Raw genomic sequence first — 143,691 nt, forward strand, 5'->3', positions numbered from 1 at the left:
TCTGGGATACAGCATCATTCACTCTGCAGGAAAGATGACTCCCCCTTACCTCTCATGACTCCTTCCCACATTCCAATTACACTAATAAAAGTCCCTTGAAACTGTCTGGGGGGGGCGGTGCCTGTGGCTCAAGGAGTAGAGAACTAGCCCCATATACCAGAGGTGGTGGGTTCAAACCTGGCCCTGGCCAAAAACTGCAAATAAGTAAATAAATAAATAAAATTGGAAAAAAGTATATTTAAAAAAAAAGAAAGAAACTGTCTGAGAGGGGCCGGTCACCTCAAAGCACTCAAGCTAGACCTCCCATTTGATCCTGCAATCCCATTACTGGGCATCTACCCAGAAGGAAAAAAATCCTTTATCATAAGGACACTTGTACTAGACTGTTTATTGCAGCTCAATTTACAATCACCAAAATGTGGAGACAGCCTAAATGCCCACCAACCCAGGAATGGATTAACAAGCTGTGGTATATGTATACCATGCAATACTATTCAGCTATTAAAAAAAATGGAGACGGGCGGCACCTGTGGCTCAGTCGGTAGGGCGCCGGCCCCATATGCCGAGGGTGGCGGGTTCAAACCCGGCCCTGGCCAAACTGCAACCAAAAGATAGCTGGGCGTTGTGGCTGGCGCCTGTAGTCCCAGCTACTCGGGAGGCTAAGGCAAGAGAATCACTTAAAGCCCAGGAGTTGGAGGTTGCTGCAAGCTGTGTGAGGCCACGGCACTCTACAGAGGGCCATAAAGTGAGACTCTGTCTCTACAAAAAAAAAAAAAAAAAAAATGGAGAGTTTACATCCTTCGTATTAACCTGGATGGAAGTGGAAGACATTATTCTTAGTAAAGCATCACAAGAATGGAGAAGCATGAATCCTATGTACTCAATTTTGATATGAGGACAATTAATGACAATTAAGGTTATGGGGGGGGAGGAAAAGCAGAAAGAGGGACGGAGGGAGGGAGGTGGGGCCTTGCTGTGTGTCACACTTTATGGGGGCAAGACATGATTGCAAGAGGGACTTTACCTAACAATTACAATCAGTGTAACCTGGCTTATTGTACCCTCAATGAATCCCCAACAATAAAAAAAAATAAAATAAAGCCTATCCTTGGCTGGGCACCTAAAGATCAAGTGGCTAAGGCGCCAGCCACATACACCAGAGCTGGCAGGCTCGAATCCAGCCCGGGCCTGCCAAACAACAATGACAACTACAACCAAAAAATAGCCAGGTGTTGTGGCGGGCACCTATGGTTCCAGCTACTTAGGAGGCTGAGGCAAGAGAATCACTTAAGCCCAGGAGTCGGAGGTTGCTGTGAGCTGTGATGCCACAGCACTCTACCAAGGGCAAAAGCTTGAGGCTGTCTCTAAAATAAAATAAAATAAGATAAAGACTATCCTTAATCCCTGGACTGGCCTCCTCTCTTTCTTTTGGACCCTGGCTGGACTCTATCCCTAAACCTCTCAGTTTGTAGCTTGAGAATGATTCAATACAAAGGAGGGATTGAAAATGCTTCGGAGAGAAAATCAAAGAGACAGGAGGTAATGAAATTAAAGGTAGACTGAGGGTAAAATGAGGGGATTAGGGTTAAGGAAGATGAATACTTATTTTTTTTAAATTGGGCAACTCAGGAAAGTAAAAAGTAGGGTTTCTGGAGTCCAGATGCTGCTGATGTGCTCCCCTAAAGAGGGAGTAAACCAAGAGACAGGACATGAGCAGCGCGTGGTGGCAGGTGCCTGTCGTCCCAACTACTGGGGAGGCGGAGGCAGGAGGATTGCCTGAGCCCAAGTTTGAGGTTGCAGTGAGCGGTGATGGTGCCTCTGCACTCCACCTTACAAGACAGAGACAGAGCAAGATCCTGTCTCTTAATTTTTTTTTTTTTTAATTAAACAAAAAAAGAGTACATGGCCGGGCATAGTGGCTCACGCCTGTAATCCTACCACTCTGGGAGGCTGAGGAAGGTGGATTGCTTGAGCTCACAGGTTCGAGATCAGCCTGAGCAAGAGCGAGACCCCATCTCACTAAAAATAGAAAATCTGGGCGGCGCCTGTGGCTCAGTGAGCAGGGCGCCGGCCCCATATGCCGAGGGTGGCGGGTTCAAACCCAGCCCCGGCCAAACTGCAACAAAAAAATAGCCGGGCGTTTGTGGCGGGCGCCCGTAGTCCCAGCTACTCGGGAGGCTGAGGCAGGAGAATCGCCTAAGCCCAGGGTTGGAGGTTGCTGTGAACTGTGTGACGCCACGGCACTCTACCAAGGGCAATAAAGTGAGACTCTGTCTCTACAAAAAAAAAAAAAAAAAAAGGAGAATCAAGGGTAGGTACATAAAAAAAAAACAACAAGCAAGAAACGTGTAAACAAGTACTTAATGCATGCTAGGTGCTGTTAAGTGCTTTAATCTGTATAAATCTATTAATCATTTTATACAGGAGGAAGCTGAGGTGCAGAGAAAATTAAGTCACTGTCTCAAAATCACAGACCTAAGTGAGAGTTTAAGAACCAAAAATGAGGGCGGTGCCTGTGGCTCAAGGAGTAGGGCGCCGGTCCCATATGCCGGAGGTGGCGGGTTCAAACCCAGCCCCGGCCAAAAGAAAAAAAAAAAAAAAAAGAACCAAAAATGAGAAATTATTCTGAGACATGAATGAAAGGAATAGGAGTCCAGGTTATTAGTGGGCAACCTGGTCAACCCGGCCTTCATTCCACTAGGGTGCCAGTGAGCGGAGTTTGAGAAAGGAGTCAGCAAGTGGGTTAAGGTGGATGGGAATATATAAGTTCTGAGGGGTAGGGATTGATGCATTCATTTCTTCCTGGGTGAGACGTCCTTACACTCATTTCTTCCCGGACGGGACGTTCTATTTGGGTGGGTCCCTACATTTGTCTCTATCACTAAGTGTTGTGTGACCGGAGAGGCAAGAGAACAGCAGCTTTGCCGCGGGTGCAAGCTTGCTCCTGCAATTATTATGGGTAAACAAGAAACAGACTACACTACATGGGATGGCGTGTAGCAAAGGATCTTTATTCTTGACCACCTTATATACACTGGTGGTCACGTACACACTTATCTATGATCTCTTAACTCTTTCTATCTAAGATTAATTTGTGGGGAGCCACCAAGTCTACAAATCAGCACAATCTTTTCTGCGTTTTCATTCTTAGACAGGCGTTAACTCTTGAGCAAGGTATCCAAATAAAAATCACAAAGAACTCCTGGGGAAGAAGGGGAAATAAAATCCCTCAAGCACACACTTAGTTTGACTCATAATGGAGTAATGATTTTGTTCTTCCACAAGGCAGAGACCTTTAGGCTCCAAAGACAAAGTGTTTTTAACACCTGTCAACCTCTGGCCCCTATCACCTGTAGAGAGATTGTTAGTCTCTGACCACCTGGGCTTAACGGGAGCATAACATCAGAGAAACTGTTCCGGATTTTTACTTCCGAACAAACTGGCTCTGAGTATGCCTCAGGGGGAGTCCAGTTCTCCTTTTGCCTTTGTGTTAGCAAAAGCCATTTTTAACCCATTACAGACTTGCCTTGTGCGGCTTATGTGGGACAGTTTAACCCACACTAAGTAAGTGGCAAAGCAAAAATCTGATCCCAGGATCTGACTTCAGGGTTTGTAACCCTAACCACTAGAATATTCTGTGCGATGGGATTGGAAAAGAAAGTTGACAGGAAAGAAATGTTATCACTATACATCATGTGGCTATCTAGTGAATATTTTTTAATAGGCATCACATAGATGTTGGCTGTTAAATTTCATAAAAACTGTGATAAAATTAGATCGGGAAGATGGCAGGTAGAGGTGCTCTGGGTTGAGAGTTCAGCCCATATGAAACGCAACAGACACTACGCAATAAATACAGCCCACAGATCAGGAAATAACAGCAGGAGAATATTATTTGGAGGTGAGAAAATATGGAGGTTAGTGGAGGGGACTGAAAGATAGGGGCTATTTTTCACTTTTTTTTTTGTAATATTAATGACATTAAGGCTGGGTGCATTGGCTCAAGTCTGTAATCCCAGCATTCTGGGAGGCTCTGCACGTGGATTTCCTGAGTTCAGGAGTTTGAGACCAACCTGAGCAAGAGGAAGACCCCATATCTAAAAATAGTCAGGAGTTGTGGCAAGTGCCTGTAGTCCCAGCTACTCTACCCAGGGCGACCGGGGGGATCACTTGAGTGTCCCAAGAGTTTGAACCCAAGAATTTGAGGTTGCTGTGATGCCATGGGGTACTCTACCCAGGGTGACAGAGCGAAACTCTGTCTCAAAAAAAAAGTGATATTACTGACATTTAAAAAATGTGCATACATTGGGCGGCGCCTGTGGCTCAGTGAGTAGGGCGCCAGCCCCATATGCTGAGGGTGGCGGGTTCAAACCCCGCCCGGGCCAAACTGCAACGAAAAAATAGCCGGGCGTTGTGGCGGGCGCCTGTAGTCCCAGCTGCTCGGGAGGCTGAGGCAAGAGAATCGCATAAGCCCAAGAGTTAAGAGGTTGCTGTGAGCCGTGTGACGCCACGGCACTCTACCCAAGGGCGGTACAGTGAGACTCTGTCTCTACAAAAAAAAAAAAAAAAAAAAAGTGCATACATTAATTAATTAGAAATACAGCTGTGCTTGGAACATGTATTAATTTGATAGAAATATTATGATGACAGTGCATTTACCAGAGGAATGGGATGGGGCAATATAGGGCTCTGATTATTTTTTATCTGGAACCCCCAAATTTATAGGTATTCGTTTCCAGATGAATACTTTGTTACTTACTTTTTTTTTTTTTTTGAGACAGAATCTTACTACGTGGCCCCGGGTAGAGTGCGATGGCGTCACAGCTCACAGCAACCTCCAACTCTTGGGCTTAATTGATTCTCTTGCCTCAGCCTCCCTCAGGCAGGTGCCTGCCACAACGCCCAGCTATTTTTTGGTTACAGTTGTCATTGTTTGGCAGGCCCGGGCTGGATTTGAACCCACCAGCTCCAGTGTATATGGCTGGTGCCCTAGCTGCTGAGCTATAGGTGCCGAGCCACTTTTTTTTTTTTTTTTTTTTTCTGAGGCAGAGTCTCACTCTGTCACCCAGGCTGGGGTACACTGGCTCAATTATAGCTCATTTTTTTTTTTTTTTTTGTAGAGACAGAGTCTTACTTTATGGCCCTCGGTAGAGTGCCATGGCCTCACACAGCTCACAGCAACCTCCAACTCCTGGGCTTAAGCGATTTTCTTGCCTCAGCCTCCCAAGTAGCTGGGACTACAGGCGCCCGCCACAATGCCCGGCTATTTTTTGGTTGCAGTTTGGCCGGGGCGGGGTTTGAACCCACCACCCTCGGTATATGGGGCCGGCACCTTACCGACTGAGCCACAGGCGCTGCCCAATTATAGCTCATTATAACCTCAAACCCCTAAAATTAAGGGATTCTTCTACCTTAGTCTTTCTAGTAGTTAGGACTACAGGGAAACACCACTATGCTCAGCTAATTTTTTTTTTTTTTTCTTTGAGACAGAGTCTCACTATGTCACCCTAGGTAGAGTGCTATTGCATCACAGCTCACAGCAACCTCCAACTCTTGGGCTTAAGCAAATGCCTCAGAAGCTGCAACTATACTACATTTATTTGTTTTCCTGTCATTCTTGAACTGGAAATTAAATTTGTAATGAAGTTTTTTTTTTTTTTTTTTTTTTTGTAGAGACAGAGTCTCATTGTACCGCCCTCGGGTAGAGTGCCGTGGCATCACACAGCTCACAGCCACCTCTAACTCTTGGGCTTAAGTGATTCTCTTGCCTCAGCCTCCCAAGCAGCTGGGACTATAGGCACCAGTCACAATACCCGGCTATTTTTTTTTGTTGTTGTTGTTGTTTCAGTTTGGCCGGGGCTGGGTTTGAACCCACCACCCTTGGCATATGGGGCCGGCACCCTACTCACTGAGCCACAGGCGCCGCCCTGTAATGAAGTTTTATTAAGGGTGGAAAAAAGTGGATGCCTATTATTATGCCTTTTTTCTTTCTTTCTTTCTTTTTTTTTTTTTTTTGAGGCAGAGTCTCGAGCTGTTGCCCTGGGTAGAGCATCACAGCTCACAGCAACCTCCAACTCCTGGGTTCAAGCGATTCTCCTGCCTCAGCCTCCCGAGTTGCTGAGACTAGAGGTGCCTGCCACAACACCGGCTATTTTTTGGTTGCAGCCATCATTGTTGTTTGGGGGGCCTGGGCTGGATTCAAACCCGCCAGCTTAGATGTATGTGGGTGGTGCCTTAGCTGCTTGAGCCTATGCCTTTTTTCTTTCTTCTTTTTTTTTTTGGCAGAGTCTCACTATGTTGCCCTTGGTAGAGTGCCATCACGTCACAGCTCACAGAAACCTCAAACTCCCGGGCTTAAGGGATTCTCTTGCCTCAGCCTTCCGAGTAGCTGGGACTATAGGCGCTCACCACAATGCCCAGCTATTTTTTTTTTTTTTTTTTTTTTTTGGCCGGGGCTGGGTTTGAACCCGCCACCTCCGGCATATGGGACCGGCGCCCTACCCGCTGAGCCACAGGAGCCGCCCGCCCAGCTATTTTTTTTGTTGTTGTTGTTGTTGTAGTCATTGTTGTTTAGCTGGCCCAGGCTGGGTTTGAACCCACTGGCCTTGGTGTATGTGGCCAGCCCTGTAACCACTGTACTATGGGCACCGAGCCCCTTTTTCTTAATAATGTATGTATACCACTGATTTCAGTTCAGTGTGTAGTGTTTTTAAAACTCAACATTGAGCCTCGGTGACTGTTGCTTAGCGGTTAGGGCTCAGGCACATGCACTGGGGCTGGGGGGTTCGAACCTGCCGGGCCTGCTAAACAACAATGACAACTACAACAACAACACCAAAAAAATAGGTGGGTGTTGTGGCGGGAGCCTGTAGTTCCAGCTACTTGGGAGGCTGAGGCAAGAGAATCGCTTAAGCCTAAGAGTTTGAGGTTGCTGTGAGCTGTGACGCCGTGGCACTCTACCGAGGGTGACATAATGAGACTCTGTCTCAAAAAAAAAAAAAACCCTCAACATTGACCTCTGCCAAAAAAATCTACAAATTCAGGAGGAAAAAAATAAATTGTAAGCTAGTTATTTATAATATGCTGTATATACATATATAAATATATTGCATAAAAGGAGCTAATTCAGTTAATTTAAGAAAATTTTTAGGAGGGAAATATTTCACATGGTTTGCCAAGAGCTGCAATCTTATTAAAATAGGTCTGTTACTGCTTGTTACTGAAAATCCACATCAAGAGTTTGTAAAATTACCTACATATTATGAACACCAAGTCTTCCTTGAAAAAGTCTTCAGAGTACTTAAAATAAAAACTAAGGTGCCCTTGTTTCAGTTTATTTCTGCTAACATTACCTCTACTCTTTTCGACCAAGTGCAGATGCAAGAGGAGGCTACTAACCAGATCTTAAAATAGGAGTTGTAAAGTCCTCAGAGCCAGGAAGGCAGGTAACTCTCCAGACCTGGCCACATTCCTTTGAGGAATGAATCTGCATAAATTACGTTTCTTTTTTTGGACTGACAGACTCTGCCTTGGTCTGTTTGTACAAATAGCAAAGGAGGATACCAGCTCCATGCAGACGGCAGCTCAGGACTCAGGCAAGCTGTTCTGTCCTCACTTTGGTAGTCAGAAGCTTCTATTCAGGAGCTGTGAGGGTGCCTGGGCACCTTTGGGAGTTTGAGCTGGAGCCCAAGCCGGAGCTGGAGCTAGAGCCGGAGCTGGAGCCCAAGCTGGAGCCGGAGCTGGAGCCCCAGCGGCAGCCTGGGCCTGGGCCTTGGCCCTGGCCTTGGCCTTTGGTCAGCAAAGCCAGCCTTGATCAGGTAGGTATGAACATGCTTCCTGAGCTTGGGATGAATGATGTGGGTGTTTTTTTTGTTGTTGCAATTTTGGCCTCGGCATATGGGGCCAGCGTCCTATTGTCCTACTCCTTTGTGCCACAGGCTCCGCCCGGGTATGAGTGATGTGGCCAAGTTGGTTAAGCTTTCAGCTGAGACCTTTTGGGATTTTGCGCTTGACCATGCATGGGCAAAGGGAAAATTTCCCCTTCACTCTCTAAAAGTTTGCTGAAAATTAACCGATGAGAGGCAGATTATTAGGAGAAAAGGCATACAAATTTATTTCATCCTACTTTTATCTGACATGGGAGCCTTCAGAATGAAGACTCAAGACACAGGGGAAATTGTCCATTTTTTTTTTTTTTTTTTTTTTTGAGACAGAGTCTCACTTTTTTGCCCTGGGTAGAGTCCCGTAGCATCATAACTCATAACCTCAAACACCTGGGCTAAAGCAATTCTCCTGCCTCAGCCTCCCGAGTAGCTGGGACTATAGGTGCCTGCAACACACCCTAATGTTTTTAGAGACTGGGTCTCGTTCTTGCTCAGGCTGATCTTGAACTCCTGAACTCAAATGGTCCACTTGCCTTGGCCTCCCAGAGTGCTAGGATTATAGACTTGAGTCACTGTGCCTGGCCTGAAATTGTCCATTTTTATGTTTAGGTTTAGCACAGTATGGACAGCCTTGTAGAAATATAATCGCACAAATAGGGTATGATCTAATGCTAATAGACTTGTAGCCAACGTGAGTGGAATTATAGAGAAAACACCCACACACTGAGTTAGAATTAGGTATGGGGTCCTTTATTGGCCCGGCCGACCAAGATAGGCTCACGTGTGAAAAATCTGGGCAAAGCATTTACAGAGGTAGAGGGTTTTTTATACCCTTCTTTCAGTTGGGGAGGAGGTTGGAATTCTTAATGCAAAGCAGTTTACAGAAGCAAAAGGCAAGGTTAGATCTATAGGGCAGGGGGTTGGGATCAAAGAGAACCGAATGGTGTTTTACAAGGACCTGCATTCCGGGCTAATCTGCCCTATCTTCACAGGATATATTTATTTAACACTTCCAATTTCTGCAAGGCCTACATGCTCAGGGACAGGTCTTGAGAAAGTGGGAGTTGGGTGATGAAAGAGTGCAAGATGGGGTCAATCTGGCCTTCTCAGACAGAGTGGGGAAACCCACCAAGGCCTATCTGTCTAGACTTTTCTTGGCCCTTCTGTTCAGTATTCCTTCTGGGTATGGGGGAGGACCCTCCTTGGAATGGGGGTCTTTTAAAAAAGGTAAGTCAAATAATTTTCTGTATGGCAAGTTTTTACAAAGAAAGGCAAGAGGAAGTTAGAGTAATACTTTTTAGGTTTTAAGCTGGTCGCGACCACATAAATGATCACACAAGACGAGACATGGCTTGACAGTATAAGCTGCAAGAGGTGAGGCTAACCATAGGTGTAGGATAGCCCCGAGCACTTCTCACAGAGTTCTTTTATTGAGAAGATACATAATGGGCCAAAAAATTACTAAGCAAAGACTGGCAGGGGCTGCGTGTTCAGGGGCCATATGCTTTAGGGGCTACTTGCTCAAGAAAATTATCTCATATGGGTCAAAAAAAGGTGGTAAAATGTTATGTACTCAAGGAAATGATTTCCAAAAAGACTACATGCAATTTTCTCTCATTAATCCTTCAAGGAACTGCCATAAAATACTTGATGTTTAACTTCAGCCTTACTATACTGCAGGACTCATCTTTGCTCCTCCGGGATTACTGAGTTACTTGGCAGCTTGCCTCCAAGTGATAAGAGATTTCTAGGCTTGCCAGGAGAATATCTTATTCTCAGCAATTCCTCAGATGAGTTTTGAGATTGTTACTGTTATAGTAAGTATGATGTTCATTCCTTTACATGTTACTGTAAATATGATGCTCAATCCTCTACAAAGCTGGCTTTGGGGGGAAAGTGTTCTCTTTTCTTCACCTTAGGGAAGAGGAATTCTAGTTTTTTTTTTGCAGTTTTTTGCCAGGGCTGGGTTTGAACCCGCCACTTCTGGCATATGGGGCTGGCGCCCTACTCCTTTGAGCCACAGGTACCACCCAAGAAATTCTAGTTTTTATGCCTAGTCTCTGGGGAGAATGAAGGACCAGAGACAGGCGGACAAGAGGGCAGGAGGGCAGAGAGAAGCCTTTGCTTCTAAGATCTTCATTTTGGGGTATAATTTTCTGAGCCCCAACAAACTCCTTCAACTTTATGAGGGCCTGGATGGCCAGGGCAAGCACATAGAAAGCTTAGGCATTGTTGGCCTGCTTCTCCCTAAGGCTCTTTGTATTTCTTGGCAAAGCATATTTTCCTTAGGAACTTGGGATCTACCCCCCTTCAGAGATTCATATCTTCGTAATCAGGTTTTCTTTTCTTTTCTTTTTTGAGATAGTTGCACTATGTTGCCCTAGGTGTGGCGTCACAGCTCACAGCAACCTCAAACTCTTGGGCTTAAGTGATTCTCTTGTCTCAGCCTCCCTCGTAGCTGGGACTATAGGTGCCCCACCACAACACCCAGCTATTTTTGTTGTTGTTTTGCAGGCCAGGGCTGGGTTTGACCCTGCCAGCCCAGGGTTTGAACCTGATAGCCCCAGTGTATGTGGCCAGTGCCCTAGCTGCTGAGCTACAGGCACTGAGCCTGTAATCAGGTTTTCTTGATGCCATTTCTGGGCCAGCCATTTTCTGGACTGGTTGGTTGTGGTGTGGTTATCAGACTTGGCCAAGTCTGCACTTGTGAGCCTGGAGCTCCCAAAGCACCTGGAACTAGAAAAGGAAAGTCAGAGATTATTATTTTTTTTTTTTTTGTAGAGACAGAGTCTCACTTTATGGCCCTCGGTAGAGTGCCGTGGCCTCACACAGCTCACAGCAACCTCCAACTCCTGGGCTTAAGCCATTCTCTTGCCTCAGCCTCCCGAGTAGCCGGGACTACAGACGCCCGCCACAACGCCTGGCTATTTTTTGGTTGCAGTTTGGCTGGGGCTGGGTTTGAACCCACCACCCTCGGTATATGGGGCCGGCGCCCTACCAACTGAGCCACAGGCGCCGCCCAGTCAGAGATTATTTTTGAAAATCATTTTAACAGATTTATTAATATCTGTCAGGACTATCAGTTAGTGCCTTAGAAGGAGACCAGGTTCTGACTGCATGGTCTGTAGGGGTGATTTATTTTTTTTAGTTTTTGGCTGGGGCTGGGTTTGAACCTACCACCTCTGGTATATGGGGCCACGTCCTTCTCCTTTGAGCCACAAGTGCTGCCCAGGGGTGATTTTTTTCTAATCCTTAGAAAATGTACTGTTAGGGTGGCGCCTGTGGCTCAGTTGGTAAGGTGCCGGCCCCATATACCGAGGGTGGCGGGTTCAAACCTGGCCCCGGCTGAACTGCAACCAAAAAATAGCCGGGTGTTGTGGCGGGCGCCTGTAGTTCCAGCTACTCGGGAGGCTGAGGCAAGAGAATCGCTTCAGCCCAGGAGTTGGAGGTTGCTGTGAGCTGTGTGATGCCATGGCACTCTACCGAGGGCGATAAAGTGAGACTCTGTCTCTACAAAAAAAAAAAAAAAAAAAAAAAGAAAATGTACTGTTAGTTTGGGTTTGCAGAGGAGAAAACAAAGGCTTCCATGTCACCCAGCCAATTCTTTCTTTCTTTTTTTTTTTTTGCAGTTTTTGGCCAGGGCTGGGTTTGAACTGTAAAAAAAAATACTACTCCTTTGAGCCACAGGCGCCGCCCAGCTAGCCAATTCTTGGTAGAGTTAGCATTTGCAACTTTCTGGCTATGGAAGCTTGGGCTTTCATTATTCTTTTCTGGTACCTTGAGATACAAGTCCCCAGATTATTAAGACTGTGTCTCTCCTGGGGGTTGACATCCACATACAGATTCCTCCCACACTGGCATAGAATTGGCTATGTAGGGGAGGGAAAAATGGCTTCCCTCTACCCTTTGGGGTTCTTTGGCTGGGCTACAAATTAAATTGACATAGGACAGATTAACAAGAGGAAAATCACTTTCACTATATGCATATGCAAAGGAGCCCCACAAAACAGGAGACCTGAAGAAGGCCTAGATTATTGAAATTTACATAACTTCCTGAGCTAAGGAAAGAAAGAGAAGCTCAGAGCTTAGGGAGAGGGGCTCAATACAGTTATGGGAGGGTCAGGGGAGGAAATATAAGGTGAGTAAATGTCTTGTTATGCAGATAAAGTTTCCGAACAAAAGAGTTGTCTCTGGGCAGCCCTCTTCTCAAAACGGATTACTTTTACCAAGTAGACTTCCTTTATATATGTAAATTTCTTTTTACAAAAAAGATAGCTTTTCAGAGCTACTCCTGTGTCTGCATTTTCTCAGAATAATCAGCTTGAAATATGCCCAAGAAGTATATTTTGGGGCAGCATATTTTTTTTTGCAGTTTTTGGCCAGGGCTGGGTTTGAACTGGCCACCTCTAGCGTATGGGACTCAGCGCCCTACCCCTTTGAGCCACAGGCAGCATATTTTGGTCTCCTATAGTCATATTTTGTGGGTACCCTGAGCTTTGACATCAAAAGAAAGCAGAGGATTCAGGGTTAGGAGGCCTGGATCTTAGTATCAGTTCTGCTCTAACCCAGTGGCCTCCAGTGAGGGTCCCCTGCCTTCCCGGAATCCAGTTTTCCTAAAAGGTGAGGAGGCCTTGGGTGGCGCCTATGGTTCAGTGGGTAGGGCGCCGGCCCCATATACCGAGGGTGGAGGGTTCTAACCTGGCTCCGGCCAAACTGCAACAAAAAAATAGCTGGGCGTTGTGCCGGATGCCTGTAGTCCCAACTACTTGGGAGGCTGAGGCAAGAGAATCGCCTAAGCGCAGGAGTTGGCGGTTGTTTTGAGCTGTGACGCCTCTGGCACTCTACCGAGGGCGACAAAGTGAGACTGTCTCTGAAAAAAAAAAAAAAAGGTGAGGCCTCAGACTTCAGCCGGTTTATGCATTCCTAGATTTCCGTACCTTCTCTTTCTGCCTCTCCCCCATCCCCCACCCCAAGCTGCTAGGATCTTCCCAGAGGCTCAGAAACGCTCTAGGGGGCCAATCGGTTTTTCCAGACCAAGTTCAGGGCTTAAGAGAAGTTGTCTTTGCAGCAAACGGGGAAGCTCACTAGAAAGTCCGGTGAGATCCTCAGCTTCGGATGGGTCACAGAGCAGGTTGCTGTGGTTGCCTGATGGGGTTTATGTCATTTTTGTTTTGAGTTAGGGCCTACTCTTATTACTTTCTGTGGTTCTGAGTGGGGCCTGCTCCATTATTTCTCCTCTCTAAATGCTGGATCCAGGATGCTGGAAGATACTGCCTAGCTTACGACCCGAGAAGTAGTTTCCACGCAACTTTCCTCTTAGTTTCCAATTCTTAAACTGCACCCCACGTCACTGTGTTGCCAAAGTCTGTCTGAAAATGAGTCTGACTCAAGCCTGGCGTCATGCGCCAGGGGATCAGACAAGTGGATCTCAGCCCCAATTTTGTTTCTTCAACTTGCTGGGAGGCTTTGAGCATTATTTAACAGGCCTGGACTTCCGCTGCCACATTTCTTTCTTTCTTTCTTTTTTTTTGCATCTTTTGGCCAGGGCTGGGTTTGAACACACCACCTCTGGCATATGGGGCCGGCACCCTACTCCTTTGAGCCACAGGAGCCGCCCATCCGCTGCCACATTTTTAAAACCGGTATGGTAATGTTTATTTGAAAGCATCAGGGGCCTGACGGCTTCCTTGTTCCTGAAGAGGTGGCTGTGAGAGATCTGGGTGGGAGAAAACCTAGGGGGGCACCCTCCTGTCTTCTGTATGAAACAAGCAGTTATTGAGCACCCTCATTTTAGTGAGGTCCGGTGAGGCCGGGACGGAAAATGAGTACCTGGGCTAGAAGCGCTCTCAGGCCGGCGGGGACAGCATGGAAAATCTATCCGTGATCAGGGAGCACGTAAACAGCTCTCCACGGATCCCCGAAAGTGGCAACCTCAAAGCAGGGATTCGAGGAAGCTTGGGCAGAGCGAAAAGTGCAAAAGTTGAAAGTTTTCTTGGCAGATAAAGGAATTTCAGGAACTGGTATCTCCCGGACTGGATGTCCCAGGTGGCGCGAGGCAGAGCGCAGCCCAGCATTCGGTAGCGCCCCCTGCGCCGAATCAGTGCGAGCCGCTCGGGAACCGCTCAGCAAAGGCTCGAGTTTAAGCTTTACTGGAGTCAGCAAACAGCCTTTTCTCAGGACTCAAAGGCGGAAGGGTGCTGCGCCCTTCTTGGGGGAGGGACCGGCCCAGAAGAGTCGGGCCGGAGAGCCCGCAGGCTGACTTCGGAGCCCGACGCCCCATCGGGAAGTGACCGCGGCTGCCCAGCTGCCTGACGCCAGCGGAAGTGCGAGCCCCGGGCGAGCCTGCTTCGCCGCCGGGTTCTCGGGAAGGGGCGTGCCCAAGGCGGGGCTGGGGGCAGGCGGGGCGGGGCTTGGCGCTTGTTTTCCCCAGGCCGCGGTGCCTAGGCACTCGGCCGGGGCTGCTCCGTGTGGGGGCGTGAGCCGCGGCGCAGAGGGGGGCTCCGGGCGCTCGCGAGCCTACAGTCCGCAGCGGCACCGGCGGGCGCTCCCGTAGGCGTCGGCCGCCGCGATGTCTGCTCGGTGCTGTGCTGGTCAGGTGAGCCAGGCCGGACGCCGTGCGGGGCTAGTCAGTTCCGAGGACCGGGCCAGGACTCCCGGCGCCGCGGATTTGCCTGGGTGCGCTTCTAGTTCCGTGGCCGAAACAGGGCTTCGGGGTGTGTCGGCCAGGCTGACCCAGCGCCGCTTGGGAGAGCGCCTCGGACCTGGAAATCCCGTGCCGCTGGCGGGCGGGAAGCGTTGGGGGAAGCCGGCGAGGCCATCCCGGGGTCTTCCATTCCGGCCTCTGGGATTCCGCGTGGGGCGGGGCGTGCAGGGCACCGGCGGAGGATCCCGGCCGCGCCAGGAGCGTGTCGCCTCCCGCCCGGGGCACAGCTGAGCACCTCTCCCGGCTCTGCCTGTCCGTGAACCCGGGAAAAATCGTGTGTTTGGGCAACGTCTTCTTTCCCATACCCAGAACAACACGCGGGTCAGACGGACCAGGCAGGTTGTGCTGGACGTCTTGAAGTCTCGAGCGTGGGCGTCACACCTTTGAGAATGTCTCGAAGTCTGATTTCCAAACTACCGGGCGCGGGTCTGGACGAAGGGAAAACTCATTCCTGCTTCCAGAGTTTCTCAACCCAACACTGGCTTGGTATAAGCGCGAGTGCCTGGGTAGGGCGTGAGGCTTCCTGTCTCTCTGTGCAACTGAACTTGCTCGGACCTGTTTTGTAACTATCTCATGTAAAACCCATGATATCTTAAAACATTTGTATGTCCACTTGGAATAGGCATCTCCTACTGCTTAGTGCATCAATATAGAAGAGTTAGGATTTAGTTTTTTAATGCTGCTTTCACTCCTTCCTGTAGAATTAGAAAAAAAGTAGGTAAAGTCTTCTGGATGTCAAGCTCCCTTCTCGTACAAATTGATTATTAGTATTTCACAAATTAATCTTGACTCTGGGGAGCATTCAGGTTCAGGGTGGTGTTCCTTTCCTTCTGCCTAAGGACAGTGGCAGAAACTGGGTTTCTGTAACCTGCGATTATGCTGGCAGATAATATGTCCTCTTTGGAATGGCCACGTGGAATTATCTTGATTTTTGAGGTCTGATGCTGTGCTTGGCATGCATTCAAGTTGGCCTTTTTGGAGATGAGAAAATTGAGGCTGAAATGATTTTTTCCCTTGAGTCAGGTAGAGAGAGAATATGGTCATCTTACCAGTAATCTGAGATCAAGATGGACCTGTTTTTTTTTTTTTTTTTGGAGACAGAGTCTCTCTTGGTTATCCTGGGTAGAGTGCAGTGGCATCTTAAGCAACCTCAAACTCTTGGGTTCAATCGATCTTCTTGTCTCAGCCTCCCAATAATTGGGACTACAAGCACCTGTCCCAATGTTCGGCTATTTTTTTTTTTAGAAACGGTGTCTCCCTCTGACTCAGGCAATCCACCCGCCTAGGCCTCCCAAGTGTTGGGTTTACGGGCGTTAGCCACTGTGCCCAGTCTGGACCTGTTTTTTGAAAGTTCTGTAAGTCTTTTATACTGGTTGTTTTGGGAATATTGTTCTTCAATATACTGCAACACTTTTTATTATGTAATTACATGACAGATACTTAGGGGCTTTTGTCCTTCTGGTCCCTTGAAAGCTCCTTCACGCTCTTTCTGTGGCTCCAGTGTCTTAATTTGGGGTTTTGTAAATTGTTAGCAGTATACAAATGGGTTTTGTAAGATAATTATTTTCATATAGATATTTTGACAGGATTTAATGACTTGCTTCTACACTCTCCCCTCTCATGACTTTGGAAAGAACCCAATCCTGGCTATTCATCACAGAAAAATTGACTTCTGCTTTCTCAGGACTGCCTGAGACTAGGGGGACTCAAGCAGTGGTGATGCTGATCCCACTATAATTTCACATGCATGGAGCTGTTAGGAAGTTTAAAAAAAACACAGCACCATCAGAAGCTATGTCTACTTGTTTGAACACCTGTCATGTTGCAGGAGCTGGCTATATATGGTCTTAAGCTAGATTAACATCTCTGCTCTCTGTGGTCTGTCTTGGGAGGAGCGTGATCATTCTAAGCATGTAAACAATGAAACAATAAATACTGGTACTGTTACTGTAATGAGACTGTGTGGTAAGCAGCCTTGGGTAGGGTTGCTGGGGGAGTTTCTGAGAAGATGCCTCTGAAATTCAGACTGATCAGTGAAGAGAGTCACCCATGCCTTCATCAGGATATAGAAGGGAGTCTAGCCTGTCTTGGAGCAGGCAGATGAAGTTAGAGAGGTGGCCAGGCCCAGATCTGGCAGGAGCCCGTAAGCTGCTGTTAGCATTTGTGGGTTTTATTCTGGTTGGTGTGAGAGGCTATGATTGTGAGCAGGGTGAGCTGTGCTTTAAATGGGTTTAGAAGATCACTTGGAGTGCGGTGCCTGTGGTTCAGTGAGTAGGGCGCCGGCCCCATATGCCGTGAGTGGCGGGTTCAAAACCAGCCCCGGCCAAACTGCAACAAAAAAAATAGCTGGGCGTTGTGGTGGGCGCCTGTAGTCCCAGCTGCTCGGGAGGCTGAGGCAAGAGAATCGCGTAAGCCCAAGAGTTAGAGGTTGCTGTGAGCCGTGTGACGCCACGGCACTCTACCCGAGGGCGGTACAGTGACACTGTGTCTCTACAAAAAAAAAAAAAGATCACTTGGAGGTGCTGGACTGTATCAGGGGCTAGAGTGGAGGGGGACAGCAGGCTGAGCTGGTCATTCAGTGAATATTTTTGAACTGCCTCTTTTGTGCGGGGCAGTGTTTGAGGCTGTGGGAATGAACAAATACTCCTTTCTGATGGAGCATAAATCTTTGCAGTCTGCTATTGCTATAGTTCAAGGAGGAAAGGGCATGGTACCTTAATTTAGGCTATGGCTGTAGGAATAGGTACAGCTGGACATCATTGGCTTCTGGATATATTTCAGAGGTAGAACTGGATTTGAGTGTGGATTGATTAGAAGTGATGTGAGAATGAGAGAGAGATTTGCTTTTTTGGCTTGAGCCCTTGTAAAATGATAATCCCATGTACTGAGTAGAAGTAGGATACTGATAGGAAGAGGACATTTGGTGAGGAAAACTCATAGTTTTCTTTTGTCTTTTTGCATTATTATACCTGTTATAAACTAAATCAAGTTGAGAAGGCATCAGTTGGATATACAAGTCAAGGGAGAAGTTTGAGGTTGGAGACAGAAGTTTGGTGTACATTCTTTAGCTGAGGACCATGAGGAAAAGAGCCTCTGCTTTGGACTCAGTTCCCAATTTGATTTGAGAAATCTGGACAGCAGGGGTATGACTGGTATGACTGAACAAGATACTTACCCTTCATTGCCTCAGTTTTCCTCAGCTGTAGAATGGGTACAATATTACTTCCTAGGGTTATTATGAACATTACATTGTGATAACAGACATAAAGTCTTTAGTACCGGTTTTGGCATATGTAGAGTGAGGGCCATTACCTACAGGCAGCAGGATATTCTCCAGGTCATCTTATTTTGTTATCTACTCTCCTACTCATTTAGATTTTGCTTGGTGTTAAGTGTAGTGTAGCGTTAGACGTTTATAGATGCCTTTTGGAAGGGAGCGGGGAGAATGTGGTAAGCATAGGTGTAGCAGGTGGTTGCTAGGGGGGGATGTGTAGATGGAGGGAAATAGATTGACTTGTAGATTAACCTGAGAGACAAGGTATTGTGTTTTAAATGGTTTGGGGCCAGGTCTGCCAGCATTCGTAAAAGGAAGTTGGCAGCCCTTTTGATCCCTGATCGAGTTAGTGGGGTTTTATGTAGATAGAGGAAAGGCCTCTTCCAGTGCTTCCTGATCATGAATGTCCTTTAATTAAAAATATTCTTTATACCAAGGAGTCCTATTTTGGCCTAACATTTCCTTAGCTCCTTCATTAAGAAAGGAGATTACAGGGAACTGGTCACTCAACATCTGAGAAGTGGGGGAAGCTACAGAAAATGACAGGGCACACCGTCAGAGGTGAAGTGAGATGTGTACTTGAAAAATACAGCCTTTGTAATCTAAGGCAACTGAGAGTAAGGCTTGGGGGGTTTACTGAGGGCAGGTTAGGAGTATCAGCATTAATAACAATAGCTGGTTTATTTTAGCACACAACATACTGTCTGTTTTCATATGCATCATATCATTCATTCCTCACAAAACCCTGTGAGGTGGGTAGCGTTCTCCTTGGCCTCCTTTTACAGGTGAGTCATCTGATGTACAGAGAAATATATTAAATGACTAACGTTACATGATGGTGGAGCCAGGCCCTGAGTACTGGTCTCCTTGACTCCAGTTAGATGACCTTTGTCCCAGACTGCTATTCCTTTTTTTTTTTTTTGAGACACAGTCTCACTATGTCCCTCTCGGTAGAGTGTTGTGGCGTCACAGCTCACAGGAACCTCCAACTCTTGGGCTTAAGCGATTCTCTTGCCTCAGCCTCCCAAGTAGCTAGTACTACAGGTGCCCACCCACAATGCCCAGCTATTTTTTGGTTGGAGTTGTCATTGTTGTTCAGCAGGCCTGGGCTGGGCTCGAACCCACCAGCTTTGGTGTATGTGGCTGGCGCCCTACTCGCTGAGCCACGGATGCCGAGCCCAGACTGCTAGCAGTTTTTGAACACACAGCCATTGGGCTATTTTGGTAGACTCTGTGGGCTGCCAGTACTTGTGTATCAGTAAGATTGAACTTCTTCCTCAGACCTAGTTCAGGTTATAAGGACTGAAGTCTCAGACACAGACATTTATTGGCAGGCATGTATGGAAAAGTCATGCAGCGTTTTCTGAGACTTGTGAATTCTAGCTCTTTACCCTTCTTGGTGCTCTGATGTGCTCTGACATGCTTTTTGCCTGAAAAGTTTGCGTGAGGCAAATGGGACAGGACAGCATTATGGTAGGCAAGATATACCTAGCTGTTTGTTGGTTGGCAACCAAGATTGCTGCACCAGCGTCAGACCGCTTGGGTGATCAAGCCCGTGGTTGCCGTTCTTGGAGTGTATGTAGACTCACCCTATCCTACAGCCAGTTCATATTTCTTTTTTTTTCTTTTTTTGTAGAGACAGAGTCTCACTTTCTGGCCCTCGGTAGAGTGCCGTGGCATCACACAGCTCACAGCAACCTCCAACTCCTGGGCTTAAGCTATTCTCTTGCCTCAGCCTCCCAAGTAGCTGGGACTACAGGTGCCCGCCACAACGCCCAGCTATTTTTTTTGGTTGCAGTTCAGCCGGGGCGGGTTTGAACCCGCCACCCTTGGTATATGGGGCCGGTGCTTTACCGACTGAGCCACAGGAGCCGCCCCTTTTTTTTTTTTTTTTTTTTGGAGAGACAGAGTTTCACTTTATGGCCTTCCATAGAGTGCCATGGCATCACACAGCTCACAGCAACCTCCAACTCCTGGGCTTAAGCGATTCTCTTGCCTCAGCCTCCCGAGTAGCTGGGACTACAGGCGCCCACCACAACGCCCGGCTACAGTTCATATTTCTTGATCATGGAGATTTTCCCTTATGAAAACCCATTTCTAATACTTGTTATTTTAATAACAAAGCCTTGAATGCTACCAGGGACTATCCATTATCAAAGATCAACAAAGTTGGACATTAGTTAAAGCAGTAAAAACAGAGTTGATTCTCTCACTTGACTGTAGGGGAAAGAGCCACTGTAGGGCAAAGAGTGGAGTGCCAGTCCGTTGTTTTATGTGTAGAGGTGACTGGGCCTTTTAAAGGGAGAAAAAAATGGGGTGGGGTAGGGCTCAAGCAGAGTCCGGAAAGTGAAAAGTTACAAAGGGTTGTTCAGTGTAAAGAGAGTTAGGCCAGCTGCATCTGCAGGCTGGCTCTGATCAGAGCTAAGATTCTGTTCTCCCACTGAGACTTGGGAGACTGGCTCTTTCTTTCCTGATGGTTACATTTTCTTATTTATTTATTTACTTTTGAGACAGAGTCTCACTATGTCATCCTTGGTAGCGTACTGTGGCATCACAGCTCATAGCAACCTCAAAGTCTTGGGCTTAAGGGATTCTCTTGCTTCAGCCTCCGAGTAGCTGGGACTATAGGTGCCCCCTGAACACCTGGCTATTTTCTTTTTGTTGTTGCAGTTTGGCCAGGGCCGGGTTTGAACCCGCCACCCTCGGTATATGGGGCCAGTGCCCTACTCACTGAGCCACAAGTGCTGACCTGGGTTAATAGTTTTGTGTATATTTCTATTTCTAAAAGACTAAAAGTAATGAAAAAGAATCCCTAATTATACTTCTGTTAGCTGTCACTATTGACAGTGTATTTCATTTTCAACATTTTCCTTAACTTTGGTCTTTTTCTTTACAGTTACTCACACAGATACTGTCTGTTTGGTGATTGAGTCACTGTTTTCTTGCTATGTGATGTTGCCTGTCTGTGTTTCAGTTGCATTAAGTTTGAGTCCTGTACTTCTTATCACTACTACTGGCCAATTTTATTTTTCTATTCATTTTTATAAAATGTGGACAAAATGAGAAAACAAATAAAAATTTGGACAAAGGGGCGGCACCTGTGGCTCAGTTGGTACGGTGCCGGCCCCATATACCGAGGGTGGTGGGTTCAAACCCGGTCCCGGCTGAACTGCAACAACAACAAAAAAAATAGCCGGGTGTTGTGGCGGGCACCTGTAGTCCCAGCTACTTGGGAGGCTGAGGCAAGAGAATCGCTTAAGCCCAAGAGTTGGAAGTTGCTGTGAGCTGTGTGATGCCATGGCACTCTACCTAGGGCCATAAAGTGAAACTCTGTCTCTGCAAAAAAAAAAAAAAAAAAAGTGGGCAAAATGTAGTAAAATTCCCACATAATTGCTCCACCACACTAACAATGGTGGTAATTTGGCTGATGTTGACCTGTTGGCTAATGCGTTAGTCCTCCCTTATTGTTGCCTTCCTCAGTTTGTGATTTCAGTTACCTTGGTTTGCTGGGCTACGAAAATATCAAATGGAAAATTCCAAAAATAAACAATTCATAAGTTTTAAATTGTACACTGTTGTGAGTAGTGTGACAGAACCTCACTCCATCCTGCCTGGGGTGTGAATCATCCCTCTGCCCAACATACCCTCGCTGTCACTGAGGAGCCATCTCAGTTCTCAGATGGACCATCGTGGTAGTTCACTGCTTCTTCTAGAAGCCATGTCACCCTTGACCCCAAAGCACAAGAGTAGTGATGGTGACATATTGTTATAATTATTCTATTTAATTATTGTTGTTAATCTCTTATTGTACCCCATTTATAAATTAAACTTCATGTTTTTCATTGATCTCTTATTGTGCCAAATTTATGAATTAAATTGATCATAGATTTGTATGTATAGGAAAAAGTGTATACAGGGTTTGGAACTATCCAAGGTTTCAGGCATCTAGTGGGCTCTACTACTAGGTAGCTCACTGGTGAGCTGATATAGGAAGCTGTGGTTTGGGGATGTCTTTGTGTAATGTAACCAAGTTCAGAGGAGTCTGTCATTTACCTTCAACAGTCAGGAGAGTGAAGGGGTATATAGTTGGAGAGTCAGCATGAGATTGCTGGTTCAGATTTGTTTTCTTGGGCTGCTTTATAGCTGACCTGGCGAGCTGACAGATAGCTTGGGGCTACAGCAAGATAGAATGGGCTGACTTCAGAGAGGGCTGAGGGGAGGCCAGTCTGTAGGGAGTGGAAGGCGGCCTCTGAGTCATCTCCCTGCTACTGAGATTAAAAGGTAACACCCCCTTTCCCATAGCTAGCATCCCTCCCCCGTTTTCTGTATAAATACTGCCTGGAGATTTCCCACAGATACTGGGTATCTGGGGATAAACGACTGAGATTTGGAAGCTTCACTTTTTAGTTTCCCAAGTGCATTCATTTAATCACTACTTAGAGGCCTCAGAGAGGGTAGAGTGGTATTGTGGCACTGTCTGCTCTTGTTTCAGAGCAGTATGCAACCATATCATCTCTGATAATTTGTTAAAAAGGAAGTCCTCCTATAAATTGGTACATTTAAAGAACTAGCCATTCTGTGCAATTCCTTTTTATTCCTTGATCAAGCCGTTTTTAGATTTTGAAAAGGTCTAATACCTGCCTAATTGTAAAGGTCCTACATGCTCCTAGTGACCTGAACAAGCAGCATTGCTAGTGACTTTTTCATTCTATATTGCTGTTGTCAGTTGACCTTAGGGTCATGCATGGGTGCTGATGCTGTATCAGACAAGTTACTAATCCAAGCCACTGAATTGTCCCTGAATATTAGGCTTCCCTAGTAGTCCACAGTGAACTTTGGCAGCTCTAGTTAAAATGTATTTTAAAACATTTTTAGTGGGGGCGGTGCCTGTGGCTCAGTGAGTAGGGTGCCGGCCCCATATACCGAGGGTGGTGGGTTCAAACCCAGCCCCGGCCAAACTGCAACCAAAAAATAGCTGGGTGTTGTGGTGGGCGCCTATAGTCCCAGCTGCTCAGGAGGCTGAGGCAAGAGAATCACATAAGCCCAAGAGCTGGAGGTTGCTGTGAGCTGTGACGCCACTGCACTCTACCGAGGGCAGTAAAGTGAGACTCTGTCTCTACAAAAAAAAAAAAAAAAAGCGTTTTTAGTGGGAGTATCTCCATATCAACAGCTTGTATAGTAATGATATCTTAGAAGATTTTAGAACCTAATCTGGTTCAGTGTGTAGGGCATGTAAGAAATGCAAATAGTGGATCGATTTGATTACATGAAACATCTGTTTGCATTTTAAAGGAAAACAGGGTTTTTTTCTTTTGGCTTTTCTTCTCTAGTTTGTCTTGTGAAATGACAGTTGCTGATGCTTAAGGGAAGCAGCTGTTATGGAAAAACTTAGAGTAGGTTTTTAATCACAGAATAAGTTTCGAAACAATTTGTGGATTTTAAGTAAGGGTAGCATACATAGAGTGATTAGGCAGCATTCTTTGAGCCCTTGTGAAAACCGTCCAGTCAAAACAAAGTTGGAAAAACACATACACAACCCTTAAATCATCTTTATACAAAGATAACGAGGGGAAATGGAGACTCAGCCTTCTGTTTAAATATCATTTTTATAAACTGCCTAACTGCATTTTGAAACAATTTTTTGTTCTGTTATTCAGTAACTTAATGGAGGGCTGGTTTCTCCTAGCGCTTTGATCCTTGGCTAGTGAGATCCACCACAGCCGGGCAGGAATTCAGCCTTTTGTTCTTGATCCCATGCTCATTGTTCTCCTCTAGTGGAAACAGTTGCAGTTATTTTGTTTCCATAGTAATAACTGTTCTCTCCAACTGAATTCTGTATAAATACATTTTCTTCAGTTTTGGGAGCATTATCCCTAAGGACTCCAGGACGCTGTTGACTTGTTTGCTGGTGCTGCTGGGTTTTTGTTTCTTTGTTTTTAAAGAGCTAACACATTCCCTAAGCAATATGTCAATAGCTAGACACATTTTTGTGCCTGGGAGCAACTTGTGAGTTGAGGCTGGATTTCCCAGCTGGGTAAGGTCGCTCCTGGGGCAGTGCTTCTTCACAGACTGGACTGAGGGTTTGTGGGCCTCAGCTGTGCTTCTGTGTTTGAACCCAGAGCTGGGGAGCTCATCTGTGTTTGAATGTGATGTTGGGAAGCTCACTGCTGTTCCTCCTTCAGTTTTCTGTGCTTTGGTTTCCTTGTCAGTGGGGCCATTTCTTATTTTGTCTTCCTGACTGGATTGTGGAAGGGATAAAAAATAAATGTTGTATGTGAGAATCTTTTGTTTTTGTACTGTGATGATGCAGCAATGTTAGGGTACAGTGTAGGAAGCCAAGACCACTTGAGGTATTTTAAACAGTAGAGGGAGTTAGGTGTGTTTTAAAATGATCAGAAGGACTAAAGGAACAAGAATCGGGGGCTACCCTGGGGACTCCAGAGGTTGGGAGCCAGAGCTGCCGCCACCACCATGACTGTGTCCTGACACCTTCCAGCTGGTGGCTTGATGCAGGAGCTGTGAGTCTGGCTGCTGCAACTGCCAGGACCTTGCCTGGTAGCAGATAGCACAGCAGGAGGGTGGCTTCCACCTTGTTTTCACCTTCCAGATATCATCCGTGCATCCTTGTAAGGACCTTAGCAGCAACGGAGTCTGGGAAATGTGGTTTCATTTTAGGCTATTCAGTGCTGGAGGACATGTATGTAGAAGAAGGAGGGAATGCAGGCAGAGTGAGACAGCTGCGTGGATTGAGCATGGGATATGCGGAATTAGTGTGATAAACTGAACCTGTAGTGGAGCTCTGTCTTCCTGCTCGTGATGGTTGGACAGTAAGGGAAGTGGCAACCTAGCTAAGCTACCTTAGTGCTAAGGCCTGAGTATGGAGGGGGTTGAGACGCAGACAGGACGCCAGGATGTGTAGGGTATAAACACATTTCTTACCTGGACTGAGGGAGTGGCTCTTTACTGATTTTCCCCCATTTCCTTCATTGCATGCTTGTTTTTCCCACACTGCCAGAAAATCGATTTTTCTAGTAAACTATAGTTTTTTCCTAATCATGCCATCCCCATTCCCATTCTGATTTTTCCACTGGGGGTAGATTAATGGATTTTTCTAAATGCAAGTCCTTTGTAAAAATCTATTAAGAATTTATATTAAGATACCTTATTCTCAATACAATAGCAGTGTGCTTACGTCTCTCCAGGCATTCCTGAAGTTGGTCATTTGTGTCCCTTTGCCTCTCGTCTCTTTTCTTCCTCCTTACTTGGGGTTTATTATTATCACTATTATTTTGGTTGTTTTGTCAATGGAAAAGAAGCCATACTCTATAAAATAATTTAAAGAGGTTTATTCTGAGCCAAATTTGAGGACCGGGACCTAAAGCCACACCCAGGAAGCCTGGAGCATGTGGACTTGTGTGTGGTTACAGTTTGGTTTTCTACGTGTCAGGGAGACTGGAATTACAGGTAAAGTCATAGATCATACATAGATCATAAAGCATACATTGGTTTGGCCCACCATGGTGAGACATCTCAAAGTGAGGGCCACAGGTTATAGGTGGGTTTAAAGATTCTTCAGTTGACAATTGGCTAAAGAGTTAGTCTCTAATAGAACAGAAGTCAGTGCAAAGGGATGCTGAATTAAGATAAGAGTCTATGCCTAGACTCAAGTGGTTTGATGTGTATATTGTGGATCTGCAGGTTTGTCTTAGGCCTGTTAGGCCTTAATGAGTCATAAAGGACGTCTCTAAGGTGGCAGGGGACACCATGAAGCAGGTCTTATCTTATGGCCAAGAGGGGGTTCTAGCCAGTCAGCTGCTGGGCAAAAGGGGGGTGGGAGGGTGGTTTAATATTTTGTTTCCGTTCAGTTTTTTTTTTTTTTTTTTTTTGGTAGAGACAGAGTCTCACTTTATGGCCCTTGGTAGAGTGCCATGGCATCACACAGCTCACAGCAACCTCCAACTCCTGGGCTTAAGCGATTCTCTTGCCTCAGCCTCCCAAGTAGCTGGGACTACAGGCGCCCGCCACAACGCCCAGCTATTTTTTGGTTGCAGTTCAGCCGGGGCCGGGTTTGAACCCGCCACCCGCGGTATATGGGGCCGGTGCCTTACCAACTGAGCCACAGGCGCCGCCCTTGTTTTTGTTTTTGAGTGAGGGTGTCACTATGTGACCAAGGCTAGAGTGCAGTGGTGTGATGATAGCTCACTGCAGTTTCTAACTCCTATAATCTTTTTTCTAAAATAAGCATTTAAAGCCATAAATTTGCATCTCAAACACGGCATATCATAGTTTCATTATTATTCAGTTTAAAATACTTTCTAAATGTCCTGCAATTTCTTCTTTGAGCTGTGGGTTATTTAGAAGTATGTTATTAATTTCCAAATATTTAGGGATTTTCCAGGAGTTTTTTTTTTTTTTTTTTTTTGGTTTTTTTGGCCCGGGCTAGGTTTGAACCCGCCACCTCCGGCATATGGGACCGGCGCCCTACTCCTTGAGCTACAGGCGCCGCCCCTCCAGGAGTATTTTTGCTATTGATTTGTAACTTAATTTCATGGTAGTTAGAGAATACATTATGCATATATTTATTACTTTTAGATCTGTTGTTTTATGAGCTAGAATATGATATACCTCGGTGAATGTTTCCTTTGCCTTTGAAGAGAACATATCTTCTACGATTGCTGAGTAAAGTGTTTAAGTTGCTTGATAGTGTTGCACAAATCTGCATCATTACCGATCGTTTTGGTCTAATTCTATCAATTACTGGGAGAAGGACGTTAAATTTTTTTTTTTTTTTTTTTGTAGAGACAGAGTCTCACTGTACCGTCCTTCGGTAGAGTGCCGTGGCGTCACACGGCTCACAGCAACCTCTAACTCTTGGGCTTACACGATTCTCTTGTCTCAGCCTCCCGAGCAGCTGGGACTACAGGCGCCCGCCACAACGCCAAGCTATTTTTTGGTTGCAGTTCAGCTGGGGCCGGGTTTGAACCCTCCACCCTCGGTATATGGGGCCGGCGCCTCACCGACTGAGCCACAGGCGCCGCCCAGCCTCAGACTTTAAAGATTGCTAAGCAGGTCCCAGGTTTGCATCACTAATATAGATTATGTATACATCTAAGTAATAAAACGGCTTTGCCTTTTTTGATGTATTATAAAAATAAGTGAAAAGTAGGCAACATAATACTAGCAGGATATTTGACATTGTATTTGAGAAACTAATGGATCTATATCTGGTTTGATGGAAGTAGTTGCAATTCTCAGTGAGTTCTCAGGGTGCTCATCTGATAGTTCGGGTCTAATTTTATTTTTTTTATTTTTTGGAGACAGACTCTCACTTGGTCACCTTGGGCAGAGTGCTATGGCGTCATAGCTCATAGCAACCTCAAATTCTTGGGCTCAAGCGATCCTCTTGCCTAAGCCTCCCAAGTAGCTGGGACTATAGGCAGCCACTACAGCACCTGGCTGTTTTTTTAGGTCTCAATCTTGCTCAGGCTGGTCTCGAACTCATGAGCTCAGGCAATGCACCCACCTCAGCCTCCCAGAGTGCTGGGATTACAGGTGTGAGCCACTGCCCCCTGGCTCTAATTTTACTCTTAACGTGCTTCTTGAAAATAGTTGTTCACAAATGTAGGTGCTGCCAAAAAGTGGTGACATGAATAAGGCCTGATTGTGAAGGGAGGGATATTTGTCTCTGGTAAGATAGGACCTAAAGTCCAGTAAAGAGACATGATCAAAAAAAATTTTTTTTTTTTTTTAAATTGAACCATTAGATTGCAGCTCTGTGCATTCCAGTTGAAAATTAGCAGGTAACAGGGCGGCGCCTGTGGCTCAGTCGGTAGGGCGCCGGCCCCATATACCGAGGGTGGAGGGTTCAAACCCGCCCCCGGCCAAACTGCAACCAAAAAATAGCTGGGCGTTGTGGCGGGTGCCTGTCGTCCCAGCTACTTGGGAGGCTGAGGCAAGAGAATCGCTTAAGCCCAGGAGTTGGAGGTTGCTGTGAGCTGTGTGAGGCCACGGCACTCTACCGAGGGCCATAAAGTGAGACTCTGTCTCTACAAGAAAAAAAAAAAAAAAGAAAATTAGCAGGTAACATAATTTATGTCGACGGAAAATGAAGTTGAAAATGCACCAAAATATTCATTACTTTCCTGGAAATCTTGAAATCTGATTTCAAATTCTTGTATTAAATCAAAAAGCAAAGCTGCATATTTTTTGCTCTTCACAGGACTATTTAATGTGTGGAAATGAAATTGTTTGCCTTAATTTCAGGTTGCCATAATTTCAGTTTCTTTTGGAATACTGTTACGGTTTGAAACACTGTATTGATAAGTTATTTTCAGCTTGAAGACACATGTTTAATTCATTTAATGAGCAGTTAAACCACACTAAAAATGCTACATTTGTAACTCAGTTTTCATTGTCAAGTTTTGGCACAAATTTGGTTTTTTTATACTGTAGATGACTTGGTAACATGTCGCAAGTTATAAAATCTTTTCAACATTTGTCTTTGACTTAGCCATTTTACCTTCAAAAAGTAAATGATGTTGTCATGGTTAGCATCACTTTTAAGGAATTCCTAGACCTGGCAATGATTCAGTCCCTTGACCCTTGTGAAATTCATTGTCTTGATGATGGTTTGCTTGACATTATCCATTTTTAAAGATTTTGCACATAGATTTTCTTGATTTACTATGCAATGATACTACTTCAAATATGAGATTTGAGTGGCAATTGCATTGTTTCAGAAGTGCTTCTTGGCAGCGCCTGTGGCTCAGTCAGTAAGGCACCTGCCCCATATACCGAGGGTGGCGGCTTTAAATCCAGCCCCAGCTGAACTGCAACCAAAAAGTAACTGGGCGTTGTGGCAGGCGCCTGTAGTCCCAGCTACTCGGGAGGCTGAGGCAAGAGAATCGCTTAAGCCCAGGAGTTGGAGGTTGCTGCGAGCTGTGTGATGCCATGGCACTCTACGAGGGCCATAAAGTGAGACTCTGTCTCTACAAAAAAAAAAAAAAAAAAAAAGAAGTGCTCCTCTTTTACTTACTATTGCTGGGGCACCATTAGTAACTGCACCAGATCTGTTAACAATGGACAAAAAAAATTACTTTAACATATTTTTTACTGATTCATATAAATTTCTTGAGTTAGTTGTGTCTTAATGGTACTAAAGCCATTTCTTCAGTGACATTGTATTTGTCATCAGTACCTCTAATAAAAATGGCAAGTTGAACTATATTTGTGGCATCATTGGTGTCATCCATCATCAAAGCATAACATTTAGCACTTTAGGAGGTGGTGGATTGCTTGAGCTCAGGAGTTCAAGACCAGCCAGAGTAAGAGTGAGATTCTATCTCTTTTTTTTTTGTTTTTTTTTTTTGAGACAGAGTCTCACTTTATGGCCCACAGTACAGTGCCATGGCCTCACACAGCTCACAGCAACCTCCAACTCCTGGGCTTAAGCGATTCTCTTGCCTCAGCCTCCCGAGTAGCTGGGACTACAGGTGCCCACCACAACGCCCAGCCATTTTTTGGTTGCAGTTCAGCCGGGGCCGGGCTTGAACCCGCCACCCTCGGTATATGGGCCGGCGCCCTACAGACTGAGCCACAGGTGCTGCCCGAGATTCCATCTCTTAAAAAAAAAAAAGGAAAGAAAAGAAAAATATCTGAGCGTTGTACCTGGTGCCCGTAGTCCCAGCTAATCGAGGGGCTGAGGCAAGAGGATCACTCGAGCCCAGGAGTTTGAGGTTGCTGTGAGCTATGACGCTGTGGCACTGTATCCAGGGAAATAAAGTGAGACTGTCTCAAAAAAAAAAAAAAAATTGGCAGCTTTACTCTCAAACTTATTTCAATAGATTTTCCAGTTTCTTCAATTCACCTGGTCATCACTCTGGTGAAACAAACTGATTTTAGAAATATTCCTCATTTTTTAGGCTCGGTACCCATAGCTCAGTGAGTAGGGTGCCAGCCACAGACACTGAGGCTGGAGGGTTTGAGCCCAGCCCAGGCCTGCTAAATGACAGTGACAACTGCAACCAAAAATTAGCCAGGTGTTGTGGCGGGTGCTTGTAGTCCCAGTTACTCAGGAGGCTGAGGCAGGAGAATCACTTAAGCCCAAGAATTTTGAGGTTGCTGTGAGTTATGATGCTACGGCACTCTACCCGGGGCAGTGTAGTGAGACTCTCTCTTTTCAGGGCAAATTCTGTCTGCCATCCTTGCCATATACTGCTTAATATGCACACCATCAGTAAATTGTTTTGGTTTTTTGCATATTAAATATACTACCATCTAACTTACAACAGAATCTGTGTTGTAACTTTTTAAATAATTTTTTGTTGAGAAGACAGACTTTTTTCAGTTCAGCTATTTTTAGCATATAGCCCTTCATATGCATCAAATTTGGCAGCATGTTTGTGTATAAAATGCCTTTTCAAATCATAGTCTTTGAAAACTTGCACAAATTCTCTACAGATTAAGCAGCGTGCCTATTTGCTTCTACAAAAAAGTAGTCCATCTGTCCACTTTTCAATGGACAATCTTCTTTCATCTGTAATTTTTATTTTGGGGGGTTCTACTTTTTTGTTGTTGTTGTTGTTGCAGTTTTTGGCCAGGGCTGGTTTTGAACCCACCACCTCTGGTATATGGGGCTGGTGCCCTGCTCCTTGAACCACAGGCACCGCCCTCTATTTTCTTTTGAGATGTTGTGGAAGCCATGCTGGGATTAAAAAAAATAATAATAGATAAGGGACTATATTTCCTTTTTTTTTTTTTTTTTGTAGAGACAGAGTTTCACTTTATTGCCCTTGGTAGAGTGCCGTGGCGTCACACAGCTCACAGCAACCTCCAACTCATGGGCTTAGGCGATTCTCCTGCCTCAGCCTCCCGAGTAGCTGGGACTACAGGCGCCCGCCACAACGTCCGGCTATTTTTTGGTTGCAGTTTGGCCGGGGCTGGGTTTGAACCCGCCACCCTCAGTATATGGGGCCAGCGCCCTGCTCACTGAGCCACAGGCGCCGCCCCAGGACTATATTTACTTTTATTATGAAAATTAATGGAGAAGAAAATAGAAAGCACGACTGGGCCTTTCCACATCTTGGCTGCTGGTGCAGGGAGATGTGTGGGGCGCTGCTGAGGTGTGGAAGTTGGAAGTAGCCTTAATGATCAAATAAGAATGCTTACCTGGGTGGCGCCTGTAGCTCAGTGGGTAGGTGCTGGCCACATATACCCAGGCTGGTGGGCTTGAACCTGGCCTGGGCCAGCTAAACAATGACAACTGCTACAAAATAATAGCTGGGTATAGTGTAGTCCCAGCTACTTGGGAGTCTGAGGGAAGAGAATTACTTAAGCCCAAGAGTTGGAGGTTGCTGTGAGCTGTGATGCTATAGCACTCTACCAGCACTCTACCGAGGCCAGCATAGTGAGACTCAAAAAAAAAAAAAAAGCTTACCTGACTTCTAAATAACATTAAATGTCTAAGTGGCAATTGTAGGTTGAAATACTATTGATAATTGCTGCCTCAACAGGTCACCACTTGTGATGTCTGATGGTGTTAGTTTGAGTGGGTGTGCTTGGAAGGTAACACTGGAAGCCCCACACTAGTAAAACTGAAGCCACGTGTATGTGCTAATAGCACAGCATACGGATGTTTGTTATTTTACATGAAATAGCGATAGGATATTGTTGTCTACAAAGGTCACACTTCAGAACTGTCCATTGAGTTCCACCAAAAAAATTACCAAAAAAACCTCATAACGTTTTAAGTAGGTTTGTGATTTTGTGTTGGGCTGCATTCATAGCCATCCTGGGCTGCCTTTGGCCTTCAGACTGTGGGTTGGATACCCCTGTAAATGGATCAGTTTCCATTTTATTCTCCTTCTGTTCTTCTTTTTTTTTCTCCCCCTAAAGGGGAGGTTAATTGAATATTTATCACTATCTTTTCTTTTTCTTTCTTTTCAGTGGTAAAACTACAGCTCCCTGCAACCTCAGTCTTTAGGCTCAAGAGATCCTCCTGCCTCAGCCTCCCTAATAGCTTGGGACTACAGGTGTAGGCTACCACTCTGGCTAATTAAAAAAATTTCTTTTGGGGCGGTGCCTGTGGCTCAGTCGGTAAGGCGCCGGCCCCATATACCGAGGGTAGCGGGTTCAAACCCGGCCCCGGCCAAACTGCAACCAAAAAATAGCCGGGCGTTGTGGTGGGCACCTGTAGTCCCAGCTACTTGGGAGGCTGAGGCAGGAGAATCGCTTAAGCCCAGGAGTTGGAGGTTGCTGTGAGCTGTGTGAGACCACGGCAATCTACCGAGGGCCATAAAGTGAGACTCTGTCTCTATGGGAAAAAAAAAAAAAAAATTTCTTTTGTAGAGGTGGAAGTCTTATTATGTTGCCCAGTCTGGTCTTGAACTCCTAGCCTCAAGTGACCCTCCCACCTCAGCCTCCCAGAGTGTTGGTATTAAAGGTGTGAACCACCATGCCCAGCCTTCACTAATTTTCTATGCCTTTTAATTTCTTAAGATATTTCAAGGATTATATTAAGAGGATGTAGTACCCTGAAAAAGAGATAAAAGTCAGAGTTTTACCATTGGTAATGGAAACCCATCACCACACAGGCAGATCAATATACTGGATAATGAATTTTGGCATATGATTTAAGTAAGATTACCTGGCAACTAATTTTAAAACAGTATTTTATGGGCTAAGCACCTGTAGCTCAAGCGGCTAGGGCATCAGCCACATACACCAGAGCTGGCGGGTTGGAATCCATCCTGGGTCTGCCAAAGAACAATGATAACAACAACCAAAAAAAAGCTGAGTATTGTGGTGGGCACCTGTAGTCCCAGCTACTTGGGAGGCTGAGGCAAGGGAATCGCTTAAGCCCAAGAGTTTGAGGTTGCTGTGAGCTGTGATGCAACAGCACTCTACCAAGGGCGACAGCTTGAGACTCTGTCTCAAACCCCCCCCCCAGTATTTTATGGTTAATAAGAGTAATGTAGGGAGGGTGATTGGTGGGACTTACAAGGGTACATGTGAAACTTAGTAAATGTAGAATATAAATGTCTGAACACAATAACTAAGAATGCCAGGAAGGCTATGTTAACCAGTGTGATGAAAATATGTCAAATGGTCTATAAAATCCGTGTATGGTGCCCCAGGATTGCATTAATGTACACAGCTATGATTTAATAATAATAAAAAAAGAGTAATGTATAGTGTTCATATAAAGTTTGGGAAATAAAAGTATAGATAAAAAAATAAATACCACTTGTGACAACCCAAAATAAGTGACTGAGGCAAAGTCTGAGGATGTCCTGGGAAAAACTAACAACAGGTGCATCTGGGACTGTTTGTTCAGAGAGGGATTTTTGAACTGAGTGTTTAAGGGGATAAGGCATAAAGAAAGAAAAAGTGGGGGTGTGTGTGCCCAATGTGGAAAATGGTTACATTATATCCTAGCGAGCCCGGGAAATCTACATTTAACTAATATAAGGTGAATGTTAGAAGAGAAAAAGGAGAGAAGGAGCAATCAGTTATGTAGGAGCCCCTGGGTAGGTGGAATCTTGATTGGTCTTGTCTGTGTTTGCACCTGGGAAGATAAACTTGTAAACAAATTTAGTGTAGAATCAAACTTTAGTTTTAGGAGCTATATTTAGACTACACACCCAAAGTTAAAATTTGCATGTCCTTGTTTGTGTGAGGCCAGCAAGGAATTTTTTTAGGATCTGTGGAAGCAATGGTTTTAGATATCCTGGCCTTTTTACCTTTCCGTGGGAAACCTAGCTAATGCCCAATGTTAGTAACAGTAGTTTATTTTAAAGGGGTTTATTCTGAAGGGGTGTTGCATGCCTTAGGCTCCAGCCTTGACCTTGCCTTTTGCTTAAGGAGTCGGGGGGAGTGGTCCTGAGATTTGTATTTTTCTTTACATTTATAATCCTAGAAAGAGTAAATTCCTTTAGTATTCTGTTATATTTTATTTTAGTATTAAAGTAAAATAAGTTGGACCATACTCTCAGGACTGTTTTATATTCTGATTTAATTTCACATAACACAGTGGATATTTTCACATACTGTAAGAATTCCTCTCATGCCTGTGATCTAGCATTATGGGAGGCTGAGACAGGAGGTTTGCTTAAAGTGAGGAGTTTTGAGACTAGCAGGAGCAAGAGCAAGACCTGAACTCTATTTAAAAAAAAAAAAAAAAGCCAGGTGTAGTGGCATATGCCTGTAATATCAGCTGTTTGGGAGGCTGAGGCAGGAAGATTGCTTTATCTCAGGAGCTTGAGGTTGCAGTGAACTGTGACAACCCCACTGGACACTACCCTGAGTTACAGAGAAAGACCCCATCTCAAAAAAAGAAAACAAAGAAAGAAAGATTAAACCAAACATCTAAATGGCTATATCAAATTAATTTTGTTGTTTTCCTCTTAGATATTTAATGTAAAGTTTTACAAGTATTGAAAGTAGTGCCTTGTATTTTAGGCTGGAGCCATGGAAATGGTTCTGCTATGACATAACATGATATGTGTTCTAAAAATTACCACACTGGGCGAAATTTCACAATGAAAGCCACAGGTCTCAATGGGAAAATTTGGTTAGGGGCACAGCCTTCTAAAACTTTGTCAGTGACACATGAAAAAAAGGAACCTAGAACGCCGCCTTTGGCTCAGTGAGTAGGGCACCGGACCCATATACCGAGAGTGGTGGGTTCAAACTGGGTCCCGGCCAAACTGCAACAAAAAAATAGCTGGGCATTGTGGTGGGCACCTGTAGTCCCAGCTATTCGGGAGGCTGAGGCAAGAGAATTGCCTAAGCCCAAGAACTGGAGGTTGCTGTACTGAGGGTGACAGAGTGAGACTCTGTCTCTTAAAAAAAAAAAAAAGAATCTAATGAAATGATACTATAGTTATGGTAAGGGTTAAGAGGTATATAAATAGTATAATAAATTTGGCACTTTGTTTGGAAAAGACTTGAAGTTTGCTTGTGAAAATCTGATAATTGGTGTTGGAAGAGTTACAGTTTAGAGTTGTAAGTTGGTGGGAGGAGGGTTATCGGAAATTTGATGGAAACTTGAAACACCAGATTTATTTTGGTGTGACTCAGACTGTGCTCCTTGAGCTGACTGTGTGCATTTTGTGTGTACTACGCAGCTCACTTCAGCTGGCTGCAGTTTTCTGCCTTCACCTAATGTTTCTCAACAGACAGAACTATACATCCTGTTATGCTCAGATTGTTCCCTAACATACCATTCCTGCTGGAACAAATTTGTGTTTTCAAAGCAAGAGTGGGACCAATATCTCAGAAGCCGTGGATTTGCAGACCTTCTTCGGGAAGGCTGACCAAGTCACGCTCCTGTCATACTCTGGAGCTGTGTCCAGGGAGACCAACTGGTAACAAGTTGTAGCTGGAGCGGCTTCAGCCCTTCTGACCCAGTTGTGCTTCATTTTTTGTAGTATAATAAGCAAACAACCACAGAGACAGGCACTTCCTGTCTTCCAGAGGCAACTCTACTTCGTTCTGAGACAGCTCAGATTTAATTCTTCCTGCTGGCCTTGCAAAGTTGAACTGACTTGCCTGTGTCCTGAGGAGGCGGATTCAGTATTTTTTGTAGAATAGAGTTAAGAGAGGCACAGTGGAAGGTGGGCATGGTCTGTGGCGTTAGGGTCACAGAGGACTACGGTTGGGTTGGTGTCCAGGTCCTGGTTATAAGAATCCCCAATGTCCACCCAAACCATAAACTAGAAATTGGGCCATGCTGATACACAGGAATGGTGCCACTGGGTATGAGTCATTTTGCTTACAAGCCAAAATATTAGAACTTTTAGCAAACTCAAATAGTTTGTAAGGATAATGGTCAGAAGTTCAAATTAGCACCACGTTGGGAAGTCTTTGGAAGCAAGCCAGAGAAAGTTTCACTCTGCTAATGAGGTGTCTGATGGGAGTGACACCCGTTATACCGGGCCCTGGGTACCATTCTCTGGGTGGCTTATGGACTATCCATGGGATATTGGGAATGTGGGAAGTCCCAGTCTTTTGCAGCTAGAAGGATCCTGAAGGGAGTGCCTTACCTACCCCTCCTAAGTTCCCGAGGAGGAAGCAGGTCTCAGCACTTCTTCCCAGGCCACACTGGGACTCACTGCAGGAACTGCCAGTGTGCTCTCCTGGCCTGTGCTCTCGGTATACGTTTGGTACTTGGTGAATAGATGATGGGAAAGCGAATGGGTGGATTTGGGGCTTTTCTGGAAGACATCTGTCTTTGCAGAGCAGTTCAACAAAGAGCTCATGGCTATGGATTCGAAACAAGTCTTAAGGGTTTAAATCTCAGGGTTTTTTTATATTGTAATTTGTTGTAATAAAATCAGTTTAAACTTTTTGTCCCTTTCCTTCTCTTACACTCCTAAGCAGTTGTTTAATTTTTTCCCCCGGAAAATGCTGCTGTGCACGCGGACCATAGGATTGAACAGAAAGCAGGTTTTAAGACCCGGCTGCACCACAGACGGCTGGTTGGAAAGTTGCAGGTTGCTGAGTAAGGGGTATTAGACTGGTTATTCAGGAAGCTGGTTAACCAATGAGGTGCTTTATGCAAATCGTTTCGCCCAGCAGCAGTTTCTGGCTGGAGCCTTTGAAAAGCACGGAGCAGTAAATTATTTCCTTATGACGGGGGGCTGGGAGGGATGAGGGATGCCACGGATCGCCTTTTCTGGGAAAGGAGAGGTTCAGCAGGGCTGAGTGTCTGACTTCTTCTTTTTTTTTTTTTCCCTGCAGTGGTATGGCAGAAAGCAAGGCTCAGTTCTTGAGAACACCAATGCTCATTCCATTTGCCCCTCATTGTGTATGGTTTGAGGGTATTTCCAGATTATTACAGAGAACTCCTTCCTGTTCTGCTCAAGTGTTAGCCTTCCATCCCCCTTTCCTGATGTTTGTAAGACTTTGGGAGTAATGAAAATTAAGCTGCTGTAAACCAAGTCAGGAGCTCCTGAAGGGGAAAAAAAAGGATTCTTTTAGGTAATTACTAGAAGAGAGTAAAGCAAAAGCTGTGAGTTAGTTTTGAGTGGTGGCTCTGGGGAGGTGTTTACTAGTGTTCCCTGAGGGAATGCTGTTGGTGTTTTGGGTGGGGCAGTTCTTTCTTTATAGCTGATATTTAACATCCTTGCTCTCCCCCAGATGCCAGTAGCACTCACCAGTCTTTGTGAAAACAGCAACTTCCTATCTTCATAAAGCCCCAGGCCCTTGGGGGATGACCAGAGAAGAACCACTGCCTAGTTGGGTTAGTGCTTTTTTCCCTACAGCTTGGAACTCCTGCAAAACAGACTGAAGCCTGTTTACAGTAGCCCATAGCAATGAAGATTAAAAAGAACAAAAATAAGCCAGGTAGATGATTGGATGTTCGCACCACAGCACTATGTTAACATAAACATGCATCTTTTATTGCCCAGGCTGGAGTACAGTGGCATCATCCTATATAGCTCACTGCAAACTCTTGGGCTCAAGCACTCCTTTTGCCTCAGCCTCCACCTTGCCCAACTAATTTTCTATTTTCAGTAGAGATGGGGATCTCACTCTTGCTCAGTCTGGTCTCGAACTCCTAACTCCTGAGCTCAAGCAATCCACTGACTGGCCTTGGCCTCCCAGAGTGCTAGAATTACAGGCTTGAGCTACCCTGACTGGTCACTTGATCATTTGGGTTGTTTCCACATTTTGACTATTTTAAACAATGTTGCCATCACTTTGTGTACAAGTTTTTGTGTAGATCTATGTTTTCATTGTTATTGGATGTACCTAGGGGTAGGATTGCTGAGTCATGTGCTAACTATATTTAACCTTTTTGAAGAATTGCCACACTGTTTCCCAAAGAGGCATTTTACATTCTTACCAGTGGTGTATGAGTGTTGTAATTTCTCCAAATCTTTGACAATATGTAGTCTTTGTATTTTATTGTTGTTATCCCAGTGGGTGTGATTGGTATCTTATTTTGATTCTGATTTTCTTTCTTGTTTTTTTTTTTTGAGACAGAGTCTCACTTTGTTGCCCTCAGTAGAGTGCTATAGCTCACAGCAACCTCAAACTCTCGGGCTCAAGCGATTCTCTTGCTTCAGCCTTCCGAGTAGCTGGGACTACAGGCGCCCCTCACAACGCCCGGCTTTTTGTAGAGACGGAGTCTCGCTCTTGCTCAGGGTAGTCTCAAACCTGTGAGCTCAAGTAGTCAACCCGCCTTGGTTTCCCAAAGTGTTAGGATTACAGGCGTGAGCCACCACGCCCGGCCCCCATTTGCATTTTTCTAATGACTAATAATGTTGAGCATCTTTATGTGTTCACTGACCATTCGTACATCATCTTTTGGAGCAATAGGTATTTAGACATTTTGCTCATTTCTTCTTCTTCTTCTTTTTTTTTTGGTTGCAGTTTTTGGCTAGGTCTGGGTTTGAACTCTCCACCTCCAGCAAACAGGGCCGGCACCATACTCCTTGAGCCACAGGCGCTGCCCAATATTTTGCTCATTTCTATCTTCGGTTTTTTGTTATTGAGTTTTTGTTTTTTTTTTTTTTTTTTTTTTGAGACAGAGTCTTACTCTGTTGCCCTCGGTGGAGTGCGGTGGGGTTATAGTTCAGAGCAACCTCAAACTCTTGGGCTCAGGCTGTTCTCCTGCCTCAGCTTTCTGAGTTGCTGGACTATATGTCATCAATCCTGGCTAATTTTTCTATTTTTAGTAGAGATGGGATCTTGCTGACTTCAGCCTCCTGGAGTGCTACATTACAGGTGTGAGCCGCCTCCCTGGGCCTTGTTAGTGAATTTTAAGGATTCTTTATTTTTCTAGATTTCAATTCCTTGTAAGATCATATGAATAACAAGTATTTTCTCTCATTCTGAGTTTTTCTTTTTGCTTTCTTGGTGGCATCACTTGTTACACAAAATTTTTTTTTTTTTTTTGTAGAAATTTTTTTTTTTCGTAGTCTCACTCTGTCACCCTTGGTAGAGTGTCGTGGCATCACACTGCTCACAGCAACCTCCGACTCCTGGGCCTAGGTGATTCTCTTGCCTCAGCCTCCCAAGTAGCTGGGACTACAGGTGTCCGCCACAATGCCCCAGTAGTTTTGTTGTTGTTGTAGTTGTCATAGTTGTTTAGCAAGCCCGGGCTGGGCTGGAAACCTGTCAGCCCCTGGGTATGTGGCTGGCACCGTAACCGCTGAGCTACAGATGCTGAGCCTGTTTATTTATTTTTTGAGACCGAGTCTCACTGTGTCATCCTGGGTAGAATGCTGTGGTGTCATAGTTCACAGCAATCTCAAATTCTTGCCTCAGCATCCTGAGTAACTGGACTCCCAGACTGGGACTATAGACGTCTGCCACAAAGCCTGGCTAATTTTAGAGATGGGGTCTCGCTCTTGTCTGTGTCTAGAACTCCTGAGCTCAAGCAATCCACCTGCCTCGGCCACTTTTTGTGGCCTTTGTTTGTATATTCGATTCGAGGTCCAAGATAACACTTAATTTTACCAATGTAAAGCAGAAGAGAAAAATGGTTGGACATCCCTGGACTTCATATGCACAGGTGGCAGTTCTGCATATGTGTTCAGATAGTTAGATTAGAGTATAACCTCATCAATGTTTTGCTGAGAGGATGCATCTGGTTCTAGATACAGAGGAATAATTATTAATCTAGTCAGATGTTATTTTATGTACAGGAAGAACAAGGGCGAGTTTATGTTTGAAAATGCAGTAAATTCAGACAAGAGATGTGGGAACCCGCTCTCGGTCCTACAGGTCATTCTTCTGGAGGGCTATGCTCAGTCACTGAGTCACAACTTTGTGACATTCGGCTGGCAAGGGGAATGAGCAAACATAGCTTCTTAGGGGCTACTTTGTCTCACATAATGAAGATCATGAAGATTACATCCCATTTTCTAAGAATGTCGTAGTTTTAAGAATTAGGTCTTTGATCCATTTGGAGTTAATTTTTGTGTGCGGTGTAAGGAAAGGGTTCAAACTTCAGTCTTTTGTATTTGACTATCCAGTTCATTACCATTTGTTGAAAAGACTTGTTCTTTCCCCCATTGAATTATCTGGGCAAAATTGATTGACTGTAAATGTTAAGGTTTATTTCTGGGCTGTCAATTCTGTTGAATTTTTCTTAATTGACTATATGTTGGAGAAATTATTCATCTGGCATTTAGGCACCATGGGGTGGTATTCATTAGGCTGGAGATTGTGTGGCTGGTGACATGTCATTCTTAGATGTTGACTCATCTCATTCTGTGATCATGAGATTAAATTAGTTTACAGAGATGTAATTGTAAGTTACAGAGACGTACAAAATGCGGTTAGAGGCATAAGAGATGATTTTGTTTATACAAATCACAAAATGGCGATAATTACTGGAGCCATCCCTTTGTCACAGTTAAACAGTGCTCTTTAGTAATGGGATTGTCAGGACCTAACTACATTTCCTTGCCGTGAGGAGCAGTGGCTGATTCTAAAAGGTGCTATTCCCTTTCTTCTCTTTTCCACATTCAGTTAAGATTACTGGCTTTGGCTGGACGCAGTGGTTCAAGTCTATAATCCCAGCACTCTGGGAGGCCAAGGTCGGTTGATTGCTTGAGTTTAGGAGTTTGAAACCAGCCTGAACCAGAGTGAAACCCTGTCTCTAAAAAATGGCTGGGTGTTGTGGTGGGTGCCTGTAGTCCCAGCTACTTGGGAGGCTGAGGCAAGAGAATTGCTTGAGCCCAAGAGTTTGAGGTTGCTGTGAGCTGTGACTGCATAGTACTCTACTGAGGGTGACAAAGTAAGATTCTGTCTCAAAAACAAAAGAATACTGGTTTTGAAATTATATCTGGGTTTGGGCCCGTGTCCTAGCCCTAGGGAGCTATGACCTTGGGCAGTTTTATTTCCTCAAACTGACTGCCTCACAGGTTGGGGGAAATCGTCCATGCATCATGGAGTCTGTGACAGTATTTGGAGGTGAATGTTGCATAAATAAGAATGGTTACTGTGGTTGTCATTATTTGTTTTAAGTGATTATGAAACTCCAGCTAAGACCACATTGGAAAAGATAAACTAGTAGTTGGCAAAGAGAAATACAGAGAGAAGAGATTTGTGGTCAGATGTCAGGTTTGGGTAATGGAGCTGAGGATGCTAAAGCTGCAGGTTCTGGGAGCTGGTTGAGCTGCCAACAGGTGGCGGGTCCTTGGGTTATTCCTTGTCCCCCCCAGAAGAGCAGCGGGAAGAGAACTGGCAGCCAGGTGAATCTCCAGAGTAAGTGCCAGCTACAGGTTGAGTTCGAGGAAATGATGTGATGTTAGTGCTTTGGAGCAAAGAGGTGCAGATCCCAGCCCTGTAAACATCTGAACTTCCTTTTTGAGGGCACTAGGAATAATACTTAGAGCTAATGTTGTTCTAAGTACCTTGAAAACATTCTCAATCCCAATAATCCTATTGCTGAAGTAGAAGCTAGGAGACCTGGGTGATACCTAATGCTGGGGCGTGAGGGCACTAGGAATAATACTTAGAGCTAATGTTGTTCTAAGTACCTTGAAAACATTCTCAATCTCAATAATCCTATTGCTGAAGTAGAAGCTAGGAGACCTGGGTGATACCTAATGCTGGGGCGTGCAGAGTGGGTGCACGTGTTAAAATAAACAACCCTCAGGCAGAAGTAGAGGGTTCTAGGAGTGGGGTGCAGGGGCGAGCAGAGTGGGCGCAGGTCTAAGTAATGGAGGGAGGTTTGATAATCACAAACTGGAACTGGCTGCAACAGGTTTGTCAACAATCCAGGTACATGATCTAGGTCACCTTACATAAGCTTTGGTTAGTTACAATATCATTTATGTTATAATTTTAAAATTTCTCCACCCTTGAAATTGCCATGACAGTTCCGAAACAACCATATGTAACATGAAAATAGGAGCGAATCCAATTCTAAAAATTACTATATAAATTCTTAGTAAAAGCCAGCTCCTTAGTTTTGAATATTCCTCCCCTCAATTAGTAAGAGGGCCCAAACCCCTTTATAAGGCCCCAAACCCCTTCTTTTCAGGGCAGCTACTCTTTTTTTTTAGCCTGCTTCCTCCCCCTTTTTGGACAGTCTACTGTGTCACCCTGGGTAGAGTGCCCTGGCATCAGCGAAGCTCACAGCAACTAAGGACTCCTGGGCTCAAGTCGTCCTCCTGCCTCAGCTTCCTGAGTAGCTGGGACTACAGGTGCTGGCCACAATGCCCAGTTAATTTTTCTCCCTTTGTTCAGGCTGGCATGAAACTCCTGACCTCAAGAGATCCTCCCACCTTGGCCTCCCAGAGTGCTAGGATTACAGATGGGAGCCACCATGCCAGGCCTCTCTTAAGAACGGATTCTTGCTGTCTTTCAGTGAAAGCTGCTTGCTTGGCTTATGTGGTGCGTCCTGATAAGAATCCCGACTTCAAAGACCTCCAGTTGAGGCCATTAACATTGTGATGTAGGAACTAACTTTTGTCTGTTTTGCTCTAGATGGGTAGAGGCACAGGGACAATAAAGTAACCTTGCGATTAATGAAGTTGAACAGATAATACCGGCTAATGTTGAACACTTACTACAGGGCTGATTTCATGTAATCCTCAGAAACGTTCCTCATTATAACTTGATGTGGGTGAACAAGTCCATTTTTGTATTGTTTCACTGGCCAAGAGATTCCTTCCTAAATTAGGGAGCAAGTTTCTGTTATTTGTTTACTTTTACTCTTTCCTGTTGTTGACTTAAACAGTGAATGGTTAATGTAGGTGAGTTCAAATTCTTGCTTGTTTCTATCGATCATTTTTAGTTGTTTGCTAGCTTTTGTTTGGTTGCAGAACTACTTTGTTTTATGTACTCTTTGAAAAGAGATGATCCCAAGATGTTAAATTAGGAAAATACTTGTTTAAAAATTTTTTTTTCGGCCATTTTTGGCCTGGCCGGGGCGGGTTTGAACCCACCACCTCCGGCATATGGGGCCAATGCCCCTACTCCTTGAGCCTCAGGCACTGCCTGAAAATATTTGTTTATAAGTTTATAAAATATTGGTGATATTTTGAAGAAAGTATCACTAAATTTGCTGTAAGCCTATATATAATTTTTATTTTCTCTTTTTGTTTTTGTGAAGAGTTTGGAATAATCTTTTTTATCTTAGAAGGCGTGGGAAATAGTCTCATGGTATCAGTGGGGAAAATGTGAATTGTGTGGGACATTTTGGAAATGGATGTTTTTTGCAGAATCAGTGAATGAGAATATATACAACTTAAAAGTTTTTTCTTGGCTCAGCGCCTGTGGCTCAAGCGGCTAAGGCACCAGTCACATACACCTGAGTTAGTGGGTTCGAATCCAGCCTGGCCCTGCCAAACAACAGTGACGGCTGCAACCCAAAAATAGCCAGGTGTTGTGACAGGTACCTGTAGTCCCAGCTACTTGGGAGGCGGAGGCAGGAGAATCGCTTGAGCCCAGGAGTTGGAGGTTGCTGTGAGCTGTGATGCTTTGGCACTCTACTGAGGGCAACATAGTGAGACTGTCTTAAAAAAAAAAAAAAAAAAAAAAACTCTGAATTTCTGCTTATGGGGAGGACAATGCATTTTGACAGTAGGCTCCATCCTTCTCATTGCAAATGGCAAATTAATAGATCTTGCTTTTCTCGTCAAACCACTTACACTGTTTCTTCTGATGTGGCCTCGAAGGCAAGTGGTGAGTTTTCAGTAACATTCATGAGGATGAAATAAATCTAATGCAAGAACTGAGGACCCTGCCTGGCACCTAGAAAATACACAGTCTAATTATTTATTATTTAAAAATTATTAGTACCACTGCCACAAATTGTAAGAATGAAGAATGCCTTTCGGAATGACAGTGGGATGCCTAAGGCCGGGGCAGGGTTCTTACAGAAGGCATTTGGAGAGGCAGTGGGCTCTGCTGGCCGCCCAGGTCTCCATGCATATGTCCACTTCAGGGTCTCTTTTAATTTCATGTTTCTATATGGAAGTAGGCGGCGGAGGGCTCAAAACAGTATACTCCAGATATCCTGGAAGTCTGGGGAGGTAAAACTCTTTGGAGTCCTAGTGGGCTTTGGGGTCAGAGGCTTTGTTCACTGCCCCGTGGTGCACACACATGTGCGTGGAGCAGCCCTGTACTTTCAAGGCAGGGTGGAGGTCGGGAAGCTGCTGTCTGTGTGTTCCGGCGTTGCTGGTCTCTGTCATCTCCATCAGGGTTTGCTGCTCAGTGTGTCCATCCAGCAGGGTGTTACACTGGAAAGGAGACCGAGTTCCACAGGTAGGGAGCCATCCAGCCTTCACAGTCACTCTGCAGCGGGAGTGACATTGCCCTCCCTGCTGTCATGTGACGTGTTTATAAGGACAGAATGAAAGGGAGTTTGTGAAGGTGTGGTCAAAGTGTGAGCCAATTATTAACCTTTATAAAGTAGTGTCGAAAAAAATGAACTTCGGGAGGCATCCGACAGAGGCAGAAGTTCTGCTTGTTCGGTGTGTCTCTGCTATTGGATGAGCTTTCTCATCTGTGGTAGAGGTTGATCACAACAACGTAGGCCTGTGACAAACACTAAATTCTAAGAATCTAGTCAATCTATGTTGCACATTAATAGGTACTCAGAAAATTGTGTTTGTACACACTTGTCTTTTACTGTTCTTTTCTGCTGCCTATTTTACCCTGTTTTTTCTGCTTTTCCCCAATTTCTCCCTTGCGTCTTTGGAAATGCTAGATATTGGCTAAAATGCTTACCCTTCCAGCACTTCTGACTTGCTGGCTGGTGAATTGGAAGCTGCATCGACACAGGTTTCATCTATTCCTGGCCAAGGTAAAAGCTTCTCTCTGACTCTTTGCCCCAGCTCAAAATGCTTCTTTTGAAGTCATTCTGGATGCCTAAAGGTACCAGGAAAATTATACCAGCCTGTATAATTGCACTTTATTTTAATTTAATGAGAACTTACACAATTTCGTAACAGAATATGTATTATATGTACTATAATTCCTCAGTATCCATGGCTTCTGCATGCTTGGATTCAACCAATTGAGGATTGAAAATATTCAGAAAAAATTCAAAACAATAAAAATTAACAATATAACAAAAAAATAATACAAGCAAGATACAGTATAACCACTATTTTACATAGCATTTGTATTGTATTTCATAGTATGAGTAATCTCGGAGATGATTGGAAGTATACAGGAGAATGTCTGTAGGTTAAATTTTATATAACCCATTTTATATCAGGGACTTTTGAGCATCTGCCCACCTCGAATCCTGAGGGACAGCTGTATGTCCTCTACAATCCCACAGATATTTGTTCATGAAAAAGCAAGCTAAATATCATCTTCTAATTTTCCATTAATATTTGTGACATATTCTTTCTGTTTGCCATATGCCCATATACAATTGGGAGCAGGTGGTGGGGCCTAAGGAAAATCTGTAGGATTGAAATATGGAAATTGAGAAAATGAAGCCATTTGCGTGTATATATTTTAAAATGTAGATTTTGTTATTCATGTATGATGAGGCCAACAAACCAGGAGATAACTGTATAAAAAAGACATTCTGTTACAACTACCAAGAAGAAGGGCCACATCGTACCACATAAGGCCACCTGGGGATGCCCCAGGGTCAGTTGTAGCCAAACTAAGCAGAAAAATCATGGGCATGGACCCTTAGCGTGGTTTCCATGAGAAACGCCGGGCATGGGAAGGTAGGCAGGCTGGTGACTGGCCAGTTCGAAGTTCGAGTAGTTTATGTGGCTCTGAAGGATGGGCGCTGTCTCCAGCTGTCTGGTACCTGGTCCTGTGATGACAAGGGCAGAGCCAGGTAGGGGAGGTAGTTTAGTAGGCAGGTCTGGGCTCAGACTTGGTTGGTTTGCATATGAAAGCTGTGCTCAACTGGGGACTAGTTGGTACCTCTAGGAATTAGCTGGCCTCTGGACAATCAGTTCCCCCTTGGGACAGCAAGGCCCCAGATTCCAGAGCATCTGGAGTACAGAAAATAAGAAAATAATGAATTTCATTTTGTTCTTATAAAATTGGGAGGAAACTACTGTGATTTAGTCTCAGTGATGGGCTGCTGTGACACAAGTGATGTAAGGAGCAGGTCTAAGAACTCCTGGGTTGGAGCTGGTGAGGCCACAATTTTGTATTTGGTCCCCATAAGATCCAGTTTTGTTCTCTCTGTTTAGGGTCTGTCATATCATAAATTCGCAGACTTTCTTGTAAACCCTGAACTTGTCTGCGATGATGAAGGTAATGACTGGAGACAGTGGCCTAGCAAAGCTTGGTCCCACCACTGAGAAATCACCTCGTAACAGTGGCCCATCCACAGTTGCAGGATGGAGCAATTCTTCTTCAGGGACGACAGTGCGATAGGATGTTCCTCCAAGTCAAAGCAATGTCTCAGACACACACTCTTAGAGAGCGAGATTGGGATCTTTTTTTTGAGACAGAGTCTCACTCTGACACCCTTGGTAAAGTGCCCTGGTGTCTTAATTCACAGCAACCTCTAACTTTTGGGCTCAAGTGATCCTCTTGCCTCAGCCTCCAGTGTAGCTATATAGGCGCCCACCAGAACCCCATCTGATGGGATCTTGCTCTACCTCAGGCTGGTCTCGTACTCATGAGCTTAGGTGATCTGCCCACCTCAGCCTCTCAAAGTGCTGGGATTATAGGTGTGAGCCACCACGTCTGGCCTGAGACAGAGTCTTACTTTGTTGCCCTGGGTACAGCGCTATGGCATCATAGCTCACAGCAACAATTACAGGCATGAGACACTATGCCCAGCCAGGATCATTTTTATTATAGCTATTCTTGAAACTCATTTTATGGTATTTCTTTTTCTTTTCTTTTTGTTTTTGTTTTTGAGACAGGATCTTTCCTCTTTTCCCAGGCTGGAGTGTAGTGGTGTCATCATAGCTCACTGCAGCCTCAAACTCCTGGCCTCAAGCAGTCCTCCTGCCTCAACCTCCCAAAGTGCTAGGATTACGGGCACAAGCCACCACAACTGAACCTGATATTTGTTGATTTCTGTCAAAGTTGTTTACTCTTAAATGTAGGCCAGTAGAATGCATTTTATAAGTAGACAGCAAATCATAGCTTATACAGAAGGTAGCAGATTAAATGGGCTATTTACTTTTTGCCAGATCAGATTTCTATCGTGCAATTCTTCACCTATTATAACTTTTTTGGGAGGGGGGTACAAGAGTCTCATTTTGTCACCCTTAGTAGAGTGCTGTGGCATCATAGCTCACAGCAACCTCAAACTCTTGGGCTCAAGCGATTCTTTTGCTTCAGCCTCCCAGGTAGCTGGGACTACAGGTGCCCATCACAACGCCTGGCTATTTTTAGAGATAGGGTCTTGCTCTTGCTCAAGCTGGACCTGTCAGCTCAGGCAATTCACCCACCTTGGTTTCCCAGAGTGCTAGGATTACAGGCCTGAGCCACTGCCCCAGCCCTCCTGATGTTTTTTAGTTACTTATTTCCTTTATTCCCTCTTCCCCGCTTCACCCCCTATTTCCTGTTTGGGAGGCCTCTGACTTTTATCTCTCCTGGGAGGGAAGTGATGCCCATCTCAGAGGCATCAGCTTGTGAAAACAGCCCTGTCCTGGCCCAACCGGACTTCCCCGGAGAGAAGGGAGTGGCTACCCAGGATCCAGTATCTTCAAAGGCGCCATCTACTCAGTTCAGCATCCACTCCACCCAGCTGCCTAGAGAGATGCTGGTTTTGACTGAGCAAATAATAGTAATTAAGATCTATTTCCTGAATTGCCCACCCTTTGGGTCTATTTACTTTGCAGCCTAATAACAGTTCATAGAGCCTGCCTAACTGTGAGGTCAACAGTTTTTTATTTTGATGGGGGTAGGGGTGCCGGTCTTTACAAGCTATGGCTAATGGAAGACTTCTTCCTTTGTAATTTTGGAAAGTAGAGGGAACACAGCTCCCAGCATGAGCAAGTGACAGCCCCGGAGGAAACCTATCCTTAGTCTCCCACCCACACTTGCTGACATAGCCAATGTTCTGAGGAGTAAAAAACAAGAAGGTGAAGGTTGGGGGTGAGGGGCACATGTTGCGATATTTTCATTTCTGTTGATGTTTTGATAGAAATATGATTTATGAGCTACTGTATTTGGCCCTGGCTCCTTTGGCAAATGTTAAGAACGTTAACAGGAAGCTTCTCAAGCTGGGAGGTGCAGGGGTAATTGCATGGTAGTTCTCTGCCTGTTGGCACCAACGGCCTGGACACAGGCATCCGCACATGGGCTGTCTAGGGTTTTGTGTCCCTTGCCTGGGAATGGGACCAGAAGGTGCTGGTCAAATCCCTTGGGCTTCCAGCCTGCGCTTTGGTTTAGCAGGCGGTGAGCAGTGAGCTGCGGACCTTTGCTAGAGCAAGGGGACAACCTGCAAAGATGAAAGGCGAGGGAAGCTGGGAAGGGAGGGAAGCTGGGAAGGCGGCTTCCGGGAGTTTGAGGGACTGGTGAAAGGTAAAGTTAACTGTGAGGGAGTGTTTTCTCAGCTGTGGGAAAACAGTGCAGCTGTTCCTTCAGCTCCAAGAAAAGCCATTGAACCAGGCCCTTTCATGTCGCCTCCAGCTGTCCTCCAGGACAAGGGGCGGTCAGAGGGGTGAGGGTGTCTCCGCAGGAGGCACTGAGGCCCTGAAAAATTGGTGCGCCCTTTCCGCCCCTTCCTCCTTCCTCTGACCCCTGCTACCATCCAAGCGGGGCTGGGTCTGACACTTATCTTCCTATTTATGTCTTTATGTGAAAAATAATAGAAAGGTTTAGGGGCGGCGCCTGTGGCTCAGTGAGAAGGGCGCCAGCCTCATATACCGAGGGTGGCGGGTTCAAACCCAGCCCCGGCCAAACTGCAACAAAAAAATAGCCAGACGTTGTGGTGGGCACCTGTAGTCCCAGCTACTCGGGAGGCTGAGGCAAGAGAATCACATAAGCCCAGGAGTTGGAGGTTGCTGTGAGCTGTGTGACGCCACGGCACTCTACCGAGGGCAATAAAGTGAGACTCTGTCTCTACAAAAAAAAAAAAAAAGAAAAGAAAAGAAAATTGGGCGGCGCCTGTGGCTCAGTGAGTAGGGCGCCGGCCCCATATGCCGAGGGTGGCGGGTTCAAACCCAGCCCCGGCCAAACTGCAACAAAATAATAGCCGGGTGTTGTGGCGGGCACCTGTAGTCCCAGCTGCTCGGGAGGCTGAGGCAAGAGAATCGCGTAAGCCCAAGAGTTAGAGGTTGCTGTGAGCCGTGTGATGCCACAGCACTCTACCCGAGGGCGGTACAGTGAGACTCTGTCTCTACAGAAAAAAAAAAAAAAAAAAAGGTTTAGAAAGTCACCTTTTACTGGGTGTTTTGTAAACACCAAACAAGTAGGAGCTTGCAGAATCTAAGGAAGGGGAGGTGTGTTACAGCTTTTCTTTTTCTTTCTTTTTTTTTTTTTTTTTGAGACAGAGCTCACTATGTCGCCCTGGGTAGAGTACTGCAACATCACAGCTCACAGCAACCTCCAACTCTTGGGCTGAAGCGATTCTCTTGCCTCAGCCTGCCAAGTAGCTGGGACTACAGGCCTCGCCACAATACCTGGCTACTTTTTTTGTTGTTTTTGTTGCAGTTTGCCTGGGGCTGGGTTCAAGCTCACCACTCTTGTATATGGGGCCGGCGCCCTACCCACTGAGCCACAGGCACTGCCCCTGTAAGATACAATCTTGTTACAGAGTTCAAAGAGTACAGAAAAGCCTGGTCACTCATAATCTTACCAGTTTGCTAACTACTGTCCACACATTAGTATTTCCTTCTAGCTTGCTTGTTGTCATTATTGCTGATCTTTGTCTTGTTACATTTTTACCCCAAATGTGATCAGAATCTATGCTAATCTGTTATTATTTTTGGTTAATACAGTATGGACCTCTTTCCATGGTAGCAAGTTTTTCTGTTCAACCTCTATAGTTGTTTCAGTGGATGCATTATATTCTATAATACGAACCTTGCATAATTTAATCTTAAATCTTGATCTTTTCATTGAACATCCAGATTACCTTTCTTTTCTGAGACATGTAGATGGTCCTCCTTCTGTGTATCTTTGTTTATTTGCTTAGGGCAAAACCAAGGTCTCTTGTCTACTGCTGTGTTGCTGGGAATTAACACGGCTCATAATAGGCATATAAATACTAGCTGAGTGAATGAACGGCCTGGTTATTTCCCTAGGATTAGGAAGAGGGCTTTCGCTATGGTGCAGGCCTCGGGTGAAGGCCAGGAGCTCGGGGACTGGGGCACTGACAGACGCCATCTAGGTTCACTGAGGCCAGGCCTCACACCTTGGTTTCCTACAGAAGGGAGACAGGCTACAGTGGAAAAAGGAGGCAGGACAGGAAGCAGTTTTCCTTTCTTGTTCTTGTGTGTACAGTAAGCATTCAATAAACAAAGTCGCGTCTTTTCTGTTCCTTTTCATCTCTCCTGACCACAGGTGACTCAAAGGCAACCATAAAGCCTCAAAGGGAAGAGGAAGGGAAGTTAGTCTGACACAGGGTGAATAATATTGCGTATTACTGAAAGATGGGGAAGTCGGAATATGGCTCAAAGATAGAGAGCATTGTCTAATTTAAAGCAATTTGGAAGGGGTGGGGGAAATAGGATCATCACTCTGTCACCCTGGGTAGAGTGCAGTGGTGTGATCATAGCTCACTGCAACCTCAAACTTTTGGGCTCAAGTAAGTGATCCTCTTGTGTCAGCCTCCAGAGTAGCTGGGACTACAGGCACCCACCACAGCGCCTGGCTATTTTTAGAGATGGGGTCTTGCTCTTGCCCAGGCTGGTCTTGAACCCCTGAGCTCAAGCAGTCTTACCCACCTTGGCCTCCCAGGGTGCTAGGATTGCAGGTGTGAGCCACTGCACCTGGCCTAAGTGTTCTATCTTCAGTAGAGTTGGGGTCTCGCTCTTGCTCAGGCTGGTCTTTAACTCCTGAGCTCAAGTAATCCACTGCCTCAGCCTCCTAAAGTGCTAGGATTGTAGTCATGAACCACTGCCCCCGGCCGTAATTAAACGCTTTTGAACCCACTTTTTGTCTCTAAAGTTTGCCTTCTGTTTCCTTCATATTATAACCCCATGTGCCCAGGAGCACTGCTTTCTGCCTCTAGCCACGTAGATGGTGCTACATGCCCCACTGTCTTTTATTAAGAAGCCGTATTCAAACGTTCGTAGTTTACAAAATCTCTCATGCCTTTCCTCAGCTCTGCTTGGACTCCTGTACTTCCAGAAGTTAGGAAGAAGGATCTGGTGAAGGGTAGGGTCAGATTTGAAGATTTCCTTTCAAGGTTTGTACTTAGTTTAGACATATGAAACGCCAATTTGGCTATTCAGAACCCTAGGTGAGCAAGTCCTTCAGATAAAGGGGCTCTTACATCACTGAGGGATTTATGTATGCTTCCCTAAAACTCAAGTGCTGAAAGTGAAAAGTATGACCCGCCTTCGGGATCATTCTTGTGACAGAAGTGCCCTGCGGACTTCTCTGCCTTCCTGAGTGAAGTGAAGTGACTGGGGTGTATGTGTCACCTGGGGCCACTGTCCTGAGTGGGATCTACCCTGCTACCGGTGTGACGAACCACCATGAGGTCACAGCCCACCTGGCAGTAGACTGACGCTCCTGTCACCTGTGGGAACTTAAAGAGCTTTTAAGTTCTTGCTTCTCTTTTTGATTGATTCTCTCTTTTTCTTGCTTTGGGGTTAACTCAGTGTGTTTGCCTGTTACAGTTTATCTTTCAACATCTAAGAATTTATGGATGGTAGGGATGTCCTATAACCGGCTGCAGGGTTGACAGGAATGTGATCTGATGCCAGCACAGCACAGAAAGGTGATGAGTGAGTGATCATTGCATTTTCCCTGCTGAGATGTTCTCAGCCTGGAATCGTTAATGCAAAGTTCCAGGCAGCCACTGCTGGTCCATCGGATATGAGATGAAACCTGTTCACCTATCAGCCATCATCTACCTGGGGTCCTTTTATTTACAGGTGAAGAAAACTAAGAAGCAGAAAGAAAGGAAGGTCCGCATAGTTAGAATCTAGGTTCTCAGGTTCTCCGACCTGTGTGCTATTCCTACTAACTTGTACCTCCTAGTTGATGTGGCTTGAGAACCTGGCAGTCAAGCCTTTGGAACATGACAGTAAAACTTGAGAGGAGGAGAGACAGCCCCTCTTATGATGAAAGTATATGTGTTCTGAGTGTATGTGTGCATGTTTGCACACGTGCACCAAATCTGTGATATCTCTTTGGCCCTCCCCCCCTTTTTTTGGAGGCTGGAGTGTAGTGGTATCAGCACATCTCACTGCAGCCTCAAGCTCTTGGGCTCAAGCTGATCCTCCTGCCTCAGTTTCCCTAGTAGTTGAAACTACAGGGGTATACCACTACACCTCGCTAAGTCTTTTGTATTTTTTTTTTTCTTTTTTGAGACAGAGTCTTACTATGTCGCCCTCGGTAGAGTGCTGTGGCGTCACAGCTCATAGCATCGTCAAACTCTTAGGCTTAAGCAATTCTCTTGCCTCAGCCTCCCAAGTAGCTGGGACTACAGGCGCCCACCACACCTGGCTATTTTTTTGTTGCAATTGTTGTTGTTTAGCAGGTCCGGGCTGGGTTCAAACCCATCAGGCCTGGTATATATGGCTGGCGCCCTGACCAATGTTAGGAATCCTGGTCAGCAGGGCTTTTCTCTTCTGAGGCCGCTCTCCTTGGCTTGCAGATGGCCGCCTTTGTGCTGTCTTGTCCCTCCCTGTGTCCCCACCTTCTCATAGGAATGCAGACATTGGATCAGGGACTGCCTTACTGACCTTCCTTATCTGTTACCTTTTAGAAGACTCTGTGTCCTCCAAATATAGTCACCTTCTGAGGTACTGTAGCGGGTTAGTACTTGAACATATGGATTTTGGGGGACACAATTCAGCCTTTAACACTGAACTTAAATTCTTTTAAAAAATACTCTGTGGTGTAGATAGTTTATAATTCATTTAGCTTGTCCCCATGAGCTGGGAAACAGGCTGTTGCCAGTGTTTGTAATGAAGGACCTGGACCCTAAGTCTCTGTGTCTTTGTGAAATGTATCTGCCAGAGGAACTTCTGGAAGGATCGCAAACATAGCCCTCCAAAGATTGTTTGATTATCTTTTGAGTGTATGATCATTTCCTGCGGAAAGGAGTATGGGCAGTATCTATAAATGAAATTTCTTAATACCCTTTGCAATAGGATGCTGGTGTGAGAAATCTAGAGTGCCTTCGGAAGCTGTGAACTTGGTCTCTTGGGATTGCAGCCGCTTTGCTTGAGGAGTGTTTCCGTTATGACTTCACTGTGCATCATCCATTCAGCATCATTACTGAGCCATAGACAGGCAGGCACTGTTTTGGTTAGTTTTTTTTTTTAAGTAGACGTTATTTTATTTATTTATTTATTTATTTATTTGAGACAGAGTCTTAAGCTGTTGCCCTGGATAGAGTTCATGGTATCATAGCTCACAGTACCCTCCAACTCAGGCTCAAGTGATCCTCTTGCCTTGGTTTTTCTATTTTTAGTAGAGATGTGGGTCTCGCTTTTGCTCAGGCTGGTCTCAAACTCGTTGAGCTCAAGCAATCCACCTGACTCTGCTTCCCAGAGTGCTAGGATTACAGGCGTGAGCCACCGTGCCCGCCTAAGTAGGCTTTATTTTTTAGAGCAGTTTTAGGTTCTCAGCAAAATTAAGATGACAATGCAGAGTTCCCATGTACTGCAGCCCTCCCCCTATCATTTGTTTCAATTGATGAATCTGCAGTGACATCTCATAATCTCCCCTGGTCCGTAGTTTGCATTAGGGTCATTCTTGGCACTGTACGTTCTGCCTTTATTTGGTGTTTAGATCCTGACTTGTTCAGTGAAAGGTTTATGCCCTCTGAAGCCAGGGGTAATGAGAACCTGGTACTTTGCTCCAAGCTCTGAGAGGCCGGCCAGGAATTGATTTTTCCTGTTTTAAAGGTGAGGATCAGGGCGAGTAACATGTTCACAGTAATAAAGCTGTAGGTGGCAGGGGATGGATGTGAACCCATATTATACCGTGATACGGGTTTATTATTATAACTTATAACTTACCCTTTCCCAGAAATAAGTGGTCAAGGAGCAGGGCTGTGAATTTTCCCAGATGCTCAAGTAAACACTTCTTGTATGGATGCTATTTTGAATTTCTACCTGGTATATAATTCAGTGTTTCGCTTTGATGAGGCACTTGTATGAATGTGTATAGTTTTCTTTGAAGAATAATGTTTGAGTGAGTAGAGGAAGGCTGTTGAATTATACTATTTGGAATGTGTGTGTGTATGTACAGATACACAAATGTAGACACATGCCCACAAACACATACACAGCACTTTTTGAATTTATTTTGTGCTCATATATTTTTTTAATATTATAGCACCATGTAGAGTAAGAGCAAAAGTAAGGAAAGTTTGAAAAATCAGATCCACACAGTGATATGTGACTTTAATGATGGAATAGATATTAGGGTATAAATTCGTACGCAGGTGGAGAAAGATTTCTCACACAAGGGTTAGGATAGAACGAAGTACAAAGTTTATTTTACTTTATTTTCTCTGATGGAAATAGAGAGAGAGAGAAGGAGGGAGGGGAAGAGTGAGCAGGAAAATGGCGTGGACTAAAGAAGGGGCGTGGTGCAGCTCCGAAAATCCCTTGGGTTATTAAAGTGGCTCCTTTTTCTCTGGTGCAGATAATCGGAGGCATGGTGCAACTGTGCTCATTTTTTTTCTTCTTTTTTACTTTCTCTGTGAGGCTTGTTTTATCAGGTCCTTGTAAAGTGTTCTAGGGGATGGGGATGGGGCGGTGGAGGAATGTAGCCTTTCTGGAGATTAGTGTCCTTCTGGTGCTATGAAACAAGTGATTGATCAAACAAAGGGGCATTCATACGTGTTTTCTCACCTTTTGCTAGTTTATTTTTCTTCATTAGCACTGTCATCCTTTTAATAGGATTAAATCAGTGTACCTTTCTTTCCCTATTTTCACTATCACATCTTCTCTGTCACTAATGATCCTCATGATCCTGAATGAGCCTCTATCATTTCCAGTTAGTTTTGTATGCATCTGTTTATATCCCCCCTCCCAGCCCCCCCTCCCCAGAGTTTCAGTGTTGATTCTGCTGTGGGAAAGTTCTATTTTGTGGGAGGCATTAATTGCTTCTAAAAGATTTCCCAAACAGGATACGTGTTTTGTTTATTTTTTTATTTTTAGAGATAAGAGTCTCACTCTGTTGCCCTTGGTAGAGTGCTGTAGCATCACAGCTCACAGCAACCTCCAGCTGTTGGGCTTAGGCGATTCTCTTGCCTCAGCTTCCTGAGTAGCTGGGACTACAGGCGCTCACCACAATGCCTAGCTATTTTTGTTGCAGTTTGGCCTTGGGTGGGTTTGAACCCGCCACCCTCAGTATATGGCTCTTGCACCCTACTCACTGAGCCACAGGCGCCAACAGGATAAGTGTTTTGCTTATTGAATTTGAAGTCCAGTAAGACTGGTTATCCAAGACCATGTGGCCTAAGGAGTTAGCAACCAATGAAAGAGGCAGTTGGGGAAGGATTCAGGAGGCAGGACCCAGTGAGAAGGCAGCTAACCAGTGGGAAGGAATACTCTTGTGTGTGTGCAAAATTTGGGTGTGTGAGTGGAAAGAAGTCAATAAAATAGGAGATTGAGAATGTGAATGCCCATGAAAGACAACTGCAGAAGTGTTAGGATACCCCTTGTGAGACCTGTTAGCTCAGCTCAGCCAAGTAGATATAACTTCTTTCACAAAGCTGTGCCCTAGTCTTAGGTGCCAGAAAGAGTCTTTTGAGGAAGCTGGCTTGGAAAATTGAATATAAGATGTAGAGAGTATACTAGGAAAAATTTGACCTAATGAAATAGCACAGAGTGACAGAGGGCTGAAACAGTGGCAGTTGCGTGAAGTAGATGAGATAACTTGGGAAATGATTATGATTCTAAGATCTGTCATGACATCATTGTGATTTATTCTTATGCCTCTGATCTTGTCTCATTGAGAGTGATGTTTATAGTGTGGCATTTAACTGATGCTTGTTTTGAAGTCTTGGGAAGTCTTAGACTTTTTTTTTCTTTTCTTTTTGAGACGAGACTCAAGTCACCCTGGGTTGAGTGCTGTGGCATCACAGTTCACAGCAACCCCTATCCTCTTGCCTCAGCCTCCCAAATAGCTGGGACTACAGGCCCCTGTCACCACACCTGGCTAGTTTTTCTATTTTTAGTAGAGATGGAGTCTCACTCTTGCTCAGGTTGGTCTTAAACTCCTGAGCTCAAGTGATTCACCACCTTGACCTCCCAGAATGGTAGGATTACGGGCTCAGCCACTACTCCTGGTGTCTTAGACTTCTTTCTAAATCACTGTCAAGAGTTGTTTTGGGGGGGAGCGGGGTGCCCGTAGCTCAGTGGTTAGGGTGCCGGCCACATGCTCTGGGGCTGATGGACTTTAAGAGGGGGGGCACTAAACAAACAAACAAACAAAAAAAAGGAGTTGTTGGGTTTTAGGTTTTATGTAGGGTACAGTGTTAGTACATATAGATTTGATTGTAATTTGCAGTTTATGATAATCTCTTTTGTAGAAGTGTAAATCCCTGCTTGCTTAACGGAGATCCTTCCCCGAACACCAGGTATGTCTGATAAGATCATCTAAGAGACCACAGCATAAGTACTGTTACCAACCCCCCTTTGTAAATGAGAAGACTGAGTCTTAAAGAGGTAAATATCTTGCTCATAGTCCACAACTAGTAAGTGGCAAAGCCCAGCCTCAAACCGGGGTAGGCTGACTTTGAGCTTGAGCTTTAACCACTGTGTTCTATTGTCATTCAATTTGTTAGACATCTTCTTTCCCAGAGCACAGCAGGTCTGTGCTCCTGGGCCCATGCCCTACTCAGCCTAAAAAGTTTACCATCTGGGGCATGAAGCTCTGGGAATCAGTGCAGTGTAGGAGGCATCTATTTCTTCTGAGCTTCAGGTTACACACTCCCATTGTTTCCTGCTGATACAGTTCATTACGTGGGCTCATGGATTTTCATAAGTCCCTTTCTTGAGCCCATCTTCTCATATTTTGTGTGAAAATGGGACTTTCTCACTTTGTCCTTTTCCTAGTTCTCTTTCCTGCGTGCCCCGTGGTCAGGGAGCTGTGGTTACAGAGCCTTGGAAGAATGGTCATCCTGTAGCTTGGAAGGTCAGCCCCCAAGAGGGTGTGGTGAATGTTTGTAAAGCAGTGGCTCAGTGTGTGACACCTGCTGGGTGTCCTACAATTTAATCCAATCACCACCGAGAGGCAGTGCGTGCCCCACATTGCATCTCCACTCCAGACACAAGTCCAAGCCACCTGTACTTCTGACTGACCAAGTGTAGATCAGGTTCCCACTACCCTCTCCTTCCACCCAATAATTTGCCAAAGTGGCTCACAGCACTCAGGGAAGCTCTTTACTTATATTACTGGTTATCATAAAGGATAAAAATGAACAGCCAAATGAAGAGGTACTGAAGAGGTTACTCAGGGCACAGTCCCGCACAGTCTCGGGCACAGGGGCGGCTGTTCCTGGGGAGTTGAGTATGCCACCCTCCTGGCACATGGGTGTGCTCACCATACCAATAGCTCTGAATCCCATTGATTAGAGATTTATAGAGGTGCCACTATGTAGGCATGATCAGTTTAATTAACTCAATCTGTAGTTCTGTCTTTCTTGATCCCCAGCCCGGGTGGGGTGTGGGAGGATTGGTCTGGAAAGCTCCAACCCTCCAAACCACATGGTTGGCTCCCCTGGCAACCAGTCCCCATTCTGAAGCTGTGTAGGGGCTCAGGCAGAGTTGCCCCATTGGCATGGTTGAAAGGGGCTTATCATTAATAACAAAATATGTTCCTCTCACTTTGTCACTCAGGAAATCCCAGAGGTTTCAGAAGCTCTTGTGCCAGACCAAACCCATATTGCTCACTACCTGACAACGTCACGCTCTAACAAGGGTGCTCTGTGCTCCTTTTCCAGCTGGCCTGCTGCTGCGGGACTGCAGGCTGCTCCCTGTGCTGCGGCTGCTGCCCCAGGATCCGACAGTCCCGCAGCACACGCTGCATGTACGCCCTCTACTTCACCCTGGTCGTTGGCCTCTGCTGCATCATGATGTCCAAAACCGTGGCTAACGAGATGAGAAAGCACGTAAGTCTGTCTCCACCCAGCCCTTCCTATTTCTGATGTGTGATAAGGGCAGTTGAGAAACTTGTGCTTTAGAGGACAGACCCGCCCATCCCAGTGTGGTTCAGGGTGTGCTTGTTCTCTGGGAACCTCTCCGAATCCTGTTCCATACTTTCTTGCCAAGCCAGCACACCATTCAGGGGTTTGATCTTGATCCCTAGTATAGATGCAGTCTGATGCTTTTGGCAGAGATTTTTTTTTTTTTTTAAATTTCAGATTAATATAATGAATGGTACACATGATTAGGTTATGTGTTTTGTATTTGTTGGGTAAAGTTCAAGTTGCAGTTGAACCTTTTAGGTAAAGAATATTTGTATTGTCTTAGCCTTGCTTATAACTGTTCCTGATGAAATGTGCAATCTTACAGACCCTGCCCTTTTCCCTTGTCATTAGGATGGCTGCTGGTATTTCAAGTAGCAGCTGTTATAAACTCTTAACCTGGCCTATCTGGGAAATATGATAAAGCTTAGATATTGCCACAGACAATGGACAGTGGGCTTTGGAGCACTTTTTATCTTTTTGGACAGATAACTTGTGGGGTGTGTGGTATCTCCAGGGGTGAGGGGGGGTGGATTTCTAGCTATTTCTTAGGCACTGTATTCAGAAAGTAGTCCTGGCATATAATGTTGAAGGAGGTAATATAGGACCTTTTCTGGACATCAAACTGCAGCAGAGGCCAACAACAAGGATGAAGTAGAGGGCCTATATGCAGTGTACGTGGCAGGCTTCTTGTTCAGCCAGATTGCAGGGGGGTATGTGTGGCTTTTGAGTGTACCCAATAAATAATACGGGTCTTCCCCTCACAGGTTCTGAACTAATTGATGAAAAAGATTGAAGTGTCAGGAGCTAGTTGTTCAACATTATCTTTATTCCTCGTAAAATTGTTGTGAGATGATGTGGCTCATGTCTGTAGAGGGCTTCCTTCCACTGGACCCCCAGATGAGCCTTTCTTACCCGCAGGGCACCATCAGCACTGGAACAGGGCAGACATCCTTTGCAATGGCACCGTTTTCACCGTTTGCTGTGGAGAGAGTGAGAGTGGCAGGTGCTCTCATCCTGGGGAAAGAGGGCGAGGAAAGGCCAGCTGTCCCCATTTTCCTTACAGACTTACCACTCAGCTCTGCACTCTCCTGTCCAGACAAGCAAGGTGGCAGGAAGCCAGGAACAGGCTCTAATGGAGCCCCCCTCTACCCAGAAGGTGACGTTACTAGGAACAGTTCTTTAGGAAGTGTTCTCCCCAACCTACGCTGAAGCCAAGACTATCTTAAATACACTTCACTGCTTCAAAACAACCATTTTCTTAAAAGCACTTTATATATTTTCATCCATTAGTTAAAGCAGGCCCTTTTGAAGCTTTCTGTTGGACAGTGCTTTTTTTTTTTCTTTTTTAAAGAGACAGTTACATTTTGTCGCCCTTGGTAGAGTGCTGTGGCGTCACAACTCACAGCAACCTCCAGCTCTTGGGCTTAGGCGATTCTCTTGCCTTCGCCTCCATAGTAGCTGGGACCACAAGTGCCTGCCACAACACCCGGCTATTTTTTGTTGCAGTTTGGCTGGGGCTGGGTTCAAACCACCACCCTCAGTATATGGGGCCGGCGCCCTACTCACTGAGCCACAGGCGCCGCCCTGGACCATGCTTTTATAATCATGATTATATAATCTTGGATATAGTGGGGACTACTCTTAAAACCTGTGAAATATAGGCCAAGTGTGGTGGCTCATGCCTGTAATACTACCACTTTGGGAGGCCAAGGCAAGAGAATCACTTAAACCCAGGAAATTGAAACCAGCCTGAGCACTGTAGCGAGACCTTGTTTCTACAAAAAAGAGAAAAACTAACCAGGCGTTGTGGCAGGCACCTGTAGTCCCAGCTACTCAGGAGGCTAGTAAAGCTTTAAAGGGCCTGCTTTAACTAATGAATGATAATATACAAAGTGCTTTTAAGAAAATGGTTTTATTGAACCTGAGCAAGAGTGAGACCCCGTCTCTAAAAATAGCTGGGTGTTGTGGCGGGTGCCTGTACTCCCAGCTACTCGGGAGGTTGAGGCAAGAGAATCACTTGAGCCCAAGAGTTTGAGGTTGTTGTGAGCTATGACACCATGGCACTCTTTTGAGGGTGACAAAGTGAGACTCTGTCTTAAAAAAAAAGAAAGAAAGAAAGAAAATGGTTGTTTTGAAGCAGTTAAGTGTATTTAAAATAGTTTTAATTTCAGGCTGGGCACATTGGTTCATGCCTGTAATCCTAGCATTCTCGGAGGCCAAGGGAGGTGGATTGCTTGAGCTCATGAGTTTGAGGCCAGCCTGAGCAAAAGTTAGACCCCGTCTCTACTAAAAATAGAAAAATGGAGGCGAAAGGATCGCTTGAGCCCAAGAGTTGGAAGTTGCTGTGAGCTATGATACCATGGCACTTTACCCAGGGGGACAGCTTGAGACTCTGTCTCAAAAAAAAAAAAAAAAGTCTTAGTTTCAGCCTAGGACAGTTGTTCTCAACCTGTGGGTTGTGCCCCACAGGAACTGTATTAAAAGGTTGCAGCATTAGGAACGTTGAGAACCACTGGCCTAGGAGAATCACTCAAGCACAGGAGTCGCAGATTACGGTGAACTGTAATGATGCCATTGCACTCCTGCCCAGAGGGCAACGAAGACTTTGTCCCCCCACCCCACCCCCAAATCTATAACTGTACAAATATATAGTATCTCTTAGTGGTGGACTTACCACAGACATTGTCATTGGAAGTGGACATAATTTAGAAGCTATAGGTATATGTTTTAGGACGTGAACTTCTTTTTTTTTTTTTTTTGTAGAGACAGAGTCTCACTTTATGGCCCTCGGTACAGTGCCGTGGCCTCATACAGCTCACAGCAACCTCCAACTCCTGGGCTTAAGCGATTCTCTTGCCTCAGCCTCCCGAGTAGCCTGTAGCTACAGGTGCCCGCCACAACGCCCGGCTAAGGACGTGAAATTCTTAATGATGATATTAACACTTGAGTGCCATCCAAGTAAGGTGCCCCATGAAACAGTCCTAACAAATCCCGCCAGTATCTGTGCTTTCTGACTGTTCATAGGAGATTTGAGAAGCAGAAGATGTTGGCTGGTATTGCTGAAGGCTTCATGGAAGAAGTGACTTGTGTAATAGTAATAAGTGCCGTATGTAATAGCTAACATTTATTGGATGATACCATGTGTCCGGTTCTGTTCTGAGTATTTTACCTGTATCTTCTCTCTTCACCACCCCTGTCCTCACCTGAACAGTAGGAACTATCATTATCCCTGCCTCATAGATGGGGAAACTGAAGCATTGAGCTGTTAAGTGGTGGCCTTGGGGTCTGAGTCACTGGAGAGGAGGAGAAAGGGCAAGGACAGGGCCCATGCCTCAACCTTGCAGGGATTTTCCAGCTAAGGTGAGGTGTTTGAACATGGTCTTAGATGAATGGGAAGGCAGGGTAGAATCTTACGTCATCATGGATACAGAAGTAGATATTTGGGAGGTGAGCCCAGCTGTGTGGGAGAGTTAGGTCAGAGAGCATGGGGTTGGGGAGCAACCCTGATGCCTCACAGAGGCTCTTACAAATGCTTCTGTGCCCTACTCTGAATGTACCTATTTAAACATGGCTTTGCAGGGCTTCCTGCTTAGGGAATGAAGTGCTTGTGGGTGAAACCCAATCCTTCCCTATCTTTAAGGCCTCACAGGGGCCTGACATCTGCCTACAAAGCCAGCTTGTTTTTGGCCTATAGAATACAGGCTGACCTCACCCTCAGGCGATGCTTGTGGTTGGTATTGAAAGGTCCCCTTGTGGGGACACATACTAGGCTTCTGCTGCAGTCCTCCCCCTCTTTGTTGGCCGGGAAAGTGCTTGAGAATGTGATGGTTGTAACAGGCCCTGGGCCCTGACAGAGTGCACGATCGCCTCCCACCCAGTATTCTGTCAGAGTCACAAGGGTCCTTGTGTGTGGGTTATGAGCTGAGGGCAGCTCCTTTTCAGTTATTTTCAGGTTTTGCCTTGGTTTCAGAATGTGTCCTGTGCAGAGTGGAGAGGGAACTGCCAGGGGGTGCTGGGCCAGTCTTTGTCCCTTTTTTTTCTTCAGGGAAACTCCTCTCTTTTTTTTTTTTTTTTTTTTTTTGTAGAGACAGAGTCTCACTTTATGGCCCTTGGTAGAGTGCTGTGGCATCACACAGCTCACAGCAACCTCCAACTCCTGGGCTTAAGCGATTCTCTTGCCTCAGCCTCCCGAGCAGCTGGGACTACAGGCGCCCGCCACAACGCCCGGCTATTTTTTTGTTGCAGTTTGGCCGGGGCTGGGTTTGAACCCACCACCCTTGGCATATGGGGCCGGCGCCCTACTCACTGAGCCACAGGCGTCGCCCCGGGAAACTCTTCTTTCCAAGGAGGACTTTGGCTCAGAGAAAGCTCGACTGTTGGCTGAATGTCCCATGTCTAAACATAGGAGCCATTTTTTTTTTTTTTTTTGCAGGTCATTCTTATCATTAACATGAAATTTAAGGCAGGTACAGGAGGAAAAGAGTTGATTCCTGGGGGATTAAAAACCTGTTTTATTTATAAATGAATGAATGAGATGATGAGGGGGGGTGTCTCCATATGTTTCTCTAGGCTCAAGAAGTCCTCTGGTCTCAACCTCCCAAGTAGCTGATACTATAGACCTGTACCACCAAGCTAAAAATCCCTTTTAGAATGTAGAACATAAAGGGGCCCGGGAGACAGTGGTTGAAAGTAAAACCTTGTGACCTGCACCACTAAGGTGTTACATCTGTAGGTGAGGCAGATTCAGGTTTGGTACCCTGGGCAGACACCTGAGCATTTGGGGTAGGAGGAGAAAGGAATGCTAGGATTACAGGTGTGAGCCACCGCCTAGCCTTACATATTTGCAACCTGACACATCTTAGATCTGCCTTTTTCATTTCACTCTCTGTTTTCCACCCTAACCCCCAGCCCTAGGCAACCATTTTCTGATTCTGTGGATTTACCTATTCTAGATATTTCATTTAAATGGAACTGTATAATATATAGCGTTTTGTACCTGCCTTTTCCCCCTTAGCATGTTTTCTTCTCCGCTCCTCTCTCTTCCTCTCCCACCTCTTCCCCTCCCCTTCCTTCCTCTCTCCTCTCCTCTCCTCTTCTCTTTTCTTTCTTTCTTTTTTTTTTTTTGACAGAATCCCACTCTTGTCACCTGGGTAGAGTGCTGTGGTGTCATAGCTCACAACAACCTCAACCCTTGGGCTTAAGCAGTCCTCCTGTCTCAGCCTCCCGAGTAGCTGGGACTACACCTGGCTAGTTTTCCTTTTTTTAGTAGACATGGGGTCTTGCTCTTGCTCACATTGGTCTCCTTGAACTCCTGAGCTCAGCTCAAGGGAGCCACTGTACCTGGCCTACTTAGCACATTTTCAAGGTTCACTCATGTTATAGCATGTTTACTCCATTCCTTTGTATAGCTGAATGATATTTAATTGTATGAATATATCATATTTTGTTTATCCACTTATCTGTTGGTAGACGTTTGGGTTGTTCGTGCCTCTGGGGTATTATGAACAATGCTGCTATAGACCTATTCATGTAGTAGTTTTTGTGTGGACATATGTTTCCATTTCTTTCAGGTTTATATCTAGGAGTGGACTTGCTGGATTGTATGGCAACTCTTTGGTTAACCTTTTTAGGAAGTGCCATGCTGCTTTCCACAGTGGCTGCACCATCCCCACAGTGATGAGGGACAGTCCAGATCTCTCCATACCCTCACCAGCACTGACTGTGTATCTTTTTTACTTTAGCCACCCCAGTGTGGGTGGGTGAGGCTGTGCCTTCAACACCGCCCTCTGCTTTCCTCGGGGCAGCTCATTCCTTTCTGGCTTTGACTACTCCTGTGCCTTCCTCTGCTAGTAAGGTACTCTCCACTCAGGACGGTGCTGGAACACTGAGAGATTCTTTCTCCCTTCCTCTCTTCCTTCTATATCCAGTGCTGACACATACTTTTCCCCAGACACGTCATAAAACTTTTAGGTTCTCACTCTGCATTCCAGTCAGTCATAATTCAGCGACTCTAGGCCCCCTGCTGTCATGTAGTCCTGTTCGCCTTTTTTGAACTTGGATAGTCCTAAAACGTCCCTGGCTTCCCGCTGACTTCTTTCTTTCTGCAGAGAACTATTCCCACGGCTGAGTGGAGGTTGCGGTTAGTATTGCTCCCAGATGATAGCCTGTTTCCAAATTTTGGGGTCACCACAGTGTAGTGACTATAGATGAATACTGAAGCTAGCCTCCTTAAAAACAAGGTAGGTTTTAGAAGGCTGTTCATAAGTATATCTTTTCGTCATTTTTTTTTTTTTTTTTTTGTAGAGACAGAGTCTCACTGTACCGCCCTGGGGTAGAGTGCCGTGGCATCACACCGCTCACAGCAACCTCTAACTCTTGGGCTTACGCGATTCTCTTGCCTCAGCCTCCCCTGTGGACTACAGGTGTGCACCACAACGCCCGGCTATTTTTCTGTTGCGGTTTGGCTGGGGCTGGATCTGAACCCGCCACCCTTGGCATATGGGGCCGGCGCCCTACTCTCTGAGCCACAGGCGCCGCCCCATCTTTTCGTCATTGATGGCAACATGTTACATACTTCATTGGATCCTGGCATTGACAGAGCTCTTTGATCCAGTATGTTAACTGGACTCTGAAATTTGGTAGATGAGCTACTTTATTCCTATTTTTAACTTGAAGAATGAAGAGGACTATGAAGGCGTAATAGTAAATATGGTTTATGGGAAGCCCTCCTTGTGCTGGTTCCAGGGATCCAAAAATACATGAAACAAGACTCCTAGTGAAAGGAACTAGTTAAATAGATGAGCGGGAAAAAAGGTCCAACTCACATTTATGATAAGTATTCTTTTTTAGGTTATAATATGGTTTAAAAAATTTTTTTTATTTGCACACATTTATGGGGTACAAGTGTAATTTTGTTACGCAGGTATATTGTGTTAGGGTAGAAGTTGAATAAATTGTTAGAATTTTTGTTTGTTTTGAGACAGTCTTACTATGTTGTCCTCGGTAGAGTGCTGTGGCATCACAGCTCACAGCAACCTCCAATTCCTGGGCTTAGGTGATTCTCTTGCCTCAGTCCCCCAAGTAGCTGGGACTAAGGTGCCCACCACAACGCCTGGTTATTTTTTTGTTGCAGTTTGGCCGGGGCTGAGTTTGAACCCGCCACCCTCTGTATATGGGGCCAGTGCCCTACCCACTGAGCCACATGTGCCGCTCAATTGTTAGAATTTTTTTTTTTTTTTTTGGCCAGGGGTGGGTTTGAACCCACCACCTCCGGCATATGGGACTGGCGCCCTACTCCTTGAGCCACAGGTGCCGCCCAAAGGTTTTCATGTTTTTTCCTATCTTTTTTTTTTTTTTTTTTTTTGGTTTTTGGCCGGGGCTAGGTTTGAACCCACCACCTCCGGCATATGGGACTGGCGCCCTACTCCTTGAGCCACAGGCGCCGCCCTGTTAGAATTTTTAAAAGTGGAAAAGTACTAAGTGGTAATCTTAACCAACCTGTCATTTGACAGGTGAGACAAAGTGTCTCCAGGAAGTGAAGTGGCTTGTCCAGGGCTGAGGCATGAGGTATACCGAGATTAGAATCCAGGACTGCTGGTCACCTGGCCAGTGCTTTTCCTGCTTGTGCGACTAGGTTTATTTGTTGGTTGGTCAGATATTCACAGAAATCACAGTGAAAGCCTTTTATTTAGCAGGCATATCCTTCCTCCTGACTCCTAAACTTTCCTCAGACACAGTGGTGAGGGAGTTTTCCTTCTGGATACAGCACGGCCTGGGTCTCCCCGTTTTAGCTTATCTTCTCCTGTGTCCCCACCTGCTTCCTTCCTGTGGTCAAGACCAAAGGCTGAACACGAGGGAGGGCCAGTACTCTGAAATAGAAAATAGGGGTAGCCACAAACCTAGTATTCATCCAGAGACTTTGATGTAAAATAGAACCCGCTTTCAGGTTATGTTTGGTATAACCATCTTTTTAAGGTAAGCCAACATCGATGAAAAATATTCCACTTTGATTCAAAACACGGTGTAGTTTGTCCAGACGTGGAATGCCAGGCATGCTTTCTGATGCTGGGTAGCCTGGCTCTGGCTCTTGGAATTTACCGATTGAATGTTCAGAATGTGGAGGAGCTGAGACTTGGCACCAGGGCTTGTTATGAGCGCACTGAAACCTCTCCATTCTTAGCTGCCTCTTTATATTTCTGTGTTAGAACTAGTGTCAAATTAACAATAAAATACTGCAGACTCGGTTCTTTGATTCTGGAGTGTTTTTTTAAATATATTTTTTATTTTATTATTATTTTTTGAGACAGAGTCTTATTATGTCGCCCTCGGTAGAGTGCTGTGTTATCACAGCTCACAGCAACCTCAAACTCGCAGGCTCAAGTGATTCTCTTGCCTCAGCCTCCCAGTAGCTGGGACTGCAGGCGCCCACCACAATGCCCGGCTATTTTTTGTCATTGTTGTCTAGCAGGCCCAGGCCAGGTTCAAACCCACTAGTCTCGGTGTATGTGGCTGGTGCCGTAACCACTGTGCTATGGGCGCTGAGCCTAGAGCGTTTTTTTTTTTGTTTAAATACTGCTAAGATGGTATGCTTTTCAAAGTTCTCTTTCTGAACAGCAGCTGAGTTCATGGTTCTGTTGTACCTTATATGTATCAGTGAGTAAGTTTTAAAGTTTATATGTGGGTTGGGGCCGTTGGGCCTCAAGCTGAGTGCAGAATACTTAGGGAAAGCTCTCACTATGACCTACCAGAGTTTGCCTTTTGGGGAGTAGGTAATGATGAGATTTTGCGTCTCAAATCCTCTGAGTTTCTACCCTTCCAAGTTAGGGTGACCCTGGGAATACATGTCTCTAAACAATTTTGTCTTGGGTCTAAATGCCATCCAGACAGAGCACATATAGGGAAAACCAGAGTCTGTTTCCCTCCACCTCTCGCACCTCTCATTGTTGGGACCTCATCCTCTTCCCCTAAAAGAATGCTGGGTTTGGTGGTGGGAAATTTTTTTGTACTAGAGGCAGCAATTCGAACTAATGGATGTCCTGCTGAGAGTCTTTGGAGCCTGGACCAAGGACAAAGAGGTTTGATCTTTGTCCAGTAATAATGAGCTTGCCATGAGCCAGAAAACAAGAAACAATACTTACTGTCCTTGGTCTGCAAGGGTGCATTACCCGGAAGCTTTTGGGGCGGGGCACCAGGTGTTAGCTGGGTCTCTCTTAGGATTGCACTGGCTGTGGGAGGAAGATGTGAGAATGAGTTTTCCTAATGCCTTTTTCTGTAATCATCAAAAGCATCTGGTAAGCAACTGTCCACAGGGTGTTGGAGGACCCTATAGATAAATAGAACAGACAAAAGAGTTTGCAGTTGGAAACAAACATTGTCAGTCATTATAAAAATGGGGCCAGAGGAAACAAAGGCACATAAGATAAAGTAGCCTCCAGACATGGGAACAGGAAACAATACGTAAATATTGTGAACAGTTGAATCTTGGTACTTGTCACAGTGTTTAATAGGGTGATCCGGTTACTTGATTAAACTGTAATTTGAATTCATTCTTTAAAAACTGTTTTAAAAATCACGTAACTCAGTCATTGATTCAAACGTAGGTGCCGAGCACTCTGGGAAGTGCTGAGGATCTGAATATGAACAACGTACCATCCTAGTTCCTAAAGAACTAGACCTCAGGTAGGGGACAGGGATGACATTTGGTCAAGTACATGTTGAAGGAGCCTTGAACACTAGACTGTGTGTGTTTGCAAGCTAGAAACGTGTGAACTAGGGCGGCGCCTGTGGCTCCAAGAGTAGGGTGCTGACCCCACACATCAGAAGTGATGGGTTTAAACCCAGCCCCAAAAACAAACAAACAAACAACAACAAAAAAACTTGTGAAGTACGTTAGCAAATATTAGCCAGTGGTTTCAGCTCAGCTGTTTGAACCTCTGTTGGCCTTTGGAGTCACACGGCAACTCTTGAGTTGCTGAGGGCTGAGGTGAGTAGGAGGCTTGTGAGAGGGAATGGAGGGTTCAGCCAGGCTCAGCATAATCATGAAGGGTTGGGTATTGGGGGGTGTGGTTTTAAAATTTCAGCCAGACTTTTCTCTACAGTCTTCAAATAAGTCTAAAATTATCTTTCAGCAAGCTGGCTTTCATCAGTGTGGGTTTTATCTTTGGCTCCACAGGCTGGGTGTGTGTGACAGATGTGCGTACTTTACTGTTGGAGCTATTGAGGGCTTCTGAGCCACAGTTTTGAGCACTAGAGGCTCATAGATGTCTTCTCCCCCACCCTCCCTCTGTCCCCTCCCAGTCACTGAGAAAGACTTTCTGTGGGCGGCTAAATTAAGGTACTCAATTTGATGTTCAAAAATGACATACGGGAGAAGTACAGTTGGCTTCACTTAATGGCCCAAGTTCCATTTGAGGACAGCTCTGGAGAAGGGGAAGAGTCTAAGAAGAGAAGGCAGGGCTGGAGGGTGTCTGGGGTTGAGTCCCCCAGAAGACAACCCAAATGAGCTGCTCCTTTGACTTTTGATCTGCAGACTGAGTCATCACCAGTTGTCACTTGCTTTGAAACACTAATTTGCACTTACACAATTCAGCAGCTCTGCTGGAGTAGTGCAGGGCTAGGCATGGTTCTCTTGCCAAGAGCCGACTGGTGGTCCCTGTAGCAACTCTCAACTCTTCCACTGTCCTGCAAAAGCAGCCAAGACAACGTGCCAACAAAGGAGTGAGGCTGTATGCCAATAAAGGTTTACTTACAAAAACAGGAAGCTAGCTGGTCTGACCCTGCGTTAGACCCTCACTGGGTCACTGGCTGACTTCCTGTGTTAGACCCTCGGTGATTTAGTGTGTGTTATAGGTAGTTATCCTCTCTCTCCCTAATAAGGAAACTTCAGTGACCTAAACTTTGGGCTCAGAGTACTAAGAGTTCTTGTTTAAGTTGTAGGTGTGAACCACATATAGGGTGGACAAGGCAAAAATAATGTGGGGATAAATTTAGTAAGGCATGTTTAATAGTATATGTGTGTGTTATTTTGTGTGGCATTTCATTATTATTATTATCATTATTATTTTGAGACAGAGTCTCACTTTGTCACCCTCAGTAGAGTGCTGTGATGTCACAGATCACAGCAACCTCAAACTCTTGGGCTCAAGCTATTCTCTTGCCTCAGCCTCCCACGGATCTGGGACTAAAGGCACCCAACACAGCTATTTTTAGAGACAGCGTCTAGCTCTTGCTCAGGCTGGTCTCAAAATCCTGAGCTCAGGCAATCCACCCTCCTCAGGCTCCCAGAGGGTTAGGATTATAGGCGTCAGCCACCGTGCCCAGCTCCATACGGCATTTTAAAATAAATAGTAAATTTTTTACAGGTTAAAAAAAATTAGTCTTTTATGTATCTTATCAAAAGACAAAATTACAAAGAATGCAGTTGAAAGAGTTAATTGGATTGTGGATTTTGGATTTTGAGGGCGGGAGCAGACAGTCTCTGTCATCCACGTTATCGCTGCAGCCTCCAACCCTTGGGCTCAAGTGCTCCTCCTACCTTAGCTTCCCAAGCAACTGGGACTACAGGCAATTTTTCTGTTAAAAAGAATTTACACTGCCCACCTAATTTTTCTATTGTTTTGTAGAGATGGCGTCTTGCTCTTGTTCAGGTTCGTCTCAAACTCTTGGCCTCCCAAAGTGCCAGGATTATAGGCATGAGCCACCACACCCTGCCCTCATTGGATTTTACGTGTGATTCTAGAATATAAAATAGAATGAATGTTCTAATTAGCTGAGCAGAAGAGGTTGGCTTTATAGGCAGAAAAGGGCTGAGGAAAGCAGAACCAGGGAGGAAAAGGTAGAAGCAGAGAGGATTTTATTATGCAGACTCTGAGTGATTGGAATCTCCTGGGTTTTTTTTTTTTTTTAATTGCTCCATTTCAAAGTTCAGTGGCACCTACTGTAAGTGACTCCAGTCTGGTCTGGTCTGGTCTGGTCTGGTCTACTGTGGCCTGGAACCAGAGGCTTGTCCCAACAACAACTCAAACTCTTGGGGACTGACACGTGATCCTGGTGGCATGAGAGGAGCACCTGGCTGAAAGATTGTCTGTACACAGCTCTGTCTGTCTCCCCAACAGCAACCTCAACTCTCAGACTTCTCTTAAACCTTAATAATCCAAACCAAGCCTTTTGGTGATCAGGAAGAAGTGGGGATGGAGAAAATGAATGTGTGGGCATCGCAGTTCCCCCAGCTGCTGTCAATTCTAGGTCTAATGTCTATAGGAAAGGAGCTGGGGCCTGATGCCTAAACATCAGCCTTGTACTGGTTCCTGCTACTGGGATTAGGGAGCAGGTAACTAGGGGCTCTCAATCTTGTAGGTAAGGTGGAGTCCTACCTTTTGGGAGATAATAGGTTTTTATGTACTACATCGGGCAAAAATCATGAATGGTCCAAATTAATGATGAAATACTTGAGATATCCATAAAGTAGAGCACATGGCTGTGTGCGTACACCATTTCACCAGAAGGTGAGGTCTTTGTTAGCAGGCTTTTAACCTATGCTATCAACTGCTTGAGTTCCCCTAACCTAGAACAATACCCACACGTAGAAGATGGAAATGAGAGAGTGGTTGATTAAAGCCTGTGCTGTAATATAGGTGTGTACACGGGATGAAGAATACATATGCAAATATAATTTCGCTGGGTTTTTAAAAATTATATGCAGAAGGTAATTTTTCATGTGTCACCACTGTACTTCAAGTGCACACATTTAAGAAGAAAGCTGCTGATTTGGGCTCACTTAGGCTATAAGCATTTTTTGTAAGTGGTGAGAATGAAAGATCTGCCTGTTTCATCATTTAGTTCTCTCCTTGTAGAAATTATACATCTATGTTCAAGAGATTATCTTTCAGTCAGACTTGTTCATCTGGGGAGGGGGAGTCCTCTGTTTGACCCTGTGTTCTATGCAGGGCCATAAGCCTATTTTTCTAGCCCAGACAAAAGTGCAGACGTCTATAGCTGTGGTTTTAAGTTGTCCTGGTGGTTAGGAGGAGATTTGTGTCTTGGACTCAGAGGGCCCCGTTCATATACCTCCCCCTTTGATTTTGGTAGCTTATAGACAAAGACCCTCAAAATGGGGACTGACATGTGACCCTGGTGGCAACAGAGGAGCACCTGGCTGAGAGAATGCGTGTACACAGTTCTTCTGCCTGTCTCCCTGGCGCCTCCATCCTCTGCTCTCCTTCTCCAGAGTTTCCAAAACCCTCTTTAGGGAGAGTTTGGCAGTATCTATTCAAATTTAAATGTACCAACTTTGGCACCCTTCTCATTATCTGCCCTCCTCAGCACCTTACATGTGTATTAAGAGATACAATACTGAGAATACCCACTGTTATTATTTGTAGTAGTGAAAAAATCAGAAACAACCTAAATGTGTCTACCAGTAGGAAAATAGTCTAAACTAAATTATGGTTGATCCAGACTATAGAATTTTTTTTTTTTTTGAGACAGAGCCTCAAGCTGTTGCCCTGGGTAGAGTGCTGTGGCATCATAGCTCACAGCAACCTCCAACTCCTGGGCTTAAGCGATTCTCTTGCCTCAGCCTCCCAAGTAGCTAAGACTACAGGCGCCCACCACAATGCCTGGCTATTTTTTGGTTGCAGCCATCATCGTTTGGCGGGCCCAGGCTGGATTTGAACCCGCCAGCTCAGGTGTATGTGGCTGGCGCCTTAGCCACTTGAGCCACAGGCGCTGAGCCCAGACTGTAGAATTCTTTATTGTAGTTTAAAAAGATGAACATGGATTTCTTTTTCTTTTTTTTTTTTTTTGTAGAGACAGAGTCTCACTTTATGGCCCTCAGTAGAGTGCCGTGGCATCACACAGCTCACAGCAACCTCCAACTCCTGGGCTGAAGTGATTCTCTTGCTTCAGCCTCCCGAGCAGCTGGGATTACAGGCGCCTGCCACAACGCCCAGCTATTTTTTGGTTGCAGTTCAGCGGGGGCTGGGTTTGAACCCGCCACCCTCGGTATATGGGGCCGGTGCCTTACCGACTGAGCCACAGGCACCGCCCACGAACGTGGATTTCTATGTTGAACATGTACCTATGTGCAAGACATAATACAGGTGGAATAATGGCACAGCTGGGGGTCTAGAACAGTGATTTTTTTTTTTTTAAACCTGTGTGCCCTGAGAGGATCTTAGATATGCTGTGAAAATTTTAAAGACCATTAATTAAATTATTTTCAAAGTGCAGTAAGTACGATTTTTTTTTTTTTATCAATGTAATTTAAGTGTGCTGTGGAAGCTTAACTATCGGTTTAAGTGTGCCATGAGATAAAAAAGATTAAAAAAACACTGCTCTAGAAAGATACACCTGAACCTGGGGATGTGCTGTCTCCAGGAAGCAGTCTAGTTAGGATTGGGGTAGTGGTGGTCAACGGTACTTGGTTATTTATATCTTTATTGAGGTTTACATTTTGGGAGCAGTAAGAATATAATAATAATTATGCATCACCTGTATTAGTGCAAATAAGTGAAATTTAGAACAGTCTTTGAACCCTTGCCTTTGCAGTTAGGTTTCTTGAAAGTGTGGATACGGCCAAGGGCCATAATCCTAGAACTTTGGGAGACGGAGACAGGTGGATTGCTTGAGCTCAGGAGTTCAAGACCAGACTGAGCAAGAGTAAGACGCTGTCTCTACTAAAAATAGAAAAAATTAGCTGGGCACTGTGTTGGGCACCTGTAGTCCCAGCTACTCAGGAAGCTGAGGCAAGGGGATCTCTTGAGTCCAAGATTTTGAAGTTGCTGTGAGCTATGATGATACCACGATATTTTACCCGGGGCGGCAGAGTGAGGCTCTGTCTCCAAAACAAAAAAAAAAAAGTGTGACAAAATGTTCCCCAGCTTCACCTCCTGACCCAACCCCAGTCCCCCTTGTTATCTCCTCAGCCTTCTGCAGCCCAGTTGCTGCTCCCACTCTCCTCTACAGACTACTGTGACCAAGGTCCCAGATGATTTCTTGCTGCCAAATTCAGTGTTAGGTCCAGGGCCTCATCACGTTTGACCTTGTCCGTATCTGACACTGCCGACCACTCTGTGCTTCTTGAAAGGCTCTTTCAACTTCTCCCTTGTTCTGTAGCTTTGCAGAATCCTCCTGGAATTTTTCCTTCTTCCCAGGCCCCACTCTCTGCGTTCCCCAGAGCTCTGTGCTTGGCTCACCTCCACACCCCTCCCTTTCTGCACATTCTTCTCCAGGCGCCTTGATCCACTCCAAATCCCCCTCTCTAGTCCAGCTGTCTTTCCAGAGTACTCTTGTTCAGCCATCTCCTTAGGCTTCTCAATGCAGGCACCTTCAGTGTAACCTGCCCTTATGTCACTTTCTGCCCCACCACCCCGAAGCTGCTCTCCTGTGGTTCCTGTCCATGGTCAGCCTGCCAACCTGGAACCCGGGGTGCCCAGTCCTGGGTTCCTCTTCATTCCCAGGCCACATCAAATGGGCCACCTGTGTCCGTTCCACGTCTCCCAAATCCCACTACTGTTGCTACATAATTTTTCACTGGGAATTTTAGGGTCTTCAGTTGGAAAGCGTCATGGGGAGGCTAAGGTAGGCCAAGCAGCAGCATTTATTGGCATAAAGGTCCCATACAGGGAAGGGCTGTGCCCAAAAGATAACAGCCTCAATGGCGGTTTGGGGGTCCGGTTTTAAGGGTGGGGGAACTGACGTGGTAATGGAGTGAGCTGTGTGTTCGTGCATAGGGAGGGTGGATATTTTCAGGGCGCAGCAGGATGTTGGCTCAAGCCAAGCTGGATGGGGTCTTCAGGTACAGACACTGGTTGTAGATGACTGAGAGCTGGAGAATGTCCTCAGAGAAAACGTCGCCAAGTATGTTAGTTAGGCTCAGAGCAATTTGTCAGCCATACAGGACTAATTGTCCTAACAGGAGTAACTCCTGTTTGTCCTGCAGTAACTGACGTGGTTCTTGTTTGCACATTTCCTCATTTGCACTTTGAGTGAGCTTGCATCCTGGTCTGTTTCTGTGGAGGAGCCCTTCTTCCCATCGTAATTAGTCTCCTGTGAGTTGAGTTGTCTGGGCCGAAATCCTACTGGGAAGATAGTTTGACTAGAGTTGTTTTTTAGCTGTTTATTCATATTTGTGGTAGTTTGATCCCGACAAAATGTGTGTGGTGGAAGAGGAGCCGGGACCGCTTCCTCAGCCCCTGGCTTTGCCTGCTTTTGAGATTCTGAATAGTTAGTGTTTAGGGACAGTAGGTCTTGATTTGAGAAGCGGAAGGGTCAAAGGAAAACAGACTGTGTAGAATTTTATTTCCCCTCAGATTTTAATGCCATAAGGAAAATGTTCAGATACTCAAAGGAGAAGCAGGTACTGGTTGTTGTTAGTGTTTTTTAAAATAGTCCCAGGTCCCCAAAAAGGCCTCAAAGACCGTCACTTACTGAGGTTTGGCTGCGGAGCAGAGGCTGTTCAACAGAGGACGGAAGCTGATTTTAGTACTGCCCACTTCGTGACCCATGCGACTAGTCAGTAACGGGCAGATATCACTGTCATTGACCCTGGAACTACTTCATGGAGAAAACCAAACTATCCTGGGAAGTGTGGAGATAAGTGGAACAACAGAAAAGGGAGAGGCAGACCAAAAGTCTCTCATCCAAAATTCATTTTCAAGTGAGGAATATTAACCAGAACCTGCAGATCTAGTTCTTCTAGTCTTCATGAACTTAATTTATCCCTCATGCTGAGCTGCCAGGTACTTTCTTTGTGCTTGGTTTCATTTAAAACTCTAGAAATTTCATATAATGAAATGTAAGGGGTAGCACCTGTGGCTCAAAGGAGTAGGGCGCCAGCCCCATATGCCAGAGGTGGCAGGTTCAAGCCCAGCCCTGGCCAAAAACTGCAAAAAAAAAAAAAAAAAGGACCCCCTTCTCTACAAAAAAGAAATGTAAGAACAGTTAACTTGGCTAATATTTCATATTCTCATCTCTCAAGTACTACTACATACTACAGAGAATGTTCAAAATAATGTATATACATTTCAAGAAGGAAGACACGATATTAAAATGGTAATATGCAGTATATATCATAACCAACAATGCATACAAGTCACATTTGACTTCTGCAATTACAGGAGGGGCTGAGAACGTCATACTACACATTGCTACTTTAATTCAGTTCAACTTTGAAAAGTATTACATAGACTGCATCTCTTGAAATGTGTATACTTTTTTGGGCAGCCTCTATAGGTTGTAGAACCACAACTCCCCATCTTCTTCCTCTCCATTTGGTAATAAACACCCCAAAGCCTGTACATTCTTCCTGTTTATAGCATCTGGGCCCTGGCCAACTAGAGCTGGAGGCCTCTGTATAGCTCTTTTTGTTAGTTCTTCATATTTATTTGCCTAGATTAAAGTTGTTTGGGGGATATACTAGTTCTTCATATTTATTTAACTAGTTTAAAGTTGCTCCGGGGATATTCTGTCCATGTGTGGGTATTCTGTCCATGTGTGGACAGAATCATGTGAATTTTCTTCTGGCTCCCATCGTTTTTAACATAGTATGTGTGTTCACAGTTTAGAAATAGTTTTCCTAATTTGTGAGTTCTCAGATACTTTCTTTTGGATGGTGACTAGGTCTCTGAAAAACAGGTGGGCACTGTGTTTTAGAAGTTAGTTCTTTTTTTGTTGTTGTTTTTTGTTTTTGTTTTTTTTGGCGCCTGGACAGGGACAGAAGTTAGTTCTTTACATAAATATCCTAGGTGTAGGGGCCAAGGGGCAAGTTCTCCTTTGCCCTCTGAAGGTTCACTGAAAAATAAAGTTGCAGGACAGATTAATTAGAGAAAAGGCATCACATTTATTTAACGTGTATACCTGGGGGCTTTCAGAAGGCAGACCCAAGGGTACAGGGGAGGTTGGCCATTTTTATGCTTAGGTTTCACAAGGTACCTGTATGGACAGCCATGAAGAAATATGTATAATTGCACAAAAAGGGTGTGATGGAATGCTAATAGACTGAGTGGGAAGAGCCTGCAAGGGCCCCTCTGTGTAGACTCTTCTCGGCTGAAGCCACGTTCCTTCCTTGAGGTGCGGGGCAGGACCCCATCCAGAATAGGGGTTTTATGACCCATAAGCAAGGTAGGTCAGATAATTTCTTTATGGCCAGTTTTTACACAGAAAAGGCAGGAGGGTAGTTAGGTTTTATGGTTGGCTTTTGGGAGGGGGGGGATTGTGGTTTCTGTGACAGCCTTGGCAAAGAGGAATTGTAGTTTGTATGGCCAGCCGCTGGGGACAGTAGGACTGAGAGGCAGGAGGGCAGGAGAAGGTCAGAGAAAAACTTTCACTGCTGAGGTCTTCATTTCGGGGTATCGTTTTCTGAGCTTCAACACAGGGAAGGATTCACCTCATTGAAAGTTAATCTGCAGTATCTCCTGATGAAGTGAACCCATCTACTGAGTTCTCAGGGGCTCTCTTTCCTGTCATGTTTAAGTTGGAAGGCATCAGCTAGTGGGTCATGGGATGTGCCCAATCCGCCCCTGAAAATTCTTTTTATACAGGTGGTGCTTTAGAATTAAGGAAGTTAACCTGCTGAGTACTGTGCATAGGAGCTGTGGAGAGCACTTCACAGGATTACCTGATGGAATTCCCAGGGCAACTCCACGAGATGGGTGGCAGTGCTGCTTCATTTTACAGGTGGGGCGGTTGAGGCTCAGGATGTGTATGTGTGTAACTTGCAATGGAGTCGGGATTGAAAGTCCGCATGGGCTATTTATTCTTGCTCAGTAATCTGTGGCTTTGAGGATTGGGAGGAAAGCCCTGGCTCTCAGGTCTGTGCAGAAACCACCCAGAGTCAGTGTGTGAGCCCGGCTTACATGCTGTGTCCCTGGATGCCCAGAGCCAGACTTCAGAGGTAACACCCCTACCAGGCACATCCCCTTTGCCCTGTGGTGGAGACTCTGTATGTAACGCATGTTTTCTTTTTCTAAAACTGGATGGAATTTGGAACAGCCAATATTTAATCAGGGCAAATAAGTTCCCCTTGTTAGCATCCTGCCAGCTTGTTCAACTTGAAGGTTCTTTGCTCCCAAATACTCACCACTTACTCATGAAGGCCAAATGTGCTCAGTCACCCGCAGAGCATAAAGGAGCTCTTGGTCAGTGTGTGGAGCAGGGGAGTTGTTTGCCTGCTTTTATTTTAATGAAATTTGCAGTGCCACATACTTACCCTTTGAAGAGCTAAGTCCCCCCCTCCCCCCCATCCCCACACTCTCCAGGTGGCCTAGAGTAAACAGGGGAGGGAATTAGTTGGGGACTATGGCTTAGAAGCTCAGGCCTGCCGCTCTTAGCATCCTCCTTGAAGTGGATTTTTTTTTTTTTTTTGAGGGGAGAAATAGAAGTGTATAATTCGAAAATTTTTTATATATACATGTAATAATTTAATATTGCTTGAACGTAGATGGTGATAAATTAAAGATGTTTGCTATCATATAAACCCTAAAGAAATCACTAAAATGATACAACAAATAGTTATAGCTAAAGAAGTGGATTTTAAAGAAAAAAGAAAAAGAGTGCGGTGGGTTCAGGGTGGAAGGTAGAGAAGAACCTAAAGGTGAAAAGGGGGCTTGTGTAGATGAAAGAGGTACCAGGGTGCGCATGTTATGTGAGGGGAGGATCCAGGAATTGGTGCTGCTGCGAGGGAAGAAAAGAATATTTTACAGCAGTAAAGTCCATATAAATAAAACAGCCTAAAGAATGAGGTCATGTGGTTTCTCCTTCATGAATATCGCTTTCACAGATTTAAAACAATATTACCACCTCGTCACTAACACTACTCACACAGGTTAACCTTTGTTTGGGGCTAGAATGTCAGAAATGTTCATTTTGTGTGTGTCTCCTCTGTTACTTCAATACCTCGAGATGTTAAACATGCTGGTTGCTCACTCACCTTTAAACACAGCTAAAAATGCAGATTCCTTCTGAAAACACTTGTGTGCTGACTGTACCACTGTGTCCTGATTGCCATCTGAAGCAATTTCCAGGACAGACATTGTCACTGCCCCACAGTGATACCCTAGGATGCCTCAAACTCTGTGTGTTAAAAAATAAATTCCTGCTCTTTGTCCCTTGCCCACTGTACTCCTGCATAACCATGCCTCAAAAAAGAAGAGAAGAATCATCCCTCCATTTTCACATCATTCTTATCCACCCAGTCCTGCCAACTGAGTTCTACCTATAGAATTTCTGTTTCCCTGCACTGGTTAACTTTAAGTTGATGTAAGACCAGTTAATAGGAGGAAAATATTTTTAACTTATTTATTAACATTTAATTATTTTTAATTAAATATTTAATTATTTATTAATAATTAATAAATCATGGGAATCTCAGAAAATATGAGATGACTGAAGCTTATATAGTGTCCTGAGCTACTGGAAGGAGTAGGGGTTTGGGGTCTTTGTGGGTTGGATTGTTCAGTAGTCCCGTTTCCTGGCATCCATATTTCTAGCTGTTTGGTTCCCAGTACCAGAGGATGGTTACTGGTACCAAGTGGATGGAATGAATGAGCAGACCAAGCAGGTGCAAATATGTGCTAATATGTGCAAGTAGGCAAAGTGCCAAAATTTTATTGAAAATGAAAGCATTGAGAAAAAAAGATTAAAGCATTCTACATTCCAAAAAAAAAAAAAAAGCATACTACATTCCAAAGAGGGAATGGGTTAGCCTCTGCAAGTGGAGGAGGCGCTAAGTTTGACAAAATTTCTCCTTTATGCTGACTCCCTAATTTTATGTATCTTGGGAGGTAGAATATTCATGGTTTTCTTGGAAAAGGGTGGAAAATTCCTGAAATTGGGAACTGTCCCCGTTTCTGCCTTTGTAAGGCAATTTCCAGGGGTTGCCATGGTATTTGTAAACTGTTGTGGTGCTAGTGGATGCTATATTGTGAGGGTAGTTCTTTTAGGGACATGTTACCTCAACTGTGCGCATGTTCCAAAGACCCTCTCTTGAGGCCTCGACAGTTATCTCTACTTTGTGGTTTCTCTGCCTCCTTCTGATTGGTCAGTTCTTGGAGACCCCCTTGACATGTTATCTGTTCTTTCCTGGGAGCCACATCCCCAGAGTCCTAATCACGTTGTTCATAAAACAACCCAAGTCAGAATGACCTTATCTGTCTGTCCATGTCAGTCTCTGAGACGTTAATCAGTTCCCCAAAACAACCAGCTCCTGGAAACAGCACACTGGCAGAGTCTTGATTATCTCTGTTCCTGTAAGAACAACTCAGACCGCCCTGACCCAGGCCCACACTGAATACCCTAACTGCATCCCCTGTCCATCCTGCTCATGTCTAACTAACACAAGTTGGGTTGACCGGAGTTATGGGAGAGTAACAGGAAGAAATGGGAACATGGTAGTCTTGCTGTACAGATAAAGTTCCTCAGGTAATAGAAGCTACCTTCTGGTGAACAACCTTATTCCTGGTACAGAAACTTTACTAATGTAGAATTCCTTTACAGATGTAAATTTCTTCTATGAAGGACAGCTTTTCAGAACAACTCAAATATACCAAAGTATATTTTGGTATAGCTTATTCTGGTCTCCTGCAGTCATATTTTGGGGCATTGAGCCCCAGTGCCTTCTCTTGAGTTTCATCTCTTGCCAAAGAATATTTTTTTTAGTATAAGTATGTCCCATACAATATTCAGTCTAAGAATGTCCCAAATATTGTATGGGGCACACTTACACCAAAAAATTGTTTTTCTGACATTTAAATTTAACTAGACATTCTGTATTTTACCTGGCAACCCTGTATGTGTGTTAACCCAGTCAAATAAATGCAACATCTCTCTCTATGCTGTTATATCTTGCTCTGATATAAAATTATTTTTGTGTTTTTAGGAAGTTGCTGGGGAAAAAAAAAGTTCATCTTTACAATGGTTCATGAAAATGGAGCTACACTAATAGAGTCTTAGAAATGATGCATTTTTGCCTGAGTCACTTATTTGGGAGTGTTTGGAAAAACATATTTTATATTCAGATGTAGTAATGACTAGAAGAAGCTGAATTCCTTTTGTTTATGGCAACATTTTTTTCTCATGTAAAGGAAATTAAAAAATCTCAGGACCACTTACTCATTATGCCTGGAAGTTGAGTCAGGCAACACTCTTAACCAGTAAATAGCAGTTACTTCCCAACCTTGCATCTAAGTGCCGCACATTGGCCAGAGCCCTACGAAAGGCAAAAGGCAAAAGGCCTTGTGCCTTTCTAGATGACTGCCCTCACAAGTTGCTCTTAAATAAGTTATTCACTGGCCCTTAACCCTTTCAAGATGCATGTCCTCCTCAAAACAAGGACATGCCTGCCGACTGTAACTTCAGGTCTGCAATCTTTTTTTTTTTTTTTTTTTTTGGTGGTTTTTGGCTGGGGCTAGGTTTGAACCTGCCACCTCCGGCATATGGGACCGGCGCGCTACTCCTTGAGCCACAGGCGCCACCCCAGGTCTGCAATCTTAAGTCTAATTCCTCGTGTGTTATATTTCACACTGATGATGCCAATTATAAGATTATCTTTCTGAAAGTGTGTCAAATGGTCTGTGAAGCTAGTGAATGATGCCCCATGATCATATCAATGTACACAGCTATTTAATAAAAAAAAAAAAATAAGATTATCTTTCCAGGACAGAGCGATGTGGCCGGGCACTGCTGGCCTCGCTATTTGTGCCAATTTCAATTTTCAGAGTCTATTGATTGTGATCTTGCTGCTTATATGTACCTGTGCTTATGTACCCTGTCTGCTGGACAGAAATAAACCTGGACTGTCATGTATATTTTGGAAGTGTGCTACAATTGGTGAACGGAAAAGTCCTTGTGTTGCAGCGTGCTGTATGGTGATGGCCTTCAGCCTCCTCATCATACAGTAGCTTAGAAAAATGCCAGAATTTAAGTGCCATCAGATTTCAATGTGAACAAGGACTCACCTGCAGAAAATAATGGAAAGAATAGTTAATCCTTTATCCCCAGACATGGAAGGAGATAAATCTCCAGATGCTGGTCTCTATTTCTGTGTTATTGGACCAAAGTTCTATATAAATTATGGAGATGTCACCATTTAATACTCGGAGTTCAGTGATCTGTAAGGATCAACCTCCATACTGTCACTACAGAATTACATTCTGCACACGTCATTCTTTGTTTCAGGCACCAGTTGTAAACGAGGTATCTCTAAGACACAGTAGGAAAGAAAATGGGAAATCATTAAAATTCCTTACACTATTCTTTGGAAATGAGAAATCTTTCTAGAATGAAAAAGATTTATCTTCCCAGGTGCAGAACAAAGACAAAGTGAGATCAATCATTCATCTACCTGCCCTGAGATGTCTACGTAATGACCTCTTCCTTTACTCCCTTTTGGAATATTTACCTTATCTTACCTGTAACATAGGTTTACTTGGTGCTAATTAAAATCAAGAAAATGTAGCCTGTTGCTTCACTGCCTACTTCCTTTTTTCTGCGTGCCTCCTCCCCTTTAAAGAAATGCGTTATATAAATAATTGAGCCTCCTGAAACATCTCTCAAAGGACAAGCCACAGACAAGTCTGTGACTTAGTTTTTCTGAGCACGACCTCAACTTCTGGCTCAGTAAACCTCGATTGATTCAGATTCATGCCCCAGTCTCTTTATTTGGGCGGACATTTGGTTATGGAAATCTTAATAGCCTCAGTTATTATTGTTTCTTTAAGATCTTTTCTAGAGGAGAAACAATTAATAAAATCTCTTTTTATCACACTTCAAATTTACCTTCAGTTCTGTGTCAGTTTTTTCTTTCTCTGCGATATTTTGTCTTTTTTTTTGAGACAGAGTCTCACTATGTCACCCTTGGTAGAGTGCCATAGCATCACAGCTCACAGCAACCTCAAACTCTTGGGCTTAAGCTATTCTCTTGCCTCAGCCTCCCAAGTAGCTGGGACTACAGGCACCTGCCACAACGCCTGGCTGTTTTTTGGCTGCTGTTGTCATTGTCGTTTGGCAGGCCTGGACTGGATTTGAACCTGCCAGCCCTGGTGTATGTGGCTGGCATCGGAGCTGCTGAGCTACAGGTGCCGAGCCAGATATTTGTCTTTTTCTCGTTAATAACAGCTATTTGTGATTTAACTATTTTCTGTTCTGAAGCGTGTTCAACTTTGATGTTGATAGGAGCAAGTTTTTAAAACCACTGATTAAATCCTTATTTTATGCATTCTTATAAACATTTATTAGAAGATTAAGACCTATAAATAAAGAGCTCCAGTGGATCGAGGAAAAACCCAATTAACAGTCAATTTAGAGGAAAATGCAGCCACTGTAAACCTATGAAAAGATGTTAAACCTTACCAGTAACGAGGAAGGGGTACATTAAAACAGGATATTGGGGGTTTGCCTTTAAACTGGATGCCTAGGCTGGGCAAATGACTAATCTCAGATGTTACTAGTGGGATTAAATTTGTGCAGCCTTCGAAAATAACAATTTGACTTTACAGGTTGAGTATCCATAATGTAAAAATCCAAAATCCAGAAGAGTTCCAAAATTTGAAAATATTTGAGCGCCAACATCATGCTCAAAAGCAAAGCTCATTAGAGCATTTTAGATTTTCAGATTAGTGATGCTCAACCAGTAACATAATGCAAATATTCCAAAATCTGAAAAAAATCCGAAATCTCAAACACTTCTGGCCCCAGGCATAAAGGCACATGTACAGTGAGGTCTGCACAATGGTGTTTATAAAATCAGTGTTTGTGATAGTAAAAAACAAATATATAAAGTAAAATAAAACACAAACCCCACCCTAACAAAAATAAGTGTGGGAAAGGTTATCAGTGTTCATCTAGCCTTACTACAAAATATTATACAGTGTTTAAAAAACAATGACGGGGCATATATTAATAGGGAAAGTTCTCTAGGGCATATTAGTCAGTAAAAAACATTGTAGAAAATTACGTATAATCTTATTTTTAAAAACGGTTTGAATATACCTGCCGTGTATACAGTACTGTGTTAAGTGTATGTACTGTGTACATACATTTATATATGTGAATTAATTAAAATGCCCTGCCTGCCGAGTCATTAACTCTTTTGGTGAGGGGACTGACATTTTGGGGTGATAGTGAAGGAATTCAGAAGTCATTATTTATATGTTCATGCACTTTAAGAAAAATATATCCACATACTACGAGTGTAATTTTTGAAAATGCTGTTGCTGGATTTCAGAAATCATTTGGGGCAAATAAAGGTTGCCTGGCACTTTCTGAGTACTGTATCTTTACAAATGACTCAGAAAATTAAGAAAAAGTCTTTAGAAGATAGATTTTCCTCCTACTTTATTTGTGCAGACTATTTCCACAGTGGTCTCTGAGTTGTAGGCCTAGTGAACACTCCATGATAGCCTTCCTCTCCCCTGATTACAACACATGATTTTTCTCAACTCTTTCTCCTCAGATTCCATTTTTTGAAGATATGTGTAAAGGCATTAAGGCTGGTGACACCTGCGAGAATCTGGTGGGATATTCTGCGGTGTATAGAGTCTGTTTTGGAATGGCTTGTTTCTTCTTCATCTTCTGTCTATTGACCTTGAAAATCAGAAACAGCAAAAGTTGTAGAGCTCAGATTCACAATGGGTAAGGCTTGCTGTCTCCTGGGGATAGCTTTCTCTGCTCCTCATATTCAGTACAGTATTCCAGGACCCACCTCTCCTCAGGGCCTCTAACTGCTCTTCCTCTAGTTGAAATTATTGCTTTGGGGAAAGGTGGAACTTGTCACCACACAGTTGCCGGAGAGCTAGAATCCAGTTTGTTGCCATACCTGGTGCCTGATGAGAAATTTGACAGAGTTTATTTTTCTTGTCAAGACCTCCCCCCAGGTTATTTCCTCACCTGCAGTGAAGTGGTGTTTTGCATAGTCAGAGGCTGTACCAAGTCTGTTTAATTATAGGAAAGGCATCTTCAGTCACTGAATGACTCCCCTCAATTTGGAAAGAATTATCTATCACCTATGGCACAATCAGGGGTTGACAAGATTACCTTCTAAGAAATCTTTTGTCATTCCTTGAATATCATTTAAATATATTTCCTCTTTTCCCCCCCTTTTCCAGGTTTTGGTTCTTTAAACTCCTGCTGTTGGCAGGCCTGTGCTCAGGAGCTTTCTTCATTCCAGATCAGGATACCTTTCTGAACGGTACTAAAGGGGTATTTTGGGTACTTGTTTATTTTGTTTTTTACCCATTTTGTGAAATTGTTCAAAGGCATAGTCTAAAGGAACTTTGATGTTATTTATTTATTTATTTATTTATTTAATTTTTGCAGTTTTTGGCCAGGGCTCAGTTTGAACCCTCCACCTCCGGCATATGGGGCCAGCGCCCTACTCCTTTGAGCCACGTGTGCCGCTCATATTTTTTTATGACTTAAAGACAATTCCTGGTTTACCTGCCCACATTTTATCCTCTGCACTCGCTGTCCTCCTCCCCTTTTCCCACCCACCCTCATTCCCTGGAACTTCAGGCAGGGTATATGAGGACTTTTGTTACTCTGCTGGCTGAAGCATTAAATTTTTAATTTTAGGGTTATTGGCCTGAAGGGAAAATGAAGCATTTAAAATGTGTTTGAAAACCAGTTTGGCATGTCAGCATAACCCTACCAGAATGACTTTGTTCTTTCCGAGCAATGTATAGTAAACCCAGCAGCCAGGAGCATAGGGATTTTTAGTATATAAAAATCTGTTGCAGCTGTAAATGGGTTAAGAACAGCATCTTTTGGTCTGTTTTTTGACTTACCTTATGTGCAGCTATAAAACACAGAATTATATTCCTTACTCTTAGAGTCTACCAAAGTTTGTTAATATTAATCATAGCTAAAACGGAGCCCTTCTTCATATTAGCTAAGGCCAAAAGCCTGGGGTTCAGTGTTTCAAAACACTTTAACTCAAATGGATTCACTTCCCTAATTATCCCAAATTAGAAGCATTTAGATGGTCTTACCAGGCATCCTCAAACTTTTTGAATAGGGGGCCAATTCACTGTCCCTCAGACTGTTGGAGGGCCGGACTATAGTTAAGAAAAAAAACAAAAACTATGAACAAATTCCTATGCACACTAAACATACCTTATTTTGAAGTAAAAAAACAAAATGGGAACAAATATAATCACACCTCCTCATGCGGCCCGTGGGCCGCAGTTTGAGGACCACGTCTCAAATAGTTACACATCAGAGTCCAGATACTTTTTCCATATACCCCTTAATAATGATGTAACCAATTCTTGCTTTTACCAAAAATACTATTAACTAGTTTTTAAATTCTCCATGTAGATACTTTTATGTGCTAGAATAGTATATTTAGACTAAGTAGAGACTGGGAAGTCCTCTAGTCCACTTCATTTTTATAGATAAGCACTCACCCAAGTAGACCTGAGTTCTTGTCCCCTGAGACTGAGCCTCATTTTCTCATTGGACATTGATGATTTTTTAAGCCAATAAAATTAGAACTTTTGATTTTTCTGGCAATATATATTTTTGCTTTTAAATTATGGATTACTGTGAACGTTATTATTACCGGATGTGTTAGGATATCTAGCATAGAAGTTAAACTTGGATGCTCTGGTGCCAGACTGCCTGTATTCAAATCCCAACTATGCCTTTTACTGGCTATGAGATATTTTTCAATTTACTTAGACTCGATTTTTCTCATCTGTGAAATATGATAGTAATTCTCACCTTCTTTGGTTGTGTAGGAATTAAATGTATTAACAAATATAATGAGCATTCAGCAAAAATTAGCTGTGGTTATTCTCTTTAGGGCTAATCACATGGAAATACCACCTGTTTACCTTTTCGATGGTCTTTTGCAGCCTGTCGCTATGTGGGAGTCGTGGGAGGCTTTCTCTTTATAGGCATTCAGCTCTTCCTGCTCGTGGAATTTGCACATAAGTGGAACAAGAACTGGTATGTGCCTTTATGGAAAGTTTTCTATCCGAACTCACTCATTGACTCAGAGCAACTGCCCACAGTGTTGATAAAGGCTCTGCCCTGAATTATTATTGCCGGGAATTAGCAGCCTGTTTACACCAAATATAATTTTTGCTAGCACTTTCCCTTTAGGCCTGCTTTTTGGACCTCTTCATTTACTCCTCTTCAGTACCCTTTTCCATCCCTTTTATGCTTCCTTCTTGCACCTAGTTTCTTCTGACCTTTTTGCCCCTACCTCCCACTCCCTTGTTTGGGCTCTAAGTCAACCAATGGAGGGAGTGAGCCACACCCAACTCCATTGCTGCTACCTGCCGGTCCTGCTTCTGTGGGTTTTGTGGTGACTGAAAACTTGGGTTGGTTTCATCTTAGGCTCCTACCCTTATAAGATTAAAAGTAAACTATGTAAAAAACAAAAACAAAACCCATACTTTGGAGCTAGAACTTCATCTTTTGTAGAGTATGAGATAGGTAGTTCTCCCCTTCATACTTTTTGTTTCTTCTCACCTTCCCAAAGGGAAAGAAGAGACCCCTTCATTAGGGAGCTGTGTGGTGACACCTTAGAAAGCCATCTGGCCTTTTTTTTTTTTTTTTAAGATACAGAGTCTTACTTTGTTACCCTCGGTGGAGTGCTGTGGCATCACAGCTCACAGCAACCTCCAGCTTTTGGGCTTAGGCGATTCTCTTGCCTCAGCCTCCCGAGTAACTGGGACTATAGGCGGCCCGCCACAACACCCGGCTATTTTTTTGTTGCAGTTTGGCCAGGGTTGGGTTCGAACCCGCCACCCTCGGTATATGAGGCCCGGCACCCTACTCACTGAGCCACAGGCACCGCCCAGCCATCTGGCCTTTTAAAAGATACACTTGTAGTGCCTTGAAAGTACCCAGCTATTAGTAGCTAGTTATATCTTCCTAAGTCACATTAAGGAAATGACAACTATGTGAGCATCCAGGCCGTGAGTTCTAAGCCCAGTTACCTCCTACGATTCTGGACAAAGCATTTAACTGTTCTCTGTCTTACTTTCTTTATTTATAAAATATGAATAAAAATCATCACCTCTTATACTCAATAAATCTTTTGCTGTTTTGTGTATCTGACAGGCGTCACGTAGTGAATTTTGGAAAAAAAAAAAACTAGTGTGCCACGTGAATGAGAATTTTATTTTTATCTTGGACAAAAAACACACACTCTAAATTCTCTTAAGTACTTTTTATTGTGAATATGTCTTTCAGCTTGGTAGTTTTCTTTTGGTTTTCAAGAGCATGAGATGCATTTGCAGCTGTTGGGATCAGTGAGTGTGAAAGGATAGTGTTAGTCATTTTATTATTTGGTAAATATTGGATTAAGCACAGCCCAGTGTGACCAGTTTTTAGAAGATTTACCAAAAATTGAATAGTCACACAAGTAGCACTTCAGATATGTTTTAGTATTTTTTTAAAGTCTTTTTTTTTTGGAGACAGGACTCTGTTGCCCTGGGTTGCAGTTTTTAGCTGTGGCTGGTCTCGAACCCACCACCCTCGGCATATGGGGTTGGCACCCTACTCCTTGAGCCACAGGCACCGCCCCTCTGTTGCCCTGGGTAATGTGCCATGGCGTCATAGCTTGCAGCAACCTTAAACTCTTATGCTCAAGCGATTCTTTTCCCTCTTGAGTAGTTGGGACTACAGGTGCCTGCCACAACAGGGTCTCGCTCTATCTCAGGCTGGTTTTGAGCTCCTGAGCTCAGTCTACCTGCCTCGGCCTCCCAGAGGGCTAGGATTATAGGCGTGAGCCACCAAGGCTGGGCATGTTTTGAAAGTCTTAATTTCTAAATTTATACAGATTTCCAACTTTGAGTTGTGTTCTTATATAAGTTCTGGCACAATCTCTGCTTTTGAGTTATTTTTAAGATATAACAATTTATGTTGTGGTCTCTGTTAGATCTCTTTTTGAGGCAGCTAAGTTTTCTCAAAGATAAACCAAAGGGGTGACTGTAGTTTTAAGTTACCCATTTTCTCAGTTGTATAGAAGAAACACCCACAATAATTAGAAATTAATCGTAATGGATTAAATTTCATTCTTTACATGGTTAATTTTTTTTTTTTTTTTTTTTTTGAGATAAGGCTTGCTCTGTTGCCCAGGTTAGAGTATAATGGCATCATTATCGCTCCCTGCAACCTCAAACTCCTGGGCTCAAGTGGTCCTCCTATCTCAGTCTTACAAGTAGCTGAGACTACAGGTGTGCCTGCCTAATTCTTTTTAAATTTCTTAGTAGAAACCGTGTCTCACTGTGTTGCCCGGTATGGTCTTGAAGTCTTGGTCTCCAGCAGTCCTCTTACCTTGGCCTACTGAATTGCTGAGATTATAGGCATGAGCCATTGCACCTGGCATCCATGCTAATTCTTAATATACATTCCCTCGGAATTTTTTTTATTAAAAAAGAAATATGTCATCCTTATATTTTCACAAATATATTTCAAGTAGATAACTTGATAAAATGTTAATGTCTTTGATACCGAGTGCCTGATTTGCCCATTAAATAGTATGTTCCCTGGAGAATACTTGTGCTACTTTTCTCTTGCTTTAATGTTTTGATTCTGAAGCCATTTGCTGGGGCTGATTATTGATGCCAAGTTTTAACAGGCATGTGGAAGAGTTTTGGTTGCTTTGAAAACTTCCTAGAAACTACTCAATAAAAATGGCTTAAGGGCTTTGCAATAAATAATGTTGCAATTGTCCAGACTTTGAGGCCTACAAAAATCCCTTATGTCAACATATTTATATTTGGTTTGTCTGTCTAAAATTAGGAATAAGCCAGGAAACTCAACTAATACTATTTTTCTTACAGTTTATCTAATTTGGTAGTTTTTTTTAATTGTTTTTTTTTTGTAGAGACAGAGTCTCACTGTACTGCCCTCGGGTAGAGTGCCGTGGCGTCACACGGCTCACAGCAACCTCCAACTCTTGGGCTTACGCGATTCTCTTGCCTCAGCCTCCCAAGCAGCTGGGACTACAGGCGCCCGCCACAATGCCTGGCTATTTTTTTGTTGCAGTTTGGCCGGGGCTGGGTTTGAACCCGCCATCCTTGGTATATGGGGCTGGCGCCCTACTCACTCACTGAGCCACAGGCGATGCCCTTAATTGTGTGTGTGTGTTTTTTTTTTAACAGAGACTCTTCCTTGCAGTCTAGAGAATATGCTTATTGCTCTAGATGGAACTACGAAAGTACTTTTTCTTCTCTTTTTCTTTTCTTTTCTCTCTTTGTAAACTTCTGGAGAAGCAGAAGACCCTAAAAGCAATAAAATAAAAAGACCTTGTCCTGGAAGCTGGGAGCATGCAGATTTCAATGTCCCCATCCTCTAGCTTGGTGTTGGACTGTAGGGTGCATCACTTGGCTTTTATGATGTTAGTTTTACACTGTAAAATGATGTGGTTTGGCTAAATGATCCATTTAAGTCAAATTTTGTGATTTGAAGTGTCAGTGCTGCATCAAAATTGAAATAACAATTCAAAGGGTTTGGGAGGCCAGTGTAAAGGCTTTTATTTATTTATTTGTTGTTGTTGTTTTTTTTTTTAAGAGATAGAGTCTCACTTTGTCGCCCTTGGTAGAGGGCCGTGGCATCACAGCTCACAGCAACCTCCAGCTCTTGGGCTTAGGTGATTCTCTTGCCTCAGCCTCCCGAGTAGCTGGGACTATAGGCACCTGCCACAATGCCCGGCTATTTTTTTTGCAGTTTGGCTGGGGCCAGGTTCGAAACTGCCACCCTTGGTATATGGGGCCAGCGCCCTACTCACTGAGCCACAGGCACCACCCAAAGGCTTTGGTTTTTAAGTGAACTAGGAGGGCACCAGAGTTTTGAAAAGGGAGAAATACAATCTAATCTCTGTTTTAGGTGGGAGAAAGATTAGTGAGGATCAGAAGTACAAGTAAGGAGGCCAGTGGGGGATAATCCAGGTGAGGGAGGGGTAGCTTGGAAATAGGTGGTAGCAGTTGTCAGATTCTGATGTATTCTGAAGATGGCTCTGAGTGGGGTGGGTGGGAGACGGGAGAGGCCCAGAGAGAGTGGAGAATGAATGCAGTTCTCTGTTCTTAAGAACAACAAAAACACCAACAACCCTTTCCTCACAGCAGTTGGAAGAATAGACTAGCTATTTTCTGAGTTGCACCAGAACAGGCTGGGAGGATGGAGGGTGGAGGTGTGCGCACTGGGGAGGCACGGAGCTGCCTGCACTGGGTTAGAGATGCTGATTAGATTCCAAGTGGAAACATCCAGCAGTTGGATAATACAAGCCTGCAGATGGGGGAGAGGTTAGGGTTACGGTTGAAGATTTAACTTTGAGCTATAAATATAAATTAACTGTAAGAATGTCCTTCATACACTAATAACATAACCGAACAGACTAATAAGGACACAACTGGTCTCCTCCCACATTCGCCAGTTAGCGCGTTTACTGTTTTATATGTCATTCAGGCTGTCTCCCGGTCATCGGCTATTGTCTGGCTCTTAGGGATCCCCTCCCCCCTTTAAAAATCTCATTTTCCCTCATTTCTTTTGTGTGCCTTTTATGTTAGAATAATTCTGAGGTCATTGGAATGCCTGGTGTGGTTTCAGGAATATGATGGTCATTATCCTTTTGGCCTTTCCTCCCTGTTCTCTTTGTCTTTGGCTGTGGTAACTTTTTATCTTTAAAACATTTTAGCGGGGTTGCTTGAACACTTTCCAGTTTTGTGAAGACATTAAGCAAGTTGTGAAGGAAGGCTTGGGAGAATGTGGTTACAAAGAGCAATTTAACCATGAGGCGGAGGACAGTGATTCAGCTCATCCTCTCTGCTGCTGTCCTCTTCGTTCAGCATTTATGAACTCTCTTTCCTTTGCCCTGAACAGTTTCTGTAGATTTAAACTACTTATTTCACACAGCCCTTTATTAATATTAATATAAACTAGAAAGCACTTTAATCCTTTGCTTTATTTTCTTTCTTTTCTTTTTTCTGTAGACAGGCTCATTTTGTCACCCTGGGTAGAGTGCTGTGGCGTCACAGTTCACAGCAACCTCCAACTCCTGGGCTTAGGTGATTCTCTTGTCTCAGCCTCCTGAGTAGCTGGGACTACAGGTGCCCACCACAAGGCCTGGCTAATTTTTGTTGCCGTTTGGCCAAGGCCAGGTTCAAACCACCTCTCTACCCACTGAGCCACAGGCGCCGCCCTAGTTTCTTTATTATACATATCATTAGTCTTTTCCTGACTGATTTTATTTCTCACCTTTTTAAAATTTTTTATTATTTTGTGTTATTTATGTATTATTTTTATTTATTTTTTGAAACACAGTCTCACTCTGTTGCCCAGGCTTACAACGCTATGGTGTCATAGCTCACAGCAACCTCAAACTCCTGGGTTCAAGTGATCCTCCTGCTTCAGCCTCAGCCTTCCAAGTAGCGGGGACTACAGGCACTCGCCACAGCACCTAGTTAAATATTTTCCATTTTTAGTAGAGATGGGGTCTCACTCTGGCTCAGGCTGGTCTCAAACTCCTGAGCTTTATGGATCCTCCCACCTCTGCCTCCCAGAATGATGGGATTACAGGCACGAGCCACCATGTCTGGCTTTGTTTTTATTTTTTAATTGACACATCGTAATTGTACGTGATTATGGGGTACAGTTTGATGTTTTGGTACATGTGGGTTGTATACTGTTCAAATCAGGGTAGTTAGCAGGTTCATTACCTCATGCACTTATCATTGCTTTGTGGTGGGAGCACTGAAAAGCCTCTCTCCTGGCTGTTTTGCAATATACACACCTGCTGTTAACCATCACCAACCTCCTGTACAGTAGACCACCAGAACGTAGTCCTCCTAAATTGTTCAACTTGTTTTTTAAATTTCAAAATTTCCCTTACTATTTCCTGATACTATTTTGGAGAAACAGCATTGTCACAAGTCCTCCTTTTCAGTATAAGGAAAGAAAGTTGCTGAGGTCCGTCAGTCTGGTCCTGAGTGAAGTTCATTTGCTTCTTCCCTGTGGAGAAGACGGACACCAGCAAGAAACTGTGGCACTCCTGAGCTCTGTACTTCTAGATAATACTTGAAGAGATCCCCAGGGATGAACTCCTTAATGCTGCCCCAAACTGTCCCAAGGTATTCACATTCAGGAAGGAGAAGCTAGAATAAAGTCCGGAGGTATTGTAAAGGAAAATAAAGGGCCCCAGGACTGCCAGAACTCATTATGCTGAAGGGAGGCGAAGCCTGGAGGCCCAGTTAGGCAGTGCTGCTGTCCCTTTACCCAGCAGACAGCTGAGACTTCTAAGCTTGCATCAGAGCCTGTATAGCAGGGGTGAGGAGCCTCATGCATGCCCAGGTGACTGCTGTCAGAAATCACTCCAATGTAGGTTCTTTGCCCGTCTCTTAAACCTTTTGAGATGTATACCTTCCCATAAACAAGGACGTATCAACAGTATCTTTAGATCTGCAGCCTAAGCCTGACCCCTTGTTCAGGAACTGAAGTTGGTTAAATTTCACAGGACAGTATCGATCACAAGTTTATCTTCCCAAGTGCAGAACAAAGACAAGATACGATCTACTGATCCATCGTTCCTCTCCTCTGCCTGTGCTGAGACATTTACATAGTCAGCTCTTCCTTTACTCCTTTCTTGGATGTTTACTAGGCACTAATTAAAATCACAGGAATGCTTACCACCCACCCCCTTTGCTTGTCTGCCTTCTCTTTAAAGAAATGTATAAACAGCGTGCCTCCTGGGATCTTTCTTGAAGCACAGGTCACAGAACACTTTGTGACTAATGTGATCCTGGGTGCGACCTCAAACTCTGGCTCCTTAACCTCAACTGATTGAGACTCTTGCTTCCGTCTCTCATTTGGGTTGACTGTATTCATTTTAGTTAATGAATACGTTTGAGTCAGAAAATGGAATTTTCTCCATGTTTAGAGAAAATTCTAAGCTTGGACAAAGAAGTGTGCATATTTACAAGCCAGACCCTTCTAAAAGGGAGCATAATCATTGCTAAACTTTATTGGAGCATAATCATTGCTAAAATAAAATGGCGTGTCTTCTGGGCCGCCAGGTGCTGATGGCCTGGGGCCTGATAGTAGTCACTACCCAGGGATGGTAAGTGTTGTCTGCAAGTGGTGGGCTTCATTGACGTGTCTTCTCTCCCCCCCTTCTCACCCACTTGTTGAGGAAACAGGACTGCAGGCACAGCCAGTAACAAGCTGTGGTACGCCTCTCTGGCCCTGGCGACCCTCATCATGTATTCCATTGCTGCTGCAGGCTTGATTTTGATGGCAATTTTTTATACACAAAAAGTCGGCTGCCTGGAAAACAAAATTCTCCTGGGAATCAATGGAGGCCTGTGTCTGCTTATCTCAATAGTAGCCATCTCACCCTCGGTCCAAGAGCGTAAGCATGTTTTTTCCCATTCTTATTTAAATTTTTTGTAAGTTATCTTTGGGCAAACCAAGTGTTTATTTTGGAAACTAGGGTCATTTTTTAATTCACTGTGGATAGGTCTGCAGTCAGAGGGTGGGCTCCAGACCCTTCAAAGTCCCTGCTTGGGCTGGATGTGATTGCCAAGCACTCTTCAAAGACTGGAACTTATAAAGGCAGAGGGTAGGTAGATAGTAAGTGCCTGTATTATGTAATGTTTCACATAGAGCCTTTAAATATGAAATGCCTTTAGTGGATATTGAGCTCATTGTTTACGAGCTTGTGTAAAATTTGAGTGAGAGGGCTCCAAGGAGTTGTTTCAGGGGTCATCTGCCCTCAAGGCTGTGGACATCGAGGTGTAGGAATCAGGAAACAGAGAATCTGGTCCTGGCTCAGAGAACAGTTGGCACCATGATCCAGCCTTCTTCAGAGCCAGGATCTTCCTCAGTGAAGGAGCACCACAAGAGCCTGGCCCTGCTCATGGAAGGTGGCGAGATCCGAAAGTGCTTTAGAGAACATAGGCGTGAGCAGTCGTTTATCAGCTACCCTGGACGTCTCATGGCACTATGCTGTCCTGGGATTACACAGAGAGATGTCACTGGTCTGATGTTTCTGTTAAGTATCTTCCTCTACAGGTGATGAAGGCACACACGACATTCGGGTTTCTAGGTAGGTTAAGGAAAATAGAAGCTAATAAATTTATGGCCCCCTTGAATCCTTTCTAAAATAGTGGCTTTAAAAGGTAACCAATGACAATGATTTCACAAATTTTCTGCACTAAACATTTCAAGTCCATTATGGAAATTGAGAGTATTACTTTCCCATTCCCTTTAATTGATCAATTAAGAACTCCTAAAGCAAACTATTGGTTTTTAGATTAAAATCTTTGGGTTAAATCCAGTCTTTTGAAATACATATAATATTTTTAAATATTTGATTTAATGCCATTGGTTGCTAAGGTAAGTCTTATTCTCAGGCCAAAGAGTAACATTAAAAGGATCTATTCCTATACCTTTTACTGGTAATTATAATTTAATAATGATAATTCTAAAAACAAATTTGATCAGAAGGAAAACGGAGTAAAACTAAATCCTTTCATGTCTACAGGTGGTTTAAAATGTCACCAAAAAGAGAGAGAGAGAGAAATCCCTTATCATATCCTGGTCTCTCTGAATGAGTTTAAATTAAATATATAACTTGAAAGCTCTTTTCTCAATGGATGCTGAGCCTCATGACCTTCCTAATAGCCTGGACCAACTCTTTTTTTTTTTGAGACAGAGTCTCACTCTATCGCCCTTGGTAGAGTGCAATGGCGTCACAGCTCACAGCAACCTCAAGCTTTTGAGCTCAAGCGATTCTCTTGTCTCAGCCTCCCAAGTAGCTGGGACTACAGGCACCCACCACAACACCTGGCTATTTTTAGAGATGGGGTCTCGCTCTGGCTCAGGCGAGTCTTGAACCTGTGCTGTCAGGCAATCCACCCATCTTGGCCTCCCAAGTGCTAGTATTGCAGGTATGAGCTACCACGCTGGGCTCCTGGACTGACTCTTGTATTTACTTAGTGTTCCCAAAGATTTTTGTGTACATTGACAGATAAGATATTTTTTGCCCTCTCATGGACTGTCTGATGACCTTGTAGAATCCAGAAAACATGCTCTATGAATTCTGGCTTACCATTTAACCCACTAAGCTATGTGGTCTTATAAACCACCATGGTAAATTTTTTCTTCATCTTGTGATTTAAGAACTAATATTATGAACGTGAGGAATACTAGCTGATATGTTTAAGTGCAGCTGTAGGTTTGAGAAGGTGTTGGCAGAGATCTTGGTGTAATCTGGCGTCTCTGAGAAGAGCTATGTTCGTCTCATAGTATGACTTCCTCCCCTTAGTATCTTCACAATGTTATCCGAGAAACCCAGATATACCTCTTTTCTTTCCTATAATCATGGACACTTGAGGACTATTATGGGAGGAGGTACCCATTTTTTGAGGCGTGTACTTTCTTACTGTTCAAATTTAAAATCTGCCTTTAATCTGTCTCCCCCTGTTTTCCAGGACAGCCGCACTCTGGACTCCTGCAGTCGGGGCTCATAAGCTGCTATGTCACCTACCTCACTTTCTCAGCTCTGACCAGCAAACCTGTAGACGTGGGTAAGCCAGCCTCGTGAGGGGGTGTGTGGTCTCAGGAGGGTGTGTGTGTGGTGTGTGAATTATTTTTATGTATGGAGGAATGAGCTGCTGTTTAAATATTGGAGATGTAATAATAGTAGAGAGCTGATCTAGACTTCTTCCTGATATACTTGAGCTATGAAAATGAAAATGCCTTCTTTTGAATCTTCTGCTGTGGGAAAGACGTGAGCAAAGATCGGCTGTTGAGTTTACTTCTAAGCCCAAGCTGCATTTTGCTGTTCTGGGATTTCAAGGGACATTCTTGTTTGTGCTTATTGTTATTACTACTTGTTTTGGTTATTAGTTCCCTTCTCTTCCAGTGGTCATCTCTTCCTGACTGTAATAAAGTAACAGGAAAAGAACGTGGGAGAGTAGGAAGAAGGGGACAGGATCTGAGCTCAGACCCACCATTTACTGCCTGTGTGGCCTCGAATGGCTCATCGTAAATGACCCTTCCTTACAGAGACAGCAGAACATAGCGATTAGAGCATGAGCTTTGAAGTTGGACCATCTGTGTTTATTATAGCCTAATCCTGCAACTTAAGTAACTTATACAAAGCCACTAACCTTCTCTTTTTATCACTTTTGTGATATATACATGTACATGCACATACAAACATACACCTAAGTGGATATGAATGTGCGTATGTTTGGAGCTTAAATAAATCAAATTAAATAAATTTAGTCTCTTAAGAAAATTGAAGCTTTATTTTTTCCTCTTTTAAATTTGGAAAATTAACACAATGATGATTTCGAAGGTTTTGGTATATTATTGTTATTTATGGTCTTGTCTTTATATCTATTAATAGTGGAAGGTGATATAATTAGATTTCTTATATTAATAGTAAATATAGTTTATCCTAGATTTAACTTTCTTTTTTAAAAAAGTCCTGTCTTGATTCTGTAAATTTATTTAAATTAGTCTTTAAGATTTTCTTTTATGATTGTTCATATATGAATTTCTGGCTTTAACTCAGAGATTTTTGTTAATGGTATTAGTTAAAAATATAAAAATAGTTTAATTTCAGGTGGTCCTACTTTAAACTGCATTTAAAAAACAATTTTTCGCTAACCTAAGAATAAAGATCACTTAAATCGTAGCAATAGCAGGGAAGTTTATAGCATTAAATACCTACAGTAGTAAAAATAGAAAGATCACAGATCAACAATCTCACATCACATCTCAAGGAACTAGAAAAAACAAGAATTATCAAATCCAAAGCTAGCAGAAGAGCAGAAATGATAAAGATCAGAGCAGAACTAAATGAAATACGGACTTAAAAAACAACAACAAAGAAATAAAGAAATGGAAAGTTGGTTCTTTGAAAAGGTAAATAGTTAATAAACTGCTAGCTAGACTAACCAAGAAGGGAGAAGATCCAAATAAACAATCAGAATGAAAAAGAAGACATCACAGCTGATTCCACAGAAATACAGAAGATTGTCAGAGACTGGTCTAAACATCTGTATACTCACAAACTGAAAGCCTAGAGGAAATGGACAAATTCCTGGAAACATCCAACCTCCAACATTGAACCTGGAAGAAATAGAAATCCTGAACAGACCAATAACAAGTAAGAAGATTGAATCTACAATAAAAAGTCTCCCAGACCCCCAGAAATGCCCCAGACCAGACGGAGTCACAGTTGAATTCTAGGAAGTGTTCAGAAAAGTACTAATATCAGTCTTCCTGAAACTGTTCCAGAAATCGAGGAGGAGGGAATTCTCCCTAACTCATTCTGTGAGGCCAGTATCTCCTTGATACCCAAACCAGACAAGGACACAACAGAAAAAATTATTGACCAGTATCCCTGATGAACCATAGACACAAAAATCCTCAACAAAATACTAGCTACCCAACAGCACATCAAAAAGATAATATACTGTCTTTTGATTGATACTGTGATCAAGCGGGTATTATCCCAGGGTGCAAGGATGGTTGAATGAATGCAAAACAATAAATATGATGCATCACGTAAATAGAATGAAGAATAAGACTCGTGATTATCTCAAAACTGCAGGAATAGCATCTGATAAAATCCAGCATTCTTTCATGATACATATAAAAACCTTCAACAAACTAGTCATAAAAGGAATATACCTCAAAAGTAATAACGGCCATATGTGACATACCCACAGTCAACATCCCACTGAATGGGAAAAAGTTGAAAGCATTCCTTCTAAAAATGAACAAGACAAGGATGTCTGCTTTTACTAATCCTGTTGAAGATAGATTGCTCCCAGCCAGACCAATCAGGTAACAGAAAGAAATAAAAGAGGAAGTTTAATTAACTCTGTTCATTGACAGTGTGATCTTCTATCTAGAAAGTCCCCAAACCCCAAAAAGTCCACCAGAAAACCCTTAGACTTGGTAAATGAATTCAGTAAAGTGTCAGGATACAAAATCAATGTACAAAAATAAGTAGCATTTCTTTTTTATTTTTTTTTCTCTCTTTTTTTTTTTTTTTTTTTTTGTAGAGACAGAGTCTCCCTGTACTGCCCTCAGGTAGAGTGCCATGGCGTCACACGGCTCACAGCAACCTCCAACTCCTGGGCCTACGCGATTCTCTTGCCTCAGCTTCCCGAGCAGCTGGGACCACAGGCGCCCGGCTATTTTTTTGTTGCGGTTTGGCCGGGGCTGGGTTTGAACCCGCCACCCTCGGCATATGGGGCCGGTGCCTTACTGAATGAGCCACAGGCGCCGCCCAATAAGTAGCATTTCTGTGTGTCAGTTAGAGTCAAACTGAGAACCAAATCAAGAAAGCAATCCCATTTTAACTACAAAAAAATGATAAAATACTTAGGAACATATTTAACCAAGGAGTGAAAGATGTGTACAAGGAAAACTATAAAACACCTGATGAAAGAAATTGTAGATGACACAAACAAATGGAAAGACATGCGTGCTCTTGGATTGGAAGAATTAGTATTGTTAAAATGACCATACTGCCCAAAGTGATCTAGAGATTTAGTGCAATCCCTATCAAGACACCAATGTCATTCTTTTTTTCTAAGAGACAGATTCTTACTTTATCGCCTGCGGTAGAGTGCTGTGAAGTCACAGCTCACAGCAACCTCCAATTCCTGGGCTGAGGCGATTCTCTTGCCTCAGCCTCCTGAGTAACTGGGACTACAGGCACCCGCCACAATGATGGCTATTTTTTGGCCTGGACTGGGTTCGAACCCACCACCTTGATATATGGGGCCGGCACCCTACCCACTGAGCCACAGGTGCCGCCCACCAATGTCATTCTTTACAGAATTAGGAAAAAAAATCCTAAAATTAATTAGAATCAGTGAAGAGCCCGAATAGCCTAAGCAATCACAAAGCTAGAGGTATCAAATCATATTACAAGGCTGTAGTTGCTAGCACGATGTGGTATAAAAACATACACATAGATCAATGGACGGAATAAAACCAGAAATAAAGCCACATATTTGCAGTCTTTGACGAAGTCAACAGTTTGTACTTGGGAAAGGACATTTTCAATAAATGATGCTGGGAAAATTGGATTATTATATGCAGAAAAATGAAGCTAGGCTGCTGTCTCTTAACCATATACAAAAATCAAGTCAAGATGAATTAAAGACTTAAATGCAAGACCTGAAACTGTAAAAAATACTAGAAGAAAACCTACGGAAAACTCTGGACATTGGTTTACAAAATGAATTTGGGACTGAGATCTTAAAAAGCACAGACAACAAAAAAATAGATCAATGAGACTTTACATCCTTCGTATTAATCTGGATGGAAGTGGAAGACATTATTCTTAGTAAAGCATCACAAGAATGGAGAAGCATGAATCCTATGTACTCAATTTTGATATGAGGACAATTAATGACAATTAAGGTCATGGTGGGGAAGGAAAAGCAGAGAGAGGGAAGGAGGGAGAGGGGTGGGGCCTTGGTGTGTGCCACACCTTTTGGGGGCAAGACATGATTGCAAGAGGGACTTTACCTAACAAATGCAATCAGTGTAACCTGGCTTATTATACCCTCAATGAATCCCCAACAATAAAAAAAAAAAAATTAAAAAGCTTCTGCTCAGCAAAAGAAATAATCAACAGAGTGAACAGACATCTTGCAGAATGGGAGAAAACGCTTGCAAACTATGCATCTGATGGGGCTGATATTCAGAATTTACACGAAACTCAAAACAACAACAAATCCCTTCCTGAGAATAATTCCATTCAAGTGTTGGCAAAGGACATAAACAGACATTTTTCAAAAGAAGACATACAAATGGCCAATAGGCAAATGAAAGAGTAACATGTTGGTGAGGATATGGAGGAATGGGAACTCTTCTTTTTTTTCATTTTTACCTTTTTTTTGAGACAGAGTTTCACTATGTCGTCCTCAGTAGAGTGCAGTGGCATCACGGCTCACAGCAACCCCAAACTCTTGGGCTTAAGCAATTCTCTTGCCTCAGCCTCCCAAGTAGCTGGGACTACAGGTGCCTGCCACAACACCCTGCTATTTTCTTGTTGTAGTTGTCATTGTGTTTAGCAGGCCTGGGCGAGGTTGGAACCCTCTAGCGCTGGTGTATGTGGCCAATGCCCTAACCATTGAGCAACAGGCGCCAAGCCTTATTCACCTTTCTTTAAGCCTCCAGCTATCTGGAAGTTCTCTGAACTCCTCCTTTTTGGCCTTTTGTGGAGATTTCATTGCATAGGTATGACTGAAATCATTGGCTGTTAGAGATAGACTTAACCTTCAGCCCCCTCCCCTCCTGTGGGGAGGTTGTGGTGTGGGGCTGGAAATCCCACCCTCTCTCTCATTCTGCTGCTCTTCATGGTGAGAGGCCCCGGCCTGAAGCTGTGCCTGGGGCTGCTGGTCAGTAGTCACTTATTACCATACTGAAAGTCATTACTTTGGCGATTCCAGGGATGTTAGAAGTTGTACACCAGGAAATGGGAATAAAGACTAAATAAATGTTTCACAATATCACATATAGTCTCTCTCAAGTTTTTAAAAATCCAGGCCACCATGGGGCGGTGCCTGTGGCTCAAGGAGTAGGGTGCTGGTCCCATATACCGGAGGTGGTGGGTTCAAACCTGGCCCCGGCCAAAAAAAAAAAAAATCCAGGCCATCTCAGGAGGTTCCCCAGTCATATGCTGAAAGGTGTCACGACCATCCCGTCACCCGTGGTAAAATGACTTCTCAACTGGGCTAGGGATGTTTGCCAGGTAGCTGTCCCTTGGCCATTTCTGGTTGCTGACCAGCCCACGCCCTCCTTAGTATCTGCATTCTACCGCTCTCTCCAGGCGCTGCCCAGTCAGCTGGAAAATGAATCAGACTTTTCCTTTTGTTATGCTATTGTCTGAATAGTACTGAAAAAGAGTGAAACTCTCCTCCAGTCCTGGAGCTGTTGAGCCCCTTAGCACTGAGCTGGAATCTGAGGGTCTTGTTCCAAGTATGCACTGACAGAGAGAGTGGAAACAGACTATGGAGAAGTTTAAAGTGATGAATCTTCATTGTTCTAAGGAGGAACACCAAAGCGACCTGAATTTTCCCCAAGTGAATGCTTCTGTGAGTTGCAGTAGACTTTTCTATAACAATTTGACTATGATTACTTTGTTTTTTCTTCATAAGTTCTAGGTGAACATGGGAAAAATGTTACGATCTGTGTGCCCACCTTTGATCAAGACCTATACAGAGATGAAAAATTGGTCACTGGGCTGGGTACTTCACTGTTGCTTGGATGCATCTTGTATTCATGGTAAGTCTGAGAATTATTTAAGGCCATTTCTGCAGACTTTAAAATTATAGGAAAAGAATTTAAATAAGTTTCAGCAATCATGAGGCAGCAAAACAAATACCATCTGAGGAAGGGGTAAACTAACTGCAAGTGAAAAGTTAGTATTATAGTGTGAACTCTAGGTGTTTGACCTTCTTTTATCTTTTTTTTTTTTTTGTGGGGCAGGGTGATGACAGAGTCTTACTTTAACGCCGTCAGTAGAGTGCTGTGGCGTCACAGCGCACAGCAATCTCCAACTCCTTGGCTTAGGCGATTCTCTTGCCTTAGCCTCCTGAGTAGCTGGGACTACAGGTGCCCACCACAACGCCCAGCTATTTTTTTTTTTTTTTTGTTGTTGTTGTTGTTGTTGTTGGCCGGGGCTGGATTTGAACCTGACACCCTGTGTCTATGGGGCCAGCACCCTACTCACTGAGTCACAGGTGTGGCTTAGACCTTCCTTTATCTTACTTGTGTTTATATGAGGTAAGTAACATAAAAATACAGTATGCTGCAACTCCACTGCCTAACTAACCCTTTAAAAGATGGAGGGATAGTAGTTGCTACAGTATCATGGAAGGAATGGGAGCCCAGCGTGAGGAAGAGAGTATGAGCCAGAATGTTCTGGCAGCTTTGTGTTCCAAAGGAAATAGCATTTGTTCTGCTTTTGATGGCAAGAATCCCAAGTGCTGCGTCCATGGCCATTCTGTGCACAGTCAGGAGAGGCAAGACAAGGCCTTTTTCTGCTAAGACTCACAATGCTATTCTTAAGTAGTCAAGGCAGCTCCTGTAAGAGTAGGTAATATATATAAATAGGCTGTATTTCAGATGCTTATGCTGGGGGTCATTCCACCTTTAAAAAGTTGAAAAGATTGCTAGAAGGAGAAAAGTCAAGGACAGAAACAGTTATCTGTTCTGGGCATATTTTTCACTGATAATAAGCTTCCCTTTGACAGTAGCCTTTTCACATTTAGCCTTTACTTCTCTGTTTTCGTTTTGTTTGTTATGTTTCAGTATAAAAATTTCAGCTTGTTGTAGCCACATTGTAATCTTTCTTTGGGTGAAACTAAACAATACTGGTGGTAGCTTATATAAATACAATGATTTCCCAGCATGTTGGCATTTTCTCTTCAACTTTTAACAATTGCGACTGCTAAAGGGACCACCAAGGACACAGATTTTTTGGAGTCTATTTGCTCAGTTATGCATCAAGCCCTAGCAGGCTTGCTTGTGTTTTAGGTGGTTGTTAAGGTGATGGTTGTATACACTGATTTTCAATCTGTCTGTAACATAGTGACAGTCTTCTTGTTGTAGGGACAGGGACCATGGTGACCAATTTCTGGCCTTTTGTCTGCATCAATTCTATTAACTGTTCATTAGGTACCTATAATACAGGAAGCAGACTTGAGATTCAGGCCCAAGTGAATGAATATTTTCAGTAAAACTGTAAAGCCAGGGTTGTGAATCCTGATTCTGAGTTTTTTCTTTCTTGAGTATGTTTTCCTTCCTACGTCTTTTAATGTCAGGCTTTGAGAGAGAAAAGGAAGCAACATCAGGTAACTTCACAGTTTGTCGCTCAATTATTTTCTGTATTGGCATGTGTTTGTAAATTAGGTGAGGAGAAGAAAATAGGTCATGAAACTCTCTCTCTAATTGTATTTGCATTAATAGAAAAATCCTAAAAGGAAATAAACCAAGCCTGTAAGAGCAGTGGTATTAGGGATAATTATCTTCCTCTTCTTTTTATTCTAAAATTTTTTTTCTACCATGAACTAGCATTTCTTCTTTTTACTTCTCTATTATTATAAAAAAAAAAAAATTGAAGGTATTTGACAGACTAAAATCATGTGTTTTTGTGGGTTTCTGGGTGCCTAATGACATGAAAAAAAAAGTTTGCCTTTCAAATAAAATAGAGTTTGGATTTCCCATAAAGACATCTGTTAACAAACCCAAGGGGGGTTCACTGTGGCTCACTGCACGGGAAGCCGATTCTGAGACAATGAGGATTGTCAAGGGAGAAAGGATTTATTTCAGAGGACCCCTCAACTGGGAGGGGGAGGCACATGCTACCTCAGATACGCCTCCCAGATCAGCAGCGTTGAGGGCTTTTTATGGAGGTGAAAATGAACAATATGTAGAGGGAGTGGACCCCATGGCATGCTTGGGGTGAAGCGCAGTGGGAAATCGTGTTAGTTCATACGTCCCAAGAACAGAAAATGGTGGGCAAATCTCTCCTCAGGGTAGGAATTTTAGTATTATAATGAGCTGGGGGTTAATATTGTTCATTTCTCCAGCCTTGTGTACAGGCCCAGTGGCTCCAGGTCACAATCTGTGGTCATGTATCGCTTATCTTGGCTTTCTCCAGACATTCTGGTAGAGTAAGCTCTGTAGTTATGTCAGGGCTGCAAGGAGGTTCTGCTGTTTCCTGGGCAAAACGCAAAGAAATTGTATCAGCGTACAGAAAATTACAAAGTTCTGTTCAGCAGTTTGTGCTGAGAGCTCTCTGTCTCTTCTCTGGTTTTTCTAAGACTGCCATTGTGAGGCCCCTGGAGCTGAGATGATACTCACTGTTTCATCCCTGTCTAGTCAAAGCCACTTAGCTGCCTGGTTCAGTTCTGATGTGAACATTGGAAACGCCTTTGGAATATGAAGGAGCTAATATGAGGGAGCTAATTCTCTAGTTTCTAATAGGTGTGAAGGTTCACTTTTTAGCCACCCTTGAGTCTGCCCTTAAGTGACAGATGATAAGTAAAATATCTCTCAGAATCGAGGCCCACAGTGAAGGTTGGCAAGGGCTAGTCTGCTATTCCCTAAAGATGTCAATTTTCAAAGATGACAGCTGCTACCTAAAATCTGTGTAACTGCCAACAACAAATGTTGTTATTGAATGCTATTAATTAAAGTACAGAACTGTGGTGCCTGATGGGATGAGGAGAGGTGAAAATAGCGGCTCGCACCGAGTGGAGAGGAAGAGCACCAGTCTGTCCGTGGGGCGCTTCTGTCATTTACAAGCCTGAACTCGCTCCGTGGGGATGGGCAGTTTATGCCTCCCCGGAGTTAGTGTGTCGGGGTTGGTGTAATTGGTGTTTTCTGTAATTATCCTCCGCAGCTCCAAGATCTGCTTTGCGTAGGGCTTCAAAGAAAGGAATGCTGTCTGGAGCAGGAGTCTGCCCAATAAGGGATTTTTCACATCTTGACTTTTTAGAGTTTACGTTTTCCTTCCTGACTCAGAGGCACGGACAATTAGAGGATGTCACAAAAAGTGGCCACGTTGTGTGGGCAGGAGCTGTCATTTAAACATGACTGCTGGAATATCTAGAATTCTTGATAGAAGTGTAGGAAGCCAGAGACTAGGTGGTATGCAGATTATAGGGAGAAGAAATCAGCAACTTTCAAGGCAAGGCCAAGGTGGCCTGAGGTTCACTAGGTTAGGGAAGGCTGGAAGGCCTGGCGAGTTCTCCGCCTCCTGCCCCTCCTCCATGGAGTGTCCCTGCCCTACCCCCACAAATACTTATTTCTTTGGGACCATCTGTGTCTGGAGTCCTGCTACTGGCGCAGTCATTAGGAGTGACAACTCCTTGCTGTCTAGGCTCAAAGGGCTAAGCCAAAAGCCACCCTGGCTTTGTGGCCCGGGCTGCCTTTTCCACTGCCCCCAGGAATGGTTGCTATGAAGGAGCGTCACTGCTCAGACCCCAAATAGGCCTCACTGGGCCACTGGTGGGAGTTCCCTGATGACTGATTCTGGAGGCTCCCCTTTCTCCACACTCCCTTTTGTCCTGGATCCTTGTGTGACAAGCCCCATGCTCCACCTACTATTCCTTGGTCTCCAGATTTTGATTGACATTGTTATTCTGTTGCCTTCAAGTTCACACTGTCAGGCAGGATGGGATCCTGGAGTCGATCAAGTTAGGTCTCATATTTGTACGTACGAGGAGATAGGTCTCATGTTTGTCCCTAAAGCTCTCTACTCCCCATTTCAGGAAACTTTTCCTTGAATCTCCTTTGCTGCAGTATTTAGGAAGACAGGTGGATAATCTCTTTCTCTTTTTCCTGAAATGGCTTAGAGTAGTGAGCTTTCTTCTTTGTGGAAGAAAGATAAGCTGGATGACTTGCCTGGTTATATTATTGGGAGGCATTTGTGCTGTAAAATGTTAACTGGCTATGTCACATTAAGCTATGTTTAAGAGAAAACATATATATATATATATATATATATTTTCTTTTGAGACAGAGTCTTACTTTGTCACCCTCTATAGAGTGCTGTGGCATCATAGTTCACGGCAACCTCAGACTCTCGGGCTCAAGTGATTCTCTTGCCTCAGCCTTTCTAATAACTGGAACTACAGGTTCCCACCACAACGCCCGGCTATTTTTATTGTTTGTTGTTGTCATTTGTTTAGCAGGCCCACACCGGGTTTGAACCCACCAGCCCTGGTGTATGTGGCCAGCACCCTAACCACTGAGCTACGGATGCCGAGCCAGAAAATATATTCTTAATATTTATGCTATCCATGAAAGGATCTTTTTGAACATAAAATTAGAAAAACTAAGAATCTTTATTAAATGCCAGACAACTTCCTAGTTCGAAATGGGATTTTCAGGCTCCGCGTGTATGGCTCAAGTGGCTAAGGTGCCAGCCACATACACCTGAGCTGGAGGATTCGAATCCAGCCCGGGCCCGCCAAACAACAATGACGGCTACAACCAAAATGGGATTTTCACAGCTGTATGGCAGGCCACACGGAAATAGGTTGGTATTACGGTGTTACAGAGAAGATTGGCTTAGTTGGAAAATCAAGGGTTATTTGTTTTTTTTTTTCTAAGTTCTGGTCCTGCTACTCAAAGGTAAATAAAGCAGTGGGGAAGTTTATATCCTTGTTCTGGGAATCCTGCCCCTGCCCACTAGAAATCTCTGTAGGAGTAAGATGGTATGTCCCCTCCCCAACCCCACACTCACCCACACTCACACGGAACGTGGGTCTTCTTTGGGAGCTGTGAGACACCGATTATGTAGCGCAGTGGGAACATGATTAAGCTTCATTACGCTGTGCCTGAGGATAGTCATGAGATCTACCAGGTGCCTGGCCTATAATCTGTTACCTCCAACAGGAAAGTTTGCACAGGTTCTTTAGAGATTTGCTGTGATCCAGCGGAGCTGCTGCAAGGGTGCTGGGTGGCACCTACCTTCTGCTCCATTCTGCCAGTGCAAAAGGGGTTCTGGACACCGTCGCGTGTCAGGTGGGGAAAGAGAGAAAGAAGCTTTTAAAAATATTTTTTTGGCTGTCACAATGATTGCAAGACATTGCTGGCATTTTGTGGTTGGGAGTCAGAGACAGTAAACACTCCACAGTGTTTTAAACATTGTCCCAACCCAACATTTAGTCTCTTCCACCCCTACGGGAAGTTCTGGGTTAAAGTCACCTATGTCATAGCCCGAGAAGACTAGCTAACCCAGAAATTGTTTTATAGCAATTTGTACTGTGCTGACCCAACAGATGAGTCTTTGTAATAATAGCCAGAATGCATACAATAAGTTTCCTAGGCTTAAAGACCTTATAAAAACAATCTTTTCTTGGTAATTCCAAGGAGAGTATTTTATGGGGAAAGACTATGACTTAATAAAGACCTTAATTTAGGGTAACATCTACTTGGAGAAGTCACACAGCAGTAATTGTGAATTGAGTGTAGATATTTTTAGAAGTAAAAACAAAACCTTTCCCATTTTAAATGCTGTTTGATGGTGAGGTGAATTGGAAAAGGAGCCAGAATCAAAAGCTTTGTTTTTCGGAAACCATTTTAATCCAAAGAATTTATAAAATGACATTTTAACTCTTTTAAACAAGGATTTCAGGCTGGGCGCAGTGGCTCACTCCTATAATCCTAGCACTCTGGGAGGTAGAGGCGGGTGGATTGCTTGAACTCAGGAGTTTGAGACCAGCTTGAGCAAGAGCAAGAACCCACCTCCAAAAATAGTTGAGTGTATACTCTGGTTTCTCTTCAGATCATATAAATCTTTCGCCTTTTAAAAATAGCCGGGCATTATGGTGGGTGCCTGTAGTCCCAGCTACTCTGGAGGCTGAGGCAATAGTTTGAGGTTGCTGTGAGCTATGATGCCAGGACACTCTACTGAGGGCAACAAAGTGAGACTCTGTCTCAAAATAATAATAATGAGAAGAAAATAATAAATAAGGAATGCCATCTTTCAAATGAAAATTTCAGATACCAATCTCATCTTAAAACTCTTCTCCAGAACATGAGTATATTGTACTGACTCATAATTTGTATGCACAGAACAGGGGCTGCTCTTAAATGCAGCAGCACTGATGTGTTCCTTGGGTGCACAGCCACTGGGAAATGTTTCTGGCATTCATCTAGCTAGGCTCACAGACAAGAAGGGCCTAGATAAGCATCCATCAGTTCAAAGCCAAAATGAAAGTGACGCTATTGTACTTGAGTTGACCATAAAAGAAGAGAAGCACCTGGCTTCCAGCCGCCCTTTTTATAAGGAAGACTTCTTATTGTTTATCTGCATCTCACTGATCTTTTCTCTCCCTGGGAGAGTGGACAAAAATCGGCAGAGAAGATCTTGTCGGCCCCTTAGGTTCATTTGGTTGGGATGAGCGTCCACTAGCAGATCAGATGCATGGGCAACAACACTCCCCGCCTAGCCAGGCCGAGGTCGTAGGCTGCACGAGGGCAGGACTTTTGCCCTTTTCACCAGTAAGATCCTACTGCTGAGAGTAGGGCCTGACACCGAATGGGCTTCTACTCTGAATTCATTTGCTGAATAAATCTATAAAGTTAGCTGGAACCCCAAGATTTGTATATACTATTTGCTTAAAATGTTGCCAGGTTTTAGTTTCTAGGAAAAATAATTTTTTTTATACCATAGCCACATTTTCTAACATTTTACCTCTCTACATATGGGGAAAGTGACAGGAAGAATTTGACTTTTTATCACACTGACAAGCTACTCTGTTAATTTTCTAAACAGAAAACCTTATGCTGCCATAAGCTGACTGTCGCAGTAAATAACTGTGACCTTTGCTTTGGTGCCCATGCTTTCCATTGCTTTCTCTGGGCTCTCTCATTGCTTTTGATAACTCTCAAAGAGAAGGAAAGATAAAGTGAGATTAGAAAACAATTCTGGTATTTGAGGGAGGAAAAGCAAAAACCAATACTGAAAACCAAGATTCAGGACCAAAGACATCTAACTTCTCTACCTACAGACTTCTCTGTATAACATGATCTAGTGTGATGCATGTAAAAAGATATCAACTATGGAATCAGCCAGCCAGTTTGGGAATAAAGTGGGACATTGAAATAGACTTCTTTTTTTTTTTTTTTTTTGAGACAGAGCTTCAAGCTGTCACCCTGGGTAGAGTTCCATGGCATCACAGCTCACAGCAACCTCCAACTCCTGGGTAAAGCGATTTTCCTGCCTCTGCCTCCCAAGTAGCTGGGACTACAGGCGCATGCCACAATGCCCGGCTATTTTTGGTTGTAGCCGTCATTGTTGTTTGGCGGGCCCAGGCTGGATTTGAACCCGCCAGCTCAGGTGTATGTGGCTGGCGCCTTAGCCACTTGAGCCACTGGCGCCAAGCTGAAATAGACGGTTTTTGCGTTAAGTGGCGGTGAGCCTGACTGTAGGTGATGGTGAGCCTCTCACTGAAACCGTGGCCATCAGCCCGCCCCTTCATTCCACATGGTATAATGCATTAATAAACCCTGCTGACTTTTCTGTTTGCTTCTTAGTTTGACATCAACAACAAGATCAAGTTCTGATGCTCTGCAGGGGCGATATGCAGCCCCTGAACTGGAAGTAAGTTCATTTCCTTTTCCTTCCCTGCTTCATTTCAGGGAAACTTATTTCCCAGGAGAACCTTTTGTGTTTAACTGTGTCTTTGTCTCCATTGAGTGATCCTGTTTTTCTGCTCAAGAAAGAAAAATGTTGGTATTGGAAAAGAAATGTTTTCCTATATCCTGCAGGATTAAAATGAACCAATGAATTTCTGATTTTCTTCCAGGCAGGCTGACCTCTTATGTGTTGCCCTGCTGTCCACCCCTAGCCAGAGGCTCGGGGACCTTGTCAGGCAGCACCTGCTGTCTTCCTCTGTCATTATGGAGTGTGGGTGGGTTAACATCTTGTCTGTTGATCTGTCTGTCTTGACTGTGAGATTGTGAAATAGCTGTTCAGAAGGAAAAGAGCAAGACAGGAAAGGGAGGGACCTGTATCTGCTCTGTGCTGGACACTACTGAGCACAATAGGTACATTAATTCATTTAGCTGTGTGTCAGTTTCATAAGGTAAAGGATCACGGATGATAAGTACATCTGTATCAGGCTCTTTGTGAGATCCTTTAGCTGCACATCCAAAGGTGTTTAGCAGATGCCTGCTAGTCAAGGAAATGTCTCCTATTTTGTTAATTGTGCAAAAGTCTTTCTGGGGGTCTCAGTGAACCATCCTTTGGAATGAGAAAGGTTTCCTCAGATGGAGGCAGCCAGGAAAAGACTTAGCCCTGATCCCAAGAATGCAAAGATCCCAGAGTTCCAATGATGGCTGAGACCTGCCATGTGCTGGCCACTGGTCTAGGCTCTTCACATGTGAACTCATTTAATCCTCATAAAAACCCAGCGAGGTGCTATTATCTCCATTTTACAAGAGTGAACAACAGGACAGTTGAAACCTTGCAGGTTTCCTTTTGCCACAGGATATAGACCATACATTTTAGCTGCAGAGTCTGTGTTGCTGACCACTGCTGCCCAGGAGCTCAGCTGCTGTGCCCTAGCCCTCGCTGCTGACCTTGCCTGGCGCCCGACCACTGGCTGCTTTCTAATAGCTTTCTCTGCATGGAATAGCTCTGGTATCTGTCCAGATATGCGCACGGATGGTATTCTGCAGCTGGGTGTTGGGGGATGGTCTTTCCTGCACCTGACCTGGAGATAGTGAACCATTATGAAGGTTTGTCAATCTGCCAGCATCATTCGCCAGCTCTTTCTGTCACTTCAAGGGGAAAACTGTGCTGAGTCTGAATAAGTTACTGCCTATATACAGAGGAGAATGGTCTCTAGAAGGCGGGTGTTTGTTCTCACCGCTGACTGGGTGACCACCTGCTGAGGCTGTCCGGTTATGGTTTCAGTGGCCCTATTGTGTAGAGTTCAAGCTCAAAGAACAGCAAGTCTCTAAGTTGGATTTAAGAGAGGATGTTTTTCTTCTCAGTGCAAGGGAAAGGTCTCCATGTTTCCTTCTGAACCCAAGAATCTGCAGGAGGGAAGCTGGTTTTCCCTCCTGCCTCACATTTCACAGGATACAACTCTAAAAGGGAGAGTTATTAGCTTCTTATGGTTACGTAACCTTCAAAAGAATTGGAACCTCAGCATACTGTATCTGGGGCCCACTGAATGAATTTGTGATTTTTAGGCTATGCCATTTGACCCAGCCAAGGTCCTGGCAAGGCTAATACCTCTATTACTCAACAAGCAGGGAAACAAGGGCGTGGCCTTGAGGTGTGTGAGTGGGATGAGAGCTCAGCTCATCCTAGGCCCTCTGTTCTTTGTAGCTTAAACGTCTTCATCCAGAAAGCACCGAAAACTCAGTATTTCCCAGACTGTCTTGGTACCCGGCAGCTTTCTTATTCTGTGTTTATCAGAGTCCTCCTGGAACCAAGTACTAACTTTTTATAACCTTACTTTTTAAAATTAAGTTCCCTTTCTGAGTAGGTAAGAAATAACAAAATGAAATTCAGAAAGTACCAAAAAATGCTTCTAAGGCAAGCATCCCGTCCCTTCCTGTCCATGGCCAGGATACTAGCCTGATATTAATAGGAAATGTGGGTGGGCTTCCTGCTTCCAGAGACCTGAACTTGACCATTTGCACTCTGTCAGCTTTACCCTATCCTAGACGTTGTGTGTCCCCTGTTGTGTACCGGGGGCCTCCGAGTTCCCATCCTGCATTGGTGTGTCCCATCTTTGTCACTGGGCTACTTTGGTGGCTTTGGCAGTAATCCCCGCCTCAGAGTTGAACAGGATCTTGTGAAGTAGCGTGTAACACAGCGTCAGAAGGCAGAGAGCAACAGGAGAGGGGCCCTTGTCCTGCTTACTGTGTGTTCCACACCGAGTTCTCCAGAACAGATGCCAGGGCAGAGATTTATTAGGAATCATCAGCATATGTGGAGGGGAGGAAGGAAGGAGGTTGAAGGATGCAAAATTGGGCAGAAGGTGAAGCTGAAGGGCAGTGAAGACTGGACAAAGGCTTGCTCTCCCCAGGGGCTGCTCCCGAGCACATTTAATTCATCAGAGCTGTCTCCAGGGGGACCGAGTTGCTGGGCCTTTATCCCAGGCTGTTATCAGTCACTTGACAGCGATTACCCAGGAAGGGTAACTGGAGCAAGCTCCATGGCAAAGGGGACCTGGGTGGTACCTCTCCATCCATGGCATTTGCTGTCACCAATACCTTCCATATCTGGGAGAGAACAGATGCTTAGTCAATACCTCTTGAAGGAATAAAGTGTGCAGTTCAGGGATTGGGGTGATTCAAATAGGGGAAGGTTTGGTGCATAGGTGAACCCTTGGGCCTTATTGATGAGGAAGTACAGAGTGGAAATCACCTGCCTAACTTTGTTACTTTTGCTTTCCCAGGTAGCTCGGTGTTGTTTTTGCTTTGGTCCAGATGGAGAGGGTAAGCACAGCGCTTTTATTCTTTGCTTCTGTGTGGCTGCTGCAGACCTGTGGCTCTAGTCTGTAGGCAGTTGGGATTCAAACACAAATGATGCAAATAGTAAGGGGAAAATGTTTATTCCCAAACTGGCTTATTGTTGATGTACGTTTCACATTCCTTCTCTGGGGTAGCTTGGTTTGGTTTGTGTTGTGAGTCTAGCAAGGAGAATCAGCCTATATTTTGGCTCATATTTGGGTTAAGTTATACAGTGAGATTTAGAGAAGCAAATTACATGGTAAGATCTAGAGAAGCAAGCGTACTTCTTTTTTAAAGGATTGATTTGGAAAACACTAGAAGGTCCTCAGAATAAGGTGTCACCTTATTGCAGGGCTATTTCTTTCCTTCCACGTACTTTCCTTCATGGATTGGAGGATTCCAAGAGGTCAAGAACTCCAGGATGCTAAGCTTATAATAAGTTTCCTATCTTGGCTCGGCACCTATAGCTCAAATGGCTAGTGCGCCAGCCACATACACTGGAGTTGGTGGGTTCGAGCCCAGCCCCGTCCTGCCAAACAACTATGACAACTACAACCGAAAAATAGCCAAGCATTGTGGCGGGTGCCTGTAGTCCCATCCACTTGGGAGGCTCAGGCAAGAGAATCACTTAAGCCCGAGAGTTTGAGGTTGCTATGAGCTGTGACGCCACAGCACTCTATGGAGGGCAATATAGTGAGACTCTGTCTCAAAAAAAAAAAGTTTGCTGTCACAGGTTTAAGTAGCCTGAGGGTATAAGCGGCTTTTTGACATCTTCTCTGCTCAGCAGCCCCTGAGATTGGATTGGTGAGTGTGGCTTTGCTAAACAGTTATATTTGCAAGTGTTCACTTGTTGACCTTGGGCTCCCTCTGTGATTCACAGACACGGAAGATGAGCAGCAGGTAAAGGACGGACCAAGGGTCATTTATGATGAGAAGAGAGGCACCGTCTATAACTATTCCTACTTCCACTTCATGTTCTTCTTGGCTTCCCTCTATGTGATGGTGACCATCACCAGGTGGTTCAGGTGAGTGGCCCATGGGCTTAGACATTTTTGAAGGGGAAGTCTTGAAGTTAAGAGTTGTTCTTTAAAGTGCTAAGACAAGTGGTTGGTGTGGTGGCTCATGCCCGTAATTCCAATGACGTGGGAGGCTGAGGTGGGAGGACTGCTTGAGTCTAGGAGTTCAAGACCAGCCTGGGGAACATAGGAAGACCCCCATCTCTTAAATAAATAAATGAAGGAAGGAAGGAATGTGTGCAGACACTCAGCAAATCTGCTGGAGTGAACTAAATCTTATCTTAGTTCTGCTGTACTCACAACCTTTAGGAACAGTTCTGGGTTCTTAACAGTTATTGGCTTGTTTTTAACCCTGGAAATTGGTGATGCATACTGCAACGTTAAAAAAATGGAAGGTTAGCTCCACGTGGGTAATAGTAATTGAGGAAAATGTGCAATTCATAAGCAATCATCTGCTTTGAAGAAAGAGAAATATCCCCCTTTGTCCCTTACTTCATACATCTTTTTTCCCCCCATTTTTTTTTCATAAGTTTAAATTTCTCCGGGATAACCCAGAAGTGGGACTGATGTTTTCCCCCATTTTTTCCTACATTTTTGTTACAAAGTTTGAAACGTCTGTTTTTATAAACCAGTGTGGAATTATGAAAAGTAATAAAGTGACCCCCTCACACACAGAGATAACCACTACTGTGGTGTGTTTCCTTTCATTCCTTTCCTGTACATTTACAAGCTGATGTAGTTTTTCGTAGCATAAATGTCATTACATATGTTTTCTCTCTTGAAGTTTCTTTTTTTTTTTTTAACTTGGCAATACATGATGGACCTGAACTTTCCCTGTCCCTACACAGAGATTCATCCTTTTCTACAAATCCAAAGTTTGACTGCTCAGTTGCGCTTAGGCGTTGAGGCCCATTGTGCTTTCCTTTATTTATTAATTCAACAGCTTGTGAGTGGCTCCCATGTGCCCCACAGTTGTGGGTGGCAGGGCCTATCATCTAGTGGGAGAAACAGACCTCCACTCAAATCACTACGGTGTGTTAGATGGTGGTGAGCATTGGGAAAAAAATAAAATGAGGAAGGAGGAATGCCAGCAGGGTGGGGTGGTATGGGCGGCAGCTTCAGCACAGGGATTCTGGAAGATTTCACTGGATTCACGGAGCTGTAACTTAAAGGAAATAGAGAAATCGGAATCCTCTTGCATTGCTCGTAGCAATGTGAGATGAAGCGGCTTTGGAAAACAGTTTTGCAGTTCCTTAAATGGTGACATAGAGTTACAGTGTGGTGCAGTTATTCCACTCCTAAGTGTATACCCAAGACAAAAAGAAAAATATGTCTGCACAAAAACTTGTGCAGTAATGCTCATAGCAGGATTATACATAATAGCCAAAAAGTGGAAACAACTCAAATGTCCATCATCTGGTGAATGGATCAACAAAATTTGCTATGTCCATGCAATGAATATTATTTAGCAATAAAAGGGAATGAAATCCTGATACATGGATGAGCCTTGAAAATAGCATGCTAAGTGAAGAAAACCTATTGTAGGAGGTCACACGATTCCTTTTGTTTTAACTGTATAAAAGGGTCAAATCCCAGAGAGACAGAAAGTCGATTAGATTGGTGAGTGTACGGTGACGGGGGCAGTGGGAAGGGGAGGGACAGCTAAGGGGTACGAGATTTCTTTCTGGGGTGATGAGAATGTTCTAAAATGGATTGTGGTTATGGCTGTGCTTGTCTGTCTATGAATTTTGTTAATTATGAATGGGTATGAATTATATCACACAATTGAGTGGTTAAAAAAGGAAAAAGAGGGCGGCCCCTGTGGCTCAAGGAGTAGGGCGCCGGCCCCATATACCAGAAGTGGTGGGTTCAAACCTGGCCATGGCCAAATGGCACAAAAAAAAAAAGGAAAAAAGAAACGCTCTGGTGGGCTAGGAAGCAGGGAGACAGTGAAATAGACCCCTACTACCAGCACTGTTCCTGCTCTGACCACGGCTGGGTCTCTTACTTCTGCAGCTATGAAAGTGCCCACCTTGAAGCCTTCTTCAGCGAGAGCTGGTCCATCTTCTGGGTCAAGATGACCTCCTGCTGGATATGTGTGCTGCTGTACCTGGGGACACTGGTCACCCCTCTCTGCCGCCCTTCTCCGCATTTCTCTGTGTGAGGACGTCAGCAGTGCCCTCGGCTCAGTAGGCCTGCAGCCCGGAAGTGCCATCCTTTGAACAGTGTCCCAGGGGTTCGAGTAGTGACGGTCCTCAGTGCTTGAGTGGGTCTGAAAAGGCTTTCAGAAAAAAATCTCCTGATTAGTTTTTTAATTTTTAAATTTGAAAAGAAACTACCAGTTTGCTCCAAAGGATTTGAAATTTTCAACCAGACTGATCATGGGTGATAATATATATTTTTGTTTGTCTTACTGCTGGGAACCAGATAGTGGTTAATGTTGTGATACTTTCCTTCTATATGTTTTTTTTTTTTTTTGCCAAAATAGAGTTCGGGGGAGGGGGTACAACTTTCTTTCACAGGGATAAAAACCTTCGTTGTTGGTCTCTCATTCTCATCCTTGGACTAGGAAAACATGCCAGAGTTTTGAGCCCCCAAACCCTTCTCAGCCAGTTTTTCTGGAGCCTTGTCCTCCGTGGGCTTTGAGCATAGGACATGTGTCGCCTGCAGGGCCCCTGGTATTTGTAGGGTGCAAGATGCTTCCTGGTGGCTGCCAGCGTTTCCCTTCGAGGCTGTGATGCTGGGAATCACAGTCCTGACTCCTCCTCAGGGGTCTCCTCATCCTTCCAGGCTCTGCATCTTTGTAATAATGTGAAAAAGTATAAGCACAATTTGCTCCATCTGCCCCGCGCGGTTCCCCACTGTGTTGTCACCACCTGATCCAGATCACTGCAGTAGGCCTGGACCTGCTCCCGTCGCTCTTCACGTGATCAGAGCACGAGGTTCATGTTTTCTTTGCCTAAGTGACAGAGGGCTGTAAGGGCTGTAATCCTCACTGGGTAGGGCTGTAATCCTCACTGGGTAGGGCTGTACACCTTATGCTCTGAGACCTTCACTGAAAAGGCGCTTCAGCCTGCCACACACCTCTTTCCGTGGCTAAGGTCGGCCCCTTAGTTTCTCCTCCACCTTGAGGCCTTCCAAATTGTCAAAGCAAAAGAGCTTTTGTTTCCCAAATCTTTAATGGGAACATTATGGTTTCCCTGGAGTAGATTTACTGAGGCGGGAATTTCCTGAGGTGAGGATCCCAGGCAGCCTCACATAGCCCTCAGTCACAAGCCTGTTAGACAAGCTGTGAAAGTGACCAAATATTCTTACAGAAAGCGTGGGTGGTTGGGGATATTTAATTAAGCCATACACAATCTCCGCAGACTCTTCCACAACACATACTTGTAACGCTCACTGAGACTTGCAGCAGCTACCCAGGAATATGTCCATTTTCAGCATCGATGTTCTTCATTAGGAAAGAGTGTGCAAGTGGAAAGTCCATTAAAGACACCAGTGGAGACACTGGGGGGGGCTCTCCTATTAGTATTTCATGCAGGGTAGAAAGAATCTTCTAGAGCTCCCTGAAAGTGAGGGTTTGGGAATTAAAAAGACTCAGCCTATACATGTTTTCTCTGTGGCCTGTTGTATGAGTTGATTGGAGCCCTCCTAAGCCGGGCTCCGTGTGCCAATGCTGGTGGGGAGATGAGTCAGTCTTCATTTCTACTCCTTCACCCTCCTCTCAAGAAAAAAGGGAGAAGCAAATCCAGGGGATTAACTCCTTTAGAACTTCCCTTATTTTTTACAGTGTTTGAGATTCCATTTTAAAAGGCACTCAGTGTAAGAGATTCATGTTTGGTAAACTTCATCAGATTTCTTTGTGAAGGTCAGGAGCTCTTTGTGTGCAGCAGTTCAAAGATCCATCTGGCTTCTCAAAATGAATAGCCCTGTGCCAACCCGAGACACTTTAGGCCAGTGGGGGTGGAAGCTCCATGGCCTAGGACGTGGCTTGGAGAGCAGGGTGTATGTCACACACAACGGGTGGTACAGTGACTTTGGGCTCTAGGTAAGCCAAGATTATCCTTAGGAAACCCTATGAGAAAGGCAAATCAAGAGCCAGGGTAGTGTCATAACTGGCATGGTATGTTTCTCTCCTGCTAGGGACAAGTAGAGTCTTTGACTTGTCTTCTCAGCTGGGTCTGGCAGCCAGCTGGTGTGACTTTGGAACTAGCCCTTCCGCCAGATCAAGGTTGAGCTGACAAGGCTGTATATTCCTTGGCTGGCCCTTGTTAGCCCCCTTTCCTCTGCAGAAAGAAGCTCAGGGAAACACAAAGGAGGGACTGCTGCCAGTGGAAGGCCCTCATAGCTTCCTTCTGGGGCCAGCCCAGCCAGCCCACATTTTCTAGCTGTGTAAATCTCACGGTGTACAATTCCTTCTGAAGGTGGTTCTTATGCAAGAGGAAGAGTTACAGTTGCTCTGATTTTTATTCTCAACTGACAATATTAGCAAGTTTATCTGGATGATTGAAAGAGAGGTAGGTGGATGTACTCTGAGGACAGAGGGCATATAAATAAGAGGACAGTCATGATCATGAATTGTGAGGTACACTACTCAGGTGATGAGTCAATATTCATAGGCTTCAAGAACCTCTATTTGTGTGCTGTTGTGATTTAAGAAACTGGGAAAGTTGTGCCCATCGCTTTGAGTTGCTATAATAAGGGTGTTAATTTGATCAACTCACTGATAACTTCTAAAACGGTAGACCTAGGCTGGGCGCAGTGGCTCACACCTGTAATCTTAGCACTCTGGGAGGCTGAGGTGGGTGGATTGCTTGATCTCATGAATTTGAGGCCAGCCTGAGCAAGACCGAGACCCCATCTCTACTAAAAATAGAAAAATTGAGGCAAGAGGATTGCTTGAGCCCAAGAGTTGGAGGTTGCTGTGAGCTGTGACGCCACAGTACTCTACCCGGGGTGATAGCTTGAGACTCTTGTCTCACAAAAATAATAATAGAATAAACAGTAGACCTTTCATTCTTGCAACTCATTGTAATGTACGGGATTCAAAAAGTGCATTCTCATGTGCTCATAACAGTTGAAGATTTTAAAGAATTGTGTATGTTTCCTTTGTGTCATTCATTGGCAGTAGAAAATTTTTCCCTCTCATTTTCATGAGTAAACACTGACTGAGGGAAGTGTTGTCCCTAGATGTGTCACCTGGCTGGAGATTGGGATCATCCTATCGTAAGCCTTTGGAAACCCTATCACTCTCCTACCTGGTTGAGGGTTTTTTTGTTGTCATTGTTTGTTTTTTTAATATTGTTTGGTTGGTTTTGTTTTGTCCTCACAGTTTCTTGGGAAATTGTCTGAAGTCATTGTTTGCAGAGATATTTGGAGCTTCTTTGTGGAGGACGTAGACCGGGTATGTGAGGCTGGACGGAGGGTGAGGTTACTGGGGCTGTGGGGTCCAGTCTCATACGACATTGCTTCTCTCTGGTTTCTCAGAGGATGTTTCCTTACAAATGACCTCAGTGTAGTGTCAGTTCCCCAACACTACCCCCAAATTGTCACGCTCTGCCTTTTTAAGATGGTGTATTTATTTAGTTTTTGCCTAAGTTTACCACCACTGGTGCTTTACGTTACCCTGCAGAGGGAATTGCAGAGCCTGCCTTTAAGCTATCGGGGCCTTTCCCTCCCTTTGTTGCCTTTCTTTTTTTTTTTTTTTGTAGAGACAGTCTCACTTTATGGCCCTCGGTAGAGTGCCGTGGCATCACACAGCTCACAGCAACCTCCAACTCCCAGGCTTAAGTGATTCTCTTGCCTCAGCCTCCCGAGTAGCTGGGACTACAGGCACCCGCCACAACACCCGGCTATTTTTTTATTGCAGTTCAGCCAGGGCCGGGTTTGAACCCGCCACCCTCGGTATATGGGGCCAGCGCCTTACCAACTGAGCCACAGGCGCCGCCCCTTTTGTTGCCTTTCTAAATTAGTGTCTCATTGTGGTGGACACTTATGTCCTGTACCTCTTTGAAATGAAAGAGGGTTTAATGTACAGGGAGGAGGGGACTGGCCCATAAAGAACCCTGGGCCCTCCTTCATCGTGGACAGCGCAGTAGCCGCGTGGCTCACAGAGTTCTCTGTAGGATCTTCTCCATGACTTGCTAATTTGCCAATATTTAGTTTTGCATTTCAGGTAGAGGTAGGTTCTCTCATGTTGGATCTTTGATTTCACAGAACTGGAGAGCTGTTTGCACAGGTCTTTAGATCTCTTTCTCTCTCTCTCTCCTTCCTTAGTAAATCATCCACAGAGGTAGTCATTTTGAAAGGTTGAAATATTTGGCTTTATTTGCCAAAGAGTATGTCTTTAAAAAAAATTTCATTCAGAGAAACACTTAAATGGGGGAAAGGTGGATTAAGAATGCACATGTCTCGTTCTTTTACTGTAGAAGGGTTGTAAAATGATGGAAGGATTCTTTTAAGGTAATCCTTTGAGATAAAGGATCCTGGGAAATTCTCTCAGGTAAAGAAAGCTTACAGCAGATGTGTAATATATGTCTTGAGGGCTATTTATAAGAAATTTAAGAGAATTGTTATAGATATAACTTTGTTGATTTTTTTAAACTTTCCAGAAACTAGCTGTAGCCAAATTGTATGGTTACCTTTTGGTATGTTTGAATTTGAAAATGCAATATGTGTGGTAAATCTACTGTTTGGAATTTGTAACAGTCTCTGATATGGTTAGAATTTTGCTAACTTGCTAAAATAGTTATTTTTCCCCTTTAGTCACAAAACTCATTATGGATTTATATGTTTTTTGAATGTTAATTTTTCTATAAGGCATATGCAATTGACTAGTCTTTTCCTATGTAAAAAATGCAAAACTTGTTAACTCTGTACTTTAATAAAATTTAAAATTGGAAACCATTGTATTTCCCTCCCTTTTATTAGATACATATGTAATGAAAGTCCCCCTGGTGGGTGTTCCAAAGATGTTGCTTATCTCTTGAGCATCCTGGATGTCTGTGCTGATTCTTTAATGGACAAATAAAAATTTTATGTATTAATGGTGTACAGCATGATGTTTTGAACCGTGTATACATTTGGCTAACTCAAGCTAATTAACATGTATTGCCTCATTTTTTGTGGGAGAACTCTGAGTAATTTAAAATATATAATACATTGTTGTTAATCGTAGTCACCATGTGATACAATCCACCTTGAGGTTATTCTTCCTAACTGAAATTCTGTGTTCTTGGACCAACGTTATCCACACATGCCACCCTCCCGTACCCACCTTTATTCTCTGCTTCCATGGGTTTGGCTTTTTTAGATCCCACATATATTATGAGATCATTCAGTATTTGTCTTTTTTGGTCTAGCTTATTTCTCGTAGCACTGTCCTCCAAGTTCATCCAAATTGTGGCATGTTGCTGGAGTCCCTTTTGTGTCTGTCTGCCACATATATTCATTTGTCCATGGACTGTGGGTTGACTCTATTTCTTGGCTACTGTGAATAATACCGTAGTGAACACGGGAATGCAGATACATTTTTGATATACTAGTTTCATTTCCTTTACATGTATACCAGTGGTTGGATTGATGGCTCATATATGGTAGTTCTATTTTTAGTTTGTGAGGAACCTTCAGACTATTTTCTGTAAGGGGATATAGCAATTTACATTAACACCAACAGTGTGTGAGGGTTCCCTTTTCCCCCCATAACAGTACTTGCTGACGCTTGCCTTTTGTCTTTTCAGTAATAGCCATTCTGACAGATGAGGTGCTATCTCATTGTAGTTTTAATTTGCATTTCTCTCATAACTAGAGATGTTGGGCATTTTTTCATTTAGCTGTTGGCCATTCGAATGTCTTTTGAGAAATCCCTTTTTAGGTCCTTGGCACACTTTTTAAGTGGGGTGTTTTTTTTTTCTTGCTATTGAGTTTTGAGTTCCTTAGCTAATGTATATAACCCCTCATCAGATGTATGATTTGTAAATATTTTCTCAATTCTGTAAGTTGTCTCTTCACTCTGTTTTCTTCACTGTGATTTTAGTTTGATGTCATCTTTATTTTTGTTTTTGTTCCCTGGTAGTTTTACACTTTCGGGACTTATATTTAAGTCTTTAAGTGTTTTGAGTTGATTTTTGTACCATGGATATATAGTTTTCCCAGAACTATTTATAGAAGACACTTTCCTTTTTCTCAATATTGTGCCAGTTGTCAAGAGTGAAAATACCAATGTGAAAACCCAAGCTGCTGCATCCTGTGAAAGCTCTTGTGGCTTGTGCTCTTTTTTTTTTTTCTTCTTTGACACAATCTCACTCTTGTCACCCTGGGTAGAGGGCAGAGGGCTGTGGGGTCATCATAGGTCACAGCAGCCTCAAAACTTTGGCTCAAGCGATCTTCTTGCCTCAGCCTCCCAAGTATCTGGGACTACAGGTGTGCACCACATACCTGGCTGATGTTGGTATTTTTTTGTAGAGGTGGGGTCGGGCTCTTGCTCGGGCTGGTCTCCAAATTCTGAGCTCAAGGGATCCTCCCATCTCAGGCTCTCAAAGTGCTAGGATTACAGGGGTGAGCCACTGCTCACGGCCTGATTGTGCTTTCTTTTTCCTACCTTAATGCTAGTGCTACATTGTCTTGAATATGGTATTTATTTTTCTTGAGACAGACATAGTCTCATTTTGTTGTGCTTGGTAGAGTGCCAAGGCATCATAGCTAACAGCAACCCCAGACTCTTGGACTCAAGCGATTCTCTTGCCTCAGCCTCCCAAGTAGCTGGGACTACAGGCATCCGTCACAACACCCGGCTATTTTTAGAGATGGGGGTCTCTCTCTTGCTTAGGCTGGTTGCAAACTCATGAGCTCAGGCAATCTACTCCCCTTGCCCTCTCAGAGTGCTGGGATTACCAGCGTAACCCACCTAAATAGAGTATTTTTATTTTCTTTTTAATAGAGACAGAGTCTCACTTTATCACCCTCAGTACAGTGCAGTGGCGTCACAGCAACCTCTAACTCCTGGGCTTAGGTGATTCTCTTGCCTCAGCCTCCCAAGTAGCTGGGACTACAGGCACATGCCACAATACCCAAGCTATTTTTTATTGCAGTTTGGCCAGAGCCAGATTCAAACCCACCACCCTTGATATATGGGGCCAGTGCCCTACCCACTGAGCCACAGGCGCTGCCCTAAATAGAGTATTTTTTAAAGGTAGTATAATTTCTCTAATGCAATTCTTCTTTTTCAAAATTTGACTAGTCTACCTCTTGTGTATTTCCATTTAAAATTTAGTGTTATAAGTCTGGGCGCAGTGGTAACTGAAACCTTAGAAATTAAAACTGCTATGTGTGTGTGGGGGGAACTACTGTAACCTGTCCATCTTCTTGATTGGATGGTATTGAATCTTCTGCTCAACTTGGGAATAGTGGACATTAGAACAATATTAAGTCTTCTGATCTATGATTTTATCATTTATAGGGAGCTTCTCTAATTTCTGTAATATTATATAATAGTTTCTATTGAAATGTATATAATTTTGATAGATCTAACACTCTTTTTCTAATTTTTTAATCTTTCATAGACACGAGGGTCTCACCATGTTGTCCAAGGTGGTCTTGAACTACCTCAAGCTGTCTTCCCACCTGAGCCTCTCAAAGTGCTGAGATTACAGGTGTGAGCCACTGCATCTGGCCTTTCATTTTTGTGTGAGATAAGTTTCCCAAACTTTTAAAGTTACTTTTAAGGGTGATAAGTACACCTAAAACCTAAAACATAATATTTTAACCATTTGTAAGTGTACAGCTTAGTATCAAGTGGATTCACATTATTTTGCAAGTAGTCTCCAGAACTCTTTCAATTTGCAAACCCTTAAAATGGCACGTTCTTTGGCTAAGCAATTCCAATTTAAAGAGTTTACTAAAGGAATTTATAATAGATAGTTACCACTATTTAGTTATAAGAATGGCCTGTGAACAGTTTCTAAAATCAAATTAGTAGAAATAAATTAATCTAGAGGCTCTGTATGTGGAAGTGATACGTAGCTAGTAGTGTTGTAGAAAAATACAGGCACAAGAAATGTGTCCACAAGTTCGCCTACGTTTTTCTTCACAGCAGCACCACCACCCACCCTGCTTTTCCCCTCTGTGTTTTGGGAAATGTTCTAGCAGGAGCAGCCATGTGCTTTCCACACAGCTCTGCAGTCACAGCTGTAGTTCACCGGCAGGCTGCTGTCTTGGACTGAACAGTTGGAAAACTTAAAAGATGTTGTTAGTGACTGTTTTAAGCATTGTGGACACAGGGAATTTGCAGGAAAATAAAAGGATTGAAACAGATGTGCAGAGGAGCAATTGTTAAAAAGAGGAGAGGTGGGCGGCGCCTGTGGCTCAGTGGGTAGGGCGCCGGCCCCATATGCCGAGGGTAGCGGGTTCAAGCCCAGCCCCGGCCAAACTGCAACAAAAAAAATAGCCAGGCGTTGTGGTGGGCGCCTGTAGTCCCAGCTGCTCTGGAGGCTGAGGCAAGAGAATTGCCTAAGCCCAAGAGTTAGAGGTTGCTGTGAGCTGTGTGACGCCACAGCACTCTACCGAGGGCGATCAGGTGAGACTCTGTCTCTACAAAAAAAAAAAAGGAGAGGGAAGGGGAGAATGAAATGAACTTCGCGATTTCCTTAGACCGTCCCCGTCTACAGTTCTCATGCACTCTGGAGGCCCAGATGAGTGAAACAATGATAGCTAATGTGTGCTGAGCACTTAATGTATGCCTGGCATAATTCTTACCTTACTGTTCTGATCCTCATTTTACACATGAGGAAAAAGGGCAACTTTTGCCTGGGCGCAGTGCCTCGTGCCTGTAGTCCTAGCACTCTGGGAGGCCAGGGTGGGTTCAAGACCAGCCTGAGCAAAACCAGGACCCTGCCTCTACTAAAAATGGAAAAACTGAGGCAAGAGGATCTCTTGAGCCCAAGAGTTAGAGGATGCTGTGAACTGTGACGCTACAGCACTCTACCCAGGGCCACAGCTTGAGACTGTTTCAAAACAAAACAAAATAAAAACAAAAACGGCAACTTTTCTTTTGTTTTATTTTATTTATTTTTTTATTAAATCATAACTGTATACATTCACAACTTTTCTTTAAGTCCTTATGAAGTATAATAAAGCTGTCAAATCTCCCTCCCCAGCCCCCTTTCCTACCTTCTCTTCTCCACCGCCTCCCCTCCTGGGAGATCTTCCCCTTTAGGCTATTTTGCTTTCCCTACCTACCCTGTCTCTCTGCTTCTCTGTTAACCACTGTATCTGTAAGGAACTGCAGTTGACTAACACGTGGACTGCAGGGGATTAAACACCTGGCATGTGGGTTTAGTAGCTCAAGGATGTCAGGCCAAAGGTCCCTGAGCATTTCTGGCTTCCCCCTAAGCAGCCTGTCTCATCCCAGCCCAGCCCCAAGACAAAGCAAGGGCGCTGGGCTCCCTGGAGAAAAGTATATTACATGTTTTAGGGCAGGAAATACCAAGATGAGTCTAGGAAATATCTTATTATTGCCAGAAAACAAAAATACAGTACTTTCAATAACCTTTTGATGATAAGCTAAATTATGTCTAGCCATAAATTTTATCTGGAGATAATGTTTTGTAATCATAGTATTTTGTTTTTCTTGCTTTTTGTGGTAAGTAAAGAGACTGATGTATTATACTCAAAATATTTATAAGAACAGATAGGTAGGGTGGCGCCTGTGGCTCAGTGAGTAGAGCGGCTGGCCCCATATACCAAGGGTGGCGTGTTTGAACCTGACCCTGACCAAATTGCAACAAAAAATAGCTGGGCGTTGTGGCGGGCGCCTGTAGTCCCAGCTACTCCGGAGGCTGAGGGAAGAGAATCGCCTAAGTCCAAGAGCCGGAGGTTGCTGTGAGCTCTGATGCCACAGTACTCCACTGAGGGTGACAAAGTGAGACTCTGTCTCTTAAGAAAAAAAGAACATATAGGGAAAAATTTGTAAGAAGACATAGGTAAAAATTTATAGAAGATATAGGTAATTAGGTTTGGAATCAATGTTCAAATGTTACTAAAACGTATATAAATTTATAAAGTTAAAGTTTTTAGGTTTAGTATGTTTTCAGTATATAATAAGATTTTTGTCTATAGACATGGGAGTCTCCTTTGTTGTTTTTTTTGTTGATAAAGTCAATTAAAATTAGGTGTAGTTTGAAATTTCTAAAACTGAATTTTATAAGTGTGATAAATATCTGGGTGTACTTTATCAAGTATATAAGCCAATCAGGCATTCACCAGAGCCAAATGAAAGAAGATAATAATATAAGGGAATTGATTTATAAATAAAATAATCCAAGTTTAAATGCCAAAATTAAGTTTTAAAGTACATAATTTAAACATAAGCTATAAATTGAAATGCAAGCAAATGTTTATTTCAATGCATCAAAGCTCTCTTCAGGAATAAGAAAAACTTGGTTGACACTTTTTTTTTTAGACAGTCTTAGTTTGTCACCCCTGGTAGAGTGCTATGGCATCATAGCTCATGGCAACCTCAGAACTCTTGGGCTCAAGTGATTCTCTTTTTTTTTTTTTTGTAGAGACAGAGTCTCACTTTACCGCCTTCAGTAGAGTGCCATGATGTCACAGGACTCACAGCAACCTCTAGCTCTTGGGCTTCCCCGATTCTCCTGCTTCAGCCTCCCGAGCAGCTGGGATTACAGGCGCCTGCCACAACGCCCGACTATTTTTTGGTTGCAGTTCAGCCGGGGCTGGGTTTGAACCCGCCACCCCCGGTATATGGGGCCGGTGCCCTACTCATTGAGCCACAGGTGCCACCATCAAGTGATTCTCTTGCCTCAGCCTCCCAAGTAGCTGGGACTACAGGTGCCCGCCACAACGCCTGGCTACTTTTTGTTGTTGTTGTTGTTGTTGTACTTGTTGTTTAGCAGGCCTGGGCCAGGTTCGAACCCACCAGCCCCTGTGCATGTGGCCGACGCCCTAACCACTGAGCTATGGGCACCAGGCCTCGGCGACACTTCGGAGGCAGGTGTATCAGTCAGTGTGGGCTAAATTGTGCTGTGGGAACATGCTACCCAAAGTCTCAGTGGTTGACAGTGACTGGATTTCAGTTCCTGTTCATGGATCAACTGTGGGCTGCCCGCATCTCTGCTCTGAGTTCTCCACTCTGAGTTTGCGGCTAGTACAGCAGTTTCTGTTGGGGAGATTGCCGATTTCACACAGGAGAGAATGAAGAGCAGATCTACATGATGACTCAGAGCTTCTGCTTAGAAGTGGCATGCGTCACTCCTGTTATCACTGCATTGGTGAAGGCAAGTCTCATGGCCACTCTTGAGGTCAACAGGATGAGGATAGATAATATAATCCTCCCACAAGGAGGGACGTCACAAGTCACATACCCAGGGCTGATGCAATGAAGCAGGGCAGTGTACTCTCCTCCCCTAGAGTCAGACAACCAATGTTTCGAATCATACAATCTTCCATAATGGGGATTAGGGATTCTCACAGCTTGACTTTTTTCCCCTGTCACATATCAATATGTCCTAACTTCAGAATTAATTGTGTCTGTCTGAGTGTTGGAATTATCGTAATTTTAATTTTCTTCTTTCACTGGGCGCAGTGACTGATGCCTGTAATCCTAGCACTCTGGGAGGCCGAGGTGGGTGGATAGCCTGAGTTCACTTGGCCGAGACTAGCCTGAGCAAAAAGCAAGACCCCCGTCTGTACTAAAAAAAGAAAAACTGAGGCAAGAGGATCACTTGAGCCCAAGAGTTGGAGGTTGCCGTGAGCTATGATTTCATAGGACTCTACAGAGGGCAACAGCTTGAGACTCTGTCTCAAAAAGAAAAAAAAGGCTCAGCGCCTATAGCACAGTGGTTACGGCGCCAGCCACGTACACCGAGGGTGGTGGGTTCGAACCTGACCCAGGCCCGCTAAATAACTGCAACAGCAACAACAAAAAATAGCCAGGCATTGTGGCGGCTATCTGTTGTCCCGGCTACTTGGGAAGCTGAAGAAGAGAATTGCTTGAGCCCAAGAGTTTGAGGTTGCTGTGAGCTATGACGCTACAGTACTACCAAGGGTGACATAGTGAGACTCTGTCTCAAAAAATAAATCATTTTCTTCTTTAAAAATGTTTGATAATGAGCATGTTTTTTTTGGTAACCAAATTAAAATTTAAATTAAAACCTTTTTTGTAGCCAGATTAAAATTTTAAAATTCTATTTAGACAAAAAGATGGTGGATAACTAATTTGTTTTTAATGTAGGAAGGGCGGGGTGTGTAGAAGTGTGTTTTAGAAAAATACATCTCACAATATTGAGGGGGAAAAATGTATGTTGGAGAGTTTGTGTTTTAGGTATGTTTCTATTCAAATCTGTCAGCTTTGAAAGAATGTGGCTATTAAATGGAGTGTTTGTGAGATAAATAAGGACATCAGTAAATGGTGAATGTTGGTTACTTGGGTGGCGGAAGGCTTAGAAGCATCTTGCACTACATTCTTTTGTGGTTATGTGGCTGATGTCATGGAATTTTGACTTATACCACCAGGGGAGATTGTATTTCTCTTTGGCAGGACACTTTGGGCCTCACTGCATATTGTCATAGGAAACGTGTTTAATTGACTTTGCTTCTGATTTTATAATAAGTACAGTACCTATCTTACTGATGAACTAGCTTTTTATAATCTAAATTGGATCTCTGCCTAGTTGATTATTTCTTCCCCAATTCTACTTGGTTGAAACTAAATCAGATTTTCAGTTCTTCCCTTTTCTTTCTGTCATCTTAACTTTTCAATGTATTCCAGTGAATTTTCATAATGATGACGCTAAAGGACTCTTCATTTGTCCTGTGGACACAAGAAAAATCACAAGACCACGTTGACATATGACTCATAAGCTTCTTCCTCTTCACATGAATCTCTGGAAGGAACAAACTAGATGAAGTTTGCAGCCCTGTCATTCTGACAAATGTGATAGAATTAATCTCTCTCATTTCAGCTAATAACTTTATTTATTATGTATCTTTCCCTCCCCACTCTGCTCTTCACTGTAGCTAAGGCTACTCTTGTAAGTCCCTTTTGTAATTCTAGAGTTAATGCAGCAACTGCCCGACTGGGTCTCTTTGTCCTCGGACACTCCCAATTCATTCTTAGCCTTGGTGACCTTTAAAAAAATGCAAATCAAATGATCTAGGTGACTCCTAGGAAGCCCATTGCCTCGTCATATACCAAAGGCTTCCAATTCCTTTCATATTTAGTCTTGAAACTGTAATAATGTAAAGCCATATGAAAAATATTAATGAAAGTCTAATAAATTATAAATATAGCCAAAGTTAACCAGCCATTGTTCCCAAACTTTCTTTCTGCTATAGTTGCTTACTGCTTAATGGCACCTCCCTGACAGGTGCAGGATTTGTGACAGCCCAACTTCTTCTATACATAGCCTTGCTATTATAAAGATTAAGACTGGTCTTGGAGATCTTTTTTGGAGTCTGCATCCAGGGGGACCCACTGACATCAAACAGACTCATGGACAGGCATGAAAACCGATCCAACAAGCCTTGAGACCCCCTATCCAGGAGGTCTCCCAACTGAGAAAATGATTTCTGCTTCCCAGTCCTATGAGTTCATTCCCAGCCATTCGACTCCTAGCCTTTTGTTCACCAAGCCACTTTTAAAAACCTTAGCCTTAAAATTCTCAGGAAGATGGATTTGAGAACTTCCATCTCATTGCCTGGTACCTTGTGAAATAAAACTCCGCCTCAACACCTGCTGTCGCAGTCTGTTGATTTTTACTGGGCAGTGGGCAAGGGACCCAGTTCGGCTATAACAGCCTCCGTTCCTTTTTCCAGCCTGCCTCACTATTACCCCAATATTCCGAATGTCAACCATACACTCCTTTTCATTCCCCCAAGTGCCCTTACCTTGACAGTGAACCTTGATTAACGTGGAATACTCTTGCCATATTTCTACCAGCCTTCCTAATTTTTAAGACTTTTTCTTTTTTTTTTTTTTTTTTTGTAGAGACAGAGTCTCACTTCATGGCCCTCGGTAGAGTGCCGTGGCCTCACACAGCTCACAGCAATCTCCAACTCCTGGGCCCAAGCGATTCTCCCGCCTCAGCCTCCCGAGCAGCTGGGACTACAGGCGCCCGCCACAACGCCCGGCCATTTTTTGGTTGCAGTTTGGCCGGGGCTGGGCTTGAACCCGCCACCCTCGGTATATGGGGCCGGCGCCTTACCCACTGAGCCACAGGCGCCGCCCATTTTTAAGACTTTTTCAAGCATCGTGTTCTCTTAGCAGCCCCATCCTTTTTTTTTTTTTTTTTTTTTGTAGAGACAGAGTCTCACTTTATGGCCCTTGGTAGAGTGCCGTGGCGTCACACGGCTCACAGCAACCCCTGACTGTTGGGCTTACACGATTCTCTTGCCTCAGCCTTCTGAGCAGCTGGGACTACAGGCGCCCGCCACAACGCCCGGCTATTTTTTTGTTGCAGTTTGGCCGGGGCTGGGTTTGAACCCTCCACCCTCGGCATATGGGGCCAGCGCCCTACTCACTGAGCCACAGGCGCCGCCAGCAGCCCCATCTCTTTTTTTTTTTTTTTTGTAGAGACAGAGTCTCACTGTACTGCCCTCAGGTAGAGTGCCATGGCGTCACACGGCTCACAGCAACCTCTAACTCTTGGGCTTACGCGATTCTCTTGCCTCAGCCTCCCAAGCAGCTGGGACTACAGGCGCCCGCCACAACGCCCGGCTATTTTTTTTTGTTGTTGTTGCAGTTTGGCCAGGGCTGGGTTTGAACCTGCCACCCTCGGCATATGGGGCCGGCGCCCTACTCACTGAGCCACAGGAGCCGCCCAGCAGCCCCATCCTTAACCCAAAGCATACTGAAAGTAAAAGGGGTTCCCTTTAGCTGGCCTAGTGCTATAGTCTGAATGGGGTGCACTTATAATTCTAGAATACTGAAAGGTTCAGAGTCTACGTGTGAGACGTGACCATTGTGCTGTCAGGAATGGAGTGGTGGATCCTTATTGAGGTGTCTGCCCTGCACATTTGGGAAGAACCTGTCCCTCCTCTCTTGCTCCCCTCCACATGATTACCAGGATGGGCTCCTGATTGCCAAGTTCTTAAACAAGACTGCCTACAACCACTTGCACCCTGGGTTGGGTTTGGACAGTCAATGACTCAGTCTTGGATGGTACCAGACCCAGTTTGGTTCGGTCTGCACCTCTTTCCCCAGGAGTTTGCAGTCAGGACACAGAGTTGCTGTCTCTGCAGGTGAATAGATAAGCACGGCTTCTGTGCCGTCACACTTTCAGGCATTTGGACAAGAGAAGCAGAGAAGCACGTTTGTAAGAAGACAATGATTTCTGAGAGAAGATGTAAGAGAAAGAGCTCTGATTGCTTTTCCAGAGTTTGGTTCTAGGATTTTCCTATGGTCCAGCTGCTTTCCTGACCTTCAGGTTCCATGAAACCCTCTTGCAGCCTTTTTTGAAATTTCCTAATATCTGAGCCCTCAATGCCTGAAAAAGAACTGCAGAAATAAGTGAGGACTACACAAATGAGAACAAAGTCTATTTATTCAGAGCTTGCTACGGCAAGGGCATCAGCCACCAAATTGTGTTCAGTAGAGACTTACAGGCAGGCAGAGGTGTGGAAAATCCTTACAAGGAACAAAGGGAGTGTTTGGGCATGCCCTGATTGGATGCTGTTGACATGGGAAGGCACGTAGGCCAAGAACATAGTGGGGCATTCTATCTGATTGGTTAGGGGTGCCAGTCACACCTCGGCTTGTTTTAATTAGTCCAAAGTTGGAAGTGGGGGCAAAAATTAAGGAAGCTGCCAGTTATTAATTGAATCCTGGCCATTTGGGGCCTATTGCTATAGGGGTTATTGGCTTCTGGGACTGGTTACTGCAGATTTCCTAAGCTGGTTCCAACAGGTTGTAGATCAAAGTTCTATTTTTATATCTAGTCTGGCCATTTGTATATTCAGTATCTCATGACAAAAAACCTCTTTCTACTTCTTTCACTGGGCAGCTTTTCTAAATCTGAAATTTACCTTATTTAAATTTAAGTGTATAATGAGTTCAGGAGCAGTTTCAGCTTTTGGGGAAAGAGTGTTTAGGACAAGAGGTACAGATATAAGGGTACATGTGCCAGGCTGGGAGGCATTATTCCAGGACATTCCAGGAAAGCCACCTCTCCTTCCCATGATGTGCAGGGCTGTGGGAAGAGTGGGTCTGTAATGATGGATCCTGAACAGTCTCAGGCTTGGGAGTCTGCTGGGAGAGTGAAGGTGGGCACATTGGGCTTTGAAATCATTCAAAAGAAAGAAAACTTTGTTTTCTTTGACAGCAGGTCACTTCTGAGTTTTGGATTTGGAGCTGGAGAAGTTGGATCCTGTCTATAGATAGAGTTGCAGCTGACACCCAGACTATGTTGTGTCCCCACCAGATTAAGAGCACCGTGAGTGCAAAGGGCTCCCTAATATCCAGGAACTGAGCAAATGTAAAGCCAAAAGGGTCCTTGGATATCATCTAATCTAACTTCCACCCTGCTTTTAAATAATAGGTGGGGAAACAGATTTATATTTAGATTAGTTTTTCATTGCAGCTGTAAAAATGACTACAGGTTTAATGGCTTAATGCAATAAAAATTTGGTAGTTCTCAGTTCTGTAGGTTATAAGTTTAGGTGGTCAATGAATCCCCCCCAAATAAAAAAAAATAATAAAAAGGGCGGCACCTGTGGCTCAGTGAGTAGGGCGCTGGCCCCATATGCCGAGGGTGGCGGGTTCAAACCCAGCCCCGGCCAAACTGCAACAAAAAAAATAGCCGGGCGTTGTGGCGGGCGCCTGTAGTCCCAGCTGCTCGGGAGGCTGAGGCAAGAGAATCGCATAAGCCCAGGAGTTAAGAGGTTGCTGTGAGCCGAGTGACGCCACGGCCCTCTACCCGAGGGTGGTACAGTGAGACTCTGTCTCTACAAAAAAAAAATAAAAAAATTTAAAAAATAAAAAGAAGTTGAGGTGGGCCTGACTGGGGTCTATGCTCAGGGGTCACAGGGCTGGAGATCATGGTATTACCTGGGCACGGCTCTTACCTGGAGGCACCAGGAAGAATCTGCCTCCAAGCTCATTGAAGTTATTGGCTGAATCCAGTTCCTTGTGGTTGTAGGTCTGAGGTTTCCGTTGCTGTGTGGCAGGCAGGGGCTGCCTTCATTTCCCTAGAGTATTCCTTGTCACGTGGTCCTGCCACCTGCCAGCAGCAGTGGCACATGAGTCTGCCACACTTCAAATCTCTCTACATTCCCCTCTGCCTTTTAAAGGGCTCTTATGATTAGATCGGGCCCACCAAGATAATTTTCATATTTTAAGGTTGACTGACTTGGAACTTTAATTACATCCGCAGAATCCCTTCACATAAGTACCTTTGTGTTTAATTGAATCACCAGGGGACAGGAGTCTCAGGAAGGTCATCCACAGAGTTGGTTCTACTACAGAGAGAGCACAGATTTGCACTATGAAGGAATTTTGACTAGAATAGAACCCTTGCACCATTTCTAGGTAATGTGTAATTATTATTTAGGTAGAGAAAGGGAGTGAATATTTCCTGACTATACATGAGTTGTAAAAAAACAAAACTAGGTCCAATAGTATATGAGATTATTTCTCATTTGTAGAAAAGTCTGTTCTGGAGCAGTGCCTATAGTTCAGCATCTAGGGCGCCGGCCACATGCACTGGGGCTGGCAGGTTCGAACCCAGTCCGGGCCTGCAAAACAACAACAACAAAATAGCCAGGTGTTGTGGCAGGTGCCTATGGTCCCAGCGACTTGGGAGGCTGAGGCAAGAAAATTGCTTAAGCCCAAGAATTTGAAGTTGCTATGAGCTGTGACACCACGGCACTCTACCGAGGCCGACATAGTGTGACTCTGTCTCAAAAAAAAAAAAAAAGAAAGAAAGTTTGTTCTGGTCGATGGATGGCTTTCCTTGACCTAGTGACTCAGGCAGCCGGACTCCTTCCATATTGCAGTTCCCAGTTCCCTAGAGAGGAGGTATATGTGTTCCTTAAGCTTTTGCCCAGTCTCCTTGGTGAGAACTAGTGACTTGGTCATGTCTAGCTGGAGAAGGTGCTGGGAAATAGAGGCTAACAGTGCATCAATGAGGACAAGGAAATGGGTTGGTGAATAGTAGCAGCCTCTGCTTCAATCTACTGTGTGCCAGCACTTTACATAACTCTTGTTTAATTAACGCTACAACCCTGAGAGGTATATTCCCACTTTATAGGATAGGAAGCTGAGATCCAGGGAAATGAAGTAACTTGCCCAGGGTCAAATAGCTATTCCACAGAGGATCCAGGATTGGACCTCAATCCTGTTTGACTTCCAAACTCTTACTTTTTCTAGTATGACACAGTGGCTCCCACATAGAATGTTTGGAGATCAAGCCCATGCCTAGGAATGGCTTGGATTATAATTTAATTATTATGGTCAGTTTTCTCTAAGAACTTGTTTAAAGTGGCTAGTTCCTATCCCAACCCCACTAAACCTTTGTTCTGCCAGTCTGGTTGAGGTCCAGGAATGTGCACTTAAACACACACCCTGGGTCGTTTACATGTGTTGTAGTATTCGTAGTATGCCAGTGCAGCGAGCCCTACTGGGTTAGGGGAAATGATTAGGTGGATTCCCATTTGTGGTCTGAAAAAGTCCCCTTCCCTGGAGTTAGTTTGGAATCATAATCTGATTATGAATTTTTGGAGCTTCTTCAATGCAGCTGCCCTCCCATTTTCAGGAATGTGGTCCTGGGGAGAATTTCAAAGAATGATAACTACTTGCGCATAGTGAGTACAATTGGCTGTATGCCTGCCCTGGGGTCCTATTCCTGCCCCAAACCCACCTAGCTGGTCCTTGCAATGCTCAGGTTGGGGGATAGCTCTCACCCTCTCCTTTAGATCACTGGAGAACTTGAACCCAACTTTGTGGTGTTAATGAAATGAGAATCTCATATTCTTGGTGATATTGGCTTATCTGGGCCACTTGTTCAGCCTGTTTATCCCCTCGTCTTCTCTGAGGATGGACTGTTTGCAGACTCATGCTAGACTTGGGAAGGAAGCAGAAGTGGTGCCTGCTTCTGGGAGTTTGCAGCCTGGTGGGGGTAAACCTGCCATTAGTAATGCCAACTACTATTTACTGGGAACTTTTTACAGATTAATTTATTCTTACAAACAACCCTGAGGAATAGGCATTGTTGACCCTTTTCCAGAAGCAGAGGTGCAAAGATGTTAAATAATTTCATCAAGATGACCCAACTAATGGGGGCAGGGGGGAGCAGTATTTGAATCAAGTCAGTCTGATTCTAAAGTCCATATTCTTAGGTACCTTGAGCAGGGGACTGAATAGTGCAATGGACCAAATTTTTGCATCTCCCCAAAATTCACATGTTAAAATCCCACCCCACCCCCGAGGTAATGGTATTTGGGAGGTGACTGATTCATGAGGGTGGAGCCCTTACAAAGGGGATTAGTGCCTTTGTCAAAGAGAGTCCAGAGACATCCCTGGCCATTTCCACAAGGAGGACACAGTGAAAAGATGACCATCTTTGAATCAGGAAGCAAGCTGTCACTAGCCACCAAAGCTGCTGCTGCCATGGTGGGACTTCCCAGCCTCCAGAACTGTGAGAAATAAATGTTTATCAGCCACTCAGTCTCTGATATTTTATAGCCACTTGAACAGACTAAGGCAGGTGGCTCCCCAAAAGATGTCCACATATTAATCCCTAGAACTATGAATCTTAAGGAGATCATCCTGGCTTATCCATTGGGTGATAAGTATTTTTTTTTTTTTTTTTTTTTTTGTGGTTTTTGGCCGAGGCTGGGTTTGAACCCACCACCTCCAGCATATGGGACTGGCGCCCTATCCCTTTGAGCCACAGGCACTGCCCAAGGGTGATAAGTATTTTTATAAGAGACACACAGAGGAGAAAGACATAGAAGAGGCAGCAATATGAAAACTAGGCAGAAACTGGAGCAAGCCATGCAGCTATAAGCCAAGGGATGCTGACAGCCATCAGAAGCTGGAAAAAGCAAAGAATGGAGTCTATGAGGGGAACAGAGCCCTGACAGCACCTTGATGTCAGACTTCTGACCTCTAGAACTAAGACAGAATAAATTTCCGTGTTGTAAGCCATAGGCTTGTGGCAATTTTTAGCCTCAGGAAAACTGATAACTCTGTTTTAGTTTATAAAAGCATAACCACCAAGGGGTGTATAATTCAAGACTGAAGGAGTGTGGTGTATTGATGCACAGTAAGAAAACCTGAAATTGGTGAGTCATTTGGCCCTGTGTAATTAATCAGCGTCTCTTTCTCTTCTTTGTGTCAGACATACATCACATTACCTGTCATTGAGCACTTAATATGTGCCAGGTACCAGGCTAAGTGCTGTACCTGAATCACCTCAGTTACACCTTCCCCTGGTTCTATGAGGTAGGTACTAGTATGAGGCCATTTTATAAGAGAGGAAAGTGAAGCTCAGAGGAATGATGTTCCGTTTGCAGTTGAACAGAGAATATTAGTGAGGGTGAGGTTTGGAACTCAGGTTTGTCCTATTGCACAGCGTTGGCTTAAGCAGGTCCTCACATCACCTTCACTTTTAACTAGTTCTCTTGCCAGGCTCGGTGGCTCATGGTTATAATCCTAGCACTCTGGGAGGCCAAGGTGGGTGGATTGCTAAGAGTGAAACCCCATCTCTATTAATACAGAAATAGAAAAGACTTAGCCAAGCATTGTGGAGGGCACCTGTAGTCCCAGCTACTGGGGAGTCCATGGCAAGAGGAACTCTTGAGCCCAGTAGTTTGAAGTTGCTGTAAGCTATGTCTACCCCTCTACCCAGGGTGACAGAGTGAGACTGTGTCTCAAAAAAACAAAACCAAAGCAAAAAACCTAGTTCTCATGCGTACGCTTAATCATTGGAGAGCCACAACTTCAGGTGACCCCAGTTAGAGGGATGGGATGAGGGGTGGGCTTCATCACAGCAGACTTGCTCCCTAGATGTTTGTTAATGAATGAGTGAAAGGTGGGGATGGCCAGCTGAGCCCTGGCTGTTTCATACCACTGGAGATTATGTCATCCTCTTGGCAGGTAAGCCACCAGTTTCTGTGTTCTGGTACTAGAGCCTCTGCCCACATCGGGGCAAAAGCAGGTGAACCCTGGCTCTTACTCCCTGACTCACCGCAGAGCCTGAGGCTGGTGAAGGGCGCAGTGCGCAAGCTCCAGAGAAGGGAATAGAAAATAGGAAGTTTCCAGTGAGGTTCACAATGATCCGGACTGCTTGGGCCTGTCCCACTCTGTCCAGGGAGAGGAGGGGGACACAAGGCTAGATTTTAACTTCTGTTTCTTCCCCACAAACTGTCAATAATATGGGCCCAGGTTAAATATCCTCAGTGCAAGAGGGAATAGAAAAATCTCTGGGGTGGCGCCTGTGGCTCAGTTGGTAAGGTGCCGGCCCCATATACCGAGGGTGGTGGGTTCAAACCCGGCCCCAGCTGAACTGCAACCAAAAAATAGCTGGGCGTTGTGGCAGGCACCTGTAGTCACAGCTACTTGGGAGGCTGAGGCAAGAGAATCGCTTAAGCCCAGGAGTTGAAGGTTGCTGTGAGCTGTGTGATGCCATGGCACTCTACGGAGAGCCATAAAGTGAGATCTGTCTCTACAAAAAAAAAAAAGGAAAAATCTCTGACCCCAACTCTGACAGGAGTTGGTTTTAGAATTTGAAAAGGTGATTAAATACAGCTTGCTTTTCTCCAGGGAGGGGGGAGACGAGATAGAGTGCCAGAGACACCCAGTGTAAGGTGGCTAATTTTGGCTAATTCACACAGCTGCGAAATATGAAGGTTTCTGCCCCGCCCGGCCCACACCCCCCTCAGTCCCAGCCCGTCTCACGATGGGTTTCCCAGGTGAGGCTGGATTGTTGATTTCTTTTACAAGTGTGAGAGATTAACCTTGTCTATCTCTTTCTATGTTGAATTAACTTTGTGAACAACTTGTTAAATAAGCACCCCTGATCAGGATTTCCCTCTTTTCTGGAATTTTCCTCATTGTCACCAATGGCAGAAATCCCACTGAAGGTTTATCAAAGAGTCATAGAAGTTCTGAATGGGACTCTGGGTCTATGTGCAGAGGACAATTGCACCTGACCTCTATTTATTCTTTTCTTATTTTTTTGACGCAGAATCTTGTCACTCTGGGTAGAGTGCTGTTGGCACCATAGCTCATAACAACCTCAAACTCTTGAACTCAACAATCCTCTTGCTTCACACTCCAGAGTAGCTGGGACTACAGGTGCCTGCCACCATACTGGGCTAAATTTTCTATTTTTTTTAGTAAAGACGGGGAGGTGGCGGGGGCAGGGGGGCTCACTCTCGCTCAGGCAGGTCTCGAACTCCAGAGCTCAGGAAATCCACCCTCCTTGGCCTCCAAGAGTGCTAGGATTATAGGCATGAGCCCCTGCATCTGGCTATAATTTTTTTTTTTTAATTTGCAGTTTTTGGCTAAGGCTGGGTTTGAACCCACCACCTCTGGCATATGGGGCTGGCACCCTACCCTTTCAGCCATAATTTTTATTATATTCTTGCCTGGCCTTCAGAGATGCAACTGGGATTGAAATATATTTACTAGGGCGGCGCCTGTGGCTCAAGGAGTAGAGCGCCGGTCCCATATGCCGGAGGTGGTGGGTTCAAACCCAGCCCTGGCCAAAAAAAACCACAAAAAAAAAAAAATAAATAAATAAAAAATGAAATATATTTACTAAATATCACCATACTGATAATTGACCTTAAAAGAAGAAAATGTAAAATAGCACAAATAATCTTTCCTGAGTAAACTTGGAAAAAATTTTTTTTTCTTTATTTGTGGTTTTTGGCCAGGGCTGGGTTTGAACCCACCACCTCCGGCATATGGGACTGGCGCCCTACTCCTTGAGCCACAGGCGCCGCCCTAAACTTGGAAAATTTTTATTCATCCATTCCTTCCTTGAACAAAATTGTGTCCAGCTTGGGAGTGATAGCCTGTAATCCTAGCACTCTGGGAGGCTGAGGCAGATGAATCTTCTGAGCTCAGGACTTTGACACCAGCTTGAGCAAGAGTGAGACCCTGTCTGTACTAAAAATAGAAAAACTAGCTGGGTGTTGTAGCGAGTGCCTCTAGTCCCAACTACTTCGCAGGCTGAGGCAAGAGGATCACTTGAGCCCAAGAGACTAAGGTTGCTGTGAGCTATGATGCCACAGCACTCTATCCAGGGTGACAGTGTGAGACTCTGTCTCAAAAAACCCCAAACAAAACAAAATAAAAACAACACCCTCCCAAACAAAAAACCAAAATTGTGTGGAGGGCAACTGTTTGTCAGATTCCAGGAGTATGAAAAGGAGTAAGTCCTGCCCTCAACTTACTCAAAGTCTAGTTAAGGAAACAGAAAATAACACATAATGATGATATAGTATGGTATGCGCTACAGCCTGAAGAGAAAAATATTGAAAACTGTGAATTAAAAAAAGATTCAGTTAATGGTCGTTGGGTTCATAGTAATTAACTAAAATAAATGAGTATTGGAGGGTCATTCGGAATCCACTAAGATCTCAGAGATCCACTGGGGAGGATGACCTTGTAATTGTACAACACATCTGGTTTCTGGGCAGGACACTGAGCAAGGCTTCGGCTGGCCCTAGGGTGCATTTACACTATACCACGTGCCCCCAGCTTCACCCTAGCCCCAGGGTCCTTGGCAGCAGTTTATCTGTGCAATTCTTCCTCACTCTATTTTAATGGTAAAACACTAACACCCATGTCAGTAAAAGCAATAAACACACTGGAGTTGAGAGCCATTTGGAGGACACAGGGTGTGTGACAATTGCATGTAAGGAGTAGGTGGCTCCAGTTTCCCTAATTAAAAACAGGGGAGTCCTGGCATTGGGCCCAGGAGCTGAGCAACTGGATTGGGAAGGAGAAGATCAGACTTCTTTCTGTTTTTCCCCTGGTTTATGGAATGCTGCAGCCTCAGAAACTCACTATTCTTGTCTATCAAATGAGAATAATGTTGCTTCCACCTCACTCATTTGCTTACAAGTCTCAGTCAGGGTTATTGTTAAGTTTTTGTGAATGAGCAACTAAGTGAGGCTATTTCGCTTTAATTAGTTTGTTTGAACCCATTCTTTGTCACCTAGCATGGAGTAAGTAGCTGAGGAAATGTGGCCTAGGACAGGTAGTTGTTGACTGAGGGTAGGGTTTGGGAGCTCTGTGTTATCTCTAGGACACCCAGAGATGGTGTGGGGCTTTCTCACCTGTGGCCTTGCGGGAAGGCGCCTTGTGCTCCTAGATAGCCAGCCCTGTGTGCAGTGACGCCGTACTTACATAACTGCTGCTTGACACTTTTTTTCCCCTGGATGGGTATAAAGGTGCAGGGACCTTTCCCTCGTCCGGATTGTGGATCTCAGGTGGCGATGTGTAATTTAGCTCCCCGGCCACCAGGAGCCAGGGAGGACTTGCTCTGCTCATTCCTCCTGCCACAGTGTAAGCTGAATAAAGCCTGTTACCCCTGCCCTCCATGCCTGCTTTTCTCTCCAGTCTGGCCAAATTAGAACACAGATAGGAACATAGGCGGAAGCACCTGGAGGCTCATACCAAGGGCTGCAGGCATGGGGAACCTCACCAATAGCCTGGCCACAGGCTGGCAGGGGTTGTGGGCGGATGCCATACCATTTGGAGACCCATTCTCCCTCCCCTTCCCCTGGAGGATGCATCCAGGCTGAGCACAGAAGCAGCAGCACAGTTCAGCCTCGCAGGAGTCAAATTGGGAAGAAAAAAGAAGACAATGCACAGTGCTGGTCAGGCACTGACCAGAGTCAGAGTCAGGCACACACTGCTAGATAGACCCATTTGCTAAAGGCTCCGGGAAATGACTCAACGTCTATCAGAATCTTTAAAAGTATTCTATTTTCAGGCTGGGCATATGGCTAATGCCTATAATCTTAGCACTCTGGAAGGCCGAGGCGGGTCCATTGCTTGAGCTCACTTGTTCGAGACCAGCTTGAGCAACAGAGACCTGGTCTTTACTAAAAAATAGAAAAAAAAAAACTGAAGCAAGAGAATCACTTGAGCCCAAGTTGGAGGTTGCTGTGAGCTATGATGCTATGGCACTCTGCCCAGGGTGACAGCTTGAGACTCTGTCTCAAAACAAAGGTATTTTTTCCAGTGTACCGATGCTGGAAATGAAATATCATAGGGTTAGAGATTTTATTTGAAAGATCAACAGTTTAAAATTATTTGTATTAGAAAAAAAATTAAACAATTTCAATGCCCCCAAATGGAGCAAATGTTTTTTTTTGTTTGTTTTTGTTTTTTTAAAGACAAAGTCTCACTTTGTCACCCTGGGTAGAGTGTCATGGCATCATAGCTCACAGCAACCTCAAACTCTTAGGCTCAAGCAATTCTCTTGCCTCAGCCTCCCAAGTAGCTTGGGACTACAAGTGCCTGCCACAATGCCTGGCTAGTTTTTCTAATGTTAGTAGGGATGGGGGTCTCACTCTTGCTCAGGCTGGTCTCCCAACTTCTGAGCTCAGGCAGTCTACCTACCTCAGCCTTCCAAAGATTACAGGCATGAGCCACCGTACCCAGCACAATAATTAAGCAAATCATGGAAAATCCATAGGATAGACTATTATGATGTTATTAAAAATCATGCTTTCAACGAATTAATGACAGATAAATGCTTTCTCTATGATGTTAACTTTTCTATGATGTTAATTCTGCCTAATGCAGAATTGTATGCAGATCACAACTATGCATGGAAAAGACTGAAAGGACATGTTCCAAATGCTAAAACTGATCATTTCTGAACTGTAGGATTTTAGGATTACTCCCTTGTTATACTCTTCAACTTTTCATAAATATTCTAAAGTGAGTGGCGCGGTTTTAATAATGGGGGGAAGATATTATTAAAATATGATTACACCTGACTAGCTGCAGCCCGTACTCTCTGCCGCCAGCTGATCCTTTGCTGCCAGCTGATCCTCTGCCCTGGGCAAGAGATGGATTTTATGAGCCTAAGACCCTGCCAGGAACAGTGCAATTAACCAGGACAGTTTCACCCTGGGCCTGGCAAGGCCCTGGTGGAGGGAGGGAAGGTGCAAAGAAGTCCTCTGGGGAGAGGGACTCTGTTTCTCAGTGGCATTCCCACATCTAGCTGTGTCCACCTACAAATTTCCAGGGTCCTAACTAAAGATTAACTGCTCGTGCTGGATTGAAAGCCCCACAAAGGGCCACCCTGACTCTGGAGCTGTGTGAGAGCAGGTGGCCGGGCAGAAGCTCAGGTAGACCTGGCTTCTGTGTCTGCCTTTGAGCAGCCTGTGAAGAACATCATACTTTGCTCCAAAAACCCATTAGTCTGCTTGACTGGGAGTCCAGGTTTCTGTCTGAATGCATTTGAGACTAAAATTCCCTCCTGCTGTATTGTCTAGCACTTTTCCACTCCGGCCAGTAAGATCAGAGTCACCAGGGAGCAGGATAGATGCGCAGCAGCTCAGCTCCACTTCACAGAATGAGCACATGCATTTCAACAAATCCCCAGGTAATTCAAGACACCTTGAGTTTGCAGCACTGCTGAGCTCACCTGTGTGTGTCTGCGATGCTGAACCTCAGACGGGGTTGGGTTGGGGGTAGCAGGTAGGTGAAGACTGCTGAGGAGCTGAGGGAGTGGGAGCCTGTGGGGAGCCCCTTTCAATAAGGTGGGATGGAAGCAGAAGGGGTTCCTGAGGGGAGCCCGGAGCAGAGCCCTGAGCAGCTCTCACTTCTGTCTTGTAGGGCACAGGAGGCCAGCAGTAGCCTATCCCAGGGCAACATGCTCTAGGATTGTGAGGGGTGTGGGGGATGGAGCCTCTCTGTCCCCCACAGGTCCTGGGACCTTGGTAGGAAGCATAAGGTATGGTTTTCATTTTCCAGATGGTGTTATAAGGGTTGAAGGCAGGGAGGCTGGGATGTTGCCAGCCCTTCTGAGGAAGCTCAGCACCCCCTCCCCACCCTGGCAGTGCCAGCTGGCTCATGTGCCGCATATGAAGGCTGTGCCCAGGCGCACTGTCAGTCCAGATCCCTGGAGAGACGCCAGGGACTGGCCTGCTGGGTTTCTCATCACAGTGAGGCCCTCCACTGGGGCTTCTCAGAGGTTCAGAGAAATCTGGGCCTCTTTGTTTCTTACTTTTTTTTTTTTTAGAGACAGAGTCTCACTTTGTTGCCCTCAGTAGAATGCTGTGGCATCACAGCTCACAGCAACCTCTAGCTCCTGGGCTTAGGCGAGCTCTTGCCTCAGCCTCCCGAGTAGCTGGGACTACAGGCACCCGCCACAAAGCCTGGCTATTTTTTGTTGCGGTTTGGCTGGGGCTGGGTTCGAACCTCCAGTCTCGGTATATAGGGCCAGGGCCCTACTCACTGAGCCACAGGCACTGCCCTGGGCTGGCTTCCTTCCCTCCCTCCTTCCTTCCTTCCTTCCTTTTTTCCTTCCTTCCTTCCTCTCTCTCTTTCTTTCCCTCCTTTCCTTCCTGTTTCTCTCTCTTTCTTTTTCCTCCTTCCTTCCTGTTTCTCTCTCTCTTTCTTTCATTAGATGTGTGTGTGGTGGGTCAGGGAGGAAACTCCTCCCCCCACACCCTGCTACTGGCTGCTTCTTGCCCTTTCAACCTGTCTCCTCTTTGGTCCTCATGACTCCCAGCAGCTTCCCCTTTGGTAGGAATGTTTGAGGTCTTGGGTTCATCTGATTCCCATGGCCAGTCATAGTCTCTCCAACGGGCCAGGTTCTGTTGCCTGTGTTTGGGACATGCATGAAAAAACCCTACCTGATGAGGGCTCTTTGGCCCCTGAAGATGTTCCTCAAATCTTAAATGGATGTCCCTGACAAATTATCATTTATTATTTATTTTTTGAGACAGCAGAGTCTTGCTCTGTCCCTGGGCTAGTGTGCTATAGCCTCAACCTAGCTCACAGTAACCTCAAACTCCTGGGCTCAAGTAATCCTCTTGCCTCAGCCTTCCAAGTAGCTAGGACTACAGGCATATGCCAACGTGCCAAAAAATTTCTGTATTTTTTGCAGAGATGGACTCTTGCTCTTGTTCAGGCAGATCTTGGACTCCTGACCCCAAATGATCCTCCTGCCCTGGGCTGCCAGAGTGCTGGGATTACAGGCATGAGCCACCGTGCCTGGCTATGTGATGGTATTTGAAGATAGGGTCCTTAGAGAAGTTATTAGGATGGGCCCTGATCCAGTTTGACTGGTGTCCTTATCAAAAGCAGAAATTTGGACCCAGAGACAGAGAGACATGCAGGGAAGATGATGTGGAGAGACACAGGCAAAAGACAGACACCTACAAGCCAATCAGATCCCCCACCCCAGCCCTGAGCAGGAACTAGCCCTGGGGACACCTCGATTTCCTACCAATCGCCCAGACCGGCAAAGACAATAAATTTCTATTGTTTAAGGCCCTTTGTTATAGCAGCCCTGCAAACTCATCCACCATCTTCAGTAACTCCTGCCCTCCAGCCCTCCTTGTTCACCCAGCTGCTCACTTTCTCTTACAGACTTGTGTACAGCTTT

General features: G+C 44.3%; 2 protein-coding genes across 2 annotated transcripts; both read left to right on the plus strand.

The window, feature by feature from the left end:
- Positions 1-14,304: 14,304 nt before the first annotated feature.
- SERINC5 (serine incorporator 5) lies at positions 14,305-118,785 on the plus strand. Its single transcript, XM_053587624.1, has 12 exons — positions 14,305-14,478; positions 57,855-58,022; positions 83,548-83,726; positions 84,200-84,282; positions 85,949-86,042; positions 93,242-93,453; positions 95,537-95,632; positions 101,243-101,369; positions 109,140-109,206; positions 112,022-112,061; positions 112,957-113,101; positions 115,109-118,785. Exons 1-12 carry the CDS (start codon positions 14,452-14,454, stop codon positions 115,254-115,256), a joined length of 1,386 nt encoding a protein of 461 aa, XP_053443599.1. The 5' UTR covers positions 14,305-14,451; the 3' UTR covers positions 115,257-118,785.
- Positions 80,560-81,577, plus strand: LOC128583439 (protein kish-A-like). The gene has a single exon (XM_053587627.1). The coding sequence runs from the start codon at positions 80,762-80,764 to the stop codon at positions 80,993-80,995; it is 234 nt and encodes a 77-aa protein (XP_053443602.1). The 5' UTR covers positions 80,560-80,761; the 3' UTR covers positions 80,996-81,577.
- Positions 118,786-143,691: the final 24,906 nt, after the last annotated feature.

The sequence above is a fragment of the Nycticebus coucang genome, chromosome 1 (assembly GCF_027406575.1).
Source record: "Nycticebus coucang isolate mNycCou1 chromosome 1, mNycCou1.pri, whole genome shotgun sequence".
NCBI lineage: Eukaryota > Metazoa > Chordata > Mammalia > Primates > Lorisidae > Nycticebus > Nycticebus coucang.

What these genes read in the sequence shown, in the direction of transcription:
- SERINC5 (XM_053587624.1), top strand. Translation starts at nt 14,452, where the DNA reads ATGTCTGCTCGGTGCTGTGCTGGTCAG. An exon ending in CATAAGTGGAACAAGAACTG is followed by an intron (nt 86,043 to 93,241) that starts GTATGTGCCTTT and finishes TTGAGGAAACAG; the next exon opens with GACTGCAGGCACAGCCAGTA. An exon ending in CTCACCCTCGGTCCAAGAGC is followed by an intron (nt 93,454 to 95,536) that starts GTAAGCATGTTT and finishes CCTGTTTTCCAG; the next exon opens with GACAGCCGCACTCTGGACTC.
- LOC128583439 (XM_053587627.1), top strand. Translation starts at nt 80,762, where the DNA reads ATGTGGCCGGGCACTGCTGGCCTCGCTATTTGTGCCAATTTCAATTTT.